Source organism: Asterias amurensis, chromosome 20 (genome assembly GCF_032118995.1).
Source record: "Asterias amurensis chromosome 20, ASM3211899v1".
Lineage (NCBI taxonomy): Eukaryota > Metazoa > Echinodermata > Asteroidea > Forcipulatida > Asteriidae > Asterias > Asterias amurensis.
Window position 1 is genome coordinate 14,468,597 of NC_092667.1, and position 144,179 is coordinate 14,612,775.

Consider the following 144,179-nt stretch of genomic DNA (forward strand, 5'->3'; position numbering starts at 1 on the left):
TCTCACCACAGAAACACAGTGTGCACAGTGTGTTTATGATTTCATCACAGCCGGTTATTTGAAGTGAGAATTTGGGCCTTACGATCATTTACGGGGACGGTGTGACGCTGAAGGATTGATCGAGTATTAAAGGTACTGGACACTTTTGGTTATTACTCAAAATAATTGTTTGAATAAAACACTTTTTGTGTAATGAGCAATGGAGAGTATAGTATACAACATGATAGTATACAACATTGTGAGAAACAGCTCCCTCTGAAGTAACATAGTTTTTGAGAAAGAGGTAATTTCCCCCTAAAATAAAACACTTCAGGTCTGAAGCATTTTATTATGCATCTTAAAACACCCAAAGTTGAACAGCAATTATATTTTTTCCTTCATTGTTCTCTTGCAACGACGACCAATTGAGCCGAATTTTTTATAGGTTGTTATTTCATGCATATATGTTGGGATACACAAAGTTAGACTTTGACAATTACCGAACGTGTGCAGTGTCTTTAATGTGTAAAAAGCAAATGAAGGTTCATGGGCCTCTCTCTCTCTCTATCACATCTTCTATTTCTGAATTTTATGTCTTAAGGTGATCGACGGCAAATAGTGAAGAAGGGACGAGGAGGGAGCACCTTAGAGTGCTCCACTGGGATTGGGGCTGGGAAACTTTCCATTTTAAAAAGGAAAGGTATTAAAATAGGCCGATGTAGAGAGACAAATATGGGACAAGAATAAATAAAGCAAGCTGTTAGAAATAGGGGAGAAGAACATAGTATGAGATTGGCTGGAAGGTACATCGTTTTCATTAGTTTGTTTCAAGGGTTTCTGATGCAATGGTACAAAGTGATATCTTTTCCCATAACCGCAGTACTTTGAAGATAAATGTTTCTTAAAATGCTTTGTACTATCCTAAGCTGCTGGGCTTCTTACCAAGTACGTTTTTATTGCCACTATTTTTCAGAGCCATCAAACGTACATTCTCCTGCCTTTAAAGAATTTGGGTACCTTTTAAAAATGTCCATAGATTTACATTAAACTTACAGGGTTTGAAGATAATGATAGTGGAAAGCTTCCCTTCAAATATTACTTACTGAGGTGCTGTAGTTTTTGAGAAATGAGTAAAACAATGTCATGAAAGGGAAGCTTTCTACCATCATTATCTTCAAACTGTGTAAGTTTAGTGTAAATATGTGGACATTGTGTTTTTTGTCCTACAAAAGTTACATAGACCCTTTAAAGGACTTGTATGATCGTTGGATATTAACTTGTGCAGTTAATAATAATAATTAACAATAATAATAATTAATAGTTGAACTTGCTTTCAATATTTTAGTATCACATAGAAACTCGAGAAACAATGCGTGGTATAGCTGGTGTTCACTAATTAACTGTGTTGAAATAATGTTCTCGTAACAGGGGACCCGGACGAACCTGGCCTTAATGCGTCTGGGGTCATTTCTCCACGGTTCGTGTCCGGACACTTTGGACTAAATTAAGGTATAGAGCTGACGATGATAGGGGGATACTTGAGGAAGGGTAAAAGATGTTGATGGTAAATCGACATAGTGGACAACTTTGGAAGTGAATTTGACAATCTAATGATAGGGTCGTAGACTGAGTCTGAAGAGGGGCTTAGTGTCGATTGATCCAAGCTTACTCGTGGAGCTAACTATATACAGAAGGGTTGCCAGAACTATAGACAGAAGGGGTGCCAGATAGACAGATAGACGTTGCGAGGGAGACATAAAGATCAATGATGCAAGACTATGGGCAGCAGGAGAGCATGGGATGGCAGGCTGGAGTACAAGTAGACTTTATATTACAGGAAATAGATAGGACTGCTAGAGAATGAGAGAAAAAAAGCAATAAGGGCCCACTCACTCCGGGAGCTCTCTGTGAGGAGGATGGGAAAAGGACAGGTGGAAGGCGGGCGGGGGTAATCACTTATCCGTTCCGCGGTCCCAGTGTGGCTACGATGGAGGGACCGCCACCGGCGCCAGGGCGACCCGCGGGCCGGAACGACAAGGGGAAATTACAACTGCTCCTGTGAAACGGCCAGGTCAATATGCAGAGCAACGGGCGAAGTCGCTCTCCGGCTTCAACAAGACGGATGGGCAGCCGTGGATTTGGAGTTGAAGTAGATTATGGGAGGGTAGCTCTCTTTCTATATACCGGAGGAGGGGGGGGGGGTGTGGCTGGGGATCAAATAATGAAGCAGCGGTCGGAGTTGATGCATGCTAAGGTCGGGAACATTTTTATTAGATCCAGTAAAAAAGTCGTATTGATTTCCACAGCTATACATGATTATATACATCTGATTAACATTTTGGTGCAGGTATAATCAAGTCCACGTGGGAGTGCAGGTCTTTGAGGGGGCGGTTTGTACAATGCAGCATAGAACAACACTCTGTTGCATTATATTTAATGATAATAAACGAGGTAATTAAATGAAGCAATTGTCATTCGTTTCACATGTGACATCCACACCTCAAAAGTCCCACAACAGTAGAATTTGAAAGATCACCGGCGACACCCCCCCCCCCAGGGGAGTTAAAGGATAACCTTATTATGGCCAAGAGACTCGGCAATTAATTCATAGTTCACGTGACCTGTCACGGAGCGCCATCAACAAACCAAACCCGATCATCTGATTTCCATGGTTGCTATATCGATATATCCATATCAAGTAATCGGTATTATCGACGACATCGAACGGCTCATCCCGGTAATAAACGACGGTGGGATCGTGTTGGCTTCAATCTTGACGTCTTTGTACTCCTTCTGCACTCCCTCCATCCCTCTCCGCAAAGGATACAACCACAGACTCCAAGAAAAACAGAAACTGAGATCCCGAGCAATGCTTGAGTAGGCACGGCGGGGTACCTAATCCAGAGGGTGCTTAATGAAGCCAAGGAACGCGGCTCCACGCTCCGGTCTTAGCATGTAAGATGAAGGTGGTGGGACCTGGCCTACTCTCCCTTCTTATTTCACATAACTCCAGATTATACATGTACATCCCCCACAAGAAAGCTAGGCAATGTGTTCTTGGGGTATATTGCTTCTTAAAGTGATGGATCATATTCGGCATGTGTTTATTCAAATGTATTACGGGACGGCTGCAGTTGGCGGGATGCACAAGTGTGGATGTCTCGTTCTGTTGATAATACCAGATACCGCTAGAATTCTTTTCTGCAAAAAAAAAGCATTCTTTTCTGCAGAACGAAATTCCTACTGTCGTAGTAATGCTTTTCATTGGGGAAATTCTGTTCTTCGGAATTGATTCAAAAGGGAAATCTTTAAAATTCCATGGTCTACATTTGCTCCTAACATAGGTATCTCAGCATATATACAAACGTGCGTGTCATGGTAACACAAGAAGACTCCATTACACATCATAAGTTGCTGATTTAGATGTCATATTTCTACACCCCACCCTGTTAAAATTGTAGCTTGTAACAAACATTCTGCTCCCGTAACAATATTTACAAGTACACGCGTGCGTCACTGCTATCGAAAGTGAACACAAACCTGGTAAATCTCCATTCAACAACAAATTGCGAGTTTCCTATCAGAAAGTCAAGTCATTTGAGTGCTAAATATTGCATAATAGGTTACTTGGGATAATATACATTTGTCATGCATCATGGTCCTGGATCCAGTGGCTAAATGTTACCCCTTTGAAAGTTTACGGTTTTATCGATAAATTATAAAATATCTGACCACTTAGTGCCAACGACGGGCGATTTACTGCCAAGTCCATCTGAACGACCTCTTATTGTACTAATTTGAACTATTTGTGAGTAGTTGATGGTTCTGTATCGTTCCGTGTAGTGGGTCGTTAAAAGTGCATTTGGACGGGGGCATTGCAGAGTTTGCCCTGCCAAACACTGTCGTAAAAGTACACGTGTACGCTAGACTGGTTTGCGATAGCTTTTACACGGTCTTAAAACGGGGATGTAACGCCAAAGGGCTGCGGCTAGACCAGGAACATAGTCTGGTTTCCTATTCAATGGCTCGTCTCACTTCAATATTTTGATAGTAGAATAATCGATGCGAAGAGTCTGGGTTCTGTTCTTTCAGTGAAGCGAATGTCAGTTTTTTTAAATTTAGGGATTGGGATACCCCGAAGTAAGAGCCAACTCGGGGTTGCGAGCGTTCTTTCTCTCACCAAATGTTCCCTAAGAACATTTTTCAATAAGTGCATGTTTTGACGTATTGATCTTCACATCACTGCCAGCAATGGTGCAAAACGCTGTCAATGTGTTAAGTTGAAGCACAGTTCAACGACATACAACGACATAATGACGTAATTCAAATAATGATTTCCACCGCGGGCTGACGTATTTTCGGATACTTATTAACGCATCGTAAGAAAAATACCACGTATGCTACGGATCTTATTTGTTGTATGATACTGAAGTTTATATCTCGCAAAAAGACATCAACCGACTTGGCTGGTAATACATTTCGGCAACACACTGATTGCAAACCTGGTATATCTGGATTTAGTTGGTTACCATAATTAACTCAATCTAATACATATTTATTCCAAGATCCCGATAGATACACGAAAGAAGATCATTTGATATCCTCTAAAAATGGTTTGAAAATTAGATTTCATAACATACGTGTGACATGCCATTTTTACATAAAACCTAGGGATATCATTGCGAGGGTTTTACTTCTTCATTTGAAATAAAACCCTCTATTCCCAGGCGGAAAAAACACAAATTCCTGACAATGCTTTATAACTTGGTTTCATGCAAATATAGGTCAATTCTATATTATCTTGCACTTTGCAATACAAATGCTGTCTTAATAGCTTCATCAAACTCTATACAATATCATCTGCCATACGTTGCAAACTAATAAAAACCTAGAAGAATATTGGAGAATAAAGAAATAGCGGAACTAATTCCAGACAGAGCCTCGTGCGGTATTGCTAAATAAAATAAAAAGAAGATTCGGAACGTGGCATCCAGTGATACACAAAGCCTTTAAGTGGTCTGCACCTCCTGCTCCAATAGCTGGAGAAATTCCCACAGACATCGTGAAATGTCATCGGGGTTGAAAATACGATGAATTAATCTTGCCCCAGCAAAAGAAAAAAAAATGCTACACGTGTTTACTCGAGACTGAAGACAACAAATAGGGAAAAAGTGCAACCGTTTTACTGTTCACATTACAACACGTGTGTTGCACACGGTCGAAGAGACGAATGTAAACACACAATCGTGCGCAGGGTGGTGCGAGCACATTCATGAATATTTATGAAGTACGGAAAGATTGCAATGGATCGCCAACATCAAACGTCCGATGTTGTACTGCGCACGCGCTAGATGACGACAAAGGTGGTAAATATTTAATCGTTGGTTGGTATGGCAATCATTATACACAACATTATATACTCAACTCAAGCATTTTGCTCCATTTAGATCCCAACACGTAAGCACACACCTTGCTGAACAAAGGAGCCGCGTAGCGTAGCAAGGAGATTGATCATCCCACTCTCAACGTTTCGGCAAAGAGACGTCATCAATCTCTAAATAAAAGCCACTTTGTAAAATTTACTCTAAATTATGCCCAACTAAAATAACACAGATTTTTAAAACCGGAAAATAAACCGTTCACATTTTGCACTTTTTAAATTTTTATTTTTGTTTACTGTAATTCGACGGTTACCTCGTACACGTTTCACGTTACTGTCCGCCATTTTGAATGATGTTGAATGACCTTTGACATGACATTCTCTCACAAAGCTCCTTACCCATAGCCGAGTGTATACATAGAGATTGTATACCAAACAGGGATATGACAATTTTGTGGATACAGCAAGAATTCTCTGTCCTCGTTGTTGTCATGTATTTGTAGAAGATCTACCAGTGGGACGTATCGTCCATGTTTGATCACTGGGTTTCGTAATTTCACGAAAAAGGAAAAAAAAACAAAAAACACACAAACAAACGACAGAAACCGCAGTTCGAATACTGTTTGCAAGTCTTCGTTGGTTCATTGCTTCAATAAATAATTGAAAACAAGAATGAGCTGTTGCAAACTACTAATACTATTAATACCGACCAAAAGGACGTATGAATAAAAATACACTTTTAGGACAAAATTGTAGGTCTTTATTACGCGATGTGTGTAGTTTTTGCTCAGTCACAAAAAAGACGTGTCCATACACAATATTACAACATAATACAATTTAAAACACAAGTATTCATGTTTCGCTTACCGTTGTTTTTACAGGGACGTACAGCACCTCTTTCGGCCCCCCTCTCTGCCTCTTAGCCGGAGGACCAATTTTGAAGCCCTTGGCTTTTACCCAAAACCTAAACTTGGTGCTTTCTCCAGTCGGGGCAACCTCACCCTTCAAGAACCCCGTAATTCGTCCATATTTCTTCAGTGTCACCGTCTTGGTTTTGCCGCTGTCGCCGTAGTTGTGAACGGCCCATGACTGGTAGTGGGCCCTCATGTCGCTGTTGTCTGTCAGTGAATTCATGCGTGGATACAATCAGTCGAATTCTCAACAAACAATCGCAAAAAAATGTGTCCCCTTTTGTTGAAAAGCTTCCACTTCTGGAATTTGAACAAAGTTGTGTTAGAGTCAACTATTATTCCAATAGACCCGTGGTATGTGGTAAACCCATGGATTCTACCAACTGAATGCGAGAAGAGTGGCAAGGCGCTCAATTTTGAAACGCGTGCTTCCAAAACGCCACCGCGATGTAATTTCCCTTCACACCTGTCGAACTGATTGTTACCAGAGTCGGTTTTACCGAAGTACTTGCCACTCCAGACGGGTTGATATCGGAGGGAAGGCCCACCGCTAATAGAGGCGATCGATCAACGCGATACAAACTTGAAGCCTTCAACTCATACTTTGCTGTATGTAGCCCTGGGTTGTTCCCCCTAGACACACTTCGTGGTATTTGTTTTGTCTACAACAAAAGCTATCCCTGCACCATCAGTCATCCGGAAGCAGATTTGGCGATGAATTTGACACGAATTGAACTGTCCTTGAGAAAGTTTGACAGTCTTCAAAGTATTCTCGCTCTAACCAATCAAGAGTCAGTTTCTATGAGCGTCATTCAATCAGAATAGCTGTTATATTGATGGTGCGTTCAAATGCACGTCCAGGTTTACACCGTAATTGAAATCGGCCGAACGTCCCACAGACGGACGCGACCTTTGACCTCCAAGCCCGATCACAGAGTCTTGAATTTCGTAAACATTTCTCCGCGGGGCGAGCAAAATAATCAATGTGCGATAATGAAGCCTAGAGATTTGATGTAAGGAAATCGGTCGGTGAAGGTGTTGGTTGCAAGGGCGCGGCCTCTGCCCCCGTTGTCGTTTGTTTGTTTCAAGGTAATGAACCCCGTATTGCTTGAAACCCAAGTCACACTAGAACGCTAACTCAAAGCCAAAAATAGCAATCTCATGTACATTGCCAATCCTTTAAAGTTTGTCGAAAATAAAAACCCCTTCAAGTTTACAGCTGATCAGAATCTGCGACCGTCCCTTTCACATTTAGGAATTTTCATAGTCCAAGACATACATGTAAATGCATTTCACACAAAGTGACAAGGAAACATCCGTTTTTCAGACAGGAAACCTTTTTCAAAGTGTCCGCCGGCCGCTACTGGAAAAAAACACCTGCTCATTCAGAGCATCCCGCAATAGAAAGTCCACATTTCTTGTCCCAAACAGAGCGTCGATACCAGTGTGTTTTTGCTCTTTTAACTTGCTAATCCAAGCGCCCGTTATTTCCCAAAAGCAAGGCTCCTATACACAGCCGTGGCGACGGTACACCGACAAAAACTACAATACACGATACGAGCCAGAGATGGAGCGAGCACCCTCGATTGCATCCCAGTCCAGCCCTGACGGCAGGCTACACTCTCCTCTTAACCACCGCTCCAGAGAAACAACAAAAAACGCGGGATTCAACTGAACGCACAAAATTATTCAACCACTGCATGGCCTCGTAGCGAGCAAACTCTGCCTCTTCGCCCGTCACCCACTCTGCTCCACTCAGAGCAGGCTCCCCTAACGGCTGGAGGAAAAAAACACAACCACGTGCATTGTTAATGAGTAGTTCTAACCTACACGGGACGGGGGTATTCGTCACTACAGTACTGCATACTACCAACCGTTGCTCACCACGTTAAATTGAGGCATACGTGGTTAATAAAGCGATACCACCGTCGTGGCTACCGGGGGGCTGGCTCTCTATATCTCTACGCTGTGTGACAGGAAAACATCACCATTGGACGATAAACAACAAAAGTTACTATGTGACGTGTTTATGCCAAGGCAGCTGTCCCAAATTGGAACGGCCTTCTTGCGCGCATATTCATACATCCATATATTTCCACCGGTCATATATAATTTCAAGTCGGTCTATAATGCTTTTCAATGTCGAGGCAGAACCAATATATCTTCTATCATCTACCGTCAACTACCACGACCCACACACCGCTGTCGCGCCGTGGGTTTTCTCCACCTCTTATTTTCCAGTGCTCTGCCGCGGCGTGCATACCGCCCGGAACTTAAATTAATACAGAAAAGATGCAATTTTGGACCGTGGGGGTTCATATAATATGAAGCCCCTATTTTTCTTTTACACAAAACAGGAGAAGAGAGAACTAAAAATCGATACCCAGCCTACCCGGATTGAAAAACCATCGCAATAGGACAAGGCGATGGTACGTGACCACCGAGGCAATTTGCACCGCCATTTTCCCCAGTACCCGATGAGGGGTTAGTGCCAATTTTGCAGTCGGACAGTTTTTCATTATTTTGTGGCGACGCTGAGCGGTGTTTTTTTGGCGCGAGTGGGTAGGGGCACGCAGTCGGGACGATTGATTTGATCTGGGGGGTTTATGTGCTTCGTCCGCGCCGCCAAATCCTACCACCATGCTCCTAGGTACAATTTAATTTCCACATCTAAGCCTTCGTGGCATCCAGTAATGACACCCACTCTACGGAGATGTTGTAGAAGACAACATCTCCAAGAAAAAAAGGAAGAAAAAACCCTACTCTCATGTTTATTATTATTTATCTATCTTGATATATTCGTTCTATCGTACCTTTCTGGTTATACGAACGGAAGCAGACGAGTTTAAAAGATGGTTAGAGCCAGCACATCAAATTAAGCAATTTATATTTTCCCGCCGGTGGCGAAATGTCGGCACCCGCTCCAAAGTGTTACAACAAACACATACATTATGTTTCTTATTGTGTAGCGTCGTCTCAAAAACTATTATGCCTTTATTTATTTGAACTGATGTGATGTTGTCAGGGTAGAGATGTGGGAGGAATTCTTTAGGATTTCAGGAGGGTGGATCCTAATGAGAAGTTGAACGGGACAGTGTTTTTCACCGTGGCTGCTGCATGTCTTTGCCAGTCCATGCATTAGCTTACACCCGCGTTGTTACCACTGGGTATCTTGGGAACGTGATCTCGCCTAGGTGCGGCAGCGCGATGAACCTTAAAGGAACACGTTGCCTTGGATCGGACGAGTTGGTCTTTAAAAAGCGTATGTAACCGTTTGTTATAAAATGCATATGGTTGGAAAGATGTTTTAAAAGTAGAATATAATTATCCACAAATTTGCCTCGAAATTGCGTGGTTTTCATTTTACTTTGCGAACTAACACGGTCGGCCATTTATGGGAGTCAAAAATTTGAATCCCATAAATGGCCGACCGTGTTTATAGGGGACGAGGTAAAAGGAAAACCGTGCAATTTCGAGGCATGTTTGTGTGGATCACTGTATTCTACTGTTGTAACTTTTTTTCTACCCATATGCATTTTATAACAAACGGCTTCAAACGCTTTTTAGAGACCAACTCGACTGGTCCAAGGCAACGTGTTCCTTTAACATACAGTGGGTATATCTAATGATGTAGGGTTTGTTCCCACCAGCCTGGCAAATCCCTCTCTTCATAGGATACCGAGTGAAACTCACCCAGAGTGGGATGAACCAAGCTAGTTTGTCTTTACTCCATCTTTGGTGGAGAGCATGGGCGATATTAAATTTGGGACTAGAGGTGGAATCTTAGATGCAGAATTCATAGTGCATCTTGGGGCTTGCTGTAGTACCGAGGTGTCAACTAGTCCAAGAGGCGAGATGTCTCGCTCTGAAGAAAGCGACCGGACGGGACGGTACATAATAATTGAGGCGAATAATTTTACCATACTCTGTATATTAAAAGATGTAATTCTGCAAAAAATAATAGTTAATGGCTTGACGTTCCGACCCTAAAAGAGTCTTTCTCGAAGGCTAAATGACAAGACATTCAACCTATTAAGTCCTTTTGGTTGGTAAGCATTTTGCAACAGATAATTATTAGTTTATCAATATGTTTTTATGTTAAGGGCCTGCGATGGGCATGTCCAATTCAACATCCACTTAAAATGTCTCACATTGTTAAAATGAACACTTTTTATTGACAAGTTTGATATGTAAAAAATGTTATAAACACAGAGTTCCCAAATAAGCATATAGCGGCAATACAAAAGTGTTTTGTCAAAGACTTTAAAGAGTTCATTGCCTTTTCAGTGAATGAAAATGTAGTCATGTTGATTCCCGTCACCGTGTAAGTTCAGCACGTTCAAAACCAGATGAATCCAACCCGTCACCGTTTAACGGCACTGAACACAATTGGTAATGTCAAAGACTAGCCTTCACAGTTGGTGTATCTCAACATACGCATAAAATAACAAGCCTGTGAAAACTTGAGCTCAATCGGTCATCAAAGTTGCGAGATAATAATGAAAGAAGAAAACACCCTTGTCACACGAAGTTGTGTGGGTTTAGATGGTTGATTTCGAGACCTCAAGTTCTAAACTTGAGGTCTCGAAATCAAATTCGTGGAAAATTACTTCTTTCTCCAAAACTATGTCACTTCAGAGGGAGCTGTTTCTCTCAATGTTTTAAACCATCAACCTCTCCCCATTACTTGTCACCAAGAAAGGTTTTATGCTAATAATTATTTTGAGTAATTACCAATAGTGTCCACTGCCTTTAAAGGCACTGAACACCATTGGTAACTGTCAACGACCAGTTCTCTCCCAACATATGCTTACAAAAGAGCAATTCTGCGAACTTGTTTTACTCATTTTGGTAATCGAAGTTGCCAGAGAATATTTAAAGGAAACAAAACCTTGATGTAAAAATGTGATGTGTGTGCTTTCAGGTGCCTAAAAAAGGCATCAGTCATGAAGTATTTTAATATTTGAGTTTATAGAAATACCTGTTTCTCAAAAACTACGTTACTTTAGAGGGAGCCGTTTCTCACAATGTTTTCTATTAATACCAACAGCTCTTTGCTCATTACTAAGTATGTTTTTATACTAACAACTATTTTTGAGTAATTATTAATAGTGTCCAGTGCCTGTAACGTCCTCTGTGTTTTCTGGTAAGAATTTATATATACAATGGAGTTGACTTCCTCCTTCCAGACCCATGAACAACCAGGGGAAACACATTGCCCCTACAGGGGTCCATGTGCGAATTACTCCAGATTGAGAATCACAAACATTGACTAACAAAAACCTCGTGATTGGCCAAACCAATCTTTCTGAATTATTCAATTTAGTAGGTTATCCCCAACATTTATGGGAAGTCGTCACTCGGGGTTTCCCCCATTTTAAAGAAACAATAAGTGCATGTCAATGAAACATTAATAAGGGGGATACTGGTTTTACTTAAAATTGAGGTAAAATGAATGAAATAAATACAAGTAGAAAAAAAGGATAATCAAAAATAAATACCAACAACAGCAGCAGCAAAACAACAACAATTCGAGTGAAGACATTTAAAAAAATGAAATGAAAATACTAACACAACGTTAAAGAGAAGTCAATTTAGAACATATTCAACAGGTCAATGATGAGCAAAAGTCAATGTGTGTCAATTGTCTGCACGAAATATCAGAGAGCTATATGGATTCATCAAACCAAAGCTCACAAAACAAAACAAAGGTCGGCAACATAGAATGTCAAGTAATACTCAATCAAATTATAGTTCAGCATTGATTTGTTACATCAGAGCATTTTTATTCAATATCAATAGGTTACAGGCTACTCTGAAAGGAGAATTCAAGTCACATAATGGAACAGTATGGTGGATATAGGACCCGAAGATTCATGTAGTGACGATTATCATAAACACAGAATATACACCAATTAATGTTAAAGACCTGGGCCGAATTTCATAGACCTGCTTAGGCACAAAGACAATTCTAGAAATAGCTTACATAGCTTACATTTCAAAATGTACACTTTGTGACTGGTTTCCAGTTTAATGGTGCTGAGCAGAAATTTGTTAAAAGTTAAGCAATAACTTTTGCTTATAACGTTAAGCAATAACTTTTGCTTATAACAAGCTCAGTGAAGTTGGGCCATGATGGATGGAGTGCACAGAGTGTAGAGAAAAATAAAGAAAAGGCTACAGAGTAAAAAGGCTACAGAGTGAACTATTAAGAGTAGAGATACGTATGTATGGTTGGCAAGCATTGGCTTGTACTATATACATACAAGTATTTAGATACAAATTAAACAACTAGCGTTGAATAATTTAAAAATAGCTTTCCTCTTAATTCTGCAACTCTTTCTTCCAAGACGAGTACCCTCTTTAACTGAAACACTCGTCCCCAGGTGCAACCGATGTTCCGAGGGCACAGGACATACGGCGGCAGAAGCCACCCCAAACTTGCCTACATCTGTGGGGAGATCGAGATAGACTTTAAGGAGTCGTTTCCCATAATGAAATGTTTGCCAACAAAATATCCACTGGCCCTATTTACGTTTATTTGACCTATTAAAGTCCAACCCCAAAATGACTTGCACCATCTGCCAAGCATAACATGCCCCACAAACAACATTGATTTCGCAGCGGCCATTTTGTTTCTATGCTTCCATTGTATAAAACACGACGGCATGAGTTCTTCAAAGACTGACAGACAAATTTGGCACATCAACAGCCCCCGTATACAGCGACTGGCCTTGCATCGCCAGTTCAACAACGGGAATTACACGTTACCATAGCAACGCATCATCGAGTAAGGGCCCACAAACGGCTGCTTTAGGTTTTTTTTCTTCTTCCCAATGAATTACACAGCATTGGAGTCCCTGGGCTTCGGGCCAAGCATAATGCATGATAATTTGAGCGGACGGGTCCAGTGGAGGCCGTGTTCCGGCCCAGTGCGTAACAAATTATCAAAATGGCCTCACGGGACAAAAGGAGTTTCTCCCGCTTGGTTGCAGCAGGATCGAACGGCACTAGGGTTTGTCTACACGGATGGTGGGGTGAATTTAGCATGGGCTGAGATATCATTCATATGGGGGGGGGGGAATATTGCTCGGTGAAATTATGAGTGACTAATATCGTACAATGTACGGTAACATTTCTATAAAAATGGTCTTAAAGAATGAAACTGAACAAACAGGTAAATATGACACTCAGACAGACCGACACAAAAACAAAGGAATAGTATTCAATGCTGCTTTGCTGGTACATTTTTTCGCAACTATTTAGTACTGCAACTTTTAGTACTGAGACTTTCAATGCACAACATCATGTGTTAACAATTCAGTGCTGAACCTTTCTGTACTTTTTGTATAGGGGGCCTAAGTCAAATTTAGGGAATATTTTGCGTGAACAGCATATGAAGTTTTGAATTATAGTTGTTGATTGGATAAAACGCGCTAGGTCCCAAATCATTTCACACATCGGTCGAGTTGTCTCAAAGGCAAATAATGACGAGGATCGATTTCTTTTAAAAGACAAAATTATCTGGAGAAATCGAGCCGAGATCCACGCCACAACCTTGGAAGAGTTTTCAGTTCATAATCACAGAGGCCCCATGATCAAATAATGAGGTATAAAAAGCTCATGAAAAATTATCCGGGGTCCTGCTCGGTTTCGGGTGGATCTTCTTCAGTCAGCATTCATTCCAGTCACAGTTATGGCCAATATATCCGCGGGGCAATCGCCTCAAAGTAACCCGTAAAAAATGGAGACGAGACCCCCTTCAAATCCGGTGACACAAAAAGAAAAAACGAAAGTAATCTCTTCGATTCTTCTTTTACATCCACGGAAAGGAGGTAAAAAATAGAAGGAAAAGTGGGTCGAATTGCGAAAAGAGCCACTTTGGGGGAATATTGTACCGTCTCTTTTCTTAGGTCTCTTGAGGATGATTATTCTTTGTGGAATGAGGATAGCCCGTGGATAGACCGTCCATTACCGCTGAAGGGCCGAGGGTTTTTGGCTACTGGGCCCCGGGGCAAACGTTCCTTGTGAGGGGGTTGTTTTGTAGTAGTGGAATGCGACGGGACTAAACAATCCAATAGAATGCGTGGGGTGTGTGTTTTTCTCTCCTCTTCCCTCAGCCTTCTCGAATGGAACCAGCGTGAAGTGAACATTCAATATTCTGGATTCTTAGGCAAGATCGGATCGAATGTTATGGTATTATGGCATTGTGGTAAAAGCTTGAATTTTTTAAAGATATACGAGTGGTTGGAAATAATATATAACTTAGAAAGTAAAATGGTTTATTTGGGACAGAAGACGATTGTCAACACCTGTGAGCAGTGGACGTTTTGGTTACACTATATCTCGCCTTGAAGTACTGGGAAACATGATGTGTTCAACTTCACCGATGATGGTTTATGTTTTATTAAGCAACTAGAAGGTATCACGCAGGGTTGGCAGAGCTGACAAAATAGTCACAGACGGTGTTCGTGTTTTGGGTGACGAATCATTTTGTTTTCTCTACATGAAATATTTAACCTGTGAAAATTTGGGCATGATTGGTTGTATTTTTTTTGGTATTAGGATCATGAGAAAACGGTGAAACCATTTAAAACCATGCAAGGTTTTCAGCATAAGCATATTGTTACCACCAACGCTGTGTGGTTTTAAGGTTTTCAGATTCAGTTGTCTGTCTATGACTTCATTTTAGAAACAGTTTTTATGATGTATGAAACAGACTATGAAGGGAGGAGGGAACCCCCCCCCCCCCCCCGGTCTGGCACCGGGGTTAACCGGGGCTCGAGCGTGTTGCAACACTTCTTATACGGTGAGAGAGGCTTCAAACCCCAGGATGATAACGGGCATGAAACCAGCTACTAGCTGTCCTGAGAGCCATCACGCGCTCGGTTCAATTAATCACGGATACCTCCTTCTACATTCACCTCTCCCTCGCACTCTCTACATCTCTCCCAGCTCCCTCCCCCCCCCCCCCCCCCCGATATGTTTAGCCGGCGGGGTCTACTGCGAAATTGACTAGCCGTGTAGTAGAGTACCCCGTGGTGGTACGGTAGGCATAAATCACCAACCAAAATTGGCAGAAATGGGTCGAATTTTCCCCCGCTTTTTCCCCCTCTCACTCTCACTTATTCAACCCTCTCATTCCACTCCGACTATCCGTGCAATTTATACTGGTTCAGTTGGCTTTAGATTTGAGCGGGGGATCTTTTGCCAGTCCTGGCATAGAGTGTCCCGAATGCAGTGAAAATAGGTCAATTAATAAAGGGTTGGAGCGCAGTGCGATATTGCATTGCTATATGCATCAGACATAAACTGAATGCACAGTATTTTTTTCTGGCGGGACAGCAAGTGTGTTGGGATGCGACACCGTACGGTCTGAAAAGATGAAGTTAAATGTTATATTAATGTTTTCTTTTTTTTGTGCGCCTTGGGTGTCTCTATTGAGACAGATATGTGCGCGTTATAAGTTTATAATTATTATTATATTATTAATTATTTTTAAGAACCATCATTCAGGGCCTACTATTATAGAGCTTAGCAGAAAATACTGCTTAAAAATAACTGCTTAGCGAATAATGAGCACATGATACCAATTACAAGTGACATGGTAACCTTATTCTGTGATTTGTTTTCACAGGACTCGGGAAAGTACTGAGTATACAGTGCTGACACACATTGGTGCAAGGGTAAACAAAAATACATTCATTATATTCCCGATGCAAATTTAACATTGTATTAAACCTTATTTTGGTTAGCATAATTTTGTTTTGCTTAGCTTATTGTTGTGATTAAGCAGCTCCATGAAAGTGGGCACTGGTCGTGTCCACTACACCGATGTGTGTCCGCTTTTACAACTTACTTTGCCTTACTTTGAACAGTCCAGAGAATGATGTTTCATAAGTTTGAATTTCACATCACCACTTTCATTCATTCATAAAATGGTTATTTAAATACAATATGTGCAAATTGTGGCATCAGCCAAATTGCAGGTAAATTTACAATAAAAGTATTAAACAAAATTGAAAGCACAAGAGTTTAAAACGAAACAGACAATATTAAGTAAAATTGCACAAGGAAATAATTATGCTTAAAAGAATGATCATATTCTTACTTGAGAATGCGCACTTAATATTCCGTTTTGACTGTAATAATTCATTAATTGATCTTCAAAGCAACCAACAATTCTTTACCTCAAATCAACAAAGTTTTTCAAACCCCAACATTTAATTAACACTTGCTTTACGAGGGATTGCCGAATGTTGACACAACTTCTCAATGTGACATAAATTATTATTTAGAGCGACTCGGCTGGAGACGAAGTCTTCACTGGCGTCTGACATCGAACAATAGGATTCTAAATCCATGACCTTGGCGATATTAATATCATAACAATAGACACGTAGACTTGCCTCAAGCCGTTTATTATGATGAAATTCACGTGACTCTAGACGTTAATTAATCTAACCTTCTCTAGTAAGGATGACTGATCCTAATGGTTTGATGTGGGTTTTTATTATCAGAGTGATAACAAGCATGAGTTAAGAGCAATCGACGGATATCGTTTGCAATGGGACCTATTCAAATTCAGATTTTTATGATTTTACTGATATTTTTTGTCTTCTCCCTTAGGGCACAGTTTTATAGAGCTGCTAAAGCAGTCATTTTCGCTTAAAGACAGTGGACACTATTAGTAATTACTCAAAATAATCTTTAGCAAAAAAACTTATTTGGAAACGAGTAATGGGGAGAGGTTGATAGTATAAAACATTGTGAGAAACGGCTCCCTCTGAAGTAACGTAGTTTTCGAGAAAAAAAGTAATTTTCCACGAATTTGATTTCGAGACCTCAGATTTAGAACTCGAGGTCTCGAAATCAAGCATTAAAAATGCACACAACTTCGTGTGACAAGGGTGTTTTTTCTTTCATTATTATCTCGCAATTTTGATGACCGATTGAGCTGAAATTTTCACAGGTTTGTTATTTTATGCATATGTTGAGATACAGCAAGTGAGAAGACTGGTCTTTGACAATAACCAATAGTGTCCACTGTCTTTAAACATGTTGTACCTCAGCAGCCGACAAGGACTAATATTGTAGACAATTGCAACCAGTAGTAATATCCAGCAGCCGAAACTAGGGTTATTTAGGTGGCACAAGGAGTGTACCATTTTTGTCTAGGGGGCATTTCTGGCCAAAGGTAGTTTCCCTCGTCATTTCTCTTGAACACAGCCCTTTTTCTTTACCCTTGTTTTGCCCTTTTACTATTTTGTTTCCAGTAAGATAATTTGGCGTGAGTAAATCAGGTGCATTGCATGTGAGGAAATGGAAAAATTTATTTAAAAACATTAAAATATCACATTAATGAGGTTTTCTGTAAATGTAACATTTTATCCTGGTTTTGGCCTACTTTTATTTTGATTTCAAAATTTAGTCTATACACGACACTTATGTATTTATTATTTCAACCCAACAACAAGCACCATATGCAAATTATCAGTAAAGAAAACCTAAGTAACCCACGACTGAACAAACGTATGTCTCCATCAAACCAAAATTGACCTACTTTATAAATTGACTCATAACATCAGACTGCCTTGACGACTGAAGTTGGCTGAATGGACACAGTTTATAAGCCATATTGTCCAGGGGTTTAAGACCCCAACGATTCAATGGAGGCCAGTCGGTCGCCCTGGTAACACTTCCAGATAAGAAACCCGCAGTTTATGGGCTAATAACAATCGTCATAATAAGGTCAAGATCTTCTTCATTTTCTACTGTCTGCGTTTTTAAGAAGTAACAAAGAAAATGCACTCAAGAACACAATGCTGCTTGAAAATGACTTTAAAGTCGGTTTGTAGGTCTTTCACGTGAGATGTTGTTCGACACTCATTAGCTACTTGAAACTGAGGGCGCTGTTCTCACCTCGATCATAGCATGAAGATAATTTCATTTAAGACTGATTTACAAGTCTATACACAAGAAAAGCTTTAAGGCAGTGGACACTATTGGTAATTGTCAAAGACTAGCCTTTACAGTTGGTGTATCTCAACATAATATGCATAAAATAACAAACCTATCTCAATCTTAGTCTGGTCCCCTGACCAAAGATTCCTTGACGTCTCTTGTTAAATTCGACAGAGCCTAGTGTGAGATTTTTGGGTCTGGGAACCAGACTATCTCAATCCTATAGGCTCATCAAATGTTCACTAATTTTTGCCAAAAGTAATGGATCGGGTGTACAAATGCAATCAATTGTAAGTTATAATTATAACAAATGTGTATTCAATAATTTCTGGCGACGGGAACCGATTATGCCGTGTGTCAATGGCGGCTACAGCTATGGATACGGCTAGATTCCCACGGTAGTCATCGTGCGTTGAAGCATAATACGTCCTTAGCAACACCCTTAGCAACACTCGTAGCCGTAGCTCTCTGATCTTACTCATCCCGCATCCTCCTCCTCACATCACAAGAGGGCGCCATTAAAAAAGAGACCATCTTTTAAGTTATATTCAGTGAACTGAACGACTTTGTATTAGTTGATGTTTGCTCAGAATACAAAGATGAAATACATTTTCTGTGCATCTTTGAACGTACTACTTCTTCAAACAACACTCCGTTCCACCTTGAGGACGCAATTTTACTGAAGTGAAAAGTAAATTAATTAACTTTTTTTTGACAAGCTAGAAAAACACATCATTTTACGTAATTTTCAACAGGATATTTTACATGTTGTTTAAAAATTTAAATGCTTAATATCTAACTCTGTGGTTTGTTTGAGTTTTTCTTTAAACACATTTAAAATGTATCTTGTAGCTGTATTGTATTAACGACTGGCCTACGCCTACGCCGTGCTTCTGCTGGCGGGAGGCAAGCAGCGTGCGTTTTAAGGAAGATCGCCTGCATAAAACAGCCGTACGTTAGTGTTGGAATGGTAGGTCAAAGGTCAACTAGCCGTTTTCGACGCGACTCAAAGCTAACTGAACATGATACAAAAAAGGTATGATTTTTACCTCTTTACATACGAAAATTAAAATTGTTATTACACTATCACATTATTCATGTCTTTGTTGATAATCTAGGGGTATTGTTTTAAAAATCGTACACAGAAATAGAGACAAAATGGCAGGTTTTAAATGGTTGTATTCCCACTTTTGTTTACAGTTGCGCTGGCAACAACAACGAGCAGTATGCGTGATCGCTATTCATCATTGAATGATATTTTGTGTGAAGTTGACGGAAGAATGAACGGAGTCTAACTAAATAACCATTTTCAATACTAAGTTGCATACCCATGTAGATTGTGGCGCACTATCATTGTTAAACAAAAAGATAGTTTTGTAGTCACAAATTGTAAAATTAAGTTAATAAAGCTATGTGATTGGCTGTAAATATTACTATTATTAGAACACATTGACACAGTAAGTCGCACACTCAGCATTGTTGTTCAGGAAACATGCAAATGACATTTTTTAACTAGGAAAAAGGAGAACAGTTTTTCTTTGCTAAACATGCCAATTCTTGCATAGTAAATATAGTACACTAAGTATTTTTTTGACATCTATAAATATCAATCACAAATCTTTACTTGAATCATTATTGTTTGGTATGACCCAGCTGGGGCTCTGTACTTATTTTAAAACGTTTGACAAGTTGCATTTTTTGCATTAGACCCCAAGCAAGAGGGCTTCTCACTATCACACAACCTATAGTACACAAATGTAAACGACAACATTGTTTTAAAAAGTGCCGAGCCCAAGTTACTGGGTCCAATAATTTAGAAATGTTTTTTGACACTTTGTTTCTTCATTTTTGGGGATGACCAAAGTTTATCCTTTCAGAATCTGACACTGAAAACCCACTGACAGTTAAGACTTCCATCTTTTTTGCAGTAAAAATCCTTTCTTGAAATGAATACCAGTTCATCGGAAGGATCATCACGAGGTGTCGGTCGAAAGAAACGCAAAAAGAAAAGAGGCTCCAGTATGAATCGTGTACATCCTGAAGGGTCAAGTGGGGAGGTCAGCCTCCAACAGAGTGGTTACGTTGATGAACCAGAGATGGCCAAGGGAAGAGAAAAGTCAAACAACAACAATGTCCAGCAAGATGTAAGATATTATTATTAGGCAAAGTAAAATAAATAACAAGCTGCTCGTCCGGACTTTTGAAAAAGTTCGTAAGGGAGGTAAAGACTTGTTATTTGTTATTTTCAAATTTGTTCGTTATTTTTTTCAAGACGGCCTGCCACCATGTCTAAGATGGCCGCCATATTGTATTTAAAGATTGTTTTATGGCGGATTTCCATGTCAATGCGAGTCAAAACCGGCCCAACTTTGACCATTGTTTTCAAACGGTTACGTGATTTTTATCTCTTTTTTTTCTGGATGTATATATGCGGTAGGCCCCTAATCCTTCTTCTCTTCACTTGGAAAAGTGAATCCCAACTTGAGCATAAATCTATAAAATAACAAATCTGTGGAAATTTTGACTCAATTGGTCATCAAAGTTGCAAGAGAATAATGATGGGAAAACTCTCTTGTTGCACACATTTGTATGCTTAAAGGAAGGTTTCAGGCCTGAAGTCTTTTGATATTTGAGTAAAAAAAACTATTTGACCTCAGGGCAGCCAGTTCTCACAATGCTTTATACCATCAACAGCTCTCCACTGCTCGTTACCAAGTAAGTTTTTATGCAAACAATTATTTTGAGTAATTACCAATAGTGTGTAGTGCCTTTAAAAAGAACTTGACAATTATCATTTGTTTCATGTGCAGAGAAAATTGACAATTGACAATGCTGCTGATGCTTTCAACGTCATGTCCAACGTCAAGAAAGGGGCGGAGCGGTTTAAAGGACTGAGTTGCAGAAGGAGACAAAGGGGAGGAGATGCAAGTAAGATACATAATTCATAAGAGATTTCATTGAGTTATGCGTACATTCAAGGCAGAAAGGCCAACTTCTTGAATTTCCTAATGTGTCTTTTCTGACTTTCAAAGGTAGAACAAAATCACTGCTTCCTATCTTCTGATGTTCCTAATATCTGATATCAATTTAGTTCATTGGGATGATCACTGGGTGGAATCTAAAATAATTTATACTGTAAACAAAATATATTTCATCCAGGATACCAATAATCAAAGTCTTTTAAAAGTTAGTATAAAAAACATACCCTCAATCGGCTACAATATAAAATCTGGGTTCCCCAGACTGTATAGAATTTAACAGTGGGGGAAAACCATGTAAAAATTAAAAACATGATTTAAAAGTAGGGTCATCATATTGGTTTTTGTCACTGAAATGCTTATTAAAGAAATTAAAATGATAAAGTAAGATACAGTAAAGTCACATGTAACAGTTTCAGATGAATACAGAATCTAAAGCTTAAAATATTCAATTGGGCTGAAAAATTCAATTGAAAATAATGCGTATTCATGCCACTACTCATTACATTACATCATTAGAACTAATTTACATAATTAATTTCCTCATTTCCATTTGTTATGTTCTTGAACCATCTCCTGTCCATTTGCATGAATTTGTATCATGTCCTTGGATGAAACAACAATTTTTTGTAAGTATTGGAACGTAAAAGTGGAATTCTTGTTTTGACACGCATGCATTTTACACGGGTGTTTTGGAAGTTAATAATTGATGACAGAGAACTAACTTGTTTGGGTTGTCTAACTTCTTCTTTACGTTGACAATTTTCTATATGAGACAGATAAAACCTTAGTAACTTTTGTTTATTGATATTTGTGGAAAATAAAGAAAGGATTATCTTTAATCAACTCAGTTAGAAATTCCTAATACAAAAGTGGACAAAAAGTCAAAAATATTGTCTTCGTAAGAGAAGAAATTAAAAAAAATCAAACGGGAAACAAGATGCAAGTTAACAAACATAATTCTAACCAACAATAATAAGCACTCTAATTTAATATTTGATGCATTTTGTTTGTGCAAAAGTGTCGCGAAATATAATGACTTAAGGAAGTCTGGCTTTTCCATTCCACCTGGCTTGTTCTCGTGAAATGGAATAGTCTGGATTTCACCAAATGATTCTCTGAGACCATGCGCTCATGCAGGAATTTTGTAATGACTTGTGAATGGTGTAACATTTGATTAAAACTGTTATTCATCTATTTGGCGTGTTGTGGCGAGAGGTTAAGAGCACCGGATTTAAGCTCTGACCAGCAGAGTGTAGGGTTCAAGTCCCGGTCGTGACACTTTGTTTCCTTGAGCAAGACACTTTAACCATAACTGCATAACTGGTGAACATTGAATATAATTAAATTGGTAATCTTGTGACTTGAAGCCACTTGACGGTATCCTCATCAAGGTCCCCCGAGACACTGAGCTTGCCTTGTGGTGGTCTGAAGTCAGGGCAGTCATGAATGATGTGGCTTATGGTTTGTGGGCTGCCACACTGATGCAAATTTGAGCTGGTAGCTTTAATGCTATGGAGGAACGAGGCATTACGGCCTCAGCCAGTTCTAAGGCAATTGAGTTGGACCAAGGCCGTAGGTCTGAAGGATGGAGTTGGAATGAAGTCATAGAGTTCTGTTGAGGATGTTGCCCAGGCTACCTCCAATCAACCCCTGGTAGCTCTAATGCTATGGAGGAACGAGGCATAATGGCCCAGCCATTTCTAAGGTGATTGAGTTGGACCACAAGGAAGATTTCAGCTCGAGGACTGAAGGATGGAGTTGGGATGAAGTCATGGAGTACTGTTAAGGATGTTGCCCAGGCTACCTCCAATCGACCCCTGGTAGCACTAATGCTATGGAGGAACGAGGCATAATGGCCCAGCCATTTCTAAGGTGATTGAGTTGGACCCAGGTCCTACAAGGAAGATCTCAGCTCGAGGACTGAAGGATGGAGTTGGGATGAAGTCATGGAGTCCTGTTGAGGATGTTGCCCAGACTTCATTGCCTCTATTGCCCCTCATCATTGCCTTGGTGCCCCTCAAAATGTTCCAGTCAAAGTTTACAATTTCCTCATGGAGGCGCCCTTTGGAAAAAAATGCCTTGGTGCCCTTGCCGTTTCAAGAATGGAGCATCGGGCCTGACTGTCCCTTACTACAAGTAAGGCTATGGTACACATGCACACTAATCAACATAAATAAACAACACTCAACTCACTCAACAAACTACATAACAACTAATCCTAATTGACTCACAACATGTTTTGATTTTAATCTCCTGGCATCTTGCCAATAGTGACGGTATCTTTATTGACATTTTGTATTTCTGTGCGATATACTAACTCTGTTACCTCATTTCATTCCTAATGTTATTCATTTCACATCATCGTGTGATCAGACAAAACTAGTCTGAAGCCACATGAACACAGTACAGGTAAACTCTTTGCATGCCTTTTGTATAAATGGATTGCACATAGCGTCATTGACCGCCATATTTGATGATAAACAATTAGACGTTGCGTGTACACGATGGCACAACCCTCAGCCAATGATAGCCTTTCATGCGTGCATGTTTCATCAAAGACAGTGGTCAGTAACATCATGTGCAATCCATTTATTGCATGACCACCAACAATTCTGCACTTTTTGAAATGTTAAGCATGTATTGTTGCATTTTGTTGTGTTTGCTCAGTCAGATTTTTTTTAAAAGCATTTAAAGATGGACTTGTCATCAATGTTCTAAAATATTGTTACCGTCGCAAATTTTCATGAAGCTGTTAAGAATAAAAACTTGCTTAGCACTGAAAACTACTGCTTAGCAGAAACAGGTTACCAAGCAAATAACAATGTAATGTCTATTGTTTTTTGGCTCTCTTTTACTTTTTGCTAAAAGCACCATTTCTTGTTTAAAACAGCTTGATGCTATTGTTGTCAGTGGTCCCTCATCGCTTTATAACAAAAGGCTTTCTTTCCGGCCATTGCACCCTAAATGTTCTGTTTTTTTGTTTTGTTGTCTCTTAACTGTATTTTTATCTGGCAAGCTTTTCGTAGAAAGTTTTATATTATGCGTTTTGCGATGCATGAAGATTGCTCTATTTCTGATGTAGATCATGTTACCATCATGGCTGGAACTTGGGGGGAAATCCACAAGACAACATGGCTTGTTGCTCAAAATACTTACTGGACCAAAACTATTTTGTCGGAACCAGATTTGAAATGAAAAAAAAAAAAAAGGTGTCAGACACATTTAAACAGGGACACAAGGAAAGTACCAAAGATGTCTCATTCTCCAATTCAGTGATGTAAAAAATCGAAAAGGAAAAAGAAATAACAAATTGAATGTGTGATGTCAGAGGTTACATTGTCTATGTTGTCTGTACGATTATCTGGTGCTTCAGTTGTTGCTTTAATTGTTGCTAAAAGTTTAAATCACTAACATCCACCAAATGTGCTTAGCACAAAAGCAAAATCTTAGTTGCTGTAGACCCAATTGATTAAAATTTGACTGTTGGGGTGGCACCCCCACAAGTAGATCTGAGTATGTCACTAAAACTTGGCACTCCAGATGGGAACAGGGTTGCAAACAGCTCACCAAGCAAAACGACCTTTTTTAGAAACAGCAGGCCATTAACTATTTTTGTTGCATCATGAATTTCAAAGATTCATTGAGAAAACCATATTGTTTCTTCTCGTACTTTCAGTAATTGACCGTTTGCATTTTTTTCCTTCCTAGATGTTGGATATTCTCGTAAAGGCATGGGGATCGATGACAGCATAATGCCGCAGCCCTTACAGCGCAATCGCTTCAACGAGGCTTTGATCTCGTACTTTGCGAGGATGGCTCGCTCGGACAGTGATGAGGAAATTATCGACCTGGAGTTTGTGCAGCAAATGTTAGACAGTGGTGCTGATATTACCTGTACAGATAAACATGGACAGACTGTGCTTCATGAGGTATAATGTCGCAGTGGTGTATATTTAGTTTGCGGTAAATAGTGAAAATATAGCAAGACGAGTTTTCAAAAGAAACATAATCTACCCAACAAGTAGGTGTTAATTTAACACACATTATCTACTTGCTTGGTAGATTATGAACTTGCTTGCTTTCTACTATCGCCGAGGCTTCTTTACAATCGTGAAGTAGATTTTTTGGGAATTTGGGAGACTTCTCAGTTCTTAAAAAAAGGTCTGCCTGCTTAAAAAACTTTTAAATAGGCGGAAGGTACGAGATCAGCTGGGACTACTCCTTGTGCTTAGTTATCAAAATGACTTCTCATTATTAACTTTACTGATGCGGAGTGAGATGTTCTTAAAGCCATTATACACTTTCGGAACAGAAAACAAAATAAAAGTTTACAGATTTACAAATAACTTACAGGGTTTACTGAAGGTAATGGTGAAAGACTTCTCTTGAAATATTATTCCATGAAATGCTTTACTTTTTGAGAAAGCGTTAAAACAATTATAAATTCTCGTTATCGAGAATTGCGGATTTATTTTAAACACATTTCATGACACGGCGAAACGTGCAGAAACAAGGGTGGGTTTTCCTGTAATTTTCTCCCGACTCCGATGACCGATTGAGCCTAAATTTTCAAAGGTTTGTTATTTTATATATAAGTTGTGATACACGAAGTGTGGGATTAGGACAATACTGTTTACCGAAAGTGTCCAATGGCTTTAAATATCTTCTTAATTCTATTTTATTCTGTAGGCTGTAAGAGTTTGGGAGATCGATGTTGCATTGTTTCTCCTCGCAAGGGGCGCCAAGGTTAACCAGAAAGATCGCTTTGGACGAACCCCTCTCCATGTAGCCGCAGCAGTCAACTACCCTGAAATGGTCATGATGCTGCTAGACAATGACTATGAAAACGGTGAGAATCTTAACCATTTGATCACAACAGGCTAACTTCCTTGTGTAACGTTTTAAGAGTGAATTCACCAAAACGTTCGAAATGCAAGTATGAAATGTACTTCAACAAATGGAAAATTTTCCCCAACAATAGAAAGGGAATAATTTTCCTTTGTACAACCTGGATAAATTTGTTTTCTTGTTGTTTTTAACACAGCTGACATAGAAGTTTTAACTGATGGAGAGCTTCAAACACCATTGCATTTTGCTGCTCGAAACGATGCCAACATGGCTCTAAAAACCTTACTGAAGCAAGGCGCCAATTTACATGCAAGAGACTATAAAGGAAGAACACCTCTTCAAGTTGCCGCGGAGTTGGGTGAGTAAAATTTTAATTTATTGTACCTTGCAAAAAATAGTTAATGGTCGGACGTTTGGACGCAAGCAGAGTCTTTCTCGAAGGCTAAAAATTGTACCTTCACTGTAAGTAGTTTTTACACAAAGCTAGTTACCATGACGTCAAATAAGATTTTCCAAAGTCAAGGTAATTGAGTAATAGACCGATCCACTAAGCTCCGCCCCATTACATATTGACCAATCACAACGCAACGAAGGTCCGACAAATAAGGTCCGACATGCGTGCGCGTATCTTGGCACGCGCGGCAGAGTTGTGCAGAAAGGCATTGGAGAGCCCCACGTGTTCTTGCTCACACGTGCGTCGTGGGCGGAGCCTACTGGATCGGTCTATTTATTTGTCATGATTAATAGAGGGGCTCTAAGGTAAAGTTTAGTTTTGTGATCTACTCATTTTAAAATAGATACAGTCCTTAAATGAAGATTAAAACAAAATTACAAGTTTGTAACTCAATGTCTAAACGCCACTGTGTTGGATGACCTTCAATGGCCTTTTTGGCCATAATCCCAAATTATTTGATAATGACAGATTTCAAATTATGGTCTATGGTTTATGTTTGGTATAAATTTGAGTTCATTCATTACTGAGTTTGAGGATATTTAATCAAAACTATCTTCATCCTTACAGATCGAAGTGAGACAGCGAGGCAGCTTCTTGAGCTAGGGTCGGACGCATCAGACATGGATAAATCTGGACAGACGTCATTGGTGTTACTCATCAGCAAGATGCCTGCTGTTGTAAGTAATATGTCAGCCAAGCTACCGTTGACTCTTCTTGTGTTTGTTTGTTGTTTGTTTGTTTGTTTTTTTGTTTAGATGAACGCCCAATCAATCAAACTCCTCCCACACAGGGATATAAACACGAAGCTGGCAACAGCCAATCTCTCTCATACAAACATTGGTTTAACGCTATGATTATGAATTGCACGAATCAAGAAATTGTGATTCAGTAACTACATGATCTAGACGACAATACTTTATTCTAGTCATTGTGAAATCAGCAGTTCGCTTGGTTTGATCTTGGTTTGACCCAAATCTACATAGTGCCTCAGCATGATTTGAACCGGGGTCCCAGAGGTGGAAGACGAGGAAAGATACCACTACGCCAACCCAAACACCAAATGATAATTTTTCTCATATTCAACCTCATTTTGTTTAACTTTCAGGCAAAAGAAGGATTAGACCAATTTCATCAATGTGACCGAGCTAATCGAAAGCAGTACTATGACCATCATTATGTGGAACCAATTGGCCCTGACGACCCTAAGCCAAAATCAAGATCTGCTGTAAGTTTAATTTCTGGACTGACGTCAAAGTACAGGCTTTGCGAATGCAAATTTTGAGGTCAGAGAGCTTTTTTTGCAGCGAATGTTTCGCAGGAGTTCAGCACAATTCAACTGTTGCAAATTATTTGCTATGAATTTAAGATGTCAAAATTCATATTGTATTCACATTCGCATGGAGTTTGAACCAGGCCTTACTTAATGCTCTTGATATTATTTTTTTGTTAATCTCAAGCTTGTATGGACTGTAAAAAGGGGTAACCCTGTTTCAGTGGAGTAGTTGGCAACGGCCTCTGAGAAACAAAATTTGTAGCCCACACCTTGAAGTGGCCTTCAGGCCTTGTGAGTGAGAGACTTTTCAATTCAATGTTTATTGTCTATAAAATGGAAATTTGCTTTAAATAACATGCTCCTAACCCTTGACTTCTATGTTGGACTATTTAACCTTTGACATAACAGATTCAGGTCATAGTTCAATACAACCAGTTAGAGCTGATTACACATCCGGTCATCAAAAGACTCTTGCATGTCAAATGGGTCAAGTTCGGTCGGTAAGTTAAAGACAGAAAAGCCATTATATTTAAAAAATATCTTTTCTATAAAATGAGAAAATAGAACAGTTCACTTGAGATATAATTTGAGATTGTGTTTTATGTTTTCAGTACATTGAAAATTGTCATCAATTTTAATTTGGGTTTATTACACTTCTCAAAATTGACTAGAGCAGAATGTGAACCTGCGTCCTTCAGTTGATCGTGCCAGAGCTCTACCATGCAGCTGAGCTGTCTAGCCCTATGTTGGCAGTCTCTACATTAAGTCTTTGTTCAACCTAGGGTTGCCAGAGAAGCCATAGGATCTATAACTGTCGCATAACCAGAGATCACACCCAAGTTTGTAAAATATCTTTATGGTTGTTGTGTTTATTTCTTTCTGCAGGCGTGGTGCATGCATTCAAGCCCTGCTTAACTTCATCTTCATTTTACTGTGGACTGTAGTAGCAGTTACGCTGCGTGAGGATAATTTAGAAAGATACAACCTGCCTGCTGATACATGGAGAATTGTTATCTGGGTGAGTATTCCTCATTGAGTAATGAGTAGTTCACAATGAGTTATGAGTAGTTCACAAATATTGAGATATGAGTAGTTACCATTGAGTTAAGAGTAACCCTTAACTTGCTGATACATGGAGAATTGTCATCTGGGTGAGTATTATTTATTTTATTATTTATTTATCTCTTTGTGATAGATTTTGAGTTTACTGATCACTGTGTACATGATCATTCTAGAACTGCAAGAATTCTTCACATCCAAAAAGAAATTTCAGGTGAGTAAATTTTGTCATTTCATTGAGGTCTCGTAGAAAACAAACATGAGAAGGACCGGGATTATTCTTTAATCTATAGCAGTTGCTATAGGGATATTGACATGAGCTGTCTTCTTTTGGTATATACCTTAATACTTAAAAAGAACTTTACCCATCAAAATTGAGGAATAGAGAATTAATTTTAAAAATTTCAGAGATGGAAACAGTGGAGGGAAGGTGAAATAGAGAAAGATCTTGAGTTTTGTCATCCGCAGTGGCCTCAGGAGAAAAACTTCCTCCTTCAAGAAAAAGAAGAAATTAATAACCAAAGCCCGGCCTACTTCAGTGAATTCTGGTAAGTCCACAATTTGCAATAATTACATTATCAAGGTGCGAAAAATTTACCCCAAAACAAACACACTACTGGATGATACCATTCCTACACGCTTGCTGTGAGGGGTAACCCTGTTTCAGTTCCTGGAGTAGGTGGCAACATGTCCCCTCCTGGTGGCAGTTGGTTTGGGTTAACAGTCCATACAGTTTTAAGTGTAATCCTCGTCTTGAAGTGGCCATCCGGCCTTGTGAGTTTGGCTCTGTCTCATATTATGTTTTGTTTTAAGTTCAATTTATTTACTTGTTTTCTCTTAGGAACTACTTTGATTGGATCGTGTACTGTTTACTTCTCATCTTTAACGGCATGTTTATCGCCAGCCAATTTATCCCAGATGGAATGTCTCATGATAGGCTGGTCGGCTTCACTCGTCGTTTCATGGCCATTTCAATCATCTTGATCTGGTTACGCTTCATGAAAACTGCCAGGGCTTTCAAATCAATCGGTTAGTTTCGATTCTTTTTTATAAGCCTTACACCTTTTGTGATAAATTTCTTCAGTTATTGTGAAATGCATTCCGATTCATCCTATTGTATTTTTCGAACACAATTTTCAGTCCCGTTTTTCTTTTGTGTATTGACCCCATGCACGCACGTCACACGCTGCGACTTTGCCACGCTCACCACTTTTGGTGGTCAATAGGTTTACTTGTAAACGCTGCGTCGCCTACAATGCGCACTTCACTGAATAGTGCACAGTGACAAATGCCCACTAGTATAGGTTCCAAGATTACTCGATGATGACGTCAGGCGAATTGGGTCAATAGGACCATTTGTCGTGTTGGGCCACAAAAGTGACTTTATAAAAGTATCTTCTTTGTTTCTTGACATAGGACCATTTATTGTGATGTTGGGACACATCTTGGGAGATGTGGTCAAGTTTGGTTTTCTTTACTTGGAGTTCTACATTCCATATGGTGAGTACATAAGATTCTTATAGAGACCATCTTTAGGTTCCTGAGAGTTTGTAATTATTTTAAATTTTTATGACAGTTAAAAAGCCCTGCCGTCGATTTCACCAAACTCTTCCTAACTTCGGATTAATCTTAGGACTTAGGACGGGTTCAATTCCTTATCAAAATACGTAGGACGTATTTAACTCATCCTAAGCTAGGGCGGGTTACTCGTCCTAACTTGAGATAGGATTGATCCTAGCGTTTCGTGAAATCGGCTGCTGACCGTACAACACTGATGTGTCATAATCCATTTTCATGTTTTTTTTTTCTTACAGCGTGTGCATTTTGGATGATCTTTGGAAACAATGACACGATCCCATCGATGCAAACAGTCGACAGCTTATTGTTCTCTCTCTTTAGGATAACACTGGTTGATGACTATGAATATGACGTAAGGGAAAAGATTTGGTTTTTTTTAGAACAGTCTTTCAAAAACAATTGATTTAGCTTTTGAGAAAGATCGCTATAGGGTCAAAACGTCGGGTCTAACTTTTGCACAAAAAAATGTGAGTCACCTTGGGGAATGATTTGGTATAGGGTAATGCCAGAGGTGTGCCTCATTTGTAGGTAGGAATGGCCTGAAGGCCAGAGGTGTGCCTCATTTGTAGGTAGGAATGGTCTGAAGGCCAGAGGTGTGCCTCATTTGTAGGTAGGAATGGTCTGAAGGCCAGAGGTGTGCCTCATTTGTAGGTAGGAATGGCCTGAAGGCCAGAGGTGTGCCTCATTTGTAGGTAGGAATGGTCTGAAGGCCAGAGGTGTGCCTCATTTGTAGGTAGGAATGGTCTGAAGGCCAGAGGTGTGCCTCATTTGTAGGTAGGAATGGCCTGAAGGCCAGAGGTGTGCCTCATTTGTAGGTAGGAATGGTCTGAAGGCCAGAGGTGTGCCTCATTTGTAGGTAGGAATGGCCTGAAGGCCAGAGGTGTGCCTCATTTGTAGGTAGGAATGGCCTGAAGGCCAGAGGTGTGCCTCATTTGTAGGTAGGAATGGCCTGAAGGCCAGAGGTGTGCCTCATTTGTAGGTAGGAATGGTCTGAAGGCCAGAGGTGTGCCTCATTTGTAGGTAGGAATGGTCTGAAGGCCAGAGGTGTGCCTCATTTGTAGGTAGGAATGGCCTGAAGGCCAGAGGTGTGCCTCATTTGTAGGTAGGAATGGTCTGAAGGCCAGAGGTGTGCCTCATTTGTAGGTAGGAATGGTCTGAAGGCCAGAGGTGTGCCTCATTTGTAGGTAGGAATGGCCTGAAGGCCAGAGGTGTGCCTCATTTGTAGGTAGGAATGGCCTGAAGGCCAGAGGTGTGCCTCATTTGTAGGTAGGAATGGCCTGAAGGCCAGAGGTGTGCCTCATTTGTAGGTAGGAATGGCCTGAAGGCCAGAGGTGTGCCTCATTTGTAGGTAGGAATGGCCTGAAGGCCAGAGGTGTGCCTCATTTGTAGGTAGGAATGGCCTGAAGGCCAGAGGTGTGCCTCATTTGTAGGTAGGAATGGCCTGAAGGCCAGAGGTGTGCCTCATTTGTAGGTAGGAATGGCCTGAAGGCCAGAGGTGTGCCTCATTTGTAGGTAGGAATGGCCTGAAGGCCAGAGGTGTGCCTCATTTGTAGGTAGGAATGGCCTGAAGGCCAGAGGTGTGCCTCATTTGTAGGTAGGAATGGCCTGAAGGCCAGAGGTGTGCCTCATTTGTAGGTAGGAATGGCCTGAAGGCCAGAGGTGTGCCTCATTTGTAGGTAGGAATGGCCTGAAGGCCAATTGTAACACCCCCAACCCTCCAACGCCCAATAAAAATAAAATAAAAATAATAATAATAATACAAATAAAAAAGAAGACGAAAAAAACCCACTGATGTAGAATTTGTCTCAATATTATTTATATATCAATCAACAATCCATTTGTCAATGATACATAATAAGTGCTCGAGTTTGTCTAATACAAGATCTGCAAATGGTTAACAAATATAACAGTAATAAGAATATAGTGTATTTGCCTAGCGTCTACTGCAGACCAGCCTCTATAAGCACTTTAAGAAAAAAGTGGTAGAAAGAGTGATGTTCATTATTTTGGTGTCTTTGTAACAAAAAGTGAACTCATTTTGTGGTTGAGCACTCCGTTGAACGCCACTCCTGTATTATCTTTTCTTTGCTGATATTTGTAGTCATTAAGTGCTACATTTTCTTTTTTTCTTTACAATTACCTAACACAGCTACCCACCACTTGTCTTTTCCTTCTACAGGAAATGCATAAATGCGATACTGTAATGGCTTACATACTTGTCAGTACATTCCTCTTTCTATCAGCTTTACTGTGCATCAATCTGCTTATTGCGTTGCTATCGGACACGTTCCAAAGGTTTGTATAAGATATTTCTTGAAGAAGATGCAAAACATTTAGGTTATCAGAAAACAAAATCAACATCTCTAGTTTTCAAGATTTACTCTCCTAAAGACGATCAGAGCATCTTGATCGAAATGTTGAATTGTTAAACCACCACTGTTCTTTTCAGAACCATTACAGCTCAGAGAGAGATTGTTAGATAGCGTTTCTGCAAACCTTGCTACTAGAGATACATTCAAACATAAAGAGATACATTTCTACATGCTGCACTGGTAGAAGTTATTGAGCTGGACAGTTCTTTTCAGAACTATAAGTAGTCTCCCGAATTCCAAAATCTACTGCATGACAGTAGAATAAATAGCAAGACAAGTCCCAAAGATCAAAATCTACTCAGCAAAGTAGATACAAACATTGCGTTACTGTAAACCAAATACACATCCTTTTATTCCATTCTAATTACCCAAGTTTATACCACATTCCATAATAGAGTTTATGACAACGCCAACTCCAACGCTGCAATGCAACAGGCCTCTATCATCCTAGGAATAGAAGAGGGCCTCAGCAAAAAGCAACTGCGGAAATTCCGTCGCCACATCCACGAAAAGGCTGGTCCCGAAGTCCTCTACTATGATGATGACCAGACAGTGGAAGGGGAATCAGACTTGAAGAAAGTTACATTCCAAATTAAGGTGAGTCCACAAGTCATTTTGAATTACCAGGGTAGAACCATCAGTTTTCAATGAACTTTTCTTCCTTGCATCCCTTGGAGGGGGGGGGGGGGTGTGCTCGGGGAAAAAACAATTTAAAGTTTCGCTCGGAAAACAAACTTTATAAAAAAAGTTGCCCAAATTCCAAAGTTCAAACTCCAAATTTTGTAGACCATAGAAATAGCTCATGTTAGCATTTCCATGGAAACAAGAAACACATCATCAATTCTGTTTTTATATGGCTGGATTTGTTAGAAATTGTTAATTTCCATTACAACAAGTTTCAACAAAACCAGTCACACAAATCGTTCAGCCGACCAAATATCTGATATCAATGGTAGTAATACTTAGTTGTAAAAGCTTTGGGATTTAACAATTTTGCTCCACCATTCTCGCTTTTCTTTGAGTGATTTCTGCATTGCATACTATTTAAAAAAAAAACTTATTTGCCTCTAAAAAAACGCATTCTGTAGCATAGTTTCCTTTTGGTTTAAAGGGAAAACAAAATTTGTTTGTCGTTGGTTGTGTGTTTCCATTCTGAGCTAATTACAATGAGTGACTTTCGCATTGCCAAAAGAAAAATATAGCTTTAATTTCTTCTGAGTTTTGTCATCTCTTGTCCAGATTATTTTGGAAGTGTATATTCATAAAAACAAACCAGTGTAAATGTAGTAAACCAAGGACATCCCATATCCTTTTTCTTAAAGTCCTTGGTTTAAAATTGTAGACATGTTCACACAATCACAAAACACAACAAAAAAACAGGAGAATGTCAATTGGTAGACTAAACTATGCACGTGATAAGAATATGATAATTATGCACAAGTTAATTTAATGATTTTGGTGAAGCCATTGGACACTTTCGGTAAACAGTATTGTCCAAGGCCCGTGGACAACATGCAACTTATATATAAAATAACTAACCTGTGAAAATTTAGGCTCAATCGGTCTACAGAGTCGGGAGAAAATAACGGGCAAACCAACCCTTGTTTTCGCATGTTTCACCGTGTCATGACATGTTTTTAAAATAAGACCGTAATTCTCACTATCGAGAATTGATATATTGTTTTAATGTTTTCTCAAAAAGTAAAGCATTTCATGGACTAATATTTCAAGATAACTCTTTCACCATTACCTTCTGTAAACCCTGTAAATTATTTGTAAATCTGTGAACTTTTGTTTTGTTTTCTGTACTGAAAGTGTATAATGGCTTTAAACCTTGTGGTTTATATTGATAAGTTAATTTAATCCGTCTTTTTATGGCAAAACAGCTTATCTGTGTACTTGCCTGTGCCTAAATACTTTGCCATAGAAGGGCGGAGCCTGGATTAACCAGCTTTAACTTGCGGGAAAGTTTGGTTTTTGATTATAAATTTGCTAACTTTTTACTTTATCATCGGTTGTGGTTATTGCATGTATTTAACAATTTATAATCTTCATGCACACGCTGAAAGGACGAACTGGATGACATGAAAGAACACCTCTTCAGCCATTTAAATATTGGAGGACTCCGCAAAAATAATGGGGTTCGTTTTTGCCGTAGAATGTAGAGCTTTGCTTTTTAACTAATATTAGGCGAGGTTTGCGATAGCACCTTGCGTAAATCTCTTTTGAGTTGTATTGGTTCTGAAAAGAATCGGTGGCTGACAACGTTTCGATCAGAATGCTCTGATTGTCTTCATCTTCATTCTCCTGAAGACAATCAGAGTATACTGATCGAAACGTTGAGTTGTCAACCACTGATTCTTTTCAGAGCCAACACGACTCAAAAAAGAGATTTACACACGATGCTACTGCATACCTCACCATGTAGAACTTACTCCAATTACTGGATGAAATCTAACAAACTTTTAGATCAATCATTCAGTGTGAAGGAGATTGTACTGCAACAACTTCTGACACCTTTGGAGTAAAAAGCACTCAGCACTGATCTTCATTAAATTATCAAAATAATTTCATTCTCACAATTATTGCACGCTAGAAGCACAAGTTTTCTTAGCTATTAACACAAGCCTGCACTTAATATTAACTACCTTATTATCACTTGGTGCTTCTGTGTATGTTTTTTTTCTTAATGAAAAGCAACATTTCTTTGCACGCTTTGACTTTACAATGCACCAAATTTGCTGAACACCAACCTTTTATTGCTCCTAAGTAAAGTTTATATTTCCAAAGTTTATTCTATTAGGAAAGTCTCAGAATGTGGCAGATGTCATTTTTGTGCATTTAAGATTCGTTTCATCTTTGATTTCTTCTGCCTTTTTCATAAATTCTCAAATTATAGACAAATTAACAGCATCTAGACAAACGCTGCTAAGCTAATAGCAGAAACCGATTACAAACCAGAATACGCACAAAGTCTTGTTAAGCAAAACAAAAAAGGCAAAAACTTAAATTGTTGCGACCGGTGCCACACTAATGGTTCCTAAGCAATGAATTTAGCCAAGCAGTGTTTTCTGCTAAACAGCTTTATAACAAATAGAGCTCAGGAAATGTTTGTGAATGTTTAGCAGCTAAGCGCTGTTTGCAACGAAGCAGCTCAATGAAAACCAGACTAGATATAGTCTCTGGATGCCTTTAGGCACACAGTACGGTACCGTAAATGTGGACCAGACAAAAAATAATGTCAATCCAGATAAAAGATTACAGTTCCGTCATTGAAATTTGATTAACTATTCATTTTTGTTGATAAAAATTGTTTTCATGCAGAAGAAATTAGTAAACCATTATACCTGACAAAAAATAATCTCAATCAACATGAAGTTTCAGAATTCCATCATTGACATTTATTTATTTATTTTGTTGAGTAACGCTGGTTTCATCCATGTAGAAAAAAATAAACTAAAATTTCAATAATCTGTAGATATATATCTTTAAATGCAAGTATTATTATGTGAATATAACCAAAGGCTCATTTATCAAACATCCCACTTCTGCCACCAAAAGGATTCCCTGGATGATCTCGCTGAGCATCTCCACGATAACCAGAGTCATCTTCAAGATTCTGAGGCAGTGAATGTCAGGACCTTACAGGAGGAGCTGACAAGGTTAGGAGAGAGGCAGCAGAGGTCAAATCGTAATGTTCAGAAGCAGCTCAAGACAATGAACGAAATCTTGCAAGCTCTATTGATTGCGCAATCAGCATCACAAGGTAATCTTAGAAGAGAGCAAGTAGTTTTTATTAAGGGCACTGGGCACTTTGGGTAATTGTCAAAGATAAGTATTCTTTGGTGCTTCCCAACATATGCATCAAATAACAGACCCGTGAAAATTTTGGACTCAATTGGTCATTGAAGTTTAAAAAAAAAAATAATGAAAGAAAAAATGTCTGTTGCACATATTTACGTGCTTTGAGATGCCTGATGCTCCAGGCCTGAAGTCTTTTATTTTGTGCATTCCAAAGGACATTAACTTCCTATCAGAACAGGAAAGGTTGCAAGCAATTACCTTCAACAGTTTCACAATTGTTTGTTTGTTCTTTGTCTGGTAGGAGCCCCTGGGCCCATCAACCCAGGAGGAGGAGTAACCCCACGACCTCCCATCTACATCACCCAGCCCAGCTTACCCACCGGTACACTCGGAGACTTGGACGAGAATGAGTATGAGTTATCCAGAATGCCAAGATATGTCGGGAGACATCGTCCTGTTCTGAGTCCATTAATACAACGATCAAGAAGTAGTACTCAAAGGTGAGTTATTGAGGAATGTTTGAGACTGTTAAAAGACATCAACATGTCCTGATCCAATCTTACGATATTCCATTTAGAGTAGTGTCATAGCCCACTTTATCTCAGAAGTTTACACCCAATCAAGGAATCTGTGATCCAGTTCCATGCTTCTCCTCAATAAACCAGTCTTGACACTCCTGGGGCAACAGACAACAATTCACAATTTAATTTTCTGTGTTCAATTATACTTGCAGCTCAGTGGATAACAGTCTTGCCACACAGAGAACGTTTCTCGAGACCGATGGCTCTCAACCTGTCACACAAGTTGATAACTTCGCAATGGAAGCAGTCAATAAGGAAAGGTAATGCAGTTTGTCCACCCTCCATGAAGAAATCGGGCCAACTTCATGGGTCTGTTGAAATCTGCGCTTTACAATCACTATTCTCTGCTTACTGATCAAGTGCCAAATCTCTCTGTGCTAGGTGTGTAAGCGAAGAATTCCCAGTAACAAGGGCACATGCTAAATTCTTCCGTTAGCTTATGGATACGCTTGATGTAAGCGCGGATTCCCTGCTTCAGTAGGCGAATTTGAGCCAAGTAGATAATATGTTCACAGTGGAAGTTCGTTCTTGACTTCTTTCATAGGAATGCAATGTGAAGTAAAGAGTTCAGATTTTGCATGTGGGCAGGATATTTCTAGATTTCTTTCCGTAAAGGTTTTAGAAACTAAAGGTTATCCTCTTTTTAGTGTTACATTTTGAGGTTGGAAGCCTGTAAGCACAAAAACTGGCTAAGCGCAGAAAATTTTGCTTAGCAGAAACTTAGCCAAAATTTAATGAAGTTTACATTCTGTAACTGGTGCCCCGATAAATTTTTGCTTAGCAAAGAAATTTATCAACAGCCTAATGATAATTCTTACTTATTGCTCTACTTCCCAAGACTAAAAGTTTTCCGCGAGGAGAGAAAGAAGAAACTTAAGCAGCGGAAACAGCAAGAGGACTACCTGCAACAGCAACAGGCAGAGGTCATGATCCCAATGTCAGAGGTCAAAGAAGGTCAAGACGATCATGAAATTAAAGCGCCAAGTGAACTGAGTCGGCAGATGACTAGAGAAGAAGACGAGTTGTTGGACTTGGTCAAGTTTAGGACCATTGATAAGGTCAGTGTTTAGTTGTCGGACTTGGTCAAGTTTAGGACCATTGATAAGGTCAGTGTTTAGTTGTCAGAAGTGTAGGACCATTGATAAGGTAAGTTTTTAGTTACAAAATTCAATTGGAAAAATAAGTTTTTATTTTTCGGTTCGGATCCAACCTGGTATGATGCATGTGGATAGTTTTCGTCAGGACCCAAGACAAAAAAAAACCGAGTATGTGAAAGAACTCGGTGCACTTTATTCTTAAGAGAAGGGGTTTGCTCGTTGTTCCTGGTTTGATTGGAAGCATATTGCGGCAAAGCATGCGAGTGTTGTTTTTGAAGAATACTTACAATTAAGTCAGCTCACACATTTAGCAAATTTGTAAATTTTCATGTCATTATGTTGACTTTCTTTTGTTTGTTTAATTTCAGGACATTGAGAAGCAGCAAGAGATGTCAGATGACAATGACACTAAAGCTTAGCCGAAGATTAATCCTAAAAACATCTCAGATTCCGAGGGGAAAGAAAACCACTGTGACATCGATCGCCCTAAGCCATAACAAATGTTTCTGGATATTTCAGAACCGTACCAAGCCTTATTGACTAAGTAACCTTAAAAGACTTTTAGCCTACACTATGCATACATGGATGCATTATATCAAGTCTTCCTACTTTTTTTCCCAAGGACTAAACTTAGGATAAAGTGGGTGGGTAAAAAATAAAATATGGAAAGGTTTGCGGTATGTATGCACTGACCACTTTCTCTAGGAGATGCTCAGAGAATACTGATCGAAACGTCGATTTAAAACCAACGGTTCTTTTCAGAACCACCCCAACTCATTTCGAGAAAACCTTTCCAAACCTTTCAATATCGTATTACCACCATGTAAAGTTCAAAATCCTACTTTAAACAAAAATGGTTAACCATTTACTCTGAAAGGCCCTGACCAGAGAAAAGCAATTGTCTATTACTATCAACGCTTTGTCATAATTTCTACATGTACATAAGCTTTACCTTTGTTTTACTGATACTTTTTTTAAAATGGATCCAGCATTTGTATTCTCATAGCTGACAGTAGCCTAGATCTGATTAAAAAGATGTTCCCAAGGATAACTAGCTGTATGTTCAAATCCTCCTCTAGTCATTTTTCTTTGTTCAACTGAAAATTAATTCATTTGTGTTCAGCACTACCTGAAATGTTTATGCAACAGTTACATGTACATGTACTTATCATTTCAAACTTTTTAAAATTTAATTTCCCAAAACTGTGTTTTAATTAATTAATTAATCAATTGTGGCGTCTTATATAGTGCACGTGTTAGTCACCCAGTGATGCTCCTGGCGCTGCAACATACAGGATTTCCTGCTAGATGTGGGACTACGTTTGAATTGCGAGACCTAATTCTGTCAGCACCATGTACTGTTAAACAAGGTGCTGTGTCGCAATTTGGGAAACTAACTATTGTATAACTTATTCTTCATTTTCGTAGAACACTCTGAAATTTATTATAAAATTTATTTGTACATACATATGTAAAAAGGTTCTTTTGTAACCATGTAAATAAGTATGACTTGTGAGGTTTTGTAAAAACTTGTTGTCTGTGAATGTATATATACAAGATGTCATGTACTCGGGTAAAAATTATGCAAAGTCACCGTGTGTCAGTGAGATATTTTTTTATTGGTATCGAAGGCAGATATATAGATTGTTTTTTTGTCAACTTTAATTCCCATTTTAGATCAGGTTTTTGGTCATGACATGAATCCCTACAATGTGTACAGTAGAGTCACGTAAACCTGTTGTTTGAAACGGGCTAAAATAATTTCCGTTCCATAGAGACCATCATTGTGTGTGTAAAATTGTTTCACACATGCCTCAGCAAGTAATTTTTTAAGGGGAAGCTTTCTACCACCTCTATCTTTAACCCATGCAAGTTTAATGTAAATCTGTTGATATTTGTGTTTTACAAAACCATTTTATGCTGATTTACCGGCCAAATTATAAAGAAAGATACAATGTGGAAGCTTCAGATGAATATGGCGGTTACATGCTGAAGAATCAGCCAAAAACTGTTACGGTATTTCACAAGAACGTTACAAACAATCCCTAACTGAGAATCCAGAAGCGATTCATGCATGAATCATTACACATATTCAAATGATTTGGGTGAAAGAATATCCAAACCATTTCACTTCAAAGGAAAATCTCTCTCAACAGTTTATACTACTTTCAACACCATTAAAGTGTTACAGTCATATATCTTTGGAGAATTCACCAAATCTATGATCTTATTTTAAATAGGAAAAACAAAAAACTAATTTTTAAATGTATAATTTTATGAAAATGAGTAACTAAAATTTGTGTGAACTTAATAAACAAAAACAAGAGGCTATGAATAACTGAATAATAACGAGTCATCCTTAATGTTTGTTAATAACTTTTTATTTTTGCTAAATGTATTTAAATTGTACAATTCTTCTTGTTTTTTCTAAAGCAATCACAAGAACTTGGCATTGTTTAAGGACCTTTTCAAAGTCAATCTTTTAGCAGTACGTACAAAAAAGGAAAGATTTAAGCATACAAAAATTTGTGAAACGCGCATATAAACCTCAACACTTTAAAACATCACATTATTGTATTGTCAACACATGCATTTGGGCAACCTTAATCTACAATGCTATATACATTTGAATATCTTTCGTATAAATATTAATGCATTATTTATGTTGTTATTTATTCAAAGTACACAAAAAGATGTATTTTAGGTACACATATATGGTCAAGAGTTATGTTACATAATTCCTGTGCGATGACGGGAGGGTTTGGAAATAGCAGACCTGGAACTTTGCTCTGGAACAGGCAAATCAACTTTGCTTTTGAAAGGGTCACCTTAAAATTTTAATAAGTCGCTCCAACCAGTTTGAAATTCCTACTTCCAAATTCCTGCTTGGCCACCACATGCTTTTCTATCTCCATGGGATTAAGTAAGATCCTTCCTTGGTATATATAAACTCCAACACCATATCATCCATACTACTATGGACTATCACATCAATTCTACTAGATTTTTTAGGGATTTAGAATGAAGTCTTCTGTAACTTTTATAACAATTCCTGGCAGTGGTAGAAGTTACCTTAAATACATGTAGATAGAACAGACCTTTGATGCCATTCAAGGCAAAGCATACCTTTGGTATCGTTCTATTGATTTAATCCTTCATAAATGTACATGTATTATACAATAAAACTAACCTTTGAAAATTTCATTTCAAAAGATAGTTTTTGAGATATCAAGGAAAGTCCAGAGCAAATTTGTCCCACGAAGGAAGAATATTCCCCGATAGAAAAACACAATCTGAGAAACCTTATTGCATTAACCGTCAACTCAGATTCAATTTTTGGGATATAATAACCGAGATCTTTTTACACAACCACATAACTTGGAGTGAAATGTTTTCCCAAAATATCTGAACCTTGGAAAAAAAGTAGGAAAATGTTAAAGTACAAGTGGTGACCTACGATGTACGGTAACAGGCTTTAGAAGACTTTCCAGGCGTCGATTTCACAAATTTCTTCCTACTTTGTTAAGTATAATCTTAGGACTTAGGACGAGTCCCAACCTTGCACTGTAGCATGCAGACCTTAAGATTAATCCTAAGTTAGGACGAGTTACTTGTCCTAACTCGAGATAAGACGAGTCCTAACTCTTTGTGAAATCGACCCCAGGTTATTTTATCACAACTTTCTCAAGGTAAATTATCGGAAATCCGACTAAAGTAGGAAGAATACCATGCCTATTTATACTATCGAAAGCTGCTGTAGGCTTTCTAACCAAAGGTTTTTTTAATGCCATTAATTTTTGAAGAGTGATTACCAAACGTATACCTTCCCTTTAATCAGAATAGATCATGCAATGTGTTGAACAAGATAGGTTTTGTAGCAACAGTGCTAGAACATCCGTTTCAAAACCTTTCCTGCTAGAGTAAAGTTGACGCTTCATCTTACATATCCTGGAGTTATGTTGATGTTTTCATCTTATTTTTTTTTCATCCCACAGTGATGTTGATGTTTTCATCTTGGTTTTTTCATCCCAGAGTGATGTTTGCTGCATGGAGGTACCCCTGAAGACACAAAGCAACTTTTGGATCCATGCCAGTCTTGATTGATTCAATTAACTGAAGGCAGAAAAATAATGGAGAAAGCGAAATATCCCATTTAATAAAAATTTGCCAAACAAAAGTTGCAGGGATGGTATTTGGTCCTTTGAAATAAGTGAAAGTCAAAAAAAGAAACCACTCAGCCATCCTGTGAGGAAACCAAACTGATTGCACTTCATAAATTTCTCTTTATTACTTTATTCCAAATCTCTGTCTCACCTTTGGGTGGGTAGTGCAGATTTTCTTAAGCCCCTGAGCTAGGAAGATCTTGGCGTCTGGTACAGCGCCTCGGAACGGATCCGTCTCGTGCTTACCAGCAAATGCCAACTGGGAGTAGGCGGTCTGGTACCCAGGGGTATCTTCTACTTCTATAAAGTGTTCATCATCTGGTAGACTGTCATCTTCTGGAAGCTCAAAGAGATGGACCAAGGCTTGCAGTAAAGGTATCCTGTAAAGATGTTAGTATCAATAATAGTATTCATTATTATTATTCTGGTTTAGTAAAAACACTGGCTAAATTGAGACAATGCATAGGTAAGAATTGAAAATAAACAGGCTTTTTTACAACAATGGAACTTAGGCTAAAGCTCAATTCAATTAATTCAATAATACGTTTATTCCATACTCTTGGTGGAGAAAAAGACCAATTGTGAGAATTAAGCAGCACATAGAAATGTAACAAAATCTAAAGCACATAAAATGTACAAAAACAATATGTTAAAGCAAATAAAAAATAAATAATTAGAAATTAACTATGTACAGGAGGCTGTTAGAACCTCACCAGTATCCATGTAGCGTAGGTTCCAGGACTGCGGGACATTCAGTCAGGATTTTAGTGATTCCAACGGCACAAATCTTGCGCTCAATGTGACCAGACACTTTCTGCACTTCAGGAATGTACAACTTCTCTAGAACCATTCCGAACATCCTGAAACAAAAATTACAAATCATAATTTTGATTTTTAAATGAGGGAATAAAAGAGTGGTGGCGAAGTCTTTAATGGCCGTTTATGGTCGTGGCTTTGCAATAAAGGAACAGAGCCCAAGGCAAGGCTATTTATCGCACAGCCTTGACCCTGCAAGGTTTCAAACAGTCCATTAAAACCTTGTCACAACTCTATATTCCAGTTATACCCTTTTGATTAAAAATAATTAAAAACTGTAATTGAAGCTAAGATGCTTTTTCAAAATATTGAATGTAATAGAATCGTTTCCGATAATCATGCTTACTTTGCTTGTATTTCTTCAATCATTCTTACGAGTGCATCTGCTCCGTGTTTGACGGCAAACAAACTGAAGAACACCAACAAACCTGCAAGAGATGAACATCAAACACCTGTCTCAGTTCCAATCAATCACACCACAATTTCAAGGCTCTATGAGGTTTTGAGAAAAACCCTAAATTAGGTATCCAAAGTCTGATTGGATGGACTCTAGGCAGTTCCTGACAGTAGACAACAAGAACTAGAGTAAATAAGCGTTTCAGAAAACGGTTTCTTACCTTTTACAAATTTGGTTGTTTTTGAGTGTGTCAGTCTCTGGAAAAGTAGAAGGAAGATCTTGTGGATATGTTCTGTCAATGCTGTCCTGAAATGAGAAAGAAGTGCAGAATTTCTTTAAATGATTTTTGTTATGCAAGTTTGCCCCCCCAAAAGGCTAAAAATTACTCTAAAATGTTCTTAGTAGTACATTTACTTCAACCTTATAATTCAAAAGAATCTCATGGAAAAAAAAATAAAAAAAAATTAGTGAAAGCCCAGTCTTGATTTTTATCATTATAAATGATGATTGTAGCCGAAGCGCGACTTAAACCTGTGATCTCTGGATTACAGTGCCCCCGGGCTACCAACTGAGCCATCTCAAGTGATAAATCACAAAGGAAAAATTATAAACCATGATAACTTACTAGATGGAAATTTGCATCAGGGATTAAAGTGTTTATTTTTGTTTTACCCGTATACACCGATGTGTGTCAGCACTCTATACTCAGTACTTCCCCAAGCTCTGTGAAAAAAAAATCACTGGCATACTCCTGACCTTTGCAACTCTAGAGCAGTGTCTCACCCACTAGACAACACTTACGTTTCCATATGTTCGAGCAGACTTTGCATGAGGTAAAACCCCTGATGATCGTTGGCTTTGGAGGATATGAGTTTCTGAAACACACCTAGGAGACCAAGCTAAATAAAAGCAAGCAAAGAAACTCAGTCAATAAATAATGTTGACCGGAAAAGCCGTCAGTGAATATTCAGGGATTGGAATGAACTTAAATAATTATAATCGTAATAACAATTTGTGGTCTAGTGTACAGAGCTGCCTATTTTTTGCATTTTGCAATCAGGGAGATATTGTACAAAGTCAGGGAAATATTTGAAATTGTATTCAACACAACTATTATTATGCATTTACGTATGCTACTCAGATTTGTGGAAAGGTTGGCTCTATACGAATCAAACCCTGCTGGGTGCTGAAGGCACAGAGTAAAAGAAAACATAAACAAAAACAATATTAAAATGCATAACAAATACACAATGCAAATATACCATGTAAATATACAACTACAAATCTTTACAATAGGCCTATTTTTCGAGAATTATGAGAAAAGATGAGATTTAATACAGTAATTTAAATCTAGTTGAGATTTAACAAAATTTGATTTCAGTAAGAAGACGATTTCAAAAGACCCAACAGTGGTTAAAATACTAAATAATCAAAATCATTACCAAATAATAATAACAACTACAATGAATAGTTTCATCGGCACAATGCAATAACAGCATCTTATTCACGAACATTATTTGGCAACATTGGGAATGAACAATCTCAATCAGCAAGTAACTCACACCGACAGACTTTACACAAACATACATTTCATAAATAATATCATAAATCCATATTACATAAAAATAGAAATTGGAATTGTATAAGAGAAGAATTGAATAAACACATATCTATGAGTTCAAAGTACATCAAATAGTAAGAATGAGGGACAAAATATAAACAGCAAAAGTTACAAAGCATCAAGAACAAGTCAACAACATACACAAATGTAAGCAGAATATATATATACGAATTAAAAAACATCTTTAATTCAACATCATATACATGTAGATCATGTATTCTGTGGCGTCACATGTTTACAAAAGAGCCACAGAGCCTGGACTTCCTCTAAAGTATTGCTAAACTGAAACAGGTTACCAGCAAAAACTACCTTATGTTTACTTTGTTACGACTGGTGCCCTACCCATTTTTTCCTTGCTACGAAATTTGTCAAGTGGTATTTTCTGCTTAACAGTTTAATGAAATAGGGCCCTCGGCCTAATTTCATAAAGCGTTTAGCAGAAAATACGGCTAAGCAAATCTAGGCAAAAATGAGTAGGGTACCAGTCATAACAATGTATACTTCATGGAATTTTGGCTGGTAACCGTTTTCTGCTAAGCAATATTTTTACGTGCTTAGCAAGTTTTTTGTGCCTGCGGGCTGTATGAAATGGGGCACTGATGATAAGAAATCTGCAGAGGAAACTAAAAGCATTTGACTCACCACTTTTCCCTGTTTGATGATGGCTGCTGCTCCTTTCTCGATGTAGGCTTGGATAAGTCTGACTAGTGGTGGTACATTGCCGAGTTTCTCCCATAGTACAGGCATGAGAAGATGCGGAAACAGAGCCATGTAAGACTCTGGGCAGTCAGAGTGCATCTCAAGCATCAAGGACATGATCTGAAACACGTACGGGATGAACTCTACATAGTAGAAGACAAAATAGAAAAAAATAATGAAATAAAATATTGTCCATTGTGATGTATTTTTGCAAATACAGATGGAACTTTCTTCTTCTTCTTCCTTACAAGTGCTGCTTCATAAGCGATGATTACCACACTGCGGCTGGGCGCACAGGTGAAAACATAAACCGCAACCTCAATCAAAGGCGATATAATACATGGTGCAAGTAAAAACTGGCCAGCAAGATTACTAACTACTTCTAAGGGAAGAGCAAAGGTATAACAAAGATATAAACAGTTAAAAAAAGCGTTAGAGAGACTATTTTAGAGTCCTTTTTTCACATTACCAGCAATGTCCGCCGAGAGGATATCTTGAAACGGTGGAAACAATGCCATCTCAAAGATGGAGACATTCGCTGCATCAGCTTGGCAACCAGCTCTGACTGACAAACTCAACGCCTCAAATAAATAATGGTTGAAATGAGGCTTGCTTGGATTCTGAAAACAATAAATAAAAGTTTAAACTTCTTAGATAAAACTAATTATGAACAGTTTTGTGGAATTTTCTGAGGGCTAAACATCTGAAATCAGATTTTAATAGGATGCAAATCATGTCTGCAAAAAATTACTTTGCAAATGAGAAACATGAACATTGTGGCTGGACAAATCATGTCTGATTGATGTTTGTTCTCTTAAATCACTTTACCTCCCCCACACACAAAAACCAAAACAACAACCCAAAACAAAACAGAAAACCAGAAAACTAAAACAAAAAATGTCTTGAAGCAGTTTACCTTGCTAACTAGAAGTAATTTCTCCGTCAACTTTCCCACAATGACTTGAAGGTAAGGACCAACTTCTGCTTTCATCAAAACCAACGCTCTCATGATGGCTGGAAGAAAGACGCAAGATTTATCAAACTAAGGAGTTGTTTCAGTCGTTCTAATTATGGTTCTGACAGACCAATCTATAATACAACTTTCTAAACTATAGTTAGGGGAGGCCAAAAGAGTTAACTTTCGCAACTATAGATAAGAGAGACATAGATAAAGGGAAGGTTTACATTTGGTAATCACCCTTAACAATTAACGGCACTTGACACTTTGGTAATTGTCAAAGATCAGTCTTCTCACTTGGTGTATCCCAAACTATGCATAAAATAACAAATCTTTGAAAATTTGGACTCAATTGGTCATCGAAGTTACAAGAAAATGAAAAAAAAAAAAAAAAAAAAAAAAAAAAAAAACTTTGTTGCACAAATGTGTGTGCCTTCAAATGCCTAAGAAAGGCTTCAGTTCTCAGGTTCAAATATTTTAGTGGGAAATTTCTTCTTTCTCAAAATCTACATTACTTCAGAGGGAGCCGTTTCTCACAATGTTTTATACGAGCAACAGCTCTCCATCGCTCATTACCAAGTAAGTTTTTAATTCTAATATACATTTTGAGTACTTACCATTAGCGCCCAGTGCCTTTAAGATAAAACAAAAACTCTTAAAGTACTCACCTTTCATAACGTACTCATTCTCTTCTGATCCAGATAGTTCAATAGCGGCAAAGAGGTTAACTAGAAGTGGTTCAATGTGTGGCTTGACACTCTCTACTGGTATACTGTAAAAGTAAAACAAGAAATCATGTCAGATGAAACTGAGAACTATAAATAAATAAATAAATAAATAGTAAACTTGTGGATACAACCATGTATTAAATCTCTTGTGTTAAAGTTGGGTCTGAGCCGATGTGGTCTCAATGTTTTGAACAGTATACTCTGCTCCTCTGAAATAAGCCGAAGTGGTCTCAACATTTTCTACTGTATACTCTGATTGTCTTCAGATGAATCTACTTGATGGGGCACTCTGTACAGACCACAAGGGCACTTGAAGTTTGACTCTCTAAGACTCAAATTATAAACCAACATTTGCATTCTGCAACCAGGGAGATTATGTACAACATTTAGGGAGATATTTAGGAAACTTATGAAGGTTGTATAGGGCCAACTTAACATGAATGGTCAAATAGTAGGAGGGTTAAGTAAACTTACGCTGGTTGTCCGTTGGCTAACTTGACAGTGAACGGTCTCTCAAGGAATGGTCAAACAGTAAGAGGATTAAGTAAACTTACGCTGGTTGTCCGTTGGCTAACTTGACAGTGAACGGTCTCTCAAGGAATGGTTAAACAGTGAGAGGGTTAAGTAAACTTACGCTGGTTGTCCATTGGCCAACTTGACAGTGAAGAGTCTCTCTAAGGCATGAGCTGCATAGGTATGAACTACTGTACTCTCTCCCTTCAAGAGGTTGATGAGGTATGGTATAGCGGCAGCTAAGACCTCGGCTGGGATGATCTGACGGAATGCCATCACGTACTTAATGGCATCAGCCTTAAGGACTGGAAACTCATCCACTGAATGGAGTCAAATCACAGACAAGAAAAATGTAAGGATAACAGAAATCATGAAAATTGTGAAACAGGCATTATGTGTGATCCTCAAAAAAAAAAAAAAGAAAAGGGAAAAAACCTGCAAGTTATGTGGAGCTTTGTTTTGAAGTATGAGATATATTCCTTTATAGCACCATGTAATTGTTTTACAAGGTGATGAGGCGTAATCTACTGCCGATCAGACCGGGAACACTAGGGCGAACATCTTCTTTTAATGATAAGTGCACTGGATTCTTTAATGTGCATTACACAACACACAGGACCTACAGCTTTACGTCTCATCTGAAGGACACAGCAATAATGGTTAAGTGTCTTGCTTTAGGACACAAGTGTCACGACCGGGACTTGAACCCACACTCTGCTCTGATCAGAAACACATGAGCTTAAGTCCGGTTCACTTATCCACTACAAGCAATACAAGGCCTGACATACATATGTTATAGGCTTCAGTTTTTCAGGACATTTAAAGGTAAGGTAAATTTTGTAAATGTAATGCTGATTTATAGTCACAATTATCAAGAAAGATACAATTAATTCTTCATCTTTTGAGAGAATTCCTAGCTATCTTACCTTTATCTGATTTAAGATCTGCAGCGATGTGTGCATTGAAGAAGTCAATTATATTGACTAGTTCCCTGACTTCTGTCGTACCATGCTGTAGGGAGGATGGGAAGATGGTTATTTATTATGCATCCAACAGAGCCAATAGACCGATCCATTAAGCTCCGCCCCATTGCGTATTGACCAATCACAACGCAACAAAGGTCCGACACTAAGCTACGACATGCGTGCGCGTATGCTTGGCGCGCGCGCGGCAGAGTTGTGCAGAAAGGCATTGGAGAGCCCCACGTGTTCTTGCGGAGCCTACTGGATCGGTCTATTACAAGATGATTAGGAAACGAGAAGAAATGATCAGTTTTAGATGTGGGAAGAAAACCCCGATGGGAAAACCCATGTAGTCTGGACCCAATTTCATAAAGCTGCTTAAGCATGGAATATTGCTTAACAGATAGTTTGCTAAGCAAAAATAAGCAACAAGTAATAGATTATAAGTACCTTTTGTGTCTTTGACTTGGATGCCAGGGATGTGACCAGATAGATGGCTGCGTCTTTGCTCTTCCAATTGTTGACAGGGTTTGAAGCATACAACTGTCAAGAACATTTAAAGATAAAACTATCAGACGACAAAAGACTTTAAACTATTCATGGTGGAAAAATACTAAGTAAGTAAGGTTTGCGGTGTAACCAAGTAAAAATCTCTGTTGTGAGTAGTGCTGGCTCTGAGATGAGCAGGTTTCTGCTTGACATTTTAATTCAGTGTGCTCTGACTTCTGGAGAAAGACTGCCGGCAGAGCACACTGATCAAAACTTTGATCAGAAACATCAGAGCTTAAAACCAGTGCCTTAGACCACTCGGCCATGCCACGCCACAAATAACAATAGGCCTATACAAAAATACAGAACAAAATCCTAAAAACTTAAATAGATGAAATTTCTAATATTTTAAATTTGGACGAGTAAAATACTTTACCTGAAGCATGGCCGTTACATAATTAGAGAAAATTTGAGTCACAGGTGCCTCGAAGAATTTACAAAGAGACCTGACTAAATCACATGCTGCACGCCTCCTTGTGTCAATATCTGAAAGAACAAGAAAAATAACAACACAACAAATTGTTATCATTGTCAAAAATAATCCCTTTGCAATCCGTTGATTTTTATTATAAGGCAGGTGTTTGTTTTTTTCTTCAAATTGACAGAAATTCTGCTCATTGCTTTCCTACAATCCCGGCCATATCTCGTTGGGTCTCTACACCACGGCCATCGTGCCCCCATCAATGTTGGCTCTCAATACAGGGTATTTTACAGTTACCAACTGCAGTGCATGTTATAGGACAACTAAGGAAGCACACAAGTCATTTTTGAAAACCATCTTATTATCCACAAGGAAAATAGGTGAACATTGAAATCTGAATGGTTTTCCTTTTTTGAGATTGTCTGGAAATGGTTGCCTGTAAACTGCCTCGTGTGACATGATCCTAAGATATTATATTCAAAGGTATTTCAAGAAACCTGGCAGCCAGATAAATGACAAGGAAATATAAAAAGTAAAGTTTCAACTCTTCACTTGTTTTACCTGATCCTTCGATGTCTCTTCGAATGTACTCCTCCGGATTGAACTCAAATAATTCCTCATCAGAAGCTGTGAATTAAACCAATGCATAGACATTTTAAAGCTAACAATTATTAGTCTTTTTTATCAACAATTTATAAAAGAAGAAAACAAAGAAAAAAATGATTGCAGGGTTTTCCCTGAAATATTTCCTCTGGGGTTTTCCTCCCACATCTAGAACTGAAACTTCCTTCCTTGTCTTCTCTCCATTTGGCTTCTTGGCTAGTACAGTGTTTAAGTTTGCTTTTCTGAGAGTCCTTGGCTTCACAACCCCCCCCCCAAAAAAAAAAGAAAAAAAAAAGAAGAAATTATTACCTCTGAACTCCATATTTGGAACTATAACTTTCTCACAGATGCTAGAGAGAATCTCTGGACTCTCAAACAGACTCTTGTAGTGTTCACGGTCGGCCACCGAGGCCAGGAACTGAATGGCATTACTCACCAACTAAACAAAACAAAGAAAAAAAACCCATAAAAATGTTGATTTAATGAACCAAGTAAAAGATAATTCCAATCAAGTAATAAACGGGCTCATGAACAAAACAGGCATGTGGCAGACTTGAAATGATGAACTCTCATCAAGTCAGTGTTGTAGTCAAGACCTGATAGTCCGAGACCAGAACCTGATGACTGAGACCCAAGACCTACAAAACTGGTCTTGAGACCTACAACACGGCACCAAATACTGCATGGGCATGCCGTCCCTCCTTATCTTTGGAGTGAGAGCCTGTGCATCGGCAGTAAGTGGGGGAAGAGTATAGTTCCATGGGTAATTTTGAGGGTAGAGGTTGATACTGTGTAAGAAAAGGTATTTGGAGTGCCACCACCAGGGCTGTATACTCCCCAGGGAACTGAGAAAGGTTAAAGGAATGTTATTGGCCCAATGACCAGGCCACTAATGTAAAAAGCACATTGATACTGTTATTGTAAAATGCACTGTATAAGAATTAGTTATATTGTTATCATGACTCTCACAGTGAAAAGGATTTAACGTAAAACATATAACTATAATTTTCAGTGAGTTTTCTTACCAGGTCGTATTTGACTTGGCTGCCTGTTGTGATGAGTAGGTTCCAAATAGCTGTGACAAAGTCAGGTAGGAAAGGCCCAAACTCTTCATCGTATTTCTGGGCGTACAGAGCGACGTTATCGCAGATCTGTGACTTCAATCTCTCCAGGGTACCAGCTTCCTCGGTGTCCTAAGGGAATCATTAATGATAACAGTAGGTAGGTCAAACAGACAGCCAGGAAGAAAAAGAAGTAAGTGTTTGGTTATGTTAATAACAATGTTATCATGAGAAAACGCAGACTGCAGTGGTTTGGTCACCTCCAACGAATGAGAACAAATCAAATCACTAAACAACTTTACAACTGGTCACCAACCCATGGGTCAACCTAGTACAACATGGAAAAATGTTAATGTTAAAAGGCAGAAGTGGCAGCTCAAAATCGGTCTATTTGGAAGCTTCATAGGCAGCGGGTGCAGACATACACGATGCTAACTGATGATGATTGTTATCAACATGTCATGATTTAAATATCTTGGTACGCTATCTAAGAGCTTTGTTAATGGAAGCAGTTTTTTGTGTTTACTGTAGCAGAATAAGAAGTAAAAGAGCTGATTCACAAACAGTTTTACAGTACATGTGTCTTGTTGTGTATTGTTTACAATGAAATGAGAAATGTTCAGATGTACATGATGCAAATGTAAACAAATTGTTTTTTAAAATGAAAATAAAAAGTGAAATCACCTTTGTATGAAGAAGGGGAACATCATCATGGACCAATGTCAAGAAGTTAGTCATCCATGCCTTCATATTATCCTCAAAATATTCGGGCAGGTCCTATGAGTTAAAAAAACAAAAATCAAAAGAAACAACATTCAGTATCAGGAACTCTTTTAATTTAAACTGTGAGATAAAACCTTGCTAGAATTTAGTTTGTACTTTACCCATTTTGAGATATGGTTGACGCATAATAAAGGTTTGGGTAAATTTATTTGTAAATACACCCAAACCACAGTGTACTCCTATAACAAAAGGCTAATTGGGTTATATAATAATATTACATAAACTAGAAGTAGCACTATTATTGCACACATGTACCCACACACACCATGGTGTGCCTACGCCTGCAATGGACCCTTCCCATGAAATATGCTAATCACATTCACGCATGCGTACAGACCCTGTTGGTTGGCAAACGCCATAGAGTTGTGCACTAAGCAGACGTGCAATCGCGTCTGCGTCACGTACCCATTAGCCGTGTACAAAACAGTGCGATGTTCCCTCATTTCGCCAACCAAAACGTTAGTGCGCAAGCGCTATGTGCAATTTACATATTTCATGGGAAGGGTCTATTGGGGACCTCCAGATAGTGACACCAGGGGGGCATGAAGGCAATCGCCCTCGTTGCCTTGGTGAAGTATCAGGCCTGAGAGAGTATATGTCGAGTATGGCGGGATTATAGACCTTTATCATGCTGCGGCCATCTTGATTTTCTCCCTTTCAAATCAATGTAACCAAACTGAGGTTGGAAGAAGAATTAGTCTGGTTCCTTTTTATGCAACGAATATAAGCATACATTACTGTTGTTGGATACAGGGAACATGACCAAGATGGTGGCAGCATGATATCTTGAGACTCACCTGGTAGTTGAGACTGTAGAATACTTTAGACATTAACACCAAGGCATCGTAGCAAGCTTTGATTGAGAGCACATTGGGAACTGGTTCTTGTCTTTTAACTTGGGCAAGGTGCGCAGTTTTCTGTAATTAATAACAATCACAACCAGAAAAAACCTGTAAAAGCCAAAATGGATGCAACATTACCAAGGTCCTTCTTGAAACCATGGCTTGGCCTGAGGATTCGTCTGCCTCATTGAAGCCCTTTAAGGAAAGCGCCAGCTTCTCAATATCTGACAGAGAGTTAGCCAAGGTGTGGTTTGTTGTTTCAAAAAGGACCTATTGGTTTGTTTGTTTGTTTGTTTAGATGATCTCCCATCCAGGGAACCCGGCTAACTCCCACAAGGGGATATAAACACCAAGCTGACAAAGGCCAATCTCTCTCAAACAAACATAGGTTTAATGTCTAGGACTATGATTGACTGTTACTCAGTAACTGAACGACATTGCAACAGATACATCAATTTAATAGCTCAGCTCTTTTTAATTCTTCTGCAAAAAATAACACAAAAAATACAAACAAAATCAGCTAATAAATTGCACAAAGATTACTCACCTCAAATAATTTGGTGAGAGGTTCAGCCAGTGTGTCAAGGACCATCTTGATCTCAACCCATAGCTCTTGTGATTTAAACTCATGACGATACCTTAATAGAAAACATTAACCCTGGATTCAAATCACAAATTTAGCTTTCTTCACAGGCCTGGAATTTCATCTTTGAGAGGGCAAGGCCATTTTCTTTTTGCGAAGGGCAGGAAAATCTTAGGCAGTATAAAAGTTGTTTCCAACCTCTCTAAGTCCTCACTTTTGTTGCAAATCATTCCAGTGTGCAAGCTCAAAACATTAAGCTACACATTGTGTGTTTACCCATGTCTATGGGAAACTTTTGATGGGGCACCGAGACTAACAACAAAGACTATGGGGCAACAGAAATCATTCTATAAAGATTTTCAAACTAGCAGAGTCTTTGTGGAGTCACTTCCTGGAGAAAATTGTGCACCACCTGTGAAGGTACTACTTTATATACACACAGCGCATTAATATACTGTGACCTCAATACGTCACTAGGTCAATCCAGGTACTCGCCCCAGAAAACAGTAATCTTGTATATAGTATGAATCAGTCACGTCAATAATAAATCATTACACTACTCCAGAATATATGTCTACCGATATAGTATTATTACATGGTGGCAGCACAGGATCAGGCAAGTGTCTCATCAAGTTTTAGCAATAACTGTGTACAGAATTTGATCCGATTGGACAGAACAAATCCAACGAACGGCACTGCTGGACGGACACATTCCGCCATTTTGACACGTGAGTTACAGTACATGTAAATCAACGCTACGTACGTACCATATGTGTATCACGTACCGGGTAGACCGCATAAAACGCAAAAACAACTACACGCATATTGTGATACGAACATTTCACACTAGTTTCAACACTGGCCCTACTTGGATTAATTCAGGCCTTGAACTCCGCTCTTGAAACGGCACAGCAATTTATGAGAAACCTGTAAATTTGTATTCAAAATTTTGCAAAGGGCACCACAGCAAAAGCACCGGGCACCACGGCATTTGCCGTGAGTTATTTTGAGGTCTGTTAATTTACTTCAAAGTTAAATGTCTCTAATCTCGTGAATAGTGAAGAAAGAAGAAGATGAGTTTTCTTTATTTTCTCTCACCTTTTGAAGAGCGAGTGCCCCGTTCTGAGGATTCCGCTAATAACATTGATGTCATCACTCTCTAGTTTTATCTTCATTTGCTCAAGGAGCTTCGGCCATTTATGTGGAAAATCTTCTTTACCGATGATGCTGATTGAATCGCTCAACTAGTAATAACCAAATTAAAAATAAGTCACTATGTACTCTCACTGCAAATATTCCTGTTGGTCTGTCTTATAATAATAATTTATAAATCTTATACTGCGCTCTCTCCAGGACCAGCCTGTTCGAGGGCGCATGACAGTAAAAATTGCAAAAGATTAAGAAAATGACATACAATAAGTGACAAGTTTAAAAAGTACACCCGTAAAAATATATAAGCAGATGTAAGTAGATATACATCTTACCGATCTTCCCATCTTGGGAACCCGGCAGACTCCCACAAGGGGATATAAACACCAAGCTGGCAACAGTAAATCTCTCTCAACCATTGGTTTAACGTCTACGATTAAGAATTGCACAAATCAAGGAATTGTGATACAGTAACTGGACGACAATACTTATACATTTGAGTCATTGTGAAATCAGCAGTTAGCTTGTTAAGATTCGAACCCACAACCATATGATTGCAAGTCCTACAGTATAACCACTGAATCCTGACTGCTGACAGCGACCTCTACTGCAAATGTGTTTGGCCAGTCGATGTCAAGTTTCTATGTTTTTTAACGTGGACAATAAAATCTAAATCTAAATCTAAATCTTCCTCACCTGTCTCTGTAACTGCTCAGGCATCCTTAGCATCAGCTCAATTATCTGATCTTTGACGACATTCCTGTCTGCATCATTTATCTTGTTGGCAACATCTTCCACCTGTTTATCAAAATAACAATGACAACAATAATAGAAGTTTCTAAGCACTATAACCAGACAATTCAGATAGACCAAAACAGATGGGTTTTAATTAAGTAAGATTTGAAAGTATCCGATGAAGGTGCCGCTTGAATGTGTGTGGGTAACTTGTTCCAAAGTGTTGGAGCTTTCTCCTGACCACTGCAGTTTGGCGTGCCAATGATGCGGTGATTATGTTAAGAGGTAGAATGATTTTCCTACTATAACAGTCAGGCATTATTTTTAAACAAAAGTGAAGTAATTTGTGAGGGCGGATGGTATGATTATTAATAGCCCACTAACCACTCTCCAATTTCTCCGCACAAAGTTCTTGAATGTGATGGCTGCTGAGATGCGGATGGTAATGTCAATGTCTTCCTTGCTCACCAACTGAAGTAGGAGGATGGAGTAGTTTGCGCTTCCCTCAACAGATTCCAAGTAAGACTCCGCTAAATAGATTTAAGTCAAGATTGAAAATTTCAAATTTAAAGTCAAAAAGTAATTTAAATAGCAGTATATCATAGAGTTATATAAGAACTAGAGGGCACACTGGCCTATATCTGCGGACCAGCATGCGCGCATGCGGCCATTTTCTAAGTTAACAAAACAGCATTGCACAGAGTGTGTTTGTGCAGCCATTTTTTAAATTGACAAAAACAGCATCGCCTAGCGTTCAACAAACACAAACTCCAACGTGTACTTCATATTCAATGGGCGTACAAAATGGCGCGCGTGTCTCATTGCGGTCATGTGACTCACGTCACGTTTGTGCAAGCAGCATCACCAGTGCGCCCTCTACTAGTTCTTATAATATAACTCTCTAGGCCTTGGTACTTTCATTTCCCACTACCGGGACGGACACGGATGGATTTCTGTAAATCCAGCCACCATTCATGCAATGATTCATTGAAATATAAAATAAAATGGAATGTTGCTTTTAAAGTTTTGGTTACAGCAATGAGGGAAAAAGTGGTCTGGATCTGGATAGTTACTACGTAACACGTGAGTCCAGATGGATGGAGTCAAGCATGTCGTAGGGTTGTGCATGCGGATAATTTATAAATACTAAATTATATTTATTAAAATACTGGCCGATGTGCTCGAGACATGAGAGCAGCTGTTTTGTTGAAGGCTTTGGTGGCTGGATACGAACAATTTTCCCATCATTCAATAAAAAAAAAGTTTTTTATAACGTCGTAACGAGTACAGATTATACTAAATTAGCTTATTTAAAGTTCCAGCAAAACCCACTCCAGTCAAGTGTCATGCCTGTCAACTCAAAAGTCAATGTCACAAAGTTCATTCATTTCATCAATAATCAGATTTGAATAGATCACCTGCTCTTCTTTCAGTGATATTTGCTGACAACGTCTGCTGCAAAGAAGCCGCTAACGTCTGCAGATTCTGCGGAGTACCCTCCATTTTCACTGTTAGAATAATAACTTTAAATTAAAAAAAAAATTAGAATTAGTAAAAATAACAAAATTTGAAAAAGTCAGACAGACTTGACCGATTCCAAAACTCGGTTAAATTCGTTTATCCGACAAGATTTGGAATCGATTAGTGCGTCAATTGATTTGACAACACAAATTCTGTTTGAAGTTTTTACACATAAATTGAGAGTATTAAACCTTCAAACTTACATATCAATAGATCAAGTACACAATCCACTCGTAGTTAGCAACATAGAATTATAACAAAATGACCTCAAACGTAGTGAATTGATCCGTACAGTGGTTTAGCATTTAAAATGTACGCACATGTGTATGCCAGATGTATTGTACTGTATTATTAGTACATGTGACGTACATACATGGGTACGTGCGCACACTTCCTATATGAATACAACGGGCGGCTTATTTTCAAAATCTGCGCAGGCTCTATTTTTCCTCTTTCATTATAACTTTATCTGGTATATTTGTTCAAACAATAAAAATACACTTTTTGAATAGATTTGAAAACATAATTTTAAAACTATATATTTAAATATTTTTTTAATAATTTAAAGATGCAATTTAAATTAAATTATGAAGTTGTTATATTCAACCAAAAACATTTGAATGTTAAAGTATGAGTCGTCAGGATCCACGTGACTTTTGACCAATCATCTTCTTTTAAAAAGTCCGCCATCTTGACTTGTACTGCGAGCAAAAGAGAGGAACCTCTCGCGCTCAAACAGGATATATTCCGCTCGAATTAACCATTTTCTTCCGTTGTCCCGTGTTCCGTGGTTGTCCTCCATAATCTTGAGAAACCATGGCAAGCACGGGTGGCGGTAAGATGAGGCCAAAACGTTCTCATGGGGCCAACAAGCCCTACCAACGAACCCGTCCGAAGGTGAGTTTAGCACCCTCCACACACACGGTGTGTCGTCGCCACATGCCGTATTCATTTACACGGTGTTCGAACTGACCACCGACGACGGCTCGACTCGACCTTTCCATGTCGACTCATGTGTTAACAATGATTGTTTTTGCAATGACTGGTTTTTACTAACAAAAGTACCCAATTTACAGACTGTCTGTACGAATTTAGACTCGGTATTAGTAGGGTTACTTTCAAGAAAATTGTGTCATAAACATCTCATTCATTTTTCACATGTGGGATGTGCGTTTGTTTTGTCATGTTTGTGCATGCCGGTCAGGTGGTGGTGAATACTGAATTGAATAGCTAATGAATGGATGTGCACACATTAGGGGGGGGGGGGGGGGTTGTCGTGCTGTCTTGCTTGAAGTTGATGTGTTTCACTATAGAATAATTGGAATTGTACAGTTCAGTTGTATTTGTATTATTTACAGTGTTTATTGCGCAATCTTGTTCAAGATGCAGTTCGTTTGTTTCTCGAACACTGACTGCTGACTGAGTTGACTGATCATGCGCTCGTTATCATGCACAATCAGTAAATATCATGGGCCTCAGCTTAATGGCGCCACGATGTTTAATTGAGTGATTGTCAGTCTGGGTTTTTTCATTAAATTATTAAATTTTGTTAATGTGTTCACACCAATTGGGCAATGAAGGAATTGCGTAACCCATTATGCACGATCGTCAAATTGCGCAAACTATTCCTGAACCTTCAGCAATTGTGCAAACCATTCCTGCAAGTTTAACTGATTGTGTAAAAGATTTTGTGCAAATCATTTTCTGCTTAAACAACACCATGGTCATGGATCCTGAACTAAATCACACTAATTGCACGATAGCTTCTACTGGGAATGAAAGTTTCAGATATGCTTCTGGGTGTTAAATGCGTCCTGCTCGCCGGTCGGTGGTCTTGCCTTTGACCTTGTGCCGTTCGTTTCAACCTGGTCGGTTAATATGCCATGGAAGATGTCACAACAGCCAAATCAATATGCTCAATGCATCTTAGCCTGTGCTAATTAGATGGCTGCCAGAAAATATGGCTTCTTCTGCTTTTCAGTTTTACAGGGAAATATTCTTAATTTAGAACAGTCGGCAACCTTAATTAGCACCCAAATGAAAACATACTCTCATTAAAAATTGTCTTTCTCAAGTCATTCACGTAGAGCCTGCCAACACTCCCCAAGTCTGCAACATGTGACCTGAGAATAGTAAATCCATTCCATGTTCTTATTATTTAATTAAAAAATCTCTGATTAAATATTTTCCCTTATTTGTTATGTTGAATGTAATTCTTAATATTTCCCTGATTTTTGTAAACAATCTCTCTGATTTCAATGTGTAATGACAAAACTCGTTAGCGTTGAACCTCGTTAGCATTGAGACTTCTGAATAGGCGCATAGCATTTAAACAATTAAAAAAGTGTACCATCTGTATCATGACATTACAATGAAGGTTGCTTTGTTGGCCTCAATGTTGATTGGACAAGACTCAAAATTTGTTGACATAAAAAAAACATCACCTTAGATTTTTAAATTATCGTTTATTAAAATTCAGTTTGGATATAATTAGAAACAGGTACAACACACCTTTAGATTAAATTCATATTATGAACTGATATTAACTACCCCTAGTATAAAAGGAGTTCGGAAAAAGTTTGCTGAAAGTGTTTTGGAAAGTATTATAGGTTTACTCATGTTTTTTTTATAGTCTGTTTCCAATATGGATAAATTTATCCCCTTTTTCCCAAAGGTGTACACTTCCTGAAAAGACACAGTAAAAGGCGGGTTTGTCATACATTTGTCTGTAAGCTTGCCAGAGACATGTCGCTAGTGGACTACTTTTTTGCACCATTGTGTGTTCAAAACGAGACCATATATCTTAAAGGGGCCTTCAGCCTTGGTTTGGGAGGAGCTTCATTTATTGATGCTGAAGAACACTTTTGTTGACCTGGTAGAGGGTATAATGGGGAATTTGAGGCACTTAAAAGGGAGTGTCTGTGAGTGGTTACCGGTAACACCTGCAGATAACCTCATTCAGTCAGCCTAATGCAGGCAGCCCATTGAGCCTGACACAGGCAGAGAAAGTTTAAATTTCTACTAAGAACATTCCAGGAGTTGCAAGGCAATGACCAGGGGGCATCAAGGCTATTGCTTCTATCATGCATGCCATTGACAAAGTTCATTTATGTAAGCAGTGACAATATGTAGCACCTACATGTACATGTAACTCTGTCACACACTGAACATGTGACTTACCAATACAGAAAAATGTGATGTCTGCGAAACACTAATCAAAGAAAAGACAGTCAAGTTACCAAAGTAGCAATGATGCAATCGTCATATTGTTTTCTAATTAATACATCTGTAGTCTACGACAAAAAACCAACAATGTACCTCAGGCTTGGAATTTATCTTTGAAAATTTACTTCTTTTGCAAATTTACTTCTATTAGAAAATCTTAAAGTCTGGGAATGTTTTTTGAAGGGGCACCAAGGCCAAGCCAACACAGGCCATGGCCTCCTTGGCTTCAATGTAACATCTACATGTCGTGAAAACATATCCTTCGTAACTGGACTACTGTAACTTTTTTGGATGGTGCCACCAACTTTCCATCAAGGCCTGCTCATCTTTCTGAGCTTGTCCAAATGTCACACTGTTTTTATTTGTTTATTTGTTAATTTGTTTACCTTTTCTTTTGTAGTCATTCCTGGATCGAGTGAAAGATATGGTGACTCCATCGTGGCTATCAAACATGTGGGCCAGTAGCCCACCTGAAGAATCCTCAAACCAACAACAACATACCGCATCCTCCACGAACTCCATCCCTCAGAGGCAAACTGTCTCCCCCGATGAGCGATACTTTAACCCAATCGAGATAGACATGGTGCAGGATTCTGAGCCGAGACCATTCAGAACGGGGGTGCAAAGAGTTACAGAGGAAGGAGTCACCACACCGGTACTCACCCCCTTTGCTGGGTTGTCTGTACCTGTTAGTACATCGACACCAGTAGATGTTGACGAGGACGATGAAGTCATCGAGATAGATGTTGGTGAAGGACCCTCAACCCAAAAAGGTATTCAAATCTATTTTAAGAAAATGGAATTAGCTGTTGCAAAACTGCTTACCAACCAAAAGGACCTATGGTATAAATGCAAACAAGAGTTAATGGCCCTCGACCCTAGCAGAGTCTTTCTCAAAAGGCTAATTTTTTTTTTAATATTCAGAAGTATACTGTTCCCTAATTCTTCACTGTTGATGCTGCAGCAAAAGCAGTAGTCAAAGTCGCTTGATTTGGATGCTGCCCAATCATCTGCGCCCAATTTCATATAGCTGCTTAAATACAAAAATAATCTAAGCAAATCAAAATTATGCTTACTAGAATAAGGTTACCAACCAAGATACCATGTCAAATGTACAATCTGTAACTGGTACCCTGCTTACTTTTGCTAAGCAAAAAGGGGTTATGCACTATTTTCTGCTTCAGCGGCTCTAGGAAATTGTGCCTTGAAGTGAGTTCAAGGTTCATAACCATTTAATTTAGTTTCTGATTCTTCAATCAATACATGTTATTTATTTTTTTTGCACCAATTTTCTCCTTACAGATGACGTTTTGAGTGTCGTATCGTCGCTTTATCCCAATCTGGATAAGTTGGAACATCAAGAGAAACTTTCCGATTCTAATCTGGATGTTCTCTCGGGTACGTGAGAAAAAATTATCTGCTCAGTTATTCACTTGAAAAAGAAAAGATTCTAATCATGAGTTTACAGGCCTGATGCTGAAATCACAGCAGGCCTCTGGCTTGCAGGCCTCTGGCTTGCAGGCCTCTGGCTTGCAGTCCAGTGTAAAATTTGAGCTCCGCTGCATGCCCCAGGCAACATGGATAACACATTGAGAGATGAGTATGTTTTAGGTACAGTACAGGTCTAATACATTGAACCATGGCTCTTTTGTTATGCGTAGATCTTGGCCACAGAAGTACCCCAAGGCCTTCTACCAGCTTGTGGTCTCACACACCCTCGGGCAGGCAGGCAACTACAAGGGCAAGGCCTGCACCATCATCGCTGAGCAGACCTCAACAACCTGCTATTAGTACACGGAAACCATCATTCAACACTAGTTACTTCGGTACTCCAAGAGGGGTAAGCACCCACAATGAGGGCAGAATTTCAATATACACATTTTTACTGTAAACTTGAGAGTAGAATCTCCAGATTTCACTCTTAAAGGTTCTATATAGGATTGGTTGAGAACTGAAAAAAAAAGTCACATGCAGTTTTACTTTCTTTGGATAGCTCAGTTGGTAGAGCTTAGTACATTAATCTGGAAGTCATTGGTTCAAATCCCTCTTTTGTCAATTTTGTCTTTGTTCGACTCAATTTAAAAAAAAATATATATATGCACAGTCAGTTTCCTTTGTGGCTTATTAGCAATAAAACTTTTCTCATTTTATTCGCAATATCCAAGTATCATGTACTAATCAACATTCTGCTTCCAAATTCTTGAAATTTGTTTGGTAAGGGTTTGAACAAATTTCCTTTGTTGTTGATTTCAGAGTGTAAAAACAACGATGGACACATCTACTTCATCACCCTTCTACCCAGGGAGGACAACATTTGGCGGTTCATCATCTCTGAGGTCAACAGCATCTAAGAGACCTAGGACCTCACCCTATGAGGTAGGCATCTTACATCCTTTTCAGACAGGCGCTCCAGAGTCACCCCGAACCAAATTCTTAATTAAGCACATGAAAAGTACAACATCTGAAACAGTTAGGAGCAACTGGACGCGCTATAAGTGGAAAGATCGGCTGTTGCAGTCGTTCTTTTGAGTCTGGAGCGGCCTGGTTTCAGATGTCGATCTTGTCATGAGCCGACCTTGAACGTCACACAACCATTTTTCTCTGATAAAGGCCGCTTCTATGAGGAAAATATCTGTTTGTATCGTGGTAACTTTGCATAGGGCACTTGTACAGCAACAGCTAAGAGCACCACAGCAAAACTGTTATTAAATTTCCTGGAAAGTCTATACAAGCCAATACCATATGTACATTTAGGTCATCCTTGTTCTCAATGAAATGTTCCTACTATCATGCCTGGTTTTAATCACTGTGCTCCCTTTCATCCTGTCCAAGGTTCACCTCCCAATCAAGCGTTCTGTTCGTCCGAGGTTAGTGAAGCCAGCCGATGGGAGCAACATGGGAATCACAAGTAATACTGCCAAGAGGATTCTGGATACTTTAGAGAAGATGTCTACTCCGCTATCGGATGCTAAGAGGATACCCTTATCACCATCTTCAACACCTCTAGCTTTTACTGTAAGATTTCTTCTTCTGTATTTGGTTTATTCAGTAAACTTTGAAGACACTGGACACATTTGGTAATTGCAAAGACCAGTATTCTCACTTGGTGTATCCCAACATATATGCATAAAATAACAAACCTGTAAAAATCTGGACTCAATTGGTCCCCAAAAAAGTAATGAGAAAACTGACATGTGAATGGCTGTCCTTGCCTGGATTTGGTTGCTTGTAAATTGCCTGTTGTAAAGGCCTGTTTCCTTCATCTTGAAGTCGTGTATTTGTCACAGTGATCACGTTCAAACTAAATTATGCTAATTGATCTTTTTCTCCCTCCATACAGGCGAGTCGAACCCCCAGGCCAAGGCCTGCGCAATCCCCACAGCGTTCAGTCGGCTTGAGCCACAGCAGTGTTAGAATACCAGGCCCACCAGTCTCTGGGTATAACACTCCTCGTACGGTCAGCATTACGCCCAACAGGCAACCACCTTTGGCCACCTCTACTGAGTTACCAAAGAACGAAAGGCCCTCAACCTCCAAGGCAACGCAGGAAAAGACTGTCATCTCTAACCCACAGAGCAGTGTGCCTGTTTCAACTCCAGCATTTACTGGGTTCTCTTTCAAGTGAGCTAGGTTTACTTAACTTCTTATAATAATAATATAATAAGTCGCTGGCCCAGTTCTGGAGTCAGCTGTCCAACTTAACAAAGCCAGCCATCAGTTTTTACTAGCACTAGCAGCTAGTCAGCAGTCAAAGGTTATTGCATAATAATAAATTGATATTTTATTGGCTCCAATTCCCTCTATCTATTTCTCTTTCATAGACCAAATACACAAACCAGCAGCTCTCCAGCACAATCTTCATTGTTTAGAGTAGACACGACACCAGAGCAGAGCAGTTCACTTGATAAGGGTAGCAGCGGGGGCAAGATGAAGATGCCTAAACGTAGCAGTATGCACTATAGCTCTCACAAAGATGAGGATGATGTGGTGAGTGTTTCGTACCTGCATTCACTTTCTCAAAGAGCTACGAGTGATCTTAAGATGTCAATCGATGTTGTTGCGAAGCAAGGTCCGACACAATATAAATCATAAGTCAGAGTTCATGTCATGCACAAGCCTGCATGTTGTGGGCGAAACGTACAAATCGTTGGCCGGTACGCATGCACTGGACTGATGCGCCATGAAAAATAATAATTATTTTTTATTTTTTAATGCCCTAGGTTGCAAAGTAAAGCTTTTGAAAGATGAACACCAAGTTAGAATAAACTTATAAAAATGTGGATCAGAATGACCCAAATCAGTTATCTTCTTGGAATGATGCTCATGGTGACAATGTGTAAAAATGAAAAATTCATACTGATATGAAAAATGAATTTAATATTAATTTCAGATTGAAGTTCCCGACCTTCCCAATATACCACTACCCCTTGGTAGCAACAAATCCCTGCCCTCATTCAACTTCGGCAAACCCCTCTTACCAGCGAAGCAGACGACATCATCCTTCTCTACACCACCAGCAGCTGCTGCGTCTGTCCCCAGCCAGGGTTTCAACATTGTAACCTCCAAACCAGCCGTCTCGGTGCCTGCAACTGCCAAGAATGACGAGCAGGAATTCACATTTGCTTCACCGATTCTCCGGCAGTCTTCATCGACAATATCAGCGCCTGAAATCGAGACTACAGAGGTAGGTTAGCTTTTGTATGAATGGCCGGGGGAATGCTGTTTTTAAACAGATCAAATGTTTCACGTTTAAAATAACCGGAAATCCGTTTTTAAACTCAACCCAAATTTTTTCAAATATTTTATAACTAAGATCAATTTCATAAAAAAATGAAGATAAAACCTTATGGAACACCCCATATTGCAGAGTAGGGCTTTCAAAACCAGAGATAAATGTATGTAAGCAGGCTTCACGCTTTGTGCTCGCAACATTTTGTGCATATAACTCAGGTTTTTGTTCAACAGCCTATCACATCCCTGCATCTACTTCCTAATCCGTTTGTAATTGTACTGATATGACTTTTTATCTGCTCAGGCTTTTACGTTCAGCCTTCCTAAGAAAGCTGATGCATTCCCCTCTCCACCTTCAACGCAAATGAACTTCATGAAGTCGTCTTCCAGCAGCCAACCTCCTCAGACATCCTCCTTCATGGCTAAGAGTCCTGTCAAGACTCCTCCTCGGGATCACCAAAGTGATGAAGAAGACAGGGGAGGCTTTGGTATTAAGCCAGCAAAAACACTCAAGACTGGTAGTTGCTTAGAGGTCTTCGGACTTGGTAAGTAACTAACTTCTTTGAGACTCCTTTGAAGGAGTTGAGGTTTGCATTAACACAATATAAAAACCGCATTTGTACAGTGCATATCACTGCTAAGTCCCAGTGCGCATCGCCAAACCCTAATAGAAATACTCTCGGATTCAACATACGAAACATAATAACTGATATCTATTTACATAACCACAGTACTCTGAAGTGAAATGTTTCTCAAAATACTTTATATACTTTCGAAAGCTGCTTTAGGCTTCTAACCAAACGTTTTTATTTCAATTAATTGTAAAAGTGATTCCCACATGCTTCCCTTTAAGTGTTTTCTCTCTCCAAACATACAATGAATGATTCACTGTAATGTAGTGTTACCTTTGCCCACTTTTGAACTAGTGGAGTAATTTATAATCTCCCTAATCAGTCAGTAGTTCCAAAGTAGCAAACTTCGGCCTCGGTTTTAAGTGGATCAAAGGTAAACATTTTGATGTACTGTGATAAGTAAGCTGTGTTATTTTGTGGTTCTTGCACAACGTATGGGAAGCTTTGGTCTAAAACAATCTTTTACTCTTTTAGTTCCATCCTCAGACCAAACGTCAATGGAAGCGACGACGGAAACCCTGACAACATCTTCAAACAACACAATATCAGCTTTTGCCGAGAAGTTCAAACCTCCCCCTGGCTCATGGGAGTGCGACACCTGTCTGATTCAGAACAAGGCTGACGACAACAAGTGCATCTCCTGCCAAACTGCCAAACCACAAATGGTCAACTCACATGCCATTCCTAGCAGTAGTAGTAGTAGTGATGTTAATGCCATGAATGACTTACAAGCTCGGTTTAAACCACCGGAGGGATCTTGGGAATGCCCCACGTGCGAGATTCAAAACAAACAGGACGTTAATAAGTGTGTAGCGTGCATGACGCCCAATCCAGACTCGTCTACAAAAGCAGCACCTGTAACTACAAATTCTCTAATGGACTCGTTCAAACCGCCCTCGGGGAGCTGGGAATGTGATACTTGTCTTGTAGAGAATAACGCTGAGGCGATCAAGTGTGTAGCTTGTACTACAGCTAAACCAGGAGTGGCTGGTTCTAACAATCTCAAAATGTCCAGTAATACACCATTAACAAACTCGAACAGCGGGAGCTGGCACTGTGCGTCCTGTCCGGAGAAGAATAATAGTGACGTCCTAAAATGCAATGGCTGTGGTGTTCTGAAGCCTACTTCAAACTCTACCGATTCCTTAATGGATAAATTTAGACCACCGACAGGGTCATGGACTTGTGTTGTGTGTATGATAACTAACAAAGAATCAACGGATAGGTGTATAGCATGTACAGCGCCAAAACCTGGTAGTCAGCCCTCGCTCAATACGCCACCAGGTATGTATACAAACATTGTGTTTGATGATGGAAGTTGGTCTCTTCAACAGCAAGTTGAAAATCTGAATTTATCATCTTGGCCCAATATCATGGCTCTGCTTAATGCTGAATTCTGCACTCACGATCACCATTCTCCGCTTACTGTGCAACTGCTGAAACGCATGCGCAAAAAAAAAGTTCCCTGTTCACCCTTGAAATACGCCTGCTTAAGTAAGCGCCGATTTTTTGCTATCGATAAACAGAGTCATGAAATTAGTCCCAGGTGTTTGTCTAGATCAAAACAAGGCTGTGCACGATTCGTGAAGACAGCTGAACTTGTACAGTCATCGATTACTAGCCCAATGCTAAAATCACCGACCGTGGGGCCTGCAGTCCAGTGTTAAGTTCAAGCCAAGAAGCCTGTACATTATTTCTGCTGTTAGTGGGTATACATTTTGTAATATTTATTTTGCACTTGACAAGACCTAACTCCTAATTCCTTTGCGTTTATATTTCTCTGCTATTTAGCATCAGTATTTAAATTGGGTAGCCAGTCATCCTCAAGCACAAGCTCAACAGCTGGCGACTTCCAATTCGGTGGGACAACCTCAAGTGTGAATTTCGGTGCAGCTATGTCGAAGGGCTTCAGTATACCTACAGGTGGAGTAACATTTGGCAGCCAAAAGGCAGACACAGGACTAGCATTTGGTTCACAAAAAGACGGCCCCACTTCTGGGTTTCAGTTCGGTTCAAACTCAGAGGAAAAGACAAACTCATTGCCAGCGGCCAGCACTGTACAGTTTGGTTCGGTCAAAACAAGTAAAACGGACAGTGGGTTTTCATTTGGTGCACCAACACCAAGCACGGCCTCGTCAACAACGAAAGAAGATAAGCCAGCAGTTGGCGCTAGTTTCCAATTCGGTGCTGCTGCTACAACAACAACAACAACAAAAGCTGACGCAACACCTCCAAATGTGGACCCTTTCAAGTCGGCAGAACCAAGCAAAACAGCTTTTGGAGCTGGAGGACAAATGGTAAATGCCACCCCTACATCGACCCAAGAAACGGACAACAAAGCACAACCCAAAGCAGTTTTTTCTTTCGGTGGAAACAAAGCTGAAACCTCCACTATAAATTTTGGTGCTGCTGTCACAGAACAAAAGCAAACGTCAACACCTAATACCACATTTGCATTTGGAGCTAAAGCACCAGCAACAGACAATAACCCACCTAAAAGTCAATCAACCTTCAACTTTAGTGCCAGTTCCAATCCACCTACTACATCAGAGTCGCAGCAATCAACAGGTAAAACAGTCTTCAAGTTCGGCGGCACACCATCAGACACTAAAGATGAGCCCAAACCACCAAGCAGTAGTGCAGGATTTAGCTTTGGGAACACCTCTAACGCTGTTAATAAGACAACGCAACCAACACCTCATCAAAATAGCATGCCGCCTGCGTATCAGTTTGGCCAGTCCAATGCAGGCTCTGATGAGGCTGGTACGGGTGCTCCACTTGCTAAGAGAGGCGCTACATTCGGTTCGTCTGTCAAACCGGCGTCGGCTCCAGAGAGCAAAGCTTCCTTCTCATTTGGTGGTACTCCGAGTCAGACCGCACCCCAGCAACCTTCTACTACATTTGTATTCGGTGCCTCTGAGAACAAAGGTTTGCTCATTAACTTAATCTTTAGAGATATCATCAAAAATCCGATGTGGCAGATTATTCTGTCCCTCCGGAGATTCTGTCCCCCCATTCAGCGAACTGCGTACAAACATCTTGTGATAGCGCCTATTCAGTCCACGTCAATTTACCATATGAGGGACACAATCTCTAGCAAACAGAATCATCTGAGACACCGGACTGCATAAATAACCACACAGGAAGAAGAATACCCTGTAGGAATACAAAATCTGAAAACATTACGATCTCGGGTTCAAATTTTGGAGCATAAAAACTTTTATAATTTAACATAATCACATTTTTTTCGAAAGCTGCTGCAGGCTTAAAAATTTGTTGTTGCATTTAACTTTAAGTGTGATTACCAAATTAATACCTTTTATTTAAACTGAACGTGAATTTTTTGTACAATTAAATAAAAAGACTTTTGTTGCAACTGAATTTCCTTTACCAGTTGAAACCCAATCCAAAGCCAATGGAGGTATAACCTTTGGAACACCGAGCCAGAGTGCGACGACTTCACAACCAAGTGATCAGTTTACTTTCGGAGCAGGTAACTATGGAAACTAGAATCAGTGCATTTGTCCCTTTGAAGAGTATTAAGATTTATTAAGCTCTCAATAAAAATTGTGTAGTTTCCTTCTTCATTGTCCACCTCTTCGATCTAGGTTTGTGTTTATACATGTGTGCTTTCTGGCCTTGAACTTTGCTCTTGAAGGGGCATATCAGTTTCCCTCTGGTGTTAACTCTATTAGGAAAATGTAAATTTGTACAGGAACCTAGCACAGGGGACCACAGCAATAGACCGATCCAGTAGGCTCCGCCCATGACGCACGTGTGAGCAAGAACACTTGGGTACTCCAATGCCCAACTCTTCCGTGCGCACCAAGATACGCGCACGCTAGTCGGACCTTGTCGGACCTTCGTTGCGTTGTGATTGGTCAATACGCAATAGGGTGGAGCTTAGTGGATTGGTCTATTGCTTTAGGTGCCGTGGGTTATATCGAGGAATGTGCTTTATAAGAACTTGTTCTTATTGAGTCAAGTGGTTTTGACAGCTTTTCTGTTTGTCTTCCAGCAACCAACTCCAACAAAACTGGGGGCTTCAACTTCTCAGCATCAGCAAACCCGACTGCTGCCCCAGCAGCAGCCACAGGTGGTTTCCAGTTTAGAGCAGGAGCTTCTATAACAAAACCAAAGGAAAATGCTCCCCCAGCATACGGAGGTACAGAATCATAGCTGGATTTCACTGTCTTTCTCAAAACTCTGAAGTCCTTATTCTAAAACCAAGCTTTTAGGCCAAAATATCAAAACCCTGTCTGTTTTCATAGCCACGGCTTCTGCTTTTTACTTTGTAAGCAGTGCTATATAGAGTATGCTAGCCTGGAAGTATGGTACTTTGTGGCAGTGTGTAGTACTTTATGGCAAGGAGTGTTGCAAAGGCAATGTTTCAGTGTAGTCCATTCAGGAGAAGTAGGAAAGATAAATAGTCAGTAGGTTCAATGTACTGGAGCTGCTTTTGAGCTGGAAGTGTGTAAAAAAAAACTGAATAAATTTCTAAGTACTTGATTTGTGTCTGGTTCAGTTCAAATTTACATTATTCACAATATTAAAAAGTGAGTCTTTCTGAAATTGTTTTTCAGCATTCGGTGGCTCAAACGCAACATCAAGCACAGTTTTTGGAGCATTCGGAGCTCCAGCAACAACCAACTCTACTCCCAACCCATTCGGAGGGCAGCAGCCATCGCAAGCAGTTGCTCCTACCTTTGGTACCCCAAGCAGCTCAAGTGTCTTTGGCAGTGTAGCTGCTGCCACCCCAGCGTTCGGCACAGTAGCGTCGGCTAATAACTCTAGGTCATCTACACCTACATTTGGGGCAACGGGAGGAAATGCGGCACCTGGATTTGGGAGTTCTGGGACGACTGTGCCAGCATTTGGTGCAGGTGCAACGAATTCTGGAATAGGTACTTAGAACTTTGTTTTTTTCTTAGGTAACTTAAGCCCTTTTCACACTACTCTTTTCTGCGGGGAACGATGGCAAAACGCTTCTCCTTAAAAAAGCAGTTATGAAATGGCATTTGAAAAATAGCCCGGATGTATGCATAAAACATACTGGCTCCGAGATGCAACGTTTTTGCATGGAGCAATTTTGGGATGATGGGACATTGCAAAATTTTAAATTAACATTTTTGCACTGACGTAAAGAATTCATCTCTTTTCAATTTTTTTTTTTTTTTTTTTTTGTGTTTGTTTGCATAACCAAATGAGAGGGGAAAGAGTAGCATAAAATCTTGTGTTTGAAGTTTGGAAGACAACAGAAAAAGAAGATTCTACCCCTTTAAAGCTTTGCATTTTTGTGGGCTTATAACTAATATCTTTCCAAACTTTTTCTTGTTAGGATTTCAAGCGGAGGCAGCAGCTCCAGCAGGCTTTAACTATGGAGCAAACAATGCCACCAGTACGGTTCCTGGGCTGTTCGCCTTTGGAGCAGCTAACAATAACGCAGCCCAAAGCACGGCGGCAGCTCCTCAATCAACTGGTGGGTTTAACTTTGGTGGACAGCAGCAACAGCAACAGCAGCCGTCTGGGTTTGGAGCCCAGAATACCACAGGAGCTGCAGGCTCAACTCCTGGTGTCTTTGCATTTGGGTGAGTCTCTTGTCTAATTCTTCACCAGGCTTGGAGTCTCATCTTTGAGACGGCAAGGCCATTTCCATTTGAACCTTTTGTTTATGTGACAGTTAATACAGTGATTTTATTATTAAAAATGTCATCACTCAAAGTTTTCTTTGTTGATATTTTTTTTTCTTTCTAAACAGGGGTAATCAAGCACCTGCCGCCTCCTCCTTCAGTTTTGGTCAAGCAGGATCCCAGCAGCAGCAACCACGTAAGATAAGGAAAGCCGTACGTAGGACGAGAAAGACATAGTAGCGCCAAAGCAATTAAAATCTTAGGTAACCTTTCTCTTTTTAGATGCTAACTTTCATCACTCTAGTCCTTTAATCCTGCAGTCGCTGTATGGATAGAATCTTTCAACATGGCACAGCCAAATGTACGCCAAATAACCCCACCACATTCTTAGCATCGGTTGATTTGTATTGAACTTAACAAAAATCTTTTGGTATTATTAGTCTGCCTTCATTAATAAAAAGTTATAAAAAAGCATTTAGTAAAGCCTTTTCCAGCGGTTGCAAAGCGCTACAACAGAACAAATGTTAAACCACAGGAGAAGCGAATTAATCAATCAACCGAGTTTCAACTTTGTCAGGAATTTCCCCCTTGTACTCTCTACTATTAACTGTCGTGTGAGGCCGACAACTCATAAACTCTGCAGATACTTTAGATACTAATTTATTATCTTAGACAAGTTCCAAGAATTCAAAGAAATGTAGAGTAAAGCATTAGTTCCAATCAAGTATTAAGGAAATATCCAAGAGATTGTACAATGAACTAAGCAAATAGTAATAATAATGTATGTTTTGAAGCATTGCATGGTGAGGTATCAATGTATATTCGGTTTGCGGTAACACCATGTGTATATCTACTTTTCTGTTAAGATTTTTTGTTCTTTGGGAACTAGGTCTTGCTTTCATTCTACTGCCGCAGAGTAGATTTTGGATTTAAGTATCCGCGATAGTAGGATGAAAAGTAAGGCCTTGTTCCCAAAAGATAAAAAATCTACATAGCGAAGTAGATACACACATGGTGGTACTGTAAACAGAATATTCAATGATAATAACACCGAGTTCTTGTATAGCCCTTTGTCACACCTGATGGGCGTATCATGGTACTTCAAATGAAGACACTATGCCTTGTGTAGACATCAGTCTTTGCTTCTTGTTTATTTTTGTCCCTTCTACTTTTTTCTTCTTTTTTTTTAATACAAGAATTCCCTTTTTTACAAAGTTACAGAATCGGCACCAATCCCATTTGTGATTTTAAAATGTAGTCGTGGTTGAGTCAAACCCTTCAAATTAAATTTAGGTAGTTTTTAAACCGGATAGAATGTTTTTTTCTTTTATGCCTCGAGTTTTGTTTTTGTTTCTGTTGGCACTTACTGGATGTGTTTTTGTTTTGTTATGATCACCCTGTCTGTTATGTTAAGTTTTAATGGTTATTGTGGTGCAAAGCCCATCCATACTTGAAGTTATTTTTATTTAGCCAGCGTTCAAGACAAGTGAAACCATTTTCGAATTGCCGGTGATGATCTCTATCTATTGCTGAAGTAACATTATTTCTCTGGGGTTTCCTTTAAAGGCAGGGTATACTTTTGTTCATTAACGTGTGCAAAGTACACCCTGCCTTGAAGCGTAAGCCTTGTAAAAATCAAAACACATCAAATATGTAAGAAAGCATTGTTGTTTTCTCTAAATGTAAATAGCAAATGTAAGAAATGTGGCCAGTTATTTGTTTTCGTCCATTGATTGGTGAGAATTGGGGATGGGGGGGGGGGAAATGTTTGGTTTAAAAAGCTGAATGGAAGTAATGGTATGAGATTGTTTATGGAAGTGTTTAACAATTAATAGAATCCAGAAAAATTGTCCCAAAAAGCTGTTTCGGTCGAAATACTCCGCTATGCAAAATTGATGGATGAAATCGTTCCATGTTATAGGTGAACATCAACAGCGTGGAATTTCGTCTTTAAGAGAGGGCAAAGCCATTTTCATTTTGCAAAGGGCACTTCCATTTGACAAGTCTATTGGGGCACTTTTTTAATGGAGCATCCAGGCCATCACCAGTGTTTTGTAAGGCATGTACAGTAGTGTAAAAAAACAAAAACAATAGAAAACATCTTAATTTGAAACCTCAATAAAAAATATACATTTCCCACAATCTACATTCTACTGGTGTGAATCAGTTTGAGTTGTAAAACTGACAATAGAAATAAAAAATTATTGTCTTGTTAAGCGATGCAAATAGGCAGATTTGTCATTTTGTACACAGTGATTTTCACCTTTTTTAAAAGCCAATTCTTAGTTAAGTTTCAGATGCATATTTTGTCTTCGGATGAAACTAATCGAGGAACATTTCAAATTTTCTGTTGATTTCTTGGTTGTTTTATACATGAATTGTGATAATTTCATTACAGGGTCTAGTCAGGAAGAGTCGGTCTAAAAATGTACAAAGATTTCCCCAAAACACGCAGGGATAAGTTTTCAGTGCATTGATGATTATTTAAAAATTAATATTGAATATCATGCCCAATTGTGCTCTTATGGGCTTAAAATAATTGGAACCTGAAGGACTTCGCAAAGCAGTGGCAACACTGGATTTATTCATGCTATGTTTCTTTGATACACTGTAAGCAAATAATTATAACAATTAAAATATATGTTGATATTGTTTGGTACTAGGAAACTATTTATAATCATTGATATTTTAGGTACATCAGTGAGCAATTTATCTTAGTGATTGTAATGATCATTCCTAGGAGTTGCATTATACCACATACTTGACCCCTTTGCTAGAATTATTTATGCTCGATACTAACTTGAGTTTAAGGGAAAGTATCCCTGTTTCAACATTCAAAAATATACAACTGTATATTCACAATTTTCTCGTTAAAGACACATGATGTAACTGTGGCCCAATTTCATAGATCTGCCAGGGCGAGCAATAGTGCTTAACAAATTTCTGCTTAGCAAAACAAATAAGCAGGAAACAAGTCACAATTAGTACAAATAACTTGCATGTTGGGGCTACTATCCTTATTCAAGTAAGCATACTTGTTTTGTTCTCATGTTTCTTTCTTGCTAAGCAGCCCTATGAAATTGGGCTCTTGCCCCACGACATAAGGATGTTGAGTATTAAGTATATCTCAACACATTTTTTCTGCTAAGTTAAAAATTATCATGGCACCAGTCCTATTTAATCTAAATTACCCAGTTATTTGGCTGGTATCCTGTTTCTGCGAAGCAATAATCTTTAGTGCTTAGCAAAGTTTTGTGCTTAGCGTCTGTTGGTATCTTATCTTATTCTCTGGTTGAATTATCAATCATGAACAGTAATTCCCCTTTCAGCCTCGTTTTGGTTACACAGTTGTGAATATTTCCATTTCCAAAATTGAACGGGCTTTGCACTTTTGAAGTATGTAAATCAAGGTTTGCTTTTTTCACCAAAGGTGTAAAAAAAAAAAGTTTTCAGAAACACGCGTTCAAAATGTTTTTAAATTTCAAAGCACACACAAAGATGAATGTGTAAACCAAATTCATCTGAAAGATATTACCGTTTTAAGCTCCAACGTTTTAAAATGTTATTCTGACACAAATCGTCTGAGATTGATTGTAGTTTGGTTGTATAAAATTATTTGCAGCATAAAGAATGACAATTCGCAAGGCAGACTTGAAATTTGCATGTACTTGTGTATTCTAGTATAAAGGTATGTGGCTGTAGAAACTAACGCATCGACACTTATCGCTCTAATCTGCATCATGTTTTAATGATCTTTGCTTTTTACTGCAAAAAGAAGCTTGACTTGTTTTCTTCCATTGTTCCTACTTTCTCCCTTCTGTTAACAATTCTATTACCTATTTAGCTTTTGTAAATCGAGACATCATGTGTTATAAATAAAATGCCTTATTTTTTCCTTTTTTGTTTTGTTTGTTGTATAAATATTGTATATAGCCAACTGAGGTCAGAACCATTTTTGTAAAGGGGATTTTTTTTACTCGGTGCAATTTGTTAAAATGTATAATTTAAAATGGCCTTTATTTTCAAAATCGGACTTTCTAAGACTAGTATTTTGTACTTAAGTAGGTAACAAAAAAGTGCTGATATTCTATATAATGTTTGCTGTGTTTGCACCAGTACACAGCAAGTAAACTATGATATATTTTCAAGAGTAAAAAGAGTTAAATAACCCCTGTACAGGAATGGTCTGGCCCAGTTTGAATTGCTTAAAAGTACACAATAATTATTACAAAAGAATAACACATAAATGAGTTTGTTATAAATTGTGTATCACATCAGAAACCAATGCCCTGTCATAAATGTGTGTATTTATATTTGAACATGGACAAAATATGAGTGACATTTAAAACAAATATTGTTTGAAAGAAAAAAATCTATGAGCTACTTTTCGAAAGGAACTTATTAATATTAGGGAAATTTTGCTTTTTGTGTGAATTGTGTAATTGTGAGTTTAAAAACTTGAGAAACACTTTGTGAGAATGTGAGGAAATTAAAGAGTTGTTAGTGTAGTGTGAAGAAAACCAAATATCTTAACAACAAGGGCATTTATTTCTGGTGTGGTGCAGGTTATTTGCAGAATTATTGTTGTATATAGTTTTTATGGAGCCTGATAATTAATGGATCCATTCTGAGCATTGGTAACGAGGAAAAACAATAAAGAAGGCAGATTATAGCCACAAAATGGATAGAAATCTCTATTTATGTGTCTGTTTTTAGCTTGAGTTATGAATACGCAAATTGAGTGACGTAGGAATGAAGAACCAATCACAGACTTGGGTGTAAAAACTTTCTGAGAGCTCTCTCTTCATGCACGAAGAGGGCGTTCTGAAATGGCGGAAATTCTGATGGTACATTTTAGGAAAGTTGTCTGAACTATTTGTTGTAATCCGACTCATCTTTGTTAATTTTGAAGATGCAAGGCGACTGGTGGCACCGGGGGTGTCCCAATAAACCCAAGGAAAGCTACAGTTATCTTTCGAGCTCTTCTCGCGCCTGGGAAATACCAAAAACTGAGTCGGGAACTTCTCCGAAAATTGTCACTTTGACCGTGCAGCCGCTGTTGACGGAGCAGACGGTAAATCAACATTGCGCCAGTCGTAGTCGTAATTTAAGTATCTCGTCTACGGAAAGTGTTTTGGCTCAGCGACGAAGAAAACTTAGCTTTAAGAACAAAACACTTCTCAATAACACAAGTAAGTATCCTCTCGTTACAACTGTTGGTCTTTTGTTTTATAAACTATTTGTTTATTTAACACAATTCTTTTTTCTAAATTCTAGTCTACTAACAAAATATTTTAATTAAAAAAATAGTTTTATACTTGTGATAATAATGACGTTGGTTGGTAAGCCCCATACACATATCTATGCTCTATTTTTGTTTCATAAAATAGTCTGATAGTGATATTGATATTGATACATTCGCCTCTCCTTCCTGAGTGTTGTTCCTAGTAAGGAACCGATCATTCATCATATCAACTAATCAAGATCAAGATCAAGATGATACGATTTAAAATTAGAAAGTTGGGATAACTTTTCGTATGGCGCCACCACTTTTTCACTCATTTTTACAAAAAGGGATATATCAATCAGGTAAATTAGATACTATATTATTTTATTTCGAATGAAAAAGTGGTGGCGCCATATGGAAACTTTTCCGAAAGTTGGGTTTGGTCATGATGGTCAGATGGTTGCCATCAAAGTAAAGATTTTGTACTTCAAAACACACCATGTCCACAGATTAACAATAAGCATGAGTTAAAGCCATTGGACCCTTTCGGTACAGAAAAAAAAAAAAAGTTCACAGATTTACAAATAATTTACAGGGTTTACAGAAGGTAATGGTGAAAGACTTCTCTTGAAATATTAGTCCATGAAATGCTTTACTTTTTGAGAAAACGGTAAAACAATATAAATTCTCGTTAACGAGAATTACGGATTTGTTATAAACACATGTCATGACACGGCGAAACGCGCGAAAACAGGAGTAGGTTTTCCCGTTATTTTCTCCCGACTCCGATGTCCGATTGAGCCTAAATTTCCACAGGATTGTTATTTTATATATAAGTTGTGATACACGAAGTGTGGGACTTGGACAATACTGTTTACCGAAAGTGTATAATGGCTTTAAAGATAGTGACGACAGAAAGTTTTCCTTAAAATATTGCTTTTTTGCTGCAAGGTGCTGTACAACAAAGTTTTAGAAACAAGTAGACCTCTAGTCTAGGGCTAGTCCTAAAATTATTTTAGCAATTATGTACATTACATTGAAGTCTAGTCAAAGGACTCTCCTGAAAACATTGCTTTGTGATTTTAAACAATTTACTCAATTTTGTTCTCAAAAACTTGACGACCAATGAAGCTAAAATGTCTACAGTAAATTCCATACAATTTCATTCACAGTGAGTAGGAAATCGTGTCATCATATTCATAGCCAAAACACTTGATCTACAAAAGGTATCAAAACCCTTGTATTGTAGTCGATCATTTGGAGGTTCACCGTCTAGAAATAGAACAAGAGGGAATCCAAGCCCAAATCCATTTTCAGGAAGTTTCACACTTAGTAAATCTCATCCCTAAAATGTTTTCCTCAGGACCAGTTAGTATGTCTGTTTGCAGGGAGAATTTAGAAGTACAAGATCTCACCTGGACAAACTTCTTTGAAAAACACTTTTGCGGAAGGTAAGGCATCTTTTGTCCTCCCCCACCACCTACGTCCCCCCCCCCCCCACGTCCCCCCCCCTCCCCCAGTCTACTTATTGTTGTGTAAAACCTCTGACAAAAATCAAACTCGTATTTTGTGTTCATTCATGCCTTTGGGAATGCAGTGGTATTCACAGTTTTTTTTTTGTTAACCATTTAGGCGCTACTTTTACTATGAACTATACCATTATACCCTCTCCATTTACATCCACCTGAATGAGTGACTTTCTATTAACAAGCAATTTAATTGTTGTCATGCCAACTGTTGCTATTAAATTGTTTATTGTTTATTGACCTTAAACGTACATCAAATAGGCTGTGACTTGTCATTGAAATATAACATTGTCTGCATGACACACTGTGGAACAAGACTTCACGATAAATTGTTGAAAGGCATTGCTGAAAATATTTGTACCTGAGACTGGATGTTACTGCAAAGGTTGTTTTCCATAAAAGCTTGGTTTTTTTTTAAATTCCATTTAGGAGCCTATTATTTATATGACCAGGCCTTGAACTTCTCTATTGAACATGCCCAGCAATTTTCCTCTGGTAAGGGGCGCTTCTATAAGGAAATGTAAATTTTTATTGAAACTATGCAAAAAACAAAAAAGGGGCACCACAGCAAAAGCACAGGACACCGCAGCAATTGCTGTTGGTGCCGTGGGTTAATTCAAGGCCAGTGGTTCAGACAGCAATTAATGCTACTGTTTGAAGGTACAGTAGTTACACCATATCAGAGGTCAATCGGGTAAATCATATTTCACGCTGTCATGAGAATGATAAATTGAAACAGTTTTCACAACTGTAAGCCAGCTGTCTTCACATTAAGCTGCAGCTGCATTATGATCATTGTGTGATTCCTTGGTTGTTAATATCTGTCAGGAATGTTTCAGGTGTCAAAAGCCAGTTACCATGCTTCATCACTTTATCAAGTATAATTTACTGGAGGTTAAGTCACAGTGACGTTGAATCCAAGTTTTGGAGTTCTTGTCTCTGCTTAGACTTGTTGTGGTAATATTTTGTCTTCATTTAAAAGCTGTTGTGGTTTATGATATCTTCTCTGTGGTACAACATTGAGTTTTTATAGGGAAGGTGAAAGAAAGCTCTATATATGGTAATTATTATTTGAAAATATGCTGTTGCAAAACAATATTTGTTTGTAGATCAGTTTTCCAAAAGTCAACCTACCTTTGTAAGTTGCCAGGTAGTTTTCTTTTAATGATTATCTGTTTCTCTGGGTACAACCAAAAAAGATAATGTTTGTTCACTTTGCTGTGTCCAGTATAATTTTGTAATCTTGCTTTAAACCACTTGAAATATGAATGTCAAGTATTTAGCTGATACTATAGCCTACTATCACCATAGCATGTGTGAATCTAACAGACACTAACAAATACATTATGATTGGGCCTTTAATTTGAGAGTTTAAAACAAAATTATATTTCATTTTTTTACGCCCGGTGAGTCCAGTCACCATGGAGCTACGTTCACCAGTGATTGGCTGTAAGAATCTTCATTGATCATACAGGCTCTGTTAGTCTCATTATAGGAGCACACAACTCTTGTCAAATCAGTGAACCTTTTCATCCTAAATACCTACGAGGGGGTAATGAATAGCTCCCAATCCACTAGTGCCTTGAATACCTGCAATGGCCTTATAAATAACTTAAGGGGGCTGAATCCCCATGGCGTAGTGGGTGGATTTCACCAGGATTATTGTGTGCTGGGGATTGGAACTAATGCTCTCTATGGAGTAGGCTTTATACTGATGATAATACCTCTGTGTTCAAAGTATTGAAGGGTGTGTGAAACTTTCACTGCTGGTGTTGCCGGTGATGATTAGGAAACTTCAATTCAAGCCTGCCACCTCCGTCCGACTGGCACAACAGCAGTCAGCCACCCTAAGGCATTCATGTAAATTTATATGATGATTGGTCATGCAACTAAAGCGATAATTGTAGGAAAACGCTTGAAGGTATGTGTGTTAGTTTTACTATTTCTACCTCCATGGCTTATAAAATACATGTAAAAGCAGCTCAAACCATGCACTGTTGGCACAAAGTGTACACTGACAACATACTTAGATTGCCTATTATATATTTCAAAGTGGAGTTGGTGTTATTATAAGCAAGTGTGTTTCAAAACATTCACAAATATTCTGGGAAGTAAAAACAGGCCACCGGGAAGTATAAAAAAGTCCACCTTTCTGTGGTCTGAGGCATTGTACTTGCTTTGTGCGCAGTTGAAAAATAACAAAAATACTTGTTAAAAGCTTTACTTGCTTGATCTTTCCTCTTGTTTTTTGGCATACGTCTGAGTTATTAGAGAGCTTTATATCTATACAAAAAAAACCACAGGCTTATGAAAGGCCCGTTCTGGAAATGATATAATTTTATTAAAAAACTTTTTTTTTTTTTTTTTTCATCATTTGTTTTTTCCAGAAACTATGAGTATGATAGTCTACCGAGTATTATTTAACAGTTGTTGATAAAACTTTCCCTTTCTTGGAATGTCGTCTCCTGATCATTGTATCGTTCATATGGAGTGTTCTCTTTTTGTTGACCAGAAGATTTTCCTGATTTGCAGCATTGTCCTCAAGCAAAAAGGAAGAGCTAGGAATCTTAATCTCATGGCTGAAAGACTTTAGGTAAACCCTACAGTTTTGACATAATGAGACTACTGTTCAAGATGAACCTCACAGATCTTCTCTAGTACTGTCTTTGGATCAACATGCTACATATCCTGTCTGAATCTGAATCTGAATATAGTCGGCAAAGCATCCTATTGGAAACATCACACCAAACTTTGTTGTTGTAGAGAAGACGTAGAAATTTCAAGCTTTAGACATGGGAAGAAAACCCACGCAGTCAGGTAGGGACTGAAAAAAAAAACATCCACATGCAAGGCTTTGCTCCAGGAATCGAACCGGGTCCACGTGGAAGGCAGGGACAGAAACCACTTGGCTAACCTGACTGCTAAGTGAATCTTTGATATTCCATATGACTGAACAGAAATTAGTTGGATGCTTTGGGCGCCGTGGACTTTTCAACTTGAATTGTTTTCTTCAAGTAAGATGATTTTATGTACACATTTGAAACTCCAAGCAAGAATTGACTGGAATGGCTTTAATTAGCCGGATATTTCTGGGTCATGATCAGCAGTTATCAAACATGCGAATTAAAAATGGTCATGTTAACACGACAACTTTTTGAAGAGGATGAACAAACTACTTCTTTATGTTTATGAATATAACTCTAGCCAAATCGACTAACCTTGGGAACTGTTTCCAGCTGATCGACCACAACATTCTTTTGTAACAATCTAAAGTAAGTCTCCTAAGGCTAATTGACATTTTGTTTTACAAATGACTAACATCTCCAGTTTATGACCATGATAAGCAAATATTATCTCATCGGACTCTATGGATTAGAGCTATCTCAATAAAAATTGTGGCACGTCGGTTTATTCCACAATGAAACCCATCAGAGAGACGACAGGATTATTCTTCAAGGGATTCTCAGTAAAGATAGGAGAAAATGACATCTCAATTGAGAGGAATCTCACTTCTCGGGAGCCACGGCAAGATGTGAGAAGTGGAACGATACGACCGAGGCTTCGCTACACTCAGCTGAAACAGAACCATGATATTTCCACTCCTATGGGCTACCCAAGAACTGATAGTGCTGATTGGTCAAACAGAGAGTAAGTTGTAAACTTTTGATATTATCGTTATTGTAATTTAATAGGTTGATGTCAGTTTATGTTGGGACTTATTTATGTTATTCCTTTCCGTAACCACTTCTTTAAAAAAAATTACTTTTTTGTGTCAATCGCAGTAGGAGCAGTTTCACCTTGATTTGCTCCTTTTTTCAAATGATTTTCCAAATGGAAGAACTTCTGCTAATTTCTCCCCTTTCTTTCCTTTTTTCTGCTATACAAAATTGAAAAACACAACAGAAGTGTATTATTAATTTTAGCAGTTCATTTTCATACATATTACACAGAAAATATGCTCTTGCGTGAACCAATTTCTCCTCCGTTTGGCAATAAGTGAATATATGTAGTAATGCATAATTCAATTTACTGTGGAATTGTCAGTGTATGACTTAAATGAATTACACGGAAGTTCATTTGCATACTACCCTGAAATCATGAATTTCTTTATAGACATTTCAGGGAAGTATGCAAATGAAGTTCTTGCCTGAGTCAGTAGTAGATTCTCTGCATTCTTTAATTTATAATATTTAATTTTGAACAGTAAAATTAGCTTGAGGCTGAAATCAATTTTACTGACGTAAAAGTCTAGCTGCATCCTTCCATCCATCATGTAATTTTTTTTCCTTTCTTAGTTTCACCTGCGCTGCTAAAGCAAAACCACCCTGTCATACGTTTCCCTTCCTGAAAATGTCAAGAATACATCCCCGGTAGCCGTCATAGGAAGATTGTTATAATTTTATCATATGAATAGGTCTGAGTGGGAGCTTTGTCTGCTAGATGGATTTTCAGAATTTTATATGGAAAATATAACATATTGATGCAGACAGTTGTCTGATGAAGGAGATGAATCTCGTACGCTGCGTCATTGTTCTTTAATGACAATAGGCCCCCATTATGCCGACTACGATATATTTAGCTCTGCTGTCATCCGGGTATGACATTTTCTGTGTTTTCTGATCACAGTTTAGTAACTGGATGCAGGAGCGCAGCTTGAGTTGTCATTATGATCAAGCTTGAATTGTCATTATCACCACAGTGGTTTGATTTGTAGAGTTTCCTTCAATCTTGTTGTTCAGCTTATACTGACTGACATTGTCAGATAGTCTTCTTTTTCAGTTGAACAAACCTAAGAATAAATTTGTCGCAATGAGGCGTAACAGTACTGAACATTTCATCTGCACTTCTTTGGACACGTCTCCATCTAACTTCTACAAGACGTCTTCAAGTAAATCCAAGCACTTCTTGAGGTATTCTCGTTATACGAGACCTCAGAGTAAGTCTCTCCGACCTCGTACTACGACTGGACATGTTGTTAGCCTGCCTCTCTCGAATGTAGCTGATACAGAAGATAAACTTCAGGTCAAAGGTCATCCTTGCCAGATCAATGAGAAGATGCTCTTATTCAGAAGAAGGTTGGATATATCAAGCTTCTTTTTTGCATACATGCATGAGCCAATTTGTTGTACAATTTATTTGTTTAAGTCTTTGTGTTTTATTCAAGGCATTTTGTTTTAAGAGCGTTGAACACAACACAGTGTTTCTCGAAGGCTAAAAAGCCTTTAAGAAAGATCTGCTAGGTTAGACACACCAGGCCATTACGGTAATGGTTACCTATTTATTGAATCTTTCAAAGTAGTTCACTTTGTAACTTTTGTTTTCACTATTTACAAAAGATGACAAGTATGCCTATAAATTACGAGGCGGCCCATAAAACACACATTACTTTGTTAGTGGCCTGATCTGCAGCTTGTACATGTATACTTAAAAAGATGTTGCTACATCTTGTTCTACATGTGCCAGAGGTCGAATGCCTAAACTGATAGGATTGTCCAAGCCTTTTCAGACCTAGTATTCTGAAGTGTTTTCTCCATTGATTTCCTGAAGTGCTCCGATAGTTTATCAAGATTCCATCAATGAAATATTGATTCAGATCCTACAGAGGGCAGAGGAGCAGCCAGAACTTCTCCCCCTTTTGGCCCGAATGGAGCGTTCCCGTTTGAATTTTTCAATTAATATTTAATGAGATTAGACGCAAACCTGAGAAATAGATGTTTGATGGTTTTTATTTTGTAGTGACTTTCAGCACAAGGTTTGTTCTTGTCTGGTTTGATGTTGGAATGGTATATTTTTTAGTGTAAATGCAAATAGATGATGTGAATTGGAAGCTAACAACTTGTGAGAAGTAGTCAACATGCTACGTTAGAATCGGTTTCTGGTGAGAGACACTTGTTTATGATACACGACAACATAAAAAGACAACATCATGGAGTAATCTCATTGTGAACGTTAATCTCAGTGAAATAAAATGAGCAGGGGAATCTTAGGCAAAACAAAACTATAGCAAACAGTCGTACGCCAACATGGTAATTGTATCAGCTGACTTGCATTAAAGTTGCGTTTATATGCAAGAGAGTCATCTAAAATAATGCCAAGAGATTCTGAAGGTGATCTTAAAGTAGAAGGAATCAGCGCAAACACTGGGAAAAGGAATATTTCTCCACTGGCTCTGCCTAAAATCAGCTCAAAGTGGGTGTCTTTTGGAGCCATGATGCTCAAACGCAAAAAGAAACGGTTAGTAGAAATTGATGCTAAATAGTCAATTTTTTTGTTACATGCTTCTTTCAGTAAGTTCTCATCTATAAAATGCTACATCATTATAAAACCCATTTAAAAAAAAGTTTTTTTTTAGTTTGGAGAAGGTTTTTGACTTGGCTTTTGTGCCTTTTATTTATTTGTTTACATTTGAAATTCAAATTCAACCTGGCCTGGCCTTGACTTTAGAAATGTGTTAATAAACCAAATAAAGCAAATAAACCAATAATTAATTGTCCATAGCTGGAGAGCTTTTCCTGCAAACTTCCCACTAAAAGTCTGTCCCTACCTTAACACTTGAAAGACTTTCTTTACTGGTCTAGAGACCTGACTTTTTCAGGGTTTGATATCGAATCCCAAGTAAATAAAAACAAATAATTGATAGGCGACCAGAGTATAGAATCAATAACTCTTTCATCTGCTGTTAATACCAGTTGAAGGATCACCTAGTATTGTTTGTCTATTGATTGTTATTGTTGTTGAAAACTAAAGAATCTCTCACTTAGAATGCAGAGCACAATGTGTTATTGTTGTTCATCTTGATCTGTCTGGTGTTGGTCTTTTGTTGTAATGATTCCGTAGTTACAAAAATCTCAGAACATACTTTCTTTGGACACTGTGCTCATCAAAGTTGCATTTTAAGACGTGAAACTGATGGTTGTTCACAACTGAGGAATATAATCTAGACGATGGATCATGGAAGATAGGCAATCCAAGCTGGAAGTTATTAAGTCTGCTCACTTGGTGATGTGACCACCGACTTGTAGGATAATGCTACAAAAAAAAATGCAAAAAAATGGTTGGAAGTAGTACGTTAGCAAAGATCAAACAACCGATAACTGGTTTGAAAACCAAAACTACAAAGAAATTTAGGACGCTTGGTTCCTGCTCGGAATACTATACATGTAAAAGGTAAGGTATTTAAAACTTTAATCAAATCCCTCTTATGATCCTTTGACTTTATTTTGGTACATTTAGGCCTGATACTTCATGGAGGCAACGGAGGCGATTGCCTCCGTTGCCCCTTGCCATTGCCTTGGTGCCCTTGAAATGCTCCAGAAGAAATTTACAATTTCCTCATAAGGTGCCCTTTGCCAAAGAGAAAATGCCTTGGTGCCCTTGCCCTTTCAAAAACGAAGCATACAGGCCTGTAAAGTAACATTTCTAATCAACTTTTCATTTCAAATGTTGAGTTGAAGCAATCAATGTTTTTTCAGGCAAACAAATATATAATGCATGTTCAATTTGATTCTCATTTGATCCCATTCCCGGGTTGGTAGTAAATTTACTAATAAATTTGTAAATTAACTAAAGATGTTTTTAAATATAATGGACTTCTGTTTAGGCTTTCACCATTGCCCAGTCCTGAACCTTTTGTTTTTATGGGCATGCAACCCCTTCTTTTCCCGAGCTGTAAAGAGCACTTCCTGCAAGAAACAAGAAAATTCACTTCTGAAACTTTACACCAGTGGCAAAGTCTAAGACTCACTACTGACATACAGTTTGCTCCTTTGCTCTGAGATGGTTTGAGGCCTATGAAAATGGATAAACTTCAGACTATTTACAATGTTGTTTTCTAATCTGTTGCATTAATGGTCAATACTGTCTATCACTTAACACAAGGCTAATCACCCATATGGCCTAACAACTTTCACTAATTAGCTTGTAACTAAACCTCACTTGGTTAATTGACTGCCACTCAACACAAATTAACTCTCTAAAACTTCAAGCAGATGGGGACAAGTGAGTACAATGCCTAAGAGCATATCCGTTGCTCTATGCTAAAAGAGTCACTCTTTTTTTTTATTTAGGGAGTTTTTGTTTATAATAGCAATTTAACATCAGGCAGAAGTTTTGCAGTTTTCCATTTAACAGCCTCAGTCTTGAAACAAAGGTGATGATTTCATGAGCATCCAGAAATGGATGCAGAGAGTGATGTATTTGTTTGTAGTAGACGTCCAATTACTTACCTAATGGTTTTGAAGTTTGCCTTTTAAAAGTTCTTATGTGATCTTCCCCCACTTTCCCTTTAAGGAGTCTTTAATTCTTATGTAGAGCAGAAATTGATGAGTGATGAGTTTGTTTTTAGTAGCCATCCAATTATAGTTATCAATATTATTATTGTTTCATGGTTATGAAGTTTGCCATGTAAACAAGGTTTAAGCCAGGAAGGGTGTACAAATTCGCTTGAAATTTAAAAACTGGGTGTCCAAATTGTTAACTTGTACAATACATGCAAATAAGCTTCATCTTTCCCCCACTTTCTCTGTATTTCTTGTCTTATTATATAGAACATCACAAATGGATGAGTGTTTGTTTTCAGCAGCCATCCATTTACAAGTTACACTAAGTGGCTTTGAATTTTGCCTTAGAAAGTTGTAAAACAAGACTCTTCTTTCCCCACTTGCTCTTGTACTCTTCCTTACTTTTCAAATATAGCATTGCGATACTTTTAGCTCTATATAAATTCGTTTTTATCATTATTGTGTACAAGATAATTACTTGTATGTCGACTTGAAAGGTTTATTTTACATGGACCTCTAGCATCTCTCCCCTTCTTAAAGATTTAAATCTACCCAATTACAAATCCATCTTTTGAGCAAAAGAAATCAGGTAGTTCTTTCTTTCCACCATGTTCCCTTCCTCCTTTTCAACCTGACACAATGACCAAGTAAGAGGACTTACATGTTAAACCTTTGATAACCAAAAAAGAATTCCATTACAACATGTTATCTTTTGCATTAGTGTTAAACCCTGAGCATGTGCCCTCTGGCTATGAAAACCACAATCAGTTGATATGGATTATTTCTGCCCAGAATAAAATCCCATGTTTGCAGAGGAATTTACCTACACCCACTGGGAACAAACGCAGCTTTTTGTCCTTGGCTTGCTTTCCTAATGCTTCTACAAATACACACATTGTATCTATGCAAGAGTAACAACTGTTTACAACCTTTCGGCAAATAGAATTCTATTAATGGCAGGTGATAGTATGAAAGCATACACCATCATTAGAAAAACCCATGTGGACTGCTTGATGAAGGATAGTGGATGCCTGTCCACTTATCAATTATGAGATGGTGTTGTGCTATGAAGAGGTTCAATTTTGTTCACGCATTTGTAGAGTACAAAGTTACACTCAATGAGTACCGAATCAATATTGTGAAGTAGGCAGTTCCATCAATGCGCTCATCACGAACAGAATGTGAAAGGAGTTCCAGATTGAGCCTCTGAGATGAATTTTAGTTGTGTTGTGGAGGTTGGTTTTTTACTTTCTATTTTGGCCTATCCCGTCGTAAACGACGATGTACGACGAGCTCAGCGTCTGTCACAATCATTGATGTAGTGTTAAGATGCAGACTGAGCAGCGAGAGTAAATTGCAGCACGCCAGGAGCAGCGTTGAGCATCAGGCCAAAGTTTGTTCTACGTGCTTCTTAAATGATGGAGCGGATACATGCATCTCTTTATGCCAGTGTTGTGATACAATTGAGGAGGGATCCTTTTTATGCTCGGGTGCCATTGCGGTAGGTGTCTAGATATGTTTAGTCAATGCCTAGTACTAAATTCTTGAACAGCAGGCCTTCAAAAAGAAAAGACCTATATAATTAACGGACCATTTTAAGAATGTTTCTTAAATGATGGAGCGGATACATGCATCTCTTTATGCCAGTGTTGTGATACAATTGAGGAGGGATCCTTTTTATGCTCGGGTGCCATTGCGGTAGGTGTCTAGATATGTTTAGTCAATGCCTAGTACTAAATTCTTGAACAGCAGGCCTTCAAAAAGAAAAGACCTATATAATTAACGGACCATTTTAAGAATGTTTGTTTATATGACCTATTACTAGGGCCCCCTACCCCCCCCCCCCAACTCAATATCATTTCGTCTGGAAACACCTTTGTCTGCTCTGCAGCAGACTCTGCTGCAAGTAAATTGAAGTATCAACCGACGGTCTTGATTTGCCTGTTTATAAGATACTCTTAATTCAGTAACACGATTCTTTGTATTGTAAACAAAGTTTGTTTGTCATAAAACACCTTTTCATTGTGACTTGAGCGCAGTTGGTATAAAATACCAAACCCGAATTTGTAGACGGGTCGCATTTTGCAGCATGTATATCACCAGCTTAAGTCGTTGTTACCATCTGCGGAAGTTGTCGGTCAAAAAACCATTGCCACCCATTTCATGGTAAGTAGTTTGTAGTTTGGGAGTGAACATTTCTTTCAAAAGTTTTTTTGAAAATAAGGATATTGCAGGCCTGTATGCGAAGCTTCATTTTTGAAAGGGCATGGGCTTCAAGGCATTTGTCTCCTTTGTAAAGGGCACCCTATGAGGAAGTTTTAAATTTATACTGGGATAGCATTTTAAGGGCACCAAGGCATGGGGCATGGAGGCAACCACCTTTAGTTGCTTCTGTGAAGTTTCAGGCCTGACCTTGCATGGAAACTATACTGTCAATAAGAATAAATAAACAACAATATAAAAGTCTTTTTGCATATACTGGAAGATTTAAAATGTAATTAGTAGTCTATTAATTTATTTGAAACGATTAAGGAATAGTAATCAAAATCAGTTGATCTGTAGAGTCTGAAAGACGAGTTCAAACTGTCAAGATTGGATGGTGCAAAATAAGTTTTATTAGGCACCTGAAAGCACACAAATTTGTGCAACGAGGGTGCCTTTTCTTTCATTAATTCTCTTGCGCTTTCGATGACCAATTGAGTCCAGATTTCACAGGTTTGTTTGTTATTTTATGTGTAATGTTGGGATACACCATTTTGACAGTTACCAGAGGTGTGCAGTTTCTTTAATTCATTTCAGAGGAAAAAATGAAATCTGTAAATTACTTTTTGTGGGGGATTAGTGGTGATTTGTGAGGTTTTTTTAAGGCCTTTATCTGAGACAGAAAATCATGGGCCCTACGTACAAGTTGAGAGGCACTTCCTGAAAAGACCCTTAGCCTACTCATCATGCTTGTGGCAAACACAAGGTGTATGCAATTGTTATGATTAATTAAGAGCATGATTGAAACGTAGTCTTTATAAATTTTTAAATGAAATATGTAAATATTAAATCTTACTGAAGTTCATTCAAAAATGAAAGAATAACAGGATTTTTAAATATTGCCATCCCCATAGCCAGAGAGATGCAGCCTTAATTGGCATAAAAATAATTTATTAATAATTGGAAAATCATATGAGTCTCAACTCTCATTTCCTCTTAATATGTCACCTTTAGCTCCACAACACTTCTCTAGACACCTGCACATAGCACCTGTTAGTGCGAAAAAACAGACCATGGACCATTCTCTATGCACACTACAGTGCCCCTCCTAAAATGCCAGCACCCCTCCACAAATAATACTCGCCTCCACACGAAGCGCTCACTGGCTGGCTAGGCTGTGTGTGTGTTTTATTGATGTAGACAACTTTGAACCATGCTCCCATACATAATACACAGTAGTGTTTAGGCCTATAGCATGTCTCACCCAAGCTTGTCCTGAGTGCTGAGTGTATTGTGTAGGCCTGTGCTTGTTATCAAGGGTTCTGTGTTAGGCATACGTGGGGGCATACAGCAGTGTTTTGGCTCTCACCATTTTGTTGTCTGAACATGATGCTGTATCACAGGGGTGTTTACACTGCTTTGTTGTAACATTAAACTATTTCATGCTAGTCTAGTGTGTACCTTGGTTCAGGACTAGCACCATACTAAGACCTGGTATGTGTTTTAACCTGTAACAACAACTGTGGAGTCATCATCCAATGTGAGAAACTGTGCTGTAGTCAAATCAGTGCTCATTGAATTGTGTGTACAGAAAAGTAAACACACACAGGTAAAAAATGTTTTCGAGTCGACTTTGCAGTACGAGTGCGGGAAAGAAGACCCGAGCAGACAACTTCAGTGAAGAGGACAAGATGTTGCTGCTCTCTCTGATTGCGGATTACGTCGGGATCTTGGAGAGCCGGAAGACTGATCATAAGAGCAACTCTGATAAATATAAAGCCTGGGCAACTATCTCTAAGAGGTTTCATCGTATGGCTTCCCATCCACGTAACTTCACTCAGATGAAGGTATATGATGCACATAAGGGGCCATTCATGATAGTCAATGTTAAAAAAAAAAATTAAAAAAAAAATTGACATTTTTGAACATTTTCTATTATGAATGGCCCCTTATTATCATGCATATTAGGCTTTTTTTTAAACTAGGATTACGGATCTCAGAACAAAACAAATAAATCAAATAATATTTAGTTGCAAAAGCAAATAATAAATAAATCATTAGTTATATATTTTACTCAAGTTGTTATAAAATCAATAGATATAATATTCAAACCCGGCCTACTATTATAACCAAATAATGGAACTGTGCAAAAAAATGAGAATGAATATAATAAGAGAGAAAATTCAAACGGCATGTGACTGGTTCATGGCATATTTCTCATGATCAGTCAATAAATTTCCTTATACATAAAAACAGCTGTAAAAAAAGTTTTCAGACTTTTTAATCGGCTTAAAAAGGGGCGCTGTCCATTAGTGGTGATGGGTTTTTTTCTTTTCAAAGTACTAATTAGTGAATAAAACAAATTGTTTGTGATATTAAATTATTATTATTATATTTTTTTTTCAGGATTTGTATCGTCGTCTGAAATTAAAAGCTAAGAAGGAAGTTGGTATTTGGTTAAAGGCATGTGTGGACTCGGGAGCAGATATTCCAGCTCCAGGCTCTAATGTCATCCGTCCCGATGATACTAGTTTCCTTGTGTATGAGATGATTAAACCTTTCAAAGAGGAACTCAATCCAGACGATAAGGAGCATGAACGTCTACTAGCGGAGGCTAGAAAAAACAGGTGCGCTGTCATTTTGTTTGCCCTCAGTGGACCAAAAGAAGAAAAAACAAATCTTATAATTGCATCTTTGATGAAGAATACTATTTGGTCTTTCCCTTACATCGATGTGTGTAAGCACTGTTTACGAAAGTACTTTCCCGAGTTCTGTGAAAAAAAATCACAGGCATATTACTCTGATGGGATTCGAACCCACGACCTTTGCCAATCTAGAGCAGTGTCTTACCAACAAGACCACAGAGATTGCCCGGTAGTTAGAGGCAGTTCAAATTCTATATTTCGAAGCACTTTATATAAAAAAAAAACATTTTTTTTTTCAACATTAAGCTTTTAATTTTTTTTAAATTTTGTTATTTCAGGGAAACAAACGAATTCACAGTTAGCATCAATCTTGAGAACGAAGAGATCGATGTAGACGAGCAGAACGATGAAGAAAGCGGAACTGAAATAGTAAACTCAATTGATGCTGATATCGAGTCGATACCGATCAAAGAAGAACTAGAATTTGATTATGTTCTTCCTGATGTAATTGAATCAACGCCTGAAGAGTCAGGGGAGACAATAGCGACCCCGGTTGCAGTGACCCCACTCAGATCAAGATCTGAACATGTCTTACCAAAGAGAGCTGTCGTTCCCAATAACCAACCCGTGTCCGTGAGCACTAGCATCTTCAACCGGAGTGATGGTCAACGCCAGCAGAAGAACTCCTCAAGCCGACCGTGGCATTCAGCCAAGAGGATGCGTACATTTCCTGCTATGGAAAGGCACGATATGCCACAAAGGAGAAGATTCTCAAGTGCGTTTGCAAGTCATCGGGACTCTTGGGGGGACTTTGGCAACGGCGGGAGTTTCGTCCGTGAGCCTCCAGCGGAACGGCACAGCGATGTAGATGTTGACGTTCTTGAAGGAATGTCTCCATATGAGTCGTCCATGTTTCAGATAGCGCAGACAGAGCACAAGGCTAAGATGCTGGTGTTACAGACAAAGAGGAGGGCGGAGACTGCGAAGGAGGAGGCTTATAAGATGATGTGGCAGAATGCTCAACTCCAGAGAGATCTACTTCAGTTACAATATGAGAGCATTATATAAGAGCAGGGCTCCAACTTGACACTGGGTCAGTGGCCCAAGGCCATTATTTTTTAGCCTTGGCCAATAAACTTGTGACCTGACAAGTCCAGGGTCTTTTCTTTTTAAGTTACAGCTTACTGCATTTTAATTAGATAAATACAATTATCTTTCGAGGCGGCCACGGACGCAAGTCTATGCCGAATGATGATGAATTATCTTTCAATTACGTTGAGTATTGAATACCCATAGGAAAGTTAAGAAAAATCTTTTATTGCTTGTTCCAAAAACAGCTCAAATATGAAACTGTGTACATGAAGATAGTGTTCTTCATGTTTTAAAGGAACACATTGCCTTGGATTGGACGAGTTGGTCTATGAAAAGCATTTGAAACCGTTTGTTATGAAATGCATATGGTTAGAAAGATGTTTTAAAAGTAGAATATAATGATCCACACAAGTATCACTCAAAATTGCACGGTTTTCATTTTACGTCGCGTACTAACACAATTGCCCATTTATGGGAGTCAAATTTTTGACTCCCATAAATGATGTTTGTCGACGAGGTAAAACGAAAACCACGCAATTTCGAGGCATATTTGTGTAGATCATTGTGTTCTACTTTTACAAGTTACAACATCTTTCTAACCATATTGATTTTATAACAAACAGTTACAGAACGCTTTTTTAGTTGAGCTACCATCCCTGCAGTCTTAATGTGGGGTTTCCCCCAAACTTGAGCCCTGGAGAGCATCTTGTAATCCTTAGCACCTAGTGTGTTAATCAATCTCTGTTTAAAACTTTAACCTTTCCTTTAAATGGATTGCACTCTTTTGAAAAAAATAAACGGCCAAAAACGAAGCTTACTATTTTTAACCTGTTCTTTAAAATGTTTATGCATTGCTTAATGTTTGTTTTAAAAAATAAAACATGCTTCATAAAAGCATGTCATACTTGCAGCAAAATTATATTTCTTTTGTTGTCGAAATTAAAACTTTAACCTTTCCTTTAAATGGATTGCACTCTTTTGAAAAAAATAAACGGCCAAAAACGAAGCTTACTATTTTTAACCTGTTCTTTAAAATGTTTATGCATTGCTTAATGTTTGTTTAAAAAAATAAAACATGCTTCATAAAAGCATGTCATACTTGCAGCGAAATTATATTTCATTTGTTGTCGAAATTAAAACTTTGCAACTTTGTGTGTCACAATTTTCAGAAAGGAATTAGCCCTCTGTTGGCCTGGGTCTTGGCCTTTATGCCTCTTCCAAAGTTTCTTATCGACTCTAAGATTTTTTTTAAAGAAGTGCTCTATGTAAAATGATAGTTTCCTGGCCCTCTTAAAGGTGAAATTCCAGGGCTGCTATTTAATGTCATTTATTTTTTGATCAGACCAGACAATTGTTTCACTTTGCTGACTGTTCCAAGATAATAAAATCAATTAAAGAAGTAACATTTTCAAAATTTTGTGAGAACAAGTTTTGTTTTAACTGTACATTTATTATCTCAAATATTTGTTTGTCTTCTCATTGAAACTTTCATCACCTTCACTTTATTTTCTTTCAGATCATTTTTGAAGATGCACAATAAACTTGTATAAAATATGCACACAAAAAAAGGAGATGTTTCACTGTTTTATACATATATTCATAAGCTCTATGGAAATCTACCATCTTGCAAGTCATCCTGGTAGCAGGCTGTTTTGATTATTCATGAGTATGTCAGCCAAACCACTTTATCCTTTCTATTAGGGTCATACAGATGGGACCTGTTTTTCTAGGTCAGCTCATCAGACTACACATCATACATATTCATAAGCTTTATGCAAATCTACAATCTAGCGGGTCATAATATTCATGAGTTTGTTTGTGTATCACTCACCATAGCAGCCGCACCACTTGATCATTTCAAAAGGGTCATACAGGTGGCTTAGTGAACCATGAAGGGGTGAACCATGAGTGAGCCATGTGGACTGTCCTTCCCCCACCCATTGACATGTGTGCTGTCAGTGTTTGAAGATTCAATGCATGTTTGAATGGAAGGACAGCAGATTATAGGAGCTCCATATGAATAATGAACAATCTTTTCTGCACACATGTACCTACCCATGAAAAAAAAGTAGCTGGTGTTTGTAGTGAAGCATATAATCTCCAAGGTGTTAATCATTGGATACAGGAGATCTTTTGTGACTGAGAGTGGTGCATATTTAAGATGTAAGACTTAATGACAGAGTACAACCAGACTTGTGGACTGTAGGGGTTTACAGTTATGTGCCTGGCTAGTGCACTTGTGGAATATTGTTTACTGGTGGTGTTGGATATGTTTACTTTTCAGTATTTGTTGCTACATGTACAGTCGGATGCATTTTGATGGAGTTCAGTTGATAAACATGGAACATTGTAAAGAGTACAAATGTATGATGTGTGTTTCATTGGTTTGACTGATGTGTAGACTGAACTTTTTGAGGCAGTATTACATTTTGGTTTTGGTTCTGTGTGGAGGTTTTGTTCAGTTACTTCATTTCTTTCTTTCATGTGCTCCATGTGCTGATATTTTATGCATTGCTCATCACTGCTTCAGTCAAACAAAAGTGTTATCTCGTTAGCAAGTTAAGTTTCTACCTTGAACAGCTTTGAGTGACTAGAGAAAAGAATGAGGTTTAATTCCCAACATCTTAAGAGCTCTAGTTTTAGAAGAATTTGAGGTGTTGGAACTTCAGCAAACTACTCTTTCTTCATCACGAACATCATCAGTGGAGGTGTGAATGCCCAGCTAGCTACACTGTAGATAAGAACATAATTATGTAAGAATGACTGCAGGCTCTATCAGGTTTTTCAAAGGCAAACTTTTGACATCAGTGAAAAAAATAGACTTGCAATTGTTAGCAAAAAGGAATGCATTACTGATCAATGGTGTTGTGCACGTCTCTACTGATGTTTGAGGCCACGCATTATTCTTATGCATTGAGTTTACATAAGGATCGGCAGGGTAATTGCAAAGTGCACAAGATCTTTTGAAGTGTGTTGTCAAATTAAGTGCCCATGAGGTGCTGCTATTGACACAGCAGAACTGGAGAAGCAAATTACTGTTCGTGATTTACACTAGCATCGGTATTTAACAATGCAGTGTGTGCGCGGTGCGGAGTTCCTACATTAATTGGATCAAAACACAGTGTGGTGATCATGAGCAAAACACACACCGAATACTCCTCGAATGTGTCTTTATTTTTTGGCATTTCAACTAAGTGTCAAATATTTGCTGTGAACTTGCAGTCTGTGGTGGTTACTCGGCACGCCATCCAAGCTTAAGTGTGCAGTGGAGTGTCAGAGACTGCAGCCGTCTGAGTTATAGACCATTGAGACTTATTTATGTATCAAAAACAAAGAGGTCATAGTGCATGCATAAACCACTCACACATGTGTAGTGTAGTTGAGGAGGCTGTAATGTTGCCTTGATGGACCTGGGAGCACGACAGCAACATTAAACTTGGTGGTTGAATGCATGGAGGATCGCCCATGAAATGGTTAGAGAGTTTTTATTTTTGGACTTGGTTTGAGGCTGCACTGTAAGAATCCATAAATAATTTGTTCTTTTTGTGGACGTGTTGTTTGTCACTTCTTACATCATACAATACCTCACGACGCATTGTACAACCGCGACAGTTTATTGATTTCTGCAGCTAGTTTTCTTGTTGAGTCAGAGTGTGACACTCGAAATGTCTGCATTCACCATCAACGTTTGGTCAGACACTTGCATCAATGGATCTTGAAATCTTCACAAGTCTTGTTGCAGTGACATTCAACTAAAGGAATAATTTAATGCAGACTATTTAGGCACCGGGTATTTCTGAAAAAAGGAAGTTTACTGAGGCTTAACTTTGAGATGAAAATCTTCATAAACTCCTCAGCATGACCCTTAAATTACCTGTAATTAAACAATTGTGGTGTTTGGAAGCTATCGAGGCGCAGTATAAGAATTCTCTACATCGGGACAGACAGAGGTCAAAGTGCAGGTATGTCTTATTGAAGAATGAGATCGTCATCTTAATAAATATCTTTGTCATTTCTTACAAGTGAGTAATATTTTTGTTACCTGATGTTACCATGAAGACGTTTTTCAAAATTTACTGAAACCAGTAAAATAGGCCTGGCATTTCATCTTTGAGAGGCAAGGCTATTTTCATTTATGGGGCACTTCCTTTGGAGAAGTTTTAACTCTAAGGGACACTTTTGATGGGGGACTAGGGCCAAGATCGTGTCAACAGAGGCCATAATCAGGACATCCGCGTAATGCCAAGCCTGGTAAATAGACAACAAAATTCTACACGTGTTTCTACGTTTTTGTTTAACAGTGATTTTAAGAGGAGCGTGATAGTAAAATTGTTGTCTTTAAAAGTGATAGGACGCTAAGAACAGCTAAGTCCTAGCATAGGGATTGTGTTAGTGTTTCAAAAACTATCGGGAAACCAGTCGTAAACAACTTGGAGTGGAATGTTTAAGCAGTTCTGTGAAATTAGGCTCAGATAAGTAAAGCATTCAGGTTTTTGTAAAATCAAAAGGTTAAAAATGGGGAATGGATTGCAAAAGAAACATTGAACACTATTCAAGCAAGAATCCTTTCATGATGTTTTTGGGAATGGGTCGTGACAGCTCTTGTCTATCTACTCATCTGCTGGTACAAATCAATTGGTTGTTGTACGTTGTCATAGTGATTGTGAACAATACTATACCACCTGGGATGAAGGCCCTACTTCAGTTTCCATTGATCCGAATCCAGGCTTCATTGAAAAATCATCATTCATGTTGTCATTTGTCCGATGTTTATTCATTGCAAGAAAAAAACAATATTTACTTGGCAAACAAACCGGCGTGATAGCCTCACCGACAGTGTCAATACAGGGGCATTGTGGGCTAGCGTTGAATTTACCGTTCCGTTAAGGATGATGGGTAGCCATCTTGATTGTTGTAAGCGCAAAGGCTCTACAGTGTAGGTATATTTGTCAATAGTCTTTCATGATAATTTTCTTGCCATGATAAGTTTGTGAACGTATGTAGTTTTATCTTGTCTCTACACGATATACTTTGTTTTGTCACATGTGTAGTCTGTTTGTACGATTCTTGTTACATGACGTGTACTAGAGTACCGTACCGTAAGTAACCCATCGTCAAACCCTGTCCCCCACCCTTTATATCGGGGTTTCCCCCAGGATTTTTTAGAAGTGGGAGGTTGGGAGGGGGTTGGGGGCATTCTGGACCTAAATGTTGGAAGTTTGGTTACAGTGCGCTGAATTGAAACAAGGAAAGGTCTTTAGAATGTTTTCTTCTTGGTGTTTATCTTGGTTTAAAAAGCCCTACTGTGCATTCTAAATGGTATTTTGTTTGTGAAAATATAATTATTTAATAAATAAAATACTTTTGGGTTTTTTGCGTATCCGCCAAAATGTGCGTATATTGGCATGCAGTTGATGCGTATCGGCCCAATATGCCAGCTTGTGCATGGGGCAAGAGCCCTTCTATTTGTATCCCATCCCAAAACCCTGTCATCTTTTAAGCCGGTGATGGAACCATCCATCCAAAAGACCATTGCACTTTGTGATGAGTCAGACGATCCAGAAAGCACCGTTCGTAATTTATCAACAACTTAATTTAGATTAGTCTATTATGAATATGATTTATGAGAACCAGGCATATGTTTCAGGTGAAAAAATTACATGAGAGAACATGCTGAGTGATGACCAGGTGTTCATCAACGAATAAATTATCTACATTGTAGCGTGCTGCCTATAATGACACTTGAAATTGTTAATCCGTCAAGTACAACATTTCGGTTTCAATAATATTATGTAGAAAATAGTTTTTGTCAGAACCATTTCCAGCCAAACTTAACTAGACCAGTTTTTTAATTGGTGAAATGTTCCTACTTTATGAACTAATTTGTTGAATGCTTTGAGGGTTAATATTAATTGATTTGTCAATTAATAATTAATTGCGCTTGCACACCAAGCGGAGAATAAAGATTGTAAGTGCTGAATTCAGTGGTAAGCAGAGCCTACTCCTAGAACGATGAGGTTTGTTCCACCATCATCTCCACGAAGAGACAATAGGGGTACGAACGTCTTAGTTCTAGGAGGCAAGCAGAGCCATGAAATTGGGCCCAAACTTTTCCCAGTGCATTTTATGCGAAGTAAACATCTGTACTTTTTTCAATTGAAATGACAGTTCCTCCAACTCGCCCTACAATACTGGCCAGGAGCTGAATGCCAGCGGTAGTTTCAACTCATCCCAGCAGGAGAGTATCACCAACAACAACAGACCTGTACCCTCAACAGAAAACAGTTACCGTCTACTGGAGAGGAAACTAGAACGAGAACGAGAGAAGAGGACACACGGGGAAGCGCCGCCTCAGCCGAGTAGATTAGATTCCAAAGGTAAATTAGAACCAGAAACTAAAACAATTTTATGTTTAAATAAACTTCTCTATGGGAGACTTTTGTGATGCTGGCGGCAGCAGACATAATGGTTCTTTTTCAAGCCTGATAGCTCACAGAGGTAATGAAGACGATTGCCTTCATGCCCCTTAGGGCCTTGTCACATGAGGCAACTTTTACAAGCAACTTGGAGGCAACCAACTGCAGTGCACGCTACAGGACCACTTTGGTAGCGTATGAGTAATTTTTTCGAACAATGTCTTACGATTCCCAAGAAAATTATGTGAACATTCAAATCAGAATGGATTCTCTTCTTGAAGATTGCCTGGAACTGGTTGCCTGTAAACTGCCTCGTGTGACATGACCCTTAGTCATTGGCTTTGTGCCCTTGAAATGCTCTGGTAGATTTTTCCTATTGGGGTGCCCTTGTCCTTTCAAAAACCAAGCATACAGTGCTGTGTTTTTTGTGGCTCTGAGCACTACTGGCGAGAACTGAGAAAAGGGAGCGCCCCAAAGTCTCCCCTTGTCCAGGTCTCTGTTGACCGGTATATTGCAGGCCTTGATTTAAACAGAGAATCCATGGCTTATGTTGCCCCTGGTCTTGGCCTTGACGCCCCTTCAAAAGTTTCCCATAGACTTTGTTTTTTTCAAATGCAAGTACCCTTTGCAAAATGAAGTGGCCTTGCCCATCCACACTTTACACCACACATTATTGTCACATGCATGAGTGTTATGCCTTCTCAAAATCTATTTGTTTTATTTTGACAATCTTTTGTTCTGTCGTACTGCATGCAGTGCTTTGGGACTCGGTGTGTCATGCTTTATCCATTTAGAGACTGTAGCGGCTAGAAACGCCTTGTATAAAAATGCCCATAACGACTGCAAGATCTACCCACTTACATGTACACTCAACTAAAAGATCAAAGTAAAGGTTATGACCTGAACTTACATTCTCTAGTGTTTCTCATGTTAACATATTATTTATATTTTTAATACAAAATAAAGGTTACGTTTTACGGTTTTTTTTGACAGAAAAAAAAAACTGTTTCAAAAAATCAACAATGAAACCAATCTGCACATTATTGCAGGCCTTGACTAAAATGTTGGCACCCATCACAGCAACTGTTGTGGTGGTGCCCTTTGCTTTCGCTATGGTACCCTCTGAAATGTTCCAATACAAATTCACATTGCTCCTTACATGAGGGAATTTGCTGCGCCCCTTCAAGAGCAAAGTTCAAGGCCCGCTATGGACCCTTTGCATAAAAAAAACACCACAGAGACGCTGAGCTCACATGTTTGTTTTTGCTGTCAATCATTTTGCCTCCTTTGACCCCAGAGAAGGCGCTTTTTGACTCCAATAAGGGGACTTTTTGAGGGTGTGACGTCACTTGCAAGAGGTCTATTGATTGAACACAATGCTTTGTTTCTCAATGTTTCACAATAACTTTGTTCCAAACAGGTCTGACCCTTCGCAGACTGGGGCTTCATGTCCCACCTGCCACCTTCATGCACTCAGCACACTTAAATCCAATTCAAACTTTGCAATTATCAACAGGTATGGATTGTCTCTTTGCAAAAAAACTCACCACGAGAAAGGTTTGCCGTTGGACGAGGTTTTGTCACATGTTGCTGTGATCTTTGCACTACTCACAAAATCAGATTTTCCATTCATTAATTTATCTTCAAAAGGTTGTGTTTTTTTCTGTTTAAAGGTGAAAGTCCCTTGTATTGGGTAAATGAACCCACTGCACTTAACGTAAAGAGAAGGCGTTCACCCTGGTGTGCCTGGTTTGATTGGCTGCATATTGCGCCCCATCACCTACATGTAGTAAACCATCACATGGTGCTACGTAAAGGAAATGGTCTCATACGTCAAAACGTAGCAGGAAAATTACTGGACATATAATTAATTAGCGTCATGAGCATCACTGAGTGACAAATATAAACGATAAAGAATCCACTATTATTATGTACATGTATATACATCACAATATCTTTAAATTCAGTTTGCAACCTACTGCTTGGATTATTTTAAATTAAAAAAAAATTCTTGCCACAAACGTCAGCTCAAGAAAATGAAGTCATAAATTCCACCAACTGTTCGTGTAAATTTTTACTTTTTTAAAAAGCACCTTAACAGTTTTCACTATACAGTGAAGTGTGTATTGCATCAGATCAATTATTAATCTTGTAAAAATTGTTGGTATATATATACGTAAACTAATTGTTAAATGGTTTTTGTCTTTTTGCAGGGTAATCTTTTACCTTTTTTGTTGTTGTGGTGTTATTGGCAAAGGGCTAAAAAAACTTGACTCTGGCCAGTGATCCAGCCGTCCACTCGTCAAGTGGGTAGTCTGAGAGTGATAACAAACATTCGAACCAATAACAACTCTGTGTGTTTTTATAAATATCATTTGTATAGTGTGGTTGTTAACGCATTACCATCCACACCAATTCAAATTACATCAATACCTTAATAATGCCGGTTTGAATTTACTGATCACTATTCAACCTTTTTTCCTCAGTCTTGCCAGAAGAAACAAGTCCATCAGCGATGGACATCCGTCGTAACGGCTTCCGCCTTACCGGCAAAAGCACCAATGCAACTCGTACTGCCGCTGCCGATCAGAGCACCACTAGCAGCGGATCTTACCGGACCGCATCCAACAAGGATGTCCTCTCTAGTATGGGTACACTGACGGTAGCAGCCACACCGTCCTCTGCAGCTCTTAGGGGTCAAAGTGTCGGGTTCGGAGGTCGTGACCGCAGTACGAGGTCACCAACGCAGAGGAGTAAAACCAGGGGTGGTACGATGTTACCTTTAACCGGAAATGACAAGAATAAGAGTAAGTTTTTCTGTTGAAGTAAAAATAATTTCCCATTCTTGAGTGAATCGTAGGAGTTGCAACATGGAGGGACCTAGGATGGATTTCAGAAAGAGTAAATAAAGACTAGTCTTATCTCGAGTTAGGACGAGGTACTTAACTAGCCTTAAGTTTTAACTAACGCCTAGGACTAGTCCAAAGTTGAGACTATCTTTGTAAAATCGACCCTAGATTTCTTCCAGTCAGGTTGTCCAAACAGCTAGCTGTGCAGTCTGGTCTGGCACTCTGTGTGTTCTCATGCGCTTTTTTTTATTGACTCTAATTGCAAGTTGTTGTAGCTCTCTCAATCCACAGGTCGGTTCACTCATATACATGTACCTCCATCATTCATATCTGTCTTGTTCCCAGTGTCTATTAACACCTATCAATACCAAATCTCAATAAAGGATCAGACTTTTCCCCCTCCTACCCGTGTAGTTACTTTTCCATTTCCTTTTATCAATAGTTCATTTTTAATGGTTTTACTTTCTTTTTTCCTTTCTCCATAATTTTGCCAATTTTTCTTGTGACATGCGATCCCTTTATAACACTGTTTGACAAACTATTCCACACAAGTTTGTGGAACACTCGATTTGTAATGAGTACCCCTGTGTTTTGATTCTCTTTTATATTGCTTTCTTTTAACCCTGCTGTATTTATCTTGGTGTATTTTTCTTATTGTATGTACCCTCTGCATTATGTTATCGGCCTCACAATAAAATGATTTTTTTTTTTCTTTTTCTTTTGATAATAAATTCTTTCTCTTCCTTTTGCCCACATTTTATTGTAATTTTTCTTGTGCCATTTTGCCTTACAACATAACATGTTTGGCAACATGTATTGTTGACAATATTGTACAATCTATTATTGTACAATATTGTACAATCTATTATCTTTTATGGTTTTCAAGGACTAATATTGTACAATCTATTATTGTACAATATTGTACAATCTATTATCTTTTATGGTTTTCAAGGACTAATATTGTACAATCTATTATTGTACAATATTGTACAATCTATTATTGTACAATATTGTACAATCTATTATTGTATTATTGTACAATATTGTACAATCTATTATCTGTTATGGTTTTCAAGGACTAATATTGTACAATCTATTATTGTACAATATTGTACAATCTATTATTGTACAATATTGTACAATCTATTATTGTACAATATTGTACAATCTATTATCTTGGTGTATTTTGTATATTGTACTGTAAATACTGTGCTCTATGTCTAAACTTAACAAACCTCAAACCATGCAGGAAATAATATTAATGTGTCTCGATTTTAATACTCATTTCTAATATTATATTCTTCTTTCTTCCATCTTTGTCGTGTATGAACTTGTGCCATTTTCCTTTTGTAACATGACACTATCTGCAATGTGTTTATCTTTGTGAATTTATTATATTGATCTGTAAACATTGTTTCATCAATTTCACATACTACTATTCATAAACTCATTTTATTGTTTCATGATTGCCTTTGTAATTTCTGAAATAATGCTTTACATGTACTTGTCACATTTCTAGTTGACATCCGTAGGATGGACCGTTACAAATTATTTTTAAAATAATAATAATGTGCAAAGCACTTTGTGGTATTTTGGTAGATAATGAGTTCAGATATTTGTTGTCTCTTCCTGATAAAGTAGATGTTACTTTTTTTAGATCAAAGAAATCCTGCTCTTTGATCTTTGTCTCAAGTGCTGAGGATACTGTTTCCAAAAGCTCTTTGAGATCGTTAAATCCAGGAGGCTGTTATCTAAAGACGAATTGCCATCCTTTCAATACACTGTAGGCCTACTTCCTAAAATTTTGATTTGAGTCTCAGACCTTTTTGTCAGCAATGACTTTTTACTTATGAATATAGTTGTAAGTTTTTATGAATACATTGTAATTTTTAAATCCAGGAGGCTGTTATCTAAAGAAGAATTTATTTTACTTGCCTAAAATTTTGATCTGAGTTTCAAACACTTTTTTCCATTGATGCCCTTTACCTTTGCATACTTTACCTATGAATATAATTGTAAGTTTTTTCAAAATATTACATGATAAAATTCAATTTTGTGTTTTGTGTTTTCTTTCTAGATGGCAGATATCCCTATATTGACCCAGTCCATAGTGCTTCCCCGTCCTTTCAACAAAGATTGACTGAACTTGCTGCATTAGAAAGTGATACTATCCGATACGAAAGAACTAAACGGATCAAGAAAAGATCTAAACAAGAAAACCAATGACAGAGGATCTGTACTCTGCTCAACTGAAATTGTTTCCCTCTGTGATGAAATAAGATGTTTTGCTCAGGGACGCCAGTCAAGATATATCTATGGAAGTCCGTCCCGGAATAGAGCAATCCAGTAGGCTCTGCCCACGACGCACGTGTGAGCAAGAGCACGTGGGGCTCTCCAATGCCTTTCTGCACAACTCTGCCGCACGCGCGCCAAGATACGTGCACGCATGTTGGACCCTATTTGTCGGACCTTTGTTGCGTTGTGATTGGTCAATACGCATTGGGGCGGAGCTTAGTGGATCGGTCCATTGGCGGCTACAGCTAGGGCTACAGCTAGATTTCCGCGTCATCATGCAATGAAGTACAGGACGTCCTTAGCAACACCCTTTATAGTAACAGCCGTAGATGTAGATGCCAATTCAGATACAGCCGAAGAAAGATTGAAGTAAAGAGAACGACTGATGATGGCCAAACTGAAATAGGGATGAACTGAATTCTTTTAGCTGAGAGTCAAAATGAAATCCGGTTTTCTTACATCAGGATATTTCCTATAGAAGAACTTCCATGAAACATTGATGCTTATCCTTGTTGATTACAGAGAATGGTCATCTATTTATATGAGCTGCATAGCTTCCTGAGTGTTTAAGGAAAGCATCACAAACTACAGGTTTCTCACAGCATCACAAATGTTAAAATTTCAACCATCTGCTTTTTGACGTTTCTCACTGTCATGTTCAAGTTTTTGTGCCAAATTTTCCAACATGGGCAAATGATTGAATATTGTTGCATCATGCAACAATACTTGCATGGCCAGCTCCTCCTTCACATCTCACTTGATTTCAAGTGAGAAATTGAGAGCCAAGTGCAAGAATATTTCAAGAGCCATTGTAATCTTATTGGGACACCACTTGCGTTCTTATGCACAAACAACAAGAGATGATATCCACTGCCCATTTTTGGTTAGTGTTGATGTTTGTCGCCATCTAGTGTTTATTTTTGAACAGTGTAGCCAATACTCATTTGCTTCCGAGTGTTACTGACTATTGTATTGGTTGCTTAAAGCACTGGTCATTACTCTATGGTTAAAGTGTACAATGTAGAGTGGAAAGAGGAAGTGACCAGCATGTGTTGAAAAGTTTTGTTAATAATACTACACTCATAGAGTGTTTTCTTGAAGGTGGTTTTTCTGTCTGCTTTATTTGCTTGTGATGTGCTTGAAATCATAACAACATTCAGAGTTTCTTACTAGAAATTATTGTCTAATAATTTTTGTATAGTTTCTCAATCTTCTGCATCCTAATGGAAACAGCGCACCAAATTTTTGTTGAAGGGATAATGAAGAAATTTCTGTTTGAAATGTCGGAGGGAAGACCCCTATTGACCTAATGCACCTGACGTCACCATCAGAATAATCTTGGATGTGCCATTTTGGTGGTCAAATGTCAACGTGTGTTATTCAGTGAAGTGCGCATTTTAGGTGACGTGGCGTTTACATGTAAACCTATTGACCACCAAAATGGTGAGCGTGGCACAGTCGCAGCGTGTGACGCGCGTGCAACCAGGTGAGGGTTGAAAAACCCAATCCACACGCAAGGCTCCAATCTGGGCTCGAACAAGGATTCACAGAGGTGCAAATGCATGGACATAAACCACTGAGCCAAACAGCCCATCATATCAGTGCACTAAAGTGTGCACTGCCTAGCCTGTAGAGCGCCCTCTTGTGATGAAATATTTACAGGTGCCCTTAAAGACTTTGACAACAATAGATATATATGTACATGTAGTTCCCCGTGACACACTCTATTGCCATATATTATGATAGTAGACGACTTGAAGGCTGTTGAATGACAAGTTCCTGCAGGCATTGCACATGAATCATTCTAACCGGTGAGGATGTCATGCAGTCACATGGCGATGTTACATTTGACAAAACTTGTCAAACTCATTTTGTCAGTGATGGGCTCATCAATCAGTACTTGGGGTATGAGGGTCTCTCTTGTCTGATCTATGTAGGAGGGGTAGAAGGGAGTTTCTACCATGGGACCAATTATAGCCGCTGTCAAGGCAATACTCTCTCCAGACAAATGATGACAATGTGCTGGCGAGTGACGTCTGACTGGCCCAAGTTTAGTCTTGGTCCAAGACGTCACTATCTCATAAACGTAATGTGATAACCTGCTTTTCTTTTTGAATTCATTTTGGTTGACGACTGTCTGGAAGCTTGAAATCGAACCTTAAATCGAAGACTCGCGCAAAGAAGCTAGGGAGCGATACGGCGTGCTTCGCAAAGTCGGCTGGCTATACGGCGCACGAGGCTGGGAAATAATCATTGCTAAGGTCCTGGAACCAAGACTAGCCAAAGTTGTACTTTGACGTACAAGATCAGCCAGGTCATCGCTTATAAACCTTAACTCTTTCTAAGTTTGTGTGTGTATGATGACAAGATAGCCTTGAACCTTTGCTTGTGATGTGAAACCCTTGCTGTCAAAACCGTAGGGAAACTTCTGCCAAACTCTGACATAATCTGGCGTCATCGGTTCAATTATATAAAGGCGTACCCTCTTTAAATTTTACAATCAATGGGTTAATCCGTAATTTTGAAACTGTTCATGTCTATTACTTTTTTAATTGGTTCCAATTGCTTTATGTTAATGAACGATTTTATGGTGTACTGCTGTAATGTAGCAATGAGTGCATGTGCCAACTTGGTGGGTTTTGTTTCCTACGATGGATATTTATCTAGGGTCTCTGCTGTTTCTAAAACAGTGCACATCGGTTGCGTCATTGCCAGACGGCAAATCTCACTATTGTTTACGTCAACCTCGCACCACCCAGTGCCTTTCCACGTCCGGACACTCTTGCACTAGGATTGTTTACAAAATGTATTTTGTTACAAAGTCATTTCTCAAAATGTTTTGTACACAAACATTTAACGTCAAAACTCAAAATACTTCCAAACATTCTCAAATTTTGTTTTAACGTCATAACTCAAAAAAGCCTCGTACACAAACAGTAAACTGTTAGTTTTGTGGCTGTTATTTGTGTATCTCAGTCCCAGACAATTCATAGTTTTCTTTAGCTTTGACACTCAACGTCCTGATGAATAATCTCGATACAGTTTCATTGATGATGAAGCTGAAGACTCCATTGAAATAAACTGTTCAGATTTCAAAGTTTGCTGCACCATTTTTACAGGAGGCCCCTTCAGCTCCCCCAATCGAAACCAAGCCATGTCCCCTTTAAACTGATCCAAAGCACCCCTCAAATCTAGCCCAGCCTTGTGGTTGTAACATTGACGTCAATGCAGTTGTTTGTGTCCCCTTCTCCTAATCTGTTTCTTAGGTTCTCCTTCATCAAACTCCCATCCTCTTTCAGACCGCGGAAGAAGGGATAGATGAGCGACTTCCCTCCGCATCCAAGGACCACGTGCAATTGTGGTTTACCCACCCCATTTTCGAGCCTGTATACTTGTTTATGGTCACAATTAGAGTGGATACAGGTGCATTAGATGTTCCTTCAATGGGGTGTAGCTGAAGGGGTTAAAGGAAGGGGAAGAGGGTAACATAAGGTGTGGTTCAAGACGATTTCATAAAGGAGACAGTTATGTATGATTAACATGGGGTTTGAGTCAAGAGTTGCAGGGGGTTCTTTGCGCCCCTTCCCCGGTCACGATTTGCTGTTCAGTAGCTGCTGTCAGTCGACGTTACCCCCAGATCCTGTTTATTTGTACTGTGGATCTTGTGGTCACCAGTCATAATTGCGTCTCATGACTCACTGCTCACTTGATGTTCATTTGACGGGGGCAATGGTGGGGGGGGGGGGGGGGGGCAGTGTGTCATATCAACGAGTTTAGGCTTGGTTTGCACCGTGACAGTGGTTCAACAAGAGATTTGTCACTGAGCCGATCAGATAAATGTCTGGTCTTATAACAGGTTACCATGCTACCCATGTCTTTGAACGCAATGTTTGTTTTGCGTCCCCCATTCTACCTCAATGGTCCCCAATTCTACCTCAATGGTCCCCATACAGATTTTGAGCATATTTTGATGACAGATACCAGTGGAACTTTATTAAATTTTACACATCTAACACTACTATAAAGCGTCATTCTGACATCTATCAAAAGTACTCCGTTGACACTTTTGACACAAATCTTTACTGTGAATTTTGTTTGGACCTCTTCCAAATGTCTTGACTACACTCATCACCTTTGACCTTGTAGTCATCAGAGGTTGACACTATTGGTAGCTGTCATAACTGTTTGTATGTGAGTGTAATCATACAAGCTTATACTCTTCCTGTCGACGGTGAGGGGGAAATAAGGGAGGAGGTGAATTAGACTAATTCTACTTTATTTGGTTTAGGGGGCTGTGTCCACTCCTGTATGTCACACTGGCCCCCGTCATACCTAAACGAATCTGGCGTTGTACAGTTCTTTAAAAAGGGAACCCAGTCAACGGGTGCTTTGTAAGTTTATATCTATCTGGTAAAGTGTATAAGTCGATTTTTCCCAAGATAGATAAGTTAGAAGGCAATTCTCGCCCAGGAGAATCCATCCATTGAAACCGTCTCAGGACTGTGCCCCTAATTTCGAGCTTTGTAGTCAATATGCAGCCAATCAAATCAGGAACACCGCGGCGAACCCCTTCTCTTTTTGATACTGGGTTACTTAACGTGTGTTATACAACACACGGGACCAACTGCTTTACGTCCCATTCGAAGGAAGAGGCATCATGGTTAAGTGTAGAGTAAAGTAGGACGTGGTTGCGATAGAGTGAAGACAATGAGTCTATGACTATAGCTTATCGAGTTTTTTGTTATAAAGTAGGAATAGACTATACAACCTAGATCTTGTAAGGACGTGGTTGCGATAAAGTTAAGACTAGACCACAGAAGATCTAGTTTTTATATAAGACGTTATCACAGAAAGATAGTATATTCTAGTAGTAGATGTAGTATTTGTAAAGTAGAACGTGGTCCCATTGAGGTTGAGCTGGATGTCAGGGGGAAGTCCCCGTCATACCACGAGCTGTCATAGTTGTTTGTTACTCCTTTGACTCATCCACGAGATAATGACTTAATCGTACGCTGTCTGTAAATGCGGTCTACACAGCAGTCACAAGGTCAAACTTGTAACTTTTATAATCCCTTTTCTAGTTCAACCCAACTTTTTAACCCCAGAAAGCAAGAATAGTACAGTTTAGTTCTCACTATAGTCCATTCAGTGAAAATACATGATCGTTATGAATAAATCGGCATTATGCATGTGGCGTAACACTTCTGTTGACAGATATGCCTCTCGTCACACCAGGGCCCCCAAATTAGCTAAGCAAAACAAAACTATGCTTACCAGAATAAGGTGACCAGCCAAACGATGTATGATTAGCAGACAATTGTTAAGCACATTTTTCTGCTTAAGCAGCTCTATGAAATATGGCCCAGGCAACGCAAGGTTTTCATTATTACTTAGTTGTTACCACGAAAGACGTAATCACGTAACCGGAAGGTCGGCTAGGCACCTATATGGGTCATTAAGTTTGCCACCGATGGACAACAGAATTAGTCCCAATACAAAGGTCCATTGTCAAACAGAACCACAGATCGGAAGTTATTGATAATAGTTTAATACACTAATTGATGGTTTGAAGCTATGGAAATTAATTTAGTTTGATGAAGTGCTATATAGGTCATCAATTCCTGATCTAATTACACATTGAAAAACAAAATTTCATCAAAACACTCGCCATCATGTTTCCGAACATTCTAAGTGTGTGTGTTGGGGGGGGGGGGGGGGGTGGGGTTGAAGTTTATCCAAAAGATTGCAATTAGGGACCAGTACTTTTTTCGATTAGTTTTTAAGCTTCAGGATTTATTTTCGAATCTTAACAATCTTTGGATTACCTTTTATAAATCCCTCCCATTAAGAGTGAAACGTTGATTAGGGGGGGGGGGGGGGGGGGGCGTTAGGAGATTCGGGCGTCACTGAGATTCCGTCTCCCATTTTACGAATTGGGCAGACATTTCGTCTAATATAGCGCCCTCTATTCAACCAACTTCCTTCAGCTTATGTTACCGTCTGTGTTGGGGGGTGGGGGCACGCACAACGGGTAACATTATCCGCAATGACACCGACCATGAGTCTCTACACTTTAAATTAGGATATACTGCAGCAGCCTTGTGAATTAAGCATTTTGTTTTTCTCAAAATTGCCCATCATGAAACGTCATAAAACTGTTGGACACCAAAATAAAGGGGACTTGTTATCGTTGATCGGGAAAAGTTTGTCAGGATAAACGTTAAGTTGGAAGGGAATTGGTCGCTTAGTTTGTCCCCAAGCGGTTACCTTGTGACTACATGGATATTATTCTATTTACAGTGTCATAATCACATCCATACCCACACGATGAAAATAGAAACATACTTTGAAGGCATCTTTGTCATTCTATAATATGTCCGGTGAGGTATATTCATGTGATGTGTTTGAGTTAATTGGTTGTTTTTGAAGATGTTCGAAGGACATTCTCGTCTGACATTGGAGGTCTTGGCGCCCGTACACTAATTGTTACACACTGTCCACCGTTTAACCGATTTCCTCTTAGAGTTTAAAGACAGGATAAAAGGATTTGTTGCTGGATATACAAGAATAAAAACCTACCATACTCACATGTAGATGGCCTAGACGGACCGTGGAATCTAGTGCACTCTCAGTGTCTGTAGGAAATGAGATAATCCTCGTTATATCAGCAAATATAACATGCCTGTTTTGTTGCATTACGGCCCGAAAAAGATGTCACCCATCGATGGCATGTGATTGTAAAGTTTAAACCTTTTCCAGCTATGTTGGGTGATGATGAAGTATTTGTAATTTACCCCCTCCCTAAACCCCCTACCTTCGGTCACACTGGCCTTGAACCTCGTTGTGTGTCCCCCGTCCCCCCTTTTTTAATATTTGGGCCGTGACTCTAGGCTAATCAGATCGACCCCTTCTTCTTTCCCAGTGCTGTAGAATGGAGGGTGCTGAAAAGGTAAAGGCGAAATAAAGTCTTTGTAATTTCCGTCTTATCACTATTTTTTATTTGAAAAGGAAAATGACAAGTAGAAACAAATTTGGGAGGGGGAGGGGGAGTTGTTTTATGTACATTCATTCGCCTCTCAGCGATTGGTCCCTTCAAGAGAGTCATGTAAAAAACACCTTGAACACCACCAAGAAACACGACTGTTCCTCAGGGCCTCAATGAACCCAGCAGTGTGGTTTGAACATTATTTTGCATAAACATGAAACAGTCAATGTCGATATTTTTGACTGACCTATTTTGGTTTTTTATCGCTGAGCAATGGATATATAACGGAAACTCCCTTCTTTATTTCTTGGTAACCGTTATACTAGAAATAGAACGCACGCCGTTGGTATGGAACGCCAAACTGCCAACCTTTATAACCTTACACGCACATACTAGCCCTGGTATGGAACGCCAAACTGCCAACCTTTATAACCTTACACGCACATACTAGCCCTGGAGGGCCAAAAACCACAGCTCCGCCCTAGAATTCCACCATTTTTACTTTCATTTTTGTTATAACAAGGTTTCGATAAACCTGTTTCTACGAAATCAAATAAAAAATCTTCACATTCTATCATCTCATGTATTCAGAATAATAGATGACCCTCATATAAAGGTTTGATAAATCATAAATCATGCTTATGGTACTAGAGGTCTTTATTAAAAAGAAGTGAGTATACACATTTTTTTTTAAAGGAAGCTTGTGTACTCTTGTGGCTTTTTTTAAAAGTATTCAGTAACCACGGCAGCAATTAGCCGCAAACTTTAAACAATGAGAGACAGCATGACAGAGTAGCCTCGATTTGGTTATCATAATTTGTAGGATTTGAAACTTTGCATTGTGGGAGTAGGTGAGGTTTGCGGTAGCACCATGTGTAAATCCCTTTTGAGTCTAGTATAGTGTTTGTTCTGAACTGAACCAGTGGTTAAAGGCAGTGGACACTAAGTGTAATTGTCAAAGTTTAGCCTTCACGGTTGGTGTATCTCAACATACACATAAAATAACTAACCTGTGAAAATTTGAGCTCAATCGGTCATCAAAGTTGCGAGATAATAATGAAAGAAAAAAACACCCTTGTCACACGAAGTTGTGTGCGTTTAGATGGTTGATTTCGAGACCTCAAGTTCGAAATCAAATTCGTGGAAAATTACTTCTTTCTCGAAAACTATGGCACTTCAGAGGGAGCCGTTTCTCACATTGTATTATACCATCAACCCCTCCCCATTACTCGTCACCAAGAAAGGTTTTATGCTAATAAATATTTTGAGTAATTACCAATAGTGTCCACTGCCTTTAACAACTCAACGTTTCGATCACTCTGCTCTCAACGTCTATTTTATAATTTGTATAGGAAAATACTATACGATGGCTGTTGTTTGGTAACAAAAACTAGACTAGTGAAGTTGGCCCCGAGCTGTGACTCTGCTGGGATTTACCCGATCTTTTGTTCTGAAAAGAACGGAAAAAATGGCAGGCATAACTAAACGTCTCTTGTAATTTTTTAAAAAGTAAATTTGAATATTATGAGACCACCACCAGTAGAAATTTGTTGTACCCGTTCGGGAACAAAAACCCAACCCTGTAATAAATTCTGACATGAATGAAGAGCAATTGTTCATTTTAACCTTGGTGCTTTTAAATAGTCGCCTCAGAAAAAAAGGGTATCACAACAAAAAAACGTTGAAATTAATCCCATACATCTTTTCTAGTTAGTTTGACTCGTTTACAAAGAACTCCTAGCTCCGCTTGGCTTGCTGCGCTGTAAAGAAGCGTTCATCTAAAAGAACATCATTGTGGTGTTTTTTTTTTATATATAAATGGCTACAGGAACCCGGGAGAGTGCAAAGCCCTGCATTTTTTGTGTTAATAAATCCCTCCTGTCGAACAAATTGTTTGTATGATGCAAAGAAAGTGAGAGAAAACACGGGTGGTTGGGAAGTAGCGAGGTGCTACTATCAATAATACCACGACCTACTGCACTGGTAAAGTTGACGGGGTGACGCTGGCAATCAATGGGAATGTTGGAATTCTTGGGGTGGATTTTTATCAACATTTCCTTTTCAGCTCGCAGGCCTGCGCTTTATTATGAGCATCTACTTTATTTAAACTCTTAAAAAGGGGGGCTAGACCTGTCATTACAGGAGCACTTAGTTCAATTCAATGCACCCATGTTGTTTGTTACTCACTTTAAAGCGCCCACACCAAGCCAGTAACTGAACGCGTATGAGTCCCGTATAGTAATTTGAGGCCCGTGTTTACACGAGGCAACCATCTGCAGGACCACTTCAATATAACACATGAGTAATTCTTCAAATAATGTTTAAACGATTCCCCAGAAAAATATGTGAACATTCAAACTTGACTGGATTCTCTTTGGGTTTGGAACTGGTTGCCTGTAAATAAGCCTCGTGTGACGTGGCACTTTATAGACCTCGGACCAAAATGAAGCACTCCGCACTGTCATTCCACAGAGAAGTTTTATGGAGAATCATCACAATTCAGGATGAACTTGCAATCCGTTCACAAAATGCACAGACCATTGTTGAGACGTCATCGGACGTCTGGAGATTTTAACACAAGTTTCACTTGAAGGCATCAAATACAATGATATTTTACACCGTTTTAACGCGAGGTTATCTTATAGAATGCTACTCTTTTTTTCATTTTTTGAAGATAATGATCTCTCGACACACCCCTGTCCTAAAATTGCTTCCATATAACAAGTCCGCTCAATGTCCAATATCTATCCTCTATTCAATCGCGGTTTCCGGTGTTCTGTCATTAAACACAGAGTAGCAAAGATTTGTTGAGATTTCTGCACCAAATCAGGTCACCTGACACTAAATAGGTGGTTGAAAACCGGCTGGGTATTAAAACTGTTTAGTAATGCTCGGTGGTACGAGGTGGTTGTTTGCACGGGTGTCAATGGTTGCCTCGCGACTGCGGGTTTTTGTGATAGAGCAGTTTGACTCAGTAATCCGGTTCACGTTATCGAGCCCTTGTCATTTCAATAAACCATGCAGATCATGTGAGGGGAAATATTGTCATGTAATAATTATCAATAATGAGACTTTACTTTGTGATGAACTGTGACCCCTGTGATTTTGACATTACATACCCCACATGTCAGGATACAACGAAAGTAGGTTGAATAGTTCCACAAGATTATGCCTTCAACACCAGAGTATGTTTGTAAAGGGTCGAAACGTCAGGCCAAACTTTTGTTTTCTTCTCATTTATATACCATCAGTCATTTGGGTGGTATGGTGTTTGCAACAGCTAATTCTGTTATAAGTAAATATATAAAAAAATACTTGTGTGACATCACTGCAAGAAAATCTCAAAGGAACATATTCTACCCAGCAAGTAGATATACAATATCGCAAGCCAAATACATCAGAAATCACGTTTTCTTATTATCTGACATCCATTAAATTGTTTTTTAACTGCTAACAATTCTGAGTTCAGATGGAGTATTTACCTATTGGTATTTGACAGCTAGTGTTATTCACTTTCCATATCCGACTGTCACACTTGAATGCAGTCACGTTTTCACTTCGTTTCATAACTAACAGTCAAAGTTTGAATTGAATGGAATTAAAGGGCATGTAGTGCGTTTAGTTTTTCACTCTTAAAGACACTGGACACTATTGGAAATTGTCAAAGACGAGTCTTCTCAGTTGGTGTATCTCAACATATTATGCATAAAATAACAAACCTGTGATAATGTGTGCTCAATCGGTAGTCGAAGTTGCGAGATATAAATGAAAGAAAAAAACCCTTGTCGCACGAAGTTGTATGCTTTCAGATGCTTGATTTCGAGACCTCAAATTCTAAATCTGAGGTCTCAAAATCAAATTCGTGGAAAATTACTTCTTTCTCAAAAACTACGTTACTTCAGAGGGAGCTGTTTCTCACAATGTTTTATACTATCAGCCTCTCCCATTACTCGTAATCAAGAAAGTGTTATGATAACAATTATTTTGAGTAATTACCAACTACATTTCGGAATGAAACCATCGAACGGTTCCTCAAACCAAACATGGCGAACTATTGTAGGATTTGAGCTGTACTTTCACTGCACTGACTTTCATTGAATGGAACATCAGCATGAATGACTCAAGTTTTGGCGCCTAAACTTTTACAACTAAAACGAACGTGACATAGGCATAGACCAAATACACTGCTTGTCACCCATGGACGATTTTGACTCAATGGTATTTTTTGTTCAATGGGTTTGATTTCTGTGTGATGAACTGTTGCCTAATAATGAAGTCATAAGTTATAACCAACAGGTGTGGCTCACGTGAATTCCCGTGCATTATCAGGATAACTTGATTATGACATTTCATGCTTGCTGATCGGTGCTTTTTAAACAGCCTAACTCGAAATTTGTGATTTCTTGTCATCATTTCTGGCTAATGAGGGCGTTTTGTCCGTTTCAAATACATACTTGGTGTAGGTGTGAATGATATAACATGTCAAATATTTGCCTCTTTTTACGCTTATTCCGTATTATGGCAAATCAGCTCATCTCTGTATTTTGCTTTTCTCATGTAAGCTTTCTACTTGACCCGTGTTGCCGTGGAGTGGCTGGGTGGTTGTACCAGCCATCATGGTGATGCCATCTCACATTTATGGGTGCGTTCGTTTAGATTCCCTGGGTCAACCCCGCAGTGCTCACTCGGGTGAGTCCCTGACAAGAGCTAATCGAACAATCACACTCGCCCTCTCGTGGTGACGGCATGTACGACAGGTCATCCCCAAGTGACCCACTCCACAAGCAGGGCACTGGGGGCTGACCCGGGTGAGCCCCGTCAAAGCTATTCGAACTACCGGGGCAGACCGGGGTCGACCCAGGGAAGCTAAACCAACGCACCCAAAATCACTGTTATGAAACCGATGTTCGGAGGACAAACAGTATGGCACCTAAATTAGTGTATACATGTACATGTACTAGGAAACCATCATAACAAAGTTGCTATTCTCTTGGGGATTTCGACTTCAGCCAGTTTTCCTTTAAAGTCTAGTATAACTAGTTATGGAACACACGTACTTTATGAGGCTACAATTTGTAACAAGAGAACAAACTGAAGACATTGGAATCAGTGATATGTAATATACATACTAGTAGTTTTATTTTTCTAAATCCAATATTGTTTTCAAACAGAGAGACGGTAAAAATAACAGTCTACAAACTCAGATATATTTCACAAAGATCATTCTTCTAGATCTAAAAACATATTCTAAATCACAAAACCAGACAAAAAGGAAAGTGTCAAAAAAGGAAGAAATAGATATAAATCGACTTTGAGCAAAATAAGCAACTTCATCAATAAAAAGAAAAATTCAAATTGGATTTATTATTGTACAAAATTTAAGACAAGAAAAAGAATTACATAGTATTTTTTGCAACAAGAATTACAACAAAGTCACTTTCGTTTTCCTGCAAAAGTATGAAATTTAGATACAAATTATTAGAGGCAGCTTGTCAGTTTGGAAAAATTATTGCATAATTGATTGAAACAATCAATTTTTGATGATTTTAAAGTCAATGGAATGCGGTTCATTGCATCACAAGGGAGTAGAGACATCTTTCAATACTTTGCTTGTCACCTGGCTTTTTTTTTATCAGCAATTATGAATCAATATTGAAAGCTGACCCAAATGTATTTATAACCACTTCACAGTCGAACTGGTGAGGGGCCGAGAGGGCAAGCTCAAAACCCAAAGAGCATATGTTGGTAAATAATAATTTACATTGGTGACTTCAAAAATGATATCATAGCTAACAAATTGTTTGGTCAATATCGAAAATATGTTGACAGAAAGGCACTTGATGTTTAGATAACCACTGAAAGGTTGGAAGTGTTTGTGTACAAAATTGTTTTTGGCAACCGGGCGAGGTTATGGACAATAACAAAAACTGCACTGATTTGGTTCTCAGGAGGTCGCATTCTCATTTGGACCACATCCTCATTTGGACCACATCCTCATTTGGACCACATTCTCATTTAGACCACATTTTCATCATGGTCACAGTTCCACTTACGTAAATTGTTTCTTTTCTTGCGTTTGTCAGTTTAAAATTGTAATGCATTCTGTTATTACGGAAGAATATACAAAGGAGACAAGTCATTTGTTTCCGTATTGTGCTTTAGTTCAGAGGCAGAATGGCATCCAGCACAATGTGATCAAGGTCACAGTTAGGTTGTTCTCCACTTATTGGTGGTCCCAAATAGACCCTCTTGCAAGACGCAGACCGCTACAAAGATGGGTTCAAGCTCACTAAGAACAGCTAACGACCACATGATTTGCGTCCTTTGACCCCAGTGAGGGCGTTTGTTGTCCCCAGTGAGGGCGCTTATTGAGCGAGTGACGTCACATGCAAGGGGTTCTATACACAGTGTCAGGTGTTCTTATGAATGAATATCACAGGCACACAAGAGCTTGATTATAGTGACCTGAATGCGGCACCTCTTGCTCACACTCTCGTCTCGATATGGCAGCATCCACAAGCATGTAAAACCGACTGAATGTATCAGTCTCCATCTTAGTAGGCGGTGGTGAGGGGCGTAGCTGGGGCGACGAGTCCCTAGGTGGAGAAGGCGGTGGGGTTTGTGAAGGCAGCTGGGACGATGCTGCGTGCGCATTGTTATGAACCGGAAGTTTAGCGCCCTCTTGTGTCTGACTTAGGTGACGGTATAACTCGGTGTGTTGATGGGACAGTGGCATACAGGGAAAGTTTGACCCTCTAGATAAGGTGAGGTCCATTGGTGCCCTGATGTACTGGTATGCGTTTGGATAGTTCAAGGGAGACGAGGAGGGTAGCATTGTGAGAGGTGATGAATGGTATTGGCTTGGTGGTGCTAATACAGGGCTACAAACTCGACCTGCGCTTGTTGATCCTGCATCGCTCAGAGATGGGCTGGATACATCCCTCTCCATGCACACGAGGTCATTGGGAGTAAATTCTGTGCGTTTGTTATGCTCGTGAATATACGGAGATGGGCGTGGCGAGGGGGCGCCCTCTGAGTACCCATCAGACTCATAAGGGGGTGAGTCGTACCCACTGGCACTCATTGATGATGTATCAGCTTCATTACCACTGTCAGATAGTCTACTGGATTCATCTAAGTTGATACGAGCATGAGCTTTGGCTTCTTCTGGACTTCCTTGTCCATCCTCCACCCCCTCTTCGTCTGATTGCCCGTTAATCTTCCCAGGTGAGCGTCTGCTGATGGTAAACTTGTCCGGGTCTCTCCCCTCTCTTCGGATCATGTCAGGGAGGATCCTTCTTCTGGCGTTGATGAACCAATTACACACCTGTAGAAGAGTCAAGTTGGCGACTCTAGCCAGGTGAAGTTTCTCTTGATCGTTGGGGTAGGCATTGTAGCGGTGTTCGTATAACCACAGCTTCAGGATGTTGACAGCTTCCTTGGGGAGATTGCCACGGCGTTTCTTGGTTGCCATGCCGGTGGAGGCCGGAGCGATGCCGCCGGATGGACGGAATTTCTTGTGGTGGATCACGCCGGCTCCGGCGGCGTCAGCAGCAGTGGACATATCTGTTGGGGTAGTGTTTCCGTTGGAATGAATCTTCACAGTAGCTGTGGAGTCAAACAAAAATAAAGCACATTATTATTTAAACTGTTTAAAAAGACCAAGACAAAATAAAACAAAAATCATGCCTGTTATAGCTTCGGGTTTGAAAGGGCTTTGGCACCAATGCAATTTCTCCTTAGTTAAAGGGCACCCTTTGAGGAAATTGTCAGTTTCTACTGGAGCATTTCAATGGGCATAGAGGCAATTGCCTTCGCTGCCTCCTTAAAGTATCGTGCCTGAAAAGCACTGTGATTGATTATCATAACAATAAAATAATCAAATGTAATGAGTTAAGCTCATAAATGGATGATAAATGTACCCTTCAAATTTGATACAATAAGATGCTCTAATAGACACCTTCATATCAAAACTTTCTCACACTTATGTGTTTAAAAAAAAAGGGCTTATAAATAAAAATATAAACAAAACTGAAATCGCTTTTTCTTTTATAAATTCATACAGCTTCAACATAATAAGTACGACCTCAGCATTCATGGAAATGAAACAGAAACTACACTACAGTCATTCAGGGATACATCGTGTTGGCAACTATTGGAGAAGCAATTAGATTTACACAACGACAATATTATTTGGAGTCATTTCCTTATGCAGCTCGACTCGGTTATAGGCAAACAAGAAAACATGTTTAACGTCCTGCCTTTTGGGGGAAAAAAGGAACGAGGGCCTTTTTCTTCTCTTCTCTTTAAATGGCCGCCATGCACTTAAAGACAACCGTGTTTTTTTTTCAAAGTCAATTTCGTTTGTCTCAGATCGTTAATTTTTTTTTTTTTTGGGGGGGGGTGGGGTGGGGGGGTAAAAAATAAAATAAAAAATTAAAAATGAGGCGGGATCTAAAATAAAAGCGGGCGGGGACACTGAACATGTTTTTATTGTTATTTGGCCTTATGAACCCAGGGTTCAAACCCAGACAGGTGCCTCCCTTGGGATAGCGGGAAGTGCTGGCAGTATCAGGCCAGGCCATCAGGGTCTCCCAGTCCCCAGGCATTTAGGAAGGAATCAGGTTCTCAGAAGGAAATAGCTTTACCATCTTTCGCAACTCGAGGACTTCCCACAGGGCCTATACTAAGAATTTGAGGTAGTTGGGAAACCGTTCAGCCTACCAAGTTGGTAATGGATTTACAGTTTGTGTAGAGGGGGTTAGTAGATCTCAAAGAGGCCGCATTAAGCAACGAATGGGGGGGGGGGGACATGCCATCATGCAAACAAGAAAGGACAACCATTTGTATATACGAAAACCTACGAGTATTTTGGCTGAGACTTTATTAAAGGAGCATGATTAAAACCTAATGCCGACTTCCTAGCAATTGCAAATAAATCACCGACAATCTCATTGTGGTTTGGGGAACACGATACCAATAAAGGCCACCCATTGATGTATGAAGACCTACGATATGAATAGTATTTTGGCTGAGATATTAATAAATGATTTTAACGTAATGCGGACTCACTACCAATAGAATCACCGTTATCAAATATATTACTGTGTCTTATCATCTGGTATTGCCATTGTACCTTGGGTCTGCCGTAACCACTGTACATGATTAAAATGGCTACAAGTATTAATTACTTAGGGTTCACGCATAGTCCCTGAACCTAATACACGCTCGAGGAACGCATTGTCTGAAAACCTGACCCCCTGATACGCGCATGTAATAAATAACGTCTTTAGTATATGACCGAAGACAGACAGACGACACAGGAGGGCTTGGCACCTTCAGCGACATCCAAGGGGTGCCCTAGCGACGCTTCGTCCCCCGGTTCCCACGTGCCTTAATACGGCGGCCCCTCGCCACTGGACACCCTTTGATCCTAGTTCTACGACTGATGTTTTATCAATTGCAGTTCTTGTAAACTGAATCCATGCTGAAGGTTATATTAATATTTTGTCAACAATGAATTTCATCCAGGTTCCGAGGTTGCGTATAATTGTAAGGTGCGGATACATGTTGGCTGCACGCTTGGTTACCAGCGTGTGTTAAAGATACATTGGTAGAACTAGGAGTCAGTCCATAGACTTGTAGTGTCTTAGACACATTGACTTATAGGAAAGCCTGGCTCTAAGCAGAGCAAATTAAGCAGATATTTATATCCAACCTCTGGATGCCTTATTTCACGATGCCCCCCCCCCCCCTGGTTTCCTCATATGGGATGCCCGTTACAAATGAAAACATGCCTTGGTGCCCTCGCCCCTTTGAAAACGTAGCATACAGGCTTGACTTGGTGTTTCAAATCGTGCAACGGGAAATATTGTCCAAAAATGTCCTTGAAAATAAATGAATAACATTCAATTTGACATAATTTTTGCACAAACTATCTGATTAAAACTATAATCTAGACAACTAGTACACATGCTCATTCCCAAACCATTGAGTGTGTAACTGACCGCAGTTGGTCAAAATAGTTTAGGTTCATCAAAATAAATTATGATTATTTCACTGCTTCGCTGGCAGCAAAGCGCCAACGACAACTCTCTTCGATGTGTCCAGATAATTTCATCCGGTATGTTTAGAGTCGTTATCAAAATGTGCAGTGCTATAAATAACCTCACTTTAACACCCATATGGTGACCCATAAATTACCAAGAAAAAGTCCCCAAATCGTTATAATATAATATAATACGAGGAAAATGAGTTTAATTTTACTTTAAAAAGTTCTCTTGTTTGATTTCAATTATATTTGTTACCTCACGCTCTGAAGGTTACGCATCTATTTATACAGATAAATAAATAAATAAATGAAGTTGTAAAAATAGAACACAATTAGAACAACATGCAAATCGAAGATGGTCACAGCTGTTGTCTGAACTGGGCCATCTCCTTTTCACCGAGACGGGAGAGAAAGTGTTCTGTTCCTAAAACCACATGGCGAGAGGAATAAACCATCCAAGTGTGACTAGTACTATAGATATCCATAATCATAACAATTGTATTGAAAACTTTACAATGGCCAGCCAGACCACAGTTCGGCCACAACAAGCCTCCTGGACACCTTGGAATTATGTGTTAAAAAATACAATCATCACAACAGCCTCTTCCGATCCCAGTGTGGAGAGATAAATCTATATTCAGTGAAATGAGACAAGAGTGCGAGAGCTGTCGACTACAGCTGGTGCCATGTTGAATTATTGTGCAATTACATTTCGAAATCGGGCATTTAATTTTGCATAACCGCTTATTGGGAAAACACATGTTGTGCAAAACGTGGTGCTGCAAAAGACGTTACGTCATTATTATTTTGTCAAACTCACTGATATCCATGCTGGCTCGATAAAGATGCGTTAACGTAACACTGTGTCGTTGTCATGTTGATTTGTGTGCAATAGGCTAATAATAATAACGCTTACGTCTATTCTCAACAATTGTGGTAAGAGTATTTGAGCAAACAAGAATGGCTCACTAAACATTTGTATTCTGAGAAGCGTTTACTCAGTGAGTCAGTAAAATAATTCTCAGATTGTGTATTGCTATTAGGGATCATCTGATCTTAACCACTGCAACTAAGAAACAAACCTAAATCCAACTACCTCTTATAAATTATAGGCAAGTGCCATCCCGTTTGAATTAGTGTCATCTAATAAACGAAGACGATGCTAACGCAGACGCGGTAAAATTATCCCCAAAACGCCTAGGACGAAACGTCACATCCACTCCCAATGTTCTCGCTACATTCCCCTCCTCGCACATACAACAACGTGTAGCTCATCCCGAGCCATGATTAAAAGTGTTCAAACATATGAATTCAATTTCAAAGGAAACAATATACTCAGTGTAGATGTATGTCAAGTGATAATAAGGTTTTTCCTGATTGAATTATAGGTGGGATTTGTTCCCATCGAGTAGAGAGGGCGTTGTATTTCATTTTGTCTGGGATTTTTACATTAGCAACGACGACAATGCACGTCAAGCAGATTTCCCGGCCAATTCATTAATAGAAATTGATAGTTATTGTGACACTTTGTGTACACATAAGCGAGATGATGTATATAGGCCTACAATGTTAAACTGTGTCAAATACAAGCATGCCTTATATGACTGTGCTGGTCGTGACGTCACACGTCAGTTCATTGCCAATCTTTGGTAAGGAGTTTGCAATGACAATGTCAATTTATTTGTTGCAGTTTTATGATTATTCAATATTGAACCTAGATAGGCTAGCCTACAACTTGTCACACGGGTCCAATTTTATAGAACTGTTTTTGTATAAAGTATATGTGCTCTAAGCACAGTGCTAAGCACAATGGGTTACATTCCTGTAAGTTATATAATAAGGCTACCAGCAGAAATACCATTTGACATAATAGGTCAACAAAATGTAGCTGATATTCAACTTGGTTTTGTTTAACAATATTTTTTGCTCTCTGTAAAATTGGGGCCATGATGCATTATTGAGTAAAGCCAACCAACGACTAGGGCAATGGTCAGGGGCTTCTGATGAATTGAATGCCTATTTTTTGCTGTCGACGGGTGCCACGCTCTGTCTCTTTTCTCAAAATTCCATTAGATATCAAGCAAACAAAAATAACATCCACGACAACAACTCCTTTGAAATACGAAACCACAATGCGCGTGTCACCTGCACCTGCTGATGTTTTCAGACCGGAGAGAGGAAAAAAACGAGCCGAGGAACAGCGGCTGCGGTGCCCATCAGAGAGGACTGAAGAGAGACCAAAGAGAGACCAGATTCTATTGTATTTAGACACGATGATATGGAGACAATGCATTTACCTCTTGTCTACCATAAGGTTCAATGGTTTTAGTTATCGAGTAGCTGTCAATATGGTTTGGGGATACCATGATTCTGCACAGACGCAGGCGAGAAACGTATTGACTAGCTTTGGTATATCAACAAGTAGAACTAAATGGGATACGAAAACGATCTATTAATGATTTTGTTTTTGTTGCCAAAATGAATTTATGTTGATATAGCTACAGCAACTTCAATGTGTTGGTGTTTATTTGAGCCATTCACAAATCCGAAAGTAATTTGTATGCGAGTCTAACATTCTGTTTTGCCGTCGGGCGGGTAGCCCTACGTCTCAAGATTGTGTCCATTTGATGAAAAAAACAAGAACATGGATGCATATTCACACTTCAAACGCAGAGAGACTTGATTGACATTTTTAAAGTTCAATTTCGCCTCATCAGATCGTCATTTCGCCTCAAATAGTACATCAAATTGCCCACAGACCATTATGGTGTCACAAAACAAAAACACACATCTCTAGTTAAATACACTTGTTTCACTGTTTGCATATCCATACAACAAAACAAACCCCCAGCAAATAATAACGACTATGAGAGACGAGACTTTCTGGAGCTCGCCAGGCCGTTATGACAGCAGCCGGTACCGAGAACAATCCGCTCCATGACTGTATAAACGGAGTAACAATAACACCGCGAACGTGGCACCACGTGGCATACAAGAGGCTTTATCGAACACGGATCGGAACACGTGTCAAAAATACAACTATCTGTCTCCCTCGAACCTTCCTCCGTGCTCGGACTGCCTATGGTTTGAAACCGAAACCAAGGAGATCTTGATGCCGTACGGGGAGCAAAGGATGAAGGTACTTCAAGTGAAGAGAGATGCCAAAGAGAGGCTGATTTTTTGAAAAGACCAAGAAACTTCCAAACCGACTCGAGAACAAAAGGCCTCTCGAAAAAAACGGAACACGTGTCTTAATAATTGATATTTCAAATTCAATTGGCTGGCTGGTCGAAACCGAAATCATAGAGGGGGTAGATAAAGGACACTCGTGTGAAGGGGGTCGAGCTTTTCCGGGACGGAAGGACGAGCCGCGAAAAATTGTGTATGACATTGACAGACAGAAGTAACTCATTGTGCAGTTACTGAATAGATCCACGACATTGCAGTTTGTTAACCAACAATATTAGTATGGAAACACGAGGAGGCCTGATACTTCACGGTGCCTTAATGCACCCTGGTCATTGCCTTGGTGCCCTTAAAATGCTCCAGTAGGGAGCATTTCATAGGTGTGGGCCCTTTACCAAGGAGAAATGCCTTGGTACCTTTGCCTTTCCAAAAACTAAGCATACACTACAGACCAGCATGGCAGGGGATGCAAATAAAGTGACGGTTTAAAGGAACACGTTGCCTTGGATCGGACGAGTTGGTCTATATGAAAAGCGTTTGAAACCGTTTGTTATGAAATGCATATGGTTAGAAAGATGTTGTAAAAGTAGAATACAATGATCCACACAAGTAGCACTCAACATTGTATGGTTTTCATTTTACGTCGCGGACTAACACGGTCGGCCATTTATGGGAGTCAAGTTTTTGACCCCCATAAATGGCCGACCGTGTTTGTCTACGAGGTAACACGAAAACCACGCAATTTCGAGGCATATTTGTGGAGATCATTGTATTCTACTATTACAACATCTTTCTAACCATACCAATTTTATAACAAACGGTTATAGAACGCTTTTCAAAGACCAACTCGACCGATCCAAGGCAACGTGTTCCTTTAAGAGAAGGAAATTTCAACAAAAGAGAAAGATTCGTTTCAATTCATTCACTGCATGTGATTACTTGACAAGTCAATAATCATTCAATGGTGTTAATATACAATGAGAATTATTAATAAGCAGTTAACACTAGAGTGAACAGAGTAAACATTATCAGTTGACGCGTCAATATTTTCAAACTCGCTGTCAGCTACACCCGGAACTTGCCACAACCACAAAGTTCAACTCTATTTGTAGTTTTCCTCATCGGTAAACTGAATTATAACTGAAAGACAACAGAGCCTATGGACTGTTTTTTTTTGTACAACTATACCCTCACCCACAGCTGTTGTCAACTCATGTCCATTCGTTTGGCACGCGTTGCCAATTTGCACAAAACAATGAAGTATTAGCACTGTCTGGGGTGCAACTGTGACAGCGTGTTCAATAATTAGCACTAGTTGATTAGTAAGCATAAACCACAAGTGTGGACTTAAGCAGGGTAACAGTTTGTCACCTTTATTTGTTCCTATCTCTGTGGCCATTGCTATTATGACAGATGCCCCATGTGCAGTAACGGTAAACGTGTAGTAATGCGATAAGGAGCCACGCTACGTTTACCATGCCCCCTAACGCCATGCATAATAACAGGCTCGCGTAAGAGTAAGACACCCAATATCCTGCATTCTCGCCATACCTTGATGAAACGAAAGAACACTGACATGACGAGAAATCCGTAACCCGGAATTCAATCTTAATGATAAAATGATTCCCCAACTAGTCGTCAACAGGTGAGGTTATCGTTTGCCTTTATTGCGTTACATCACGGAGGCAGCAGTCAAAACCATCCCCGAGGATCCCTAAGGTATCCTTCTAGAGTCCCTTAGCCCCCATTGTCCTTGCTGATAAACACGCTCACGGAAGTTACAATTGCTGGTTATTATAGGTTAACTGCGGAAGACGTCATAAAAGAGTGACCGGAAATTTAGGACGCAAACGGTCCAGACTCAAGTTTTGTTCCAAGACACCATTGCCCTTGTCGGGTTGATTTCAGCTGATGCAAGCTGACACGTGGTTGGGTTTTGACAGGTAGATCAATTAGAATCACTGAATGACATTATTATTACTGAAATCTGCCCCTTTAAACCGTCTGACTCATTTCAGACCAAAATGAATACATTACCTCGGTTCCCTTAGCCACTTTAGAGGGCTCGTTCATCGTGACTCAATGACGTTGAAAAAATGACCAAGAAAACTTGAATTCAGTAACTGAAATCGGCGAGATAATCTGATAATTTGTTCATCCGGTGGTTTGGTGTACGGAAGTCAAATAACATATCTACGGGGACCAGACTGGTGTTTGTATACGAAGTAATCAGTCGGAAGTTTACTCCAATCTTGATGGAGCCGAAAAACACCTTGGGCGATGGTCTTTTGGAAGTCCAAAGAAGTCCAAAATCATTCATTTTGAATCGGATTGGTGAAGCGATTTATTTGCCCTTTCCTGTGTCCCTTTAGTACAGAGTTTTCCCACTACAGTTCACCCACTTGTGATTGAACGATTGAACCCGTTTCAACCATTATGTTTTCTCTTATTTATCCTACTTTTATATTTTTATCATCAAAGTTTGATAGACGATGTTCATTCAAGGGCCTTTCGGGTCTTTGACATTTTGTGTCGCATTTTGCACCTAAACTCAGTGAATATGCCTAATTACTAAGTAGTTTTATAATCAATTATAGTGGGCCTAAAACAGAAGTAGCTGAACAAGTTTTAGGATGTGCAACAAGTTATCATATCAAAAGTTTCTAAACAAATAGACAGTCAGGAACCGCCATTTCCATTTCAGAACACAACCATTCCGCCAGTCACATTATTTGATTCACACAGGAAGCGTTTGACAGCGTCAGAACAAAACATGCATGGGAAGACCATCTGGAAAAACCATTATTTAGCTTCCCAAAACAAAATGACAGCTTTTTGTACTAAGGTCGTCAAATGAGGTGAATTTTCTGTAATAGAGTTACTGCTACACTGAAGGCGGAAATGCATGTGTATCTGTTGATAAGAGCTTTACGTTCGAAATGACAGAAGTATCAGTCAACGGCATGTGTAGCTCTACTATACGAGTAGAAGTCTAAACAAACTCAAGGATAACTTATTCTGCACTCGTAGTGATATGTCAGTATCAGTAGAGACACATTGCTCAAGAGTAGTATAATGACGTCACATGTCAATGTCAAACGAAAGACATACGTTTATTGTTGCTGAAGAGTTAAGTCCCCACATAGCAAAACTTAATTTGGTTTCAGATTGAAACTCCAACCGGACGGCAACATAAAGATATAGAAACATCAGACAGTGTTGTGCCAGAGAGATACTGTTCTGACAGATACTTCATTTTTGAAAGGACAAGGACACCAAGGCACTGAGGAAATTGTAAACTTCTTCTGGATCATTTCAATTCAAGGACACCAAGGCAATCGCCTCCGTGAAGTATTACCAGGCAAGTGGCTAGGTATCGCCATGGTGTCGTTACGGTGTACCAAACCCAAAGCAAAAAACGAAACCGCTTCCCTGAGCCTTTAACCACACTATGGTATTTGATTAATTCCAACAAGCCCATCGCAAAACTGAGTTTATGCAATTCCCTTGTCCAAACAACAACAGAACTCCTACTGGCATTTAGACGAAGAATAAAGAAAAATGCCCTAGGCAAAATAGCCAGGCAACAATTCCAGAAAAATCAGTTTTTAACGATCCAGAATCACTGTTCCTAAAAACACACTATTTATTTTTAACCACCATACAAGGTCAGAGTCAGACGCTACCATACAATTTAACAGAATAAATGTCTCGATAACGCCATACAAGGCTAGACTAACGAGCCCTATTTCATGCCTAGTCCACATAATCATCACCCCTGGTTGCCAGTCCAGCTAAGCATGGGGTAACAAAAAACCTCCAAAAGGCTTTAGATTAGCTCGACTGTTGAAGGTACAGAATCAATATGGTTGATTAATCGAACTCCTTTATTAAATAATTTACGTCGAGTGTGTAAGACGCGGCTAAAGCATGATACATGCTTCAAGGAGGCAACGAAGGCGATTTCCTCCGTGCATTGGTGCCCTTGCTTAATAATCCAGTGGAAACTTACAAGTTCCTCATAGTCATAGAGTGCCCTTTATCAAGGGAAAATGCCTTGGTGCCATTGCCCTTTCAAAAACGAAACATACACGTCTGCCGGCATAACTTTGTATTGCAGCTGACATCACTGACCTGCAATGGTAATGTCACACATAATGTTTAGCTTTTACAAAGTAGCGTGAGGGCCAGTTACGTGGCACAGCTTGTGTCACATGGGGTCGAGGTTGGTGATAGTATTTTCAAAGCAAACTTGAAACTTCCTTTTCGTTTACTTCCTTGCGAAGTGCTTTGAGTCGAATGTGAATCCTTAAGTGCCGTGGAGTGAGATGTGCATTGTTTTATCGAATGACCACTGTGGTTGGAGGCCCATTTTGCAAATTCTGTCAGATCTCTCGATGATCTGGTACAACTGATAAACATCCATCAGGGCTGTATGCTTCGTTTTTGAAAGGGCAAGGGCACCAAGGCATTTTCTCTTTGGCAAAGGACACCCTATGAGAAAATTGTAAATTTCTACTGGAGCATTTCAAGGGCACCAAGGCAATGGCAAGGGGCAACGGAGGCAATCGCCTCCGTTGCCTCCGTGAAGTAGCAGGCCTGATCCATAATTGCCATTTTAGAGTTATTTTTGTTAATAGTCCGGACTATTCACAGACTGCCCTCACGCCCAGTCTCGAAATTTACCCCAAAGTACAGGGTCCGTTTAACCATCGTAAATGAAGGAAGTTATAACTCATTGAGGCACGTTTGTATACCTAGGTAGTAAGCACAGGTCATGTTGACTGAAATCATTCATAGAAGCCTTAGGAATAAATAGAGTCTGATTCCGGCATTAGCACTTGATCGATGATACCTGATAATATTACAACGAAGTGTAGTCTTTGATAAACCAGTGACACCATTTAACTGGGTATCACGCGGTAGGTTTACCCAATCGCATTATAAAACTTGATTCATAGAGGCTTTAGGAATAAATAGAGTCTGAGTCCGGCATTAGCACTTGATCGACAATATGACAACTAAAAACGAAAGATAAACCAGGGAATTGACACGTACCGTTTGAAAAGTTGTGGATAAATGGCTGAAAAAAGAGGAGTAACCAAAACGTGCATACTTGTCACGTGTTAATGAAGTTAATCACATGGATGCTCACAGGGTAGCCAGCTAGCAACACGCCCTTTTTCTTTCAGAGCTCAAATTCGCCGATGAGTTATTGGACCAAACTTGGTTTATGACACGCCGTACAAATTGTAAAAATAATGACAAAACAGATCGTAGTAATATGACAATAAGAGGTTTGCAGTTGCGGGTATATGGCTCTGTGTACTCAAGCGTTACCAACAAACAGTGAATGGGAAAACCATATGGTGTACAGTATCCATTGACTGCACCTAGCCTGCAGACTTCACAAAGATTTAATTTAGACTCCCCCCGCCCCCCCCCCCTCTTCTCTTCGTGAACGCGATATCCTTTCGTAATGATGGCAGGCTTCCCGTAGTAAATGAAAACATACCCGCATAGCCAGCCGTACAAGACTTCCTACCGATATTTTACGATGGTCGGTGACGGATGTAATGAAATCATTTGAAACCCGAGATATTACATCGTTCATTATTTGCGAAGTGGTGGCTTTTTTATGATAAATAAAAACCCTGCAACAACAGAATTAGGTTTCCTGCTCGCGTTACACTATACTAACAAAAAGACACTGGTTGACATCCTGTAGGCTCATTTACTTTCTTAAATTGTCCCCCACGGGTACCAGTTTGTCCTCCTGGATAAAGAGGAGTAATTTGTTTTACAAAGTGATCAGAGAACAAGGTGGGATGGAAACGAGCTTGTGAGCGGACAAACACAAAAAACAGTCGTATGTAACAATATATTGAGATACAATGCCAAGATTGGTTTAAAAACTATGAAAGGCGATAACATGACAGTGAAATAAGAGGTTCAGCTACTATAATTACAATTATTTTGGCGAAAGGAACCAAAACATTAATATCAAAAAATTAGCCAACTGTCTGATACATATCACTCAAGGCTTGGGGCAAATAAATAAAACACAGCTCCACAACTGTTCGTTAATGTTCTCGAAAGTTAATGACATTTTGAAATGCAATTCCATTTCCATATAACAGATGGAAATTATGAATGAAATTGGCGACAGCAGACTGTTCTATAATTAGGCCCTTGTCACTCGTTTATGGTTTTGTCTCATCTCATTTGCATTTTTATGAATGAACCGGTGGTAGAATGAAACATGCGGGTTGGTTAAAAGTAAAACAGCAATCAAACTGTGAAGGTTTCCTTTGGGGCCTATACTTTTTCCTATATATACATCGGTAATAACTGACTTTAATTATGCAGCGTCCACTGTGAAATAATCACCAACCAGCAGAAATCGACTCGCTGTTTGGGGTGAAATAAAAAAAGAGTGGGCGAGGTTGGTGGAAGAAGTGGGTATGAAATACCAGCATGTTTCTACCACACCATCTCTCCATGGTCTCACTTGGTAAACAAATTGCCTCCAAGTGAAACAAAGAGACCTTGTAAAAGGAACCATGAGCTTGCCTCATCTAGACCAACAAAGACATGCTTCGTTTTTGAAAGGACAAGGGTACATAAATGTGACATGAGTAACTTGTTAATTTCTACTGTAGCATTTTAAGGGCACCGTGGCAATGCCCAAGGGGCATGGAGGCAATGGCATTCGTTGCCCCCATGACGGATCATGCCTGGGGATGCCAATTCAGCAAAACTTGTAAAACACAAGATCTACCAAGTCTTCTGTATATCCGTCTGTCAGTGACATGTGTAATCAACCGTGCCAGGAAGTAGTAGATAAAAACGAAACTAAAAAAAAGACATCGTGTTCAAACACCGACCCAACGGGTGGTTTAGAATTATGAAGTCTATAGCACGCCACCAACGGTGCATTTACTTCCTAAATAAAGAACAAGACAAAACGGACATCATTATTGGAGTACGCAGCCCTTCACCATATGAGGCTAATGTCAACTGATCCGGGCATTAATTTGACATGAGCTCGAGACACCATAAACCTCCACCCAGTACCGTGCCATTAGCTGGGGAAGCACCCCCCCCCCCCCCACACACACACACAAACCGTGTCCACCAAGCTTCTCCGACGACAAATCGACCCGATCTCAGGTAGCCTTTGTGCAGTGCATTGTCTGTGAAAAAAATGAGGGCTACGCAAAGGGGGGTTGAAAAGAGCTGGAATTAGTTTTGGGATGCTGACCGCCTGGAATTTGCCACCGCTTTGAATAGGAGATTTTCGATTTCTGTACGTACTTTTGTGTGTGCTGTGGTGAAAGAAACCCCATACCGCCTGGCATGCATAGACGCACAGGTACATCGAGCAGACTTTTTGTCTGCAACAGTTCACCACGAAGCCGAATTAAATAATCATTGAGTATTATTAGATTTTTAGTTCAAATAACTGGCGTACTAGAACAAATTTCTTGAAACAAATTTTTTCCCTGAGACGAAATTCTAGAAAACTGTAGGGCATGACTACTTTAATTAACAAATGCAACAGCTGATTTCGGTTGTAACAACCCAATTATGGACAATGCCTATACATGCTGAAATGGGTTCCACTATTTTCACCTTTCTCATGGTCCCACACAACGGATTCAGCCCAAATTTTCACATGGTTCATCACGTAAAACATGAACACCGTCTTCGACTACTTTGTAAGCTCTACCAAACCTGTACACCAATAACTTAAAGACCCGTTTGTTGGCATTTATGTTCCAGTACAGGAGTTTTGTATCAACCCAGTTGGACGGCGTTATAAATAGTCTGACGTGCCACAAAAGCGCGTATACGACACGGGTGGCGAGTTTTGCATTTTTACTATCTTTAAAGGTGAACGCGTTGCATTTTGTATAATCAATTCCAAACAAATGGTTTCCATTCTTCAAAGACACCAGATCTTATCACCATTTGACAAGCAATGTACACTCTTATCTCCCCCTAAACGATTTGCTTTTTGGCAACGTCGTCAGCAAAAAATAGTGTTCCCAACCTAAGGTACACTTAACGCCCTACAAGAACAAACATGCAAATATTTGCTATTGAGCATGTCGACAAGCGGAGTTAACTCTTCGCATAAGTCTTTCCATAAAACCATTTGCCCCACGATAAAACTAAGTCTAAAGTTCTCAATAATGAAACGTCCCCAACAGGAAAACCAGCAGTTAATTTCTTGAACTTCAAATGAATGTCCAAATCAGAGGCCAGACAGTTCGGAACAAAAACTAAAAATGTGTTATTTGCAACTTTCAAAAAATGTGTCCCTTTAAAGTTGAGAAGTTTAAAGAGACGTTAATCCGTTCTCTTTAAAGTCTTGCACATTGACAGAGTATATAAACCCTTATTGATTTGCCTGAAGATGACTTCTCTTCAATGCACCCCCAGTATACAAAAAAGGGAATTGCCTGACTGCCTGACAGTTCTGCCATTCTACGTTTCCCTATAGAGAAGCATCAATAGAAATGTAAATCAACCTGCCTTCGGGGGGTTTACAACTTACGCCAAGCTTAAAAAACGTGGTCCAATATTGTGTACACAATGAGCAAGGGTGGTTGACAATGAGTTCGTATGGGGGATAATGATAGCATGAAGGTGTTGTCTGGTGGGCCGTGGGTTAAGGGGCATTAAGCTATCTTATGCATACACTGCAAGAGGCAGAAATTTGGCACTATCTCCACCTACCAGGAAATTTAATGGTATCGTGTGCTTAAATGCCAACGGAACGACATGTGACAAATCGACAATTGTGTTTAAAGGTCACAATGCTGGTACCAGTATGTAAATTCAGGTCTGGAAAATGAATTCAAAAATTTTTTGGAAGACAAACCAAAGCCGAATCCTTAGCAACAGGACCCATGCCTCTGTGTAAATTTAGGCATTTAAATTACAAAGCTTTATTGGAATTATGAACTAGACCAAACAAGCAGTTAGAGATGATTACATTTTACTAAAGTAATCCACCTTTAAACCCGGTGTTATTGAACGATACTTGTAGATTATAGCAGAGTTACCTAGAAGAGTAACGGTTTTTTTTTTTTAAACCAAGAAACAGAAGGCACAAGCACGTGGTGTTGCAAAGACATGCTGTGTCAAAACGCTAGACTAATAAACCCATGAGCCCATCACATCACGCTGAGCTTAGACCTTGTGGTGTTGTGTCACTTTCCCGTGGCATCACCCTCGCTCCCAAATTGGACTAGACTATTGCCGTTTTTAAAATATGCTTTTATTGCATCCCAGATTTATGGGGGATCGAATTATGATGCGTCCCCGGGTGTTGCTAGGAATGTTGGGGGCTTTGCGTGAAGTCCACCCCGGGCAAACAAAATGACCTCGCAGTTTGCGTTCTGGGGGAAGGCGATTGTGTTTCGTGTTCGAGAGTCGTAAAAGCAGAGCATGATGTATTATATCAATGTCATAAAATTCTCAATGATTCATGTTTTAACTTAGTTTTTTGTTTGTTTCTCGGTTGCTCTTTGATAAACGCAAACAGTTGCTGGTAGTACACCCCCTACAGATCCTTCATCATATTTTATGTGAGAATTAACAAAATTGTTTGAACAATGGAGAAGCACACAGTATACACACATGCCAACCGCTGTTTTAGAAGTACAGTAACCAAAAAGTCAACACACAAGGGAGTTGTAAAAGTCCAGGTTTTTATGGACTAGAATAGAAATGTCACCATACTGATAAAGTCTGAGCCTGCTAAACTTAACAGAAGTGTATATTTGAATAAATGTGTCTTGATAATTTACGACTGTGCCCGTTTTGGAGGGGCTTAACATTCTATGGTTCTCCACTCGTTCGTTTTTTCCTTGATCCGATTTCAGTGTGTGTCAAAATATAATAACATTTCCACAGCATCAACAGGTATGTGAGGGTCAGGAGGGTTACCCGCAGTCCTGGCATGATGATGGACTTAACTTGCATTGAGACTTGGGTAACTAGAATCTGAGTTATAGATCAGTCTTGATTACTAAAAGTCTTAAAGGCACAGGACACCTTTGGTAAATTTGTCAAAGACCAGCATTCTCATTTTTGTATCCCAATCCCACTTAAAAATAATAACAAACCTGTGAAGATTTGGGCACATCGTTGGTTATCGAAGTGAACAATGAAAACACCCTTGTTGCAAAAATGCCTGTGCTTTGAGTTGCATAATAATTAGAAATTTAAGAGGATGTTTCTCACAATTTGTTATAGCATTAACATGCTCTCCGTTGCTCGATACAAAGCCTGAAACAAATTATGCTGACAACAATTTTGAGTTATTATCAATAGTGTCCAGTGCCTTTAAAAAGCCTTACGTGTGTACTGAGTGAATGCAGCTTTGAGTGAATGCAGCTTTGAGCATTTTTGTATAATTATCGATCTAGATTATAGAACCGTAAAGCTGTGGTCATTATGACGTAACTAATTGTAAAACACTTTCAAACTTCACTAGGTTGGCTACATACTACTGTAGTGGTATATCGAGCACGTCTTTGAAAGGTTTTGCAAACACTTGATCACATGTTTTTTGTGTGTGTAAGGGGGGGGGGGGGTGGAGGGGTGACATTCAGAGGGAACATTGGCGACAGTTTCAAACGCTAATTTTAACACAATTTCCGGGGAGCTCAGCGCCAAATCTCGCTATATGACTGTCCGTCTAAATATGAATGGTTACTTGCCACAACGCCCAGGCCACGAGGTCCTAGTCATAACCTTGTGGTTTCATGGGTTGACAAGTAACAAACCATTTGTTTGATCATGTCTAAATGGGGAACACACACTCTATGGCTATGACGCACTGCTAGCGACGACCAACAATATTATAACAAATTTACATAGCTTCATTACTGATTATGTCATCACATCATAAATGAACTAACATTGACAGACCATCATCCACAAAATCAAATAATTATCTTTATACAGAGAGTTATACGTTATACCCATAACTCCGAACCATGACTCTACATTACTACATGCACACTACTTTAAATGGTCATGTATTCGAAACTTTGCCTCGTGCAGACCCATGATGATCAAAAGTGTTTTACTACCCTAGGAAGCATCTTCAACCAAAGGTAAAGAAAAAGTAGAACAAAAAAACACATCGACGATGAGGGTTGAAAGAATTGACAAGGTTTTTTCTTAGCATTTTTTTGAAAAATGCTTCGTTCAAGTGTGACGTCCAACTGCCCATTTGAAAATGTAAAGGAATTATAAACACGTGCACACAGCCACAAACGTGTGTGTGTCTACTGCACGCCATTGACGGATCGCCTGACCCAACCATATTTTCTAGAAAGCATGGTGACCAAGTAGAAAAACAAGCAACAAAACATCATCTCACAAAACTCACCTTTCTTGTTGAAAATACGCATCATGGACGTTCCCTGTCTCTACCAGTAGTCTATCCAGCAGGCAGAGAAAATCCGGCTGGAAAACTGTTCCTAGATCCTTTGTTGCCACAAAAAAAGCTGGCAGCCAAATAGTTTCGGTTTTAAATGTCGGTTGGCAACGTGGTTGTGTGCGATAAAGCGAGGAGCGTTAACGAATAGCGTGTTGTAGTTGTATAGTAGAATGAATCGACTGAATTCATGGTTTGACAGTAGTGTTGGAGAGAGCGTGCTTCCCCCACACAGAGCGAACCCAGAGCTTCCAGCACGTGGTCCCACTACTACACCAGCGCGTCGTCGAGGACACTCCTCACGCAACACTGACCAATCAAATCCCTCCAACGCTTGACAGCCATTCACTTAAAAATGATAATGAGCTACAATTCCTTTGATATGTTAATCGTATTTACAAACCCCGCCAACTGATGAATGGTGCTCGGTGCGTTACGTGTGTGTGTGTGTGGAGTATGTAAATGAGTTGTTGTGGATACGCCATTGACGCGACTGTTTCTGACAGTTGGCTAGTTTATTTACAGTAGTTTATGCATTCCTACACGTGGTGTGTAATGACACCGGGCTTTCAAGGGTAGCTTTTTCTACGGTTCTTGTTTTCTCATGACAGTTTATCGTAATTCCTCCATGGTATGGCCATGTAAGGCCAACCATGGGTCAACTACAACTAAACTTTAGTGAACTTTCGTCTTCATATTGCCTTCAGGTTCTTTTAAGTTTGAGTTCTGTCCCTTTGTGAACGTAGTCGTGCAAAACGTATATGTATTTCTGGTGGATAATAAGTTTTTAAAAACAAGCATTCCTGTGAGTGTAAACTCCCCACTGTTGTGTACGAAAAGTGATTTCCGATAAATAAAGATGGATCATCTTTTCAAAAATGTGCATTTTTTTTTAACAGATAAGTTCCTCTTTCTCTGTAAATAAATCTACAATTCTGATAGTTTCCGGTTTTAATCCTGTTTACAAAGTAAACTCATAGATCGAAAAGTGGTTTTAGCCTGGGGGAATTATTTGGCTTTCTAAAAAAGAGGTTTTTTGTAAGCGTTTCCGGTGCAAGATTTACGGGGGTTCAAACGATATTCAACTGATCAGAATGACTTTACCGTCTGAACTTTCTCCCGAAGTGATCTAGCATTTCCTGGTGTAGCGGCTCAGATCCTTTGTTTGAAACTGGAACTTTTAAGAAAGTCACACCCCCAGCAAGAAAATTAAATTTTGCTCTAGTTCCTTGTTCGTGAGTTTGATCTATCGTTTCCTTTTGAAGACCGCAGATCATGTTACAGCTATTTCATGCTGACATTGTCAACAATATCCTAAGACACTATGATTGGATAATGGCAAAACTCCCCTCGAACAAGGAAACATTTCGTTTCCTGTTTCGAATTCGTAAACGAGTGAATTCCGCTGGGGACGAGGATGAAGTGGTCTGGTACCCCGACTACTTATACACTAAGAACAACTTGAACCTGGTTGCCACGTGAGGCGTGAATTTGCTGATTTTTTAGTTTCCCCAAAAACATCTGCTACGGTGAGATTTGAAGATTGGAAACAAAAAGAGGATGAGTTTGTTTTGTGTAGCAACCTTGAACTTAATTTACAAGTCACTGCTTCAGTCTTGAAGTCACGTCTTCTTCTTGCAGTATCCCCTAAGATACATTTAAAAGCACTTGTCACGTTCGGTACTTACTCAAAATCAAACTCTTCCCAAACTGTTACTGCAAACCAACATTGGCCCACCTATCGTCAGAAGGATTGAACTCTGACATGCTATGCGGATTTAAGGGGGAACCCTCACCCCTCTCTCTGATTGCTGTGATAATTACAAACGAAGCCTTAATCCCCAGGTTTGTGTACATAGGCGGATTACCCTTAATCCGTGGAGTTGGGGGTAGAGCAATTAGGCCTATCTCTTGTCCAAAGACTACACGCACAAAAATAAAACAACAATAGTGTATTCATAATGTGCGTCAAAATTAGACACTGGTGGACTTTTATTAACATGACGGCCATGTTATTTACATGTTTTAATACCACGCATTATAAAGCTAAAGTTAGGCTGAGAGTAAAAAGATGGAGCAACTTTACCCTAAAAGAAATGACTGTGTGGTCACATGGGCGATCTAGATGATTGGTTGGCAACGTGACCTTAAATTATGCAATAGCTCGATGCTTGTCTTTTTCATAAAGCCTTGACCAAGTCTTGCTTAGGAACTCAGCAAAACACATGTCACTAAAGCCCTTTTCACACGACAGCAATTAAGCAGCGACATCTTGCTTAATTTAAGCACGGTTGTGAATTGTTTACAAATTTAACTTCGTGTGAAACGACAGCACAATGTTTGAACTGTCCAAGGCTCCCAGTGAATATCATGTTCTCTAATTTAACATCCATTGTTTTCTTTTCACATACGAGGTGCATTGTGTAAATTAGCAACCATGCTAAAATAACGCAAGGGAGCCTTGCTAAATCGCTGTCGTCTGAAAGGGCTTTGGCTTGCAATATTTGTTTTTAAACAAAATTGTTACGTAATCCAAAATGCACTTCTGTATTGCTACAGTACAGCCTGTGTGCACAGTGCAATAATTCCCATTTTGTGATATTTGTCGCTTCTATTCACGATTGGCCTATCAGTGTATACCATGGAGGTAGAAATATTTATATTTCTAGAGGTAGAAATATTTCTATTTCTACCTACATGGATGTCATGACCAAGCCATTTTCCGTCAGTGAAATATACCCCAGCATTTTTACGTCAGGCTGAAACCCAGTTAAGCACTTAATTCCCTGATTATGATATGATGGCGGGCTTTCTGTATTTACTCTTCCATTCAGTGAATACTATCTGTCTAAGCCGATTATAGATAAGCATCTAAGACTTTAAATGATAAGATTCTTTAGTCTAGTATCGAGAAACAAAAATATTGAACTAGTGCCAATAAGTGGCACAGGCCCACACATGGCTTGCGACCCCGAGTTCAATGGGACTCTTGTATTGACCGCCATCTTTGATGAAACGTCGCTTGATGAAAGGCTATCATTGGCTGAGAGTCTCTGTCCTTACTCTATGGTCGTACGAAGCGCGTACACACGTGCACCTATCCATTGTCTTACATCAAGAATAGCGGACAATGACGCCATGTGCAATCCATATTTGGATATTTGCACGCTAAGCAGATTTGCGGGGAAACCTTAAAGGAACACGTTGCCTTGGATCGGTCGAGTTGGTCTTTGAAAAACGTTTGTAACCGGATGCATATGGGTAGAAAGATGTTGTAAAAGTAGAATACAATGATCCACACAAACATGCCTCGAAATTGCGTGGTTTTCCTTTTACCTCGTCGACTAACACGTCGGCCATTTATGGGGGTCAAAATTTTGACTCCCATAAATGGCCGACGGTGATAGTTCGCACAGTAGAAGGAAAACCACGCAATTTCGAGGCAAACTTGTGTGGATCATTGTATGCTACTTTTAAAACATCTTTCCAACCATATGCATTACAAAAAAACGGTTACAAACGCTTTTTTTGACCAACTCGTCCGATCCAAGGCAACGTGTTCCTTTAAAGGGTAGTCTAAATCAAGAAATAACATCAGTATTGAAACTGTAAATTAAAGCGCTATACGCCTCTCTTATGCACGAATACGTCACAATAATAACCCAAAACGAGGCCCTAGGTGCAGCCATTATAAGTAATGGCGGACGTGCGCCTATAGCCTCATTTTGGGTTAGAATAATGACGTCATGCTTGAATATTAAGAGAGGCGTATATAGATGTATAGGTTGGGTTCAATCATTGATAACGACAACTGTTCAGCTAGAATATTGCATAAGACTTCAATATTGCGTAAAAACAGCAGATACCAATCGCATCCATATCACATGAAATTTCAATGGTATTAAGTTTTTCTGAGTTTAAGCTTGAATGGTTAAAGGCAGTGAACATGTGGTCAATGAATATTTTTCCCCCAAACCCTCCAAAGCAGATGGAGGGTTGTCAGGCTTTACGATTAGTTTGAAAACCCTAACATAGGACGAACCCCAATGACTAACTTTAACCTTGAAGTCAGGATCGAAAAGGGAATCAATAGGGAATCAAAATATAGAATGTAATAAACTGAAATGTAAAGTCCTATATTCGCCAATGTGAATCCCTTCCCTAAAAAAGAAACAGTTATATATTTGGTTTGCTGTCACATTTTCTGTCAGTGGGATATTTTTAGAGTGATATTCCACATATTAAAAATAGACCAGTCTATATTTAGACTGCCAGAGGCTCTATACACCACTGAGTAAGCTTATAACATCCGCCGTTCGAAGACCTAATAAGACCATACGAAATGTTAAAGTCACGATGACGACCAGTAGACGAAACGTAGAGAATAAACCAATTAGCTCGTGTTCATATCCACAATTTCATTCTGAACTGATTGTTACAATAAGTAAACCAGAACTATTTGGTTAAGATCTCACCCATCAGTGGGATTTATTCATATTCGTTGGGTTTATTGTACGTTACTTTACGAATAATGGGATGGGAACGTTTGTCTTATAATCTTGATTTTATATGAAAACGGGGCAAAATAAACAGGGAAAACGGGAACAACAAGTTCACTTAGCTCACTAATTGGTCAAGTAGGTCACAGAGCAAAGAGCAGATTTCTCCCTGAGAGAGAAAGAAAGTGACCCTAGTCTAACACAACCTTTGTTGACAAAACTCCAATTAAGAACTCACTCCTCGGATGTGAAGTTAATAACTAACCACTAAAAGCTAAAGTAGTAGTCCCGGTCGATGTTTTACCTTCCGCCCAGGTATATGAGAAGTTAACAAGCTGGACAATTCTTTTCAGAACTGGGAAGTCTCCCGAATTCATAAAATCGACTCCGCGGTAGTACTTTTTTTGTTAGTAAAGATCATGAAGCAAGACAGTGAGTCTAAGGAGCAAAATCTACATGGCTAGTATTGATACATGGTGTCAGCGAAAACCAACATATCCATGCAATATCATGATCCCATAAAACTCCTTTACTTATAAAAAAAAAAAAAAAGGAACAAATGAAGTCTACTTCCTTTCAGAAACTGTTTTCTATTTCGAGAACGAGGCTGCTATGATGAATTCAACCTCGAAAAATGTTGCAATGAAACCAAACCGTCACGATGCCCAGGGTTCAACAAAATAACCTCAGGGTGGTTCTGTGGGTACTTGACACGAATCATAGTTATGACATTTTATTTTGGTGAAAAATATTGGCCTTGCGGAAATCAACTTTCATTAATACAAGCAATCAAACCATATACATTAACGATGATGGTCACATACTTTGTTTGAAAGACATTAAAAATGTGCTGGCAAGAACAGCCAAGAAAACGTACCTGCACAAATCACAAAGATCTTTGCAAAGTTGCTTTGTCATGTTGGTATGATTTGACAGGACGTACCCCTTGTGGTCATTATATAGTAGCTTGCTGGATATGGTTGATGCATTGGTAATGAGTTTCACAGTTGGCCGTGTTCCCACCTTTGGTTTTTTGCGAAGCCAAGTACCCCTTTTGTTCCTAGCTTGTGATTAGCCCTTGCTTAGTTAGTGATTAGCCAGCGGGAATAGTCAGCTTTTCATTTCACTGGTCCGTCAGCCTTGTTTTATTTCAGATAGTGATGCTTTTCAACACTGAACTATGTACAGACCACAATGTCTTTCCACTGGTCCTAAGTTGTTTTGCCCAGCTGACCACTGTAAAGGCACTGGGTATTATTGGTAATTACTAAAAACAGTTGTTAGAAAAAAACTTTCTTGGTAACGAGCAAAGGGGAGCTGTTGATAGTATAAAACATTGTGAAAAACGGCTCCCTTGGAAGTTACGTATAGTTTATGAGAAAGAGGTTATTTCTCACTCAAATTATAAAATATCTGCAGCACACAACGTGTGCAACAAGGATGACAGAATGAGCCAACATTTTCACAGGTTTGTTATCTTATGTATATGTTGGGATACACTAAGTGAGAATACTGGTCTCTGACAATTTACCAATAGTGTCCAGTGCATTTAAGGGAGAACGCTGAACATTTGCCCGGGTGCTTTTCGTATCATCATCGTCACATTACCGGGTATGGCACCTGTTGTCCAGTGACGGTCGTTTGCGTCATTTCTACCCCTAAGCTATTCCGAAGTGTACACACGTGAAGATTAGTAATAGTAACAGACCGAACATTAAACTCAGCCGATAACAAGAAAACACTTTAAAATGTTTGACAGTTAAACGTAGACTGGTTACCAGTCGACAACTTAAGATATCATTCGACTAGTTACCAGTCGGCAACCTATATAATCACATAGTAGACTGGTCACCAATCGGCAAATTCAGGCACTCAACTTGTAGATTCGCATTTTGTGCACAAGTGCCAATATCTATTGAGTTTGTAGGAAAGACCACTGCTCGATTAGTGCTCGGTTCCGAAGCGCTATTAGATTCATCTCAAGATGAGTTCAGTTAATGGTTTAACCAAGAAATATATTGTGACATCACATATTACTTGGCAATTTTAAGATTGATTTGTATAGATAAATCGTTCTCTTTGGGGAATCAGCCACAACCGTCACGCCAATCTTTGTCAAGCCATGGTTTAACCATGAATCTATAAATGGTTTAACCGTTCCCATTGTTCATCGTAGGTCAGATAAATATAGACTGTTTGTCACAAAGTATTTTGTTCATAATAGTATGTTTCTACATGAGGGTACGCATGGGGGGACCACAATAACATACAATGAAGTAGACTGAGATTAAACCTATTTGTGCACGGTCTTAAGACGTCTGTACCATCCAACGGAGAAAGTATGCACAATCCTTCAATCAATAGTGTAAAGAACATACATCAATAGGTCTTAGTGAAATGGAAAGTGAACCATTCCAAGAAACCAAACTGATCAAAGAAGGATAACCAGTTGATCTTATAAATAAAATCAAGGTCGGTGGTGTAGAATAAGATATGGGGGGGGGGGGGGGGTTGAAACACACACCCGTAAATGAAGGGTGCAGTTTAAAATTACGCACTGAACTTTCATGCGCAGTGATGTGGTGGGGGGGGGGGCACATTTCCTTCTTCCGCGATTCTTCTGAAGTGTGACACATTTTCGTCACATGTTTATTGTGAACGATTCCCATTGCAACGAGCAATGAGTTGAGCTGAGCCAATCCAGGTAAAGATTGGATTATATATATTTTATCAAAAAACGCTCATTACTTTGTCCGTTTGTGAGGAAGCACTTGAGGTAAAAACGGAGATAAAAGTTTGCTATTTTAATTTAAGGACCATAGACCTTCTTCCAAATACTCCGTACGCACGCGTTTAGGTATGGAATGAAGTGTGTGCTGGTATCGCTAGGTAGACCAGCATGCACCCCATCCAATAGTTAGCGCTTGTGTAGTAGGTATGTACCACACCAGGCAATTTACTGGCAACCAGTTCCAGGCAATCTTCAAAGAAAAGGTATTTCACATAATGAAAGTTGAAATGTTTGTATTGGGATTATAAGACATTGTTTGAAAAAGTAAAAGTTTTCCTGTAGCATGCACTGCATGCAGTTGATTGTCTCGCATGAGAAGTCTTGCCAACTCAAACTTCGAAACTCAACCCCCCCGATAGTCTTACTCGTTAGCGAGTGACAGCCTATATATGTAGTGTAAAAGTTGCCACCAAAGTGGTCCGGTAGCATGCCCTGCAGTTGGTTGCCTCCAAGTTGCCTGTAAAAAGTTGCCTCGACAGACTTGCTCTGAACCTCGCTTGTGCCAAGCTATAGTGGGCCCTACTTTTCCTTCTTATAAGTCGTCACTGGACGTAATGGCTAGAGTGGGAGGGGTAGAGGTTGATTAAGCACCGTGAATGTCCTTGCATGTAAAGGGTATTTGAGGTCGACTTTACCAGGCACTGAAGGTCACTTTGCTGATCCCCCGATTGAGCACAATACTTATATCCTCATTAAGGTAAGATATCACAATCAGGATAAAACTATACCCTGTTCGGGGTAGTTAACCCAATGGGGTGAAGGAGGGCACAATAGTTTGGTAAATGAGATATTTTAAATAGTTCTCAGTCGGGAACAACTTGATTGTCATCCATCACGTGACCGTGACGCCACTGGAGGGACGTGATACGTGGGGCTACAAGGTCGAAGCTGGACATTAAGCTCAGGTAACGAGCAATGGAGAGCTGTTATTAGTGAGAAACGGCTCCCTCTGAAGTAACGTAGTTTTTGAGTTTATCATTCACAAATATAAAAATTACTTCAGCTGAGACCTTTTTATTATGCATCTTAAAGCACACCACAGTAGTGCAACAGGGGTGTTTTCTTTCATCTT

The 144,179-nt window shown here is 39.2% G+C and overlaps 7 protein-coding genes across 12 annotated transcripts in view; 4 read left to right on the forward strand and 3 right to left on the reverse strand.

Moving 5' to 3' along the window:
- LOC139952149 (nucleolar protein 4-like) overlaps nt 1–6,493 on the reverse strand; it is a 79,513-nt gene extending 73,020 nt beyond the window's left edge. Inside the window, exon 1 of the mRNA XM_071951132.1 lies at nt 6,227–6,493. Within this exon, the coding sequence (XP_071807233.1) occupies nt 6,227–6,493 (267 nt within the window). The remainder of the gene's footprint in view (nt 1–6,226) is intronic.
- A 12,727-nt stretch (nt 6,494–19,220) lies between these two features.
- LOC139952073 (uncharacterized) lies at nt 19,221–40,599 on the forward strand. Of its 4 annotated transcripts, none has more exons than XM_071951020.1 (23): nt 19,221–19,270; nt 20,163–20,378; nt 21,045–21,162; nt 24,945–25,144; nt 25,905–26,064; nt 26,260–26,421; nt 27,085–27,194; nt 27,623–27,742; nt 28,199–28,290; nt 28,676–28,808; nt 28,986–29,063; nt 29,258–29,397; nt 29,691–29,878; nt 30,266–30,349; nt 30,664–30,779; nt 32,607–32,722; nt 33,195–33,396; nt 34,869–34,940; nt 36,361–36,565; nt 36,905–37,103; nt 37,337–37,444; nt 38,023–38,242; nt 38,650–40,599. In XM_071951020.1, exons 2-23 carry the CDS (start codon nt 20,181–20,183, stop codon nt 38,698–38,700), a joined length of 3,072 nt encoding a protein of 1,023 aa, XP_071807121.1. In that variant the 5' UTR covers nt 19,221–19,270; nt 20,163–20,180; the 3' UTR covers nt 38,701–40,599. The 4 variants fall into 4 exon arrangements, with proteins under 4 accessions (XP_071807121.1, XP_071807120.1, XP_071807122.1 ...); XM_071951019.1 differs by having other exon boundaries at nt 24,924–25,144; nt 38,650–40,598; XM_071951021.1 differs by lacking the exon at nt 34,869–34,940 and having other exon boundaries at nt 24,924–25,144; nt 38,650–40,598.
- Nucleotides 40,600–40,640: 41 nt separating this feature from the next.
- Nucleotides 40,641–57,758, reverse strand: LOC139952074 (exportin-2-like). Its single transcript, XM_071951023.1, has 25 exons — nt 57,589–57,758; nt 57,283–57,387; nt 56,249–56,394; nt 55,826–55,927; nt 55,079–55,224; nt 53,945–54,035; nt 53,353–53,472; nt 52,457–52,549; nt 51,737–51,904; nt 51,021–51,150; nt 50,670–50,735; nt 50,064–50,173; nt 49,589–49,681; nt 49,103–49,187; nt 48,298–48,496; nt 47,604–47,707; nt 46,894–46,991; nt 46,447–46,597; nt 45,921–46,120; nt 44,459–44,556; nt 43,878–43,963; nt 43,607–43,688; nt 43,158–43,304; nt 42,596–42,824; nt 40,641–42,394 (listed from the first exon to the last, which is right to left on the reverse strand). The coding sequence occupies exons 2-25, from the start codon at nt 57,365–57,367 to the stop codon at nt 42,305–42,307; spliced, it is 2,919 nt and encodes a 972-aa protein (XP_071807124.1). The 5' UTR covers nt 57,368–57,387; nt 57,589–57,758; the 3' UTR covers nt 40,641–42,304.
- A 316-nt stretch (nt 57,759–58,074) lies between these two features.
- LOC139952171 (uncharacterized) lies at nt 58,075–74,566 on the forward strand. The gene is made up of 17 exons (XM_071951189.1): nt 58,075–58,282; nt 61,011–61,383; nt 61,913–62,008; nt 62,272–62,450; nt 62,864–62,986; nt 63,443–63,625; nt 63,951–64,231; nt 64,432–64,597; nt 65,001–65,294; nt 65,646–65,886; nt 66,448–67,257; nt 67,765–68,901; nt 69,368–69,466; nt 69,992–70,138; nt 70,557–70,877; nt 71,312–71,561; nt 71,732–74,566. The coding sequence occupies exons 1-17, from the start codon at nt 58,202–58,204 to the stop codon at nt 71,838–71,840; spliced, it is 4,890 nt and encodes a 1,629-aa protein (XP_071807290.1). The 5' UTR covers nt 58,075–58,201; the 3' UTR covers nt 71,841–74,566.
- A 1,875-nt stretch (nt 74,567–76,441) lies between these two features.
- On the forward strand, nt 76,442–105,219 carry LOC139952486 (uncharacterized). 3 transcript variants are annotated; one of them, XM_071951628.1, is made up of 6 exons: nt 76,442–76,795; nt 78,194–78,281; nt 98,743–98,951; nt 100,411–100,506; nt 101,477–101,797; nt 103,917–105,219. In XM_071951628.1, exons 1-6 carry the CDS (start codon nt 76,516–76,518, stop codon nt 104,063–104,065), a joined length of 1,143 nt encoding a protein of 380 aa, XP_071807729.1. In that variant the 5' UTR covers nt 76,442–76,515; the 3' UTR covers nt 104,066–105,219. The 3 variants fall into 3 exon arrangements, with proteins under 3 accessions (XP_071807729.1, XP_071807727.1, XP_071807728.1); XM_071951626.1 differs by lacking the exon at nt 100,411–100,506 and having other exon boundaries at nt 103,917–105,217; XM_071951627.1 differs by lacking the exons at nt 76,442–76,795; nt 78,194–78,281; nt 100,411–100,506 and adding an exon at nt 96,382–96,536 and having other exon boundaries at nt 103,917–105,216.
- LOC139952636 (uncharacterized) lies at nt 89,814–94,101 on the forward strand. Its single transcript, XM_071951840.1, has 3 exons — nt 89,814–90,684; nt 91,244–91,464; nt 91,821–94,101. The coding sequence occupies exons 1-3, from the start codon at nt 90,454–90,456 to the stop codon at nt 92,548–92,550; spliced, it is 1,182 nt and encodes a 393-aa protein (XP_071807941.1). The 5' UTR covers nt 89,814–90,453; the 3' UTR covers nt 92,551–94,101.
- An 11,143-nt stretch (nt 105,220–116,362) lies between the features above and the next one.
- On the reverse strand, nt 116,363–136,090 carry LOC139952623 (uncharacterized). The gene is made up of 2 exons (XM_071951825.1): nt 135,770–136,090; nt 116,363–118,727 (listed from the first exon to the last, which is right to left on the reverse strand). Exons 1-2 carry the CDS (start codon nt 135,792–135,794, stop codon nt 117,553–117,555), a joined length of 1,200 nt encoding a protein of 399 aa, XP_071807926.1. The 5' UTR covers nt 135,795–136,090; the 3' UTR covers nt 116,363–117,552.
- Nucleotides 136,091–144,179: the final 8,089 nt, after the last annotated feature.

Bases quoted from the DNA above. Each gene is read 5' to 3' on its own strand.
- LOC139952073 (XM_071951019.1), top strand. From the start codon at position 20,181: ATGAATACCAGTTCATCGGAAGGATCATCACGAGGTGTCGGTCGAAAG. The intron at 20,379-21,044 runs GTAAGATATTAT...TTTCATGTGCAG, and splicing joins ACAACAATGTCCAGCAAGAT to AGAAAATTGACAATTGACAA. The intron at 28,291-28,675 runs GTAAGTTAAAGA...TTCTTTCTGCAG, and splicing joins AAATGGGTCAAGTTCGGTCG to GCGTGGTGCATGCATTCAAG.
- LOC139952074 (XM_071951023.1), bottom strand. From the start codon at position 57,367: ATGGAGGGTACTCCGCAGAATCTGCAGACGTTAGCGGCTTCTTTGCAG. The intron at 49,682-50,063 runs GTAAAGTATTTT...TGTTCTTGACAG, and splicing joins ATGTAACGGCCATGCTTCAG to TTGTATGCTTCAAACCCTGT. The intron at 42,825-43,157 runs GTGAGGTTCTAA...ACATCTTTACAG, and splicing joins CCTACGCTACATGGATACTG to GATACCTTTACTGCAAGCCT.
- LOC139952171 (XM_071951189.1), top strand. From the start codon at position 58,202: ATGGCAAGCACGGGTGGCGGTAAGATGAGGCCAAAACGTTCTCATGGG. The intron at 61,384-61,912 runs GTATTCAAATCT...TTCTCCTTACAG, and splicing joins AGGACCCTCAACCCAAAAAG to ATGACGTTTTGAGTGTCGTA. The intron at 69,467-69,991 runs GTAACTATGGAA...TTTGTCTTCCAG, and splicing joins TCAGTTTACTTTCGGAGCAG to CAACCAACTCCAACAAAACT.
- LOC139952486 (XM_071951628.1), top strand. From the start codon at position 76,516: ATGCAAGGCGACTGGTGGCACCGGGGGTGTCCCAATAAACCCAAGGAA. The intron at 76,796-78,193 runs GTAAGTATCCTC...TGTTTTCCTCAG, and splicing joins AACACTTCTCAATAACACAA to GACCAGTTAGTATGTCTGTT. The intron at 100,507-101,476 runs GTATGGATTGTC...TTTTTTCCTCAG, and splicing joins AACTTTGCAATTATCAACAG to TCTTGCCAGAAGAAACAAGT.
- LOC139952636 (XM_071951840.1), top strand. From the start codon at position 90,454: ATGTTTTCGAGTCGACTTTGCAGTACGAGTGCGGGAAAGAAGACCCGA. The intron at 90,685-91,243 runs GTATATGATGCA...TTTTTTTTTCAG, and splicing joins GTAACTTCACTCAGATGAAG to GATTTGTATCGTCGTCTGAA. The intron at 91,465-91,820 runs GTGCGCTGTCAT...TTGTTATTTCAG, and splicing joins GCGGAGGCTAGAAAAAACAG to GGAAACAAACGAATTCACAG.
- LOC139952623 (XM_071951825.1), bottom strand. From the start codon at position 135,794: ATGATGCGTATTTTCAACAAGAAAG. The intron at 118,728-135,769 runs GTGAGTTTTGTG...TTGACTCCACAG, and splicing joins GCGTATTTTCAACAAGAAAG to CTACTGTGAAGATTCATTCC.